Source organism: Mchenga conophoros, linkage group LG7 (genome assembly GCF_057382185.1).
Source record: "Mchenga conophoros isolate Kocher_MC1m ecotype Shallow Benthic linkage group LG7, M_conophoros_male_GT1.1, whole genome shotgun sequence".
NCBI classification, from domain to species: Eukaryota; Metazoa; Chordata; class Actinopteri; order Cichliformes; family Cichlidae; genus Mchenga; species Mchenga conophoros.
In genome coordinates, this window is record NC_140532.1 from 16,724,138 (window position 1) to 16,832,121 (window position 107,984).

The window sequence follows — 107,984 nt, forward strand, 5'->3', positions numbered from 1 at the left end:
ATGTTTGTCCCACAGAGCTTCTTTTTTGTGCTTTACCAGATTTTAAAATGTGTAATGCTTAGTGTGTGTTAGTGGGGGGGGGGGGGGGGAGGCAGCCATAAGAAAAATGTCATTAACACATTACTGCCAAACACTTTGCTCTTACAAAGACACCAAGAGTCTGCTATCTCTCAGTGAATTACTAAAGCTAATTGCCCCTAATTAGAAAGCCTTGATTAAGGTGCAGCTTTTGATTCAGGAGGAAGCCAGCAGTGATGATCCCCTGAGTTTCTCGCCATTCTAATTTTTCATTTTAGTATTCGTCATTTCTTCCTGCAAAAATAAAGGGGCTTTATGCATGAAGGCAAGTCATTTGTCCATGATTGCAATTTTTCTGGATGGCTGTGTGGATTGCAACTCAGCGACCTCTCACATGAATTGTCTCTATCTTTATTCGTTTTCTAGAAAAATCATCCAAGATGGCATTTTTGTACGATTTTTTTAAGGGTTTCCATCCTTTTGTTAAACGTGAGAGCAGCAGACCTTTAAAATCCAAATGTGAGAGGACACAGCTTATGGGTTTTTACTGTTAGGTGTCAGGTTTGCTCACTGTCCACACCTTAATGTTCATAAATAAGACACCACAGCCGTTTCTGTGTTATCCTTATGGCAGTGATACATTGTTTTAATTTACAGAGCAGTGACAAGATTTGAAAAATGCTTTTAATTTTCCACCACAATTATGACATTCTTTAATTCTCCTTTCAGACGTACAGCAGCGTTCAGCCAGAAGCACGTCAGACTCAACTTTTCATTCCCCTCAAAACACCATAAAGTATTAAACATCGACTATTTTAGAGCAGTCTGCTATGGATATGCTATAATTAGATTCCTATGCTTGAAAGGCCTGCAGGGTGTTGATCATTGTTATTTTATGAGGCATGTTTTTCTCACCAGTTTTAAAATTACCATTTTGTGCTAGCAGCCAAACAGGGACCCACAAAAATTTTTATAAGCATAAAAATGCTTTTATTTGAGCACCAATCACCCGAGGACTATATTACTCTTTTGTTTAATTACAGTAAGGAGAAAGGAAAATCATTTTCTTTTGGTTTTTCATGCTGAAGCATCATTTTGTAAAATTCACACATGCTTTTATACATGTTCCCTTTATGATGACCTAGAAATCAGGGTATTTTTTATAAAGAGAAGATTGACATGGAAGAATCAAAAAGCAACTGTCTCTTTACAAAAACTGGGTGATTGCACCCTCTGGTGGTAACCATACATATATGTAACGCCTAAAATGATTGCTTAGATTAGACAGACAGACAGACAAACGGGCGCATGCCAAGGTCAGATTCCACTGAGCATAAGATTCAGCTAAAACCTTTAACGCTGCTGTCATTCAGCACAAGAATGAATTCGGCACACTTCCAACTTTGTACATGGTGGCTTTGGTGTGGTAGACAAACAAAAGATTAAACTGCATTAACCTGTGATGAAACTGTCAGTCTTTCCCAGTTGGACTTTCAGCTCAGTGAATATTAAGAGCTTTTAAAACTTGCTCATGTAGGAAACTGATAATTACTCAAAGGATTACCAGAACAAGCTATAAACACGTCAAAATATATTCACACTTAAAGCCAATCACCAAAGAAACACACAGCTGGAGAGAATTTTAAAAAATTATTTATAATATGATACAAGGATATTTTGTGCAAGAAGTTGTTGGTGCTGTAAAACCTGTACATTATGAACAAAAGCATTTAAAACTTAAGAGAAACCTGAAAGCAGAGCATGGCTGCTGGGCCACGATTGTGTCAAATGGCTAACTGTCAAGAGACGAGCTGTATTATACAGTTTCCCCCTGTATACAATGGCTGTATAGGATTAGATTACATATTTATATAAAGTGCAGAAGAAATAAACACTTACAGTGAAAGCCTGAAGTGCTTTATGACTGAGTATAAACCCACCACCGCATGCGGAAAGCCCTGTCATCATGTGACCGGGTGGTCGGGCAAAAACGACCTAAAGACTTGCAGGGCAGTAATCACAAACTGTTCGCCATAGTTCAGCGGCAGAATATGCTGTATACTGTAATACAAAATGTTTTAATAGATTATCTATCTGTGCAATATACTGAATATTAAAAATATCCCTATGAACAGGTTTGAAAAAGTTATCTGAAATTCCCCCTTTTGTCTTTTTTTTTTTTTTGACTGAAGCATAGCACCACAGGCTCTCATGTTTTCCCACCACTAGATATGAAATAACCTGAAATTCATTCTTATTTCAGAGGAATAAGACCATTTTTGACATTAAAGATATAAGAAAATATATGCACTGTTAGTGACTAGATTAAATGCTTTGTATATATATCTCATAACTCTGTTTTGTCACTATAATGTTTCATGGTTATAAAAAGCAAGTGAATTCAGCATCACAGTCGAGTCTCAAGAATACAGGAGAGCAAAGAGGCATCAAGCGGTCCATCAGACTCTGTCCAGCACCTCTCCATGCCAAAACAACAGCAGCCAGGGATGTGGGTAGATTATCTAGGTCTGCTGGGAACCCTGTGCAAAGACAACAGGAGTTGTAGATACACAGCAGACTGGACCCATGTTTAAAACCATAAAAATGCAATGTCAGTGTGCAATGTGGAATCGGTTGTGAAATAGAAATCGGTGCGTGATATCTGATTTTGGTCCTTACCGAGTTGGTTCTTTTACGTTTCCAACAGTCTGGATTGAGCCTTTTCTGCTCTTCGGCCAGGGCCTTGGCCTCCATGGTGTACATCCTCCTCTCCTCGTTCTTCATCTTCTTCCACTTGTCACCCAGAATGACACTAATGGCTCTGGAGCGAAAGGTTAGAGACAAATCGAGATTCAGTTTTTCAGATTTTTGACATGCCAGAATGTGTCTTTGTTTTCCTTTTAACACCGTCCCGTTTGCTCCTTCTGTCCAGGATATAGAAAAAGCGGCCCGCATACGTTTGATTAAGAAGTGAAACTAAATGTCTTTAGAAAAAAAATGTAATTTAATTTAATCTAAACACTGTCAGCTGTCAGTGCTAAATCTGTGACAGAGTTTTAGAGTGGAACCCCAAGGTGTAGATTAGCCTCATCTACATCTAATGTTTCATGTCCACTCTAACTTTTGACCTAAGAAAATAAAAGCAGCTACACTTGGTTTTACTATTGCTTTTTTAACAATTAAAGCTGGTAAGCCATCTGTGGGTGGAGAATAAAGCCTTAATTATAATGTGCTGGGAGACGTGTGTCTTCATACAGGGTTTGGGTTCCTAAATGAGAATAGAGTTTTAGTCCTTCTGGTTTTCTACGACTTGTTTACAGCTTGTCTACATATCAGAAATTCTAACCCACCACTGAATGAACAGCTTCTCTATCAGAAGCATGACCCACAGTGGCTCTGCTGTTTTGTTTTGTTTTTTTGTTTGTTTGTTTTGGGGGGAAAGTTTGGGTTTCTTGGAGTGTTATTTTATCCTTGCTGTCAGGGCTACAGTGGCCAATAAGGAATTATCTTTGTGTTCAACTACAAGGCAACGTCTAACACAAGTTGGCGTGGGAAGGGAGACACAAAGCGACCATAAAGCTGTGGGCATTTTGAATCATGTGAAACTGTTCCACATGTTCCTCCGTTGACCTGGGGTCACAATAACCCATTTGGCAAACAGGTCAAAGGGATACATTTTGATCCAAGGTCACAGAAAAATTCAAACTAAAGGTCTGATAAAAATTAAATAATTAAAAACATCTAACCAAAGAACATCTAACCATGACAGGGGGTTGGTTTATCAAGTCACTTAATGCTCACCTATGACTCATTCAAGCATTTAAAAAAAAAAATTTTTTTTTTTTTAAAAATCCATCTTGAGCAAATCTGAAAGTCATGTCCCTGAAAAAAGTGCATCAAAGCTCTGGCTGTTAAGTTAATCCATCTATTGCTCAATGAAACCTCATCAGAAGTTATCTCAATTGCACTCAAGAGTCCATTATTAAGGAAGGGAAACAAGGAGGAAAGGCTGAGGTATGCCAAATCAGAAGTAGAAGTAAAGTGAAAATCAGTGAGAACAGGTCTGATGGATCCAAATGTAAAAGTTCAGGTTCAAATCATCGTCAATATGCACAGAGGAGGTAAAACGTAGAGTGTCTACAGCCACCTGCAAAGTATGGTGGAGGCTCTGTCATGGTTTGGTGCTGCATTTTAGCCAGTGCTATTGGAGATCTTGTCAAAACTGATAAAATTATGAAAGGTAATGACAGATTTTGATCACAATAGAACACGAACAGTCATGGTTTGGGCTCCCCAGAGCTCTGACCTCAACATTGTTGAAGCAGTGTGTGATCATCTTGAAAGAAAACAAAACAAAAGAAAACATGCAACATCCAAAAAAAGAGCCTTGAATGTCCTTCAAGAAGCCTGGAGAACTATTCCTAAAGAAATGACCAAAAAAAAAAAAAAGAGTTCAGTCTGTATTGAAAAATAAAGATGTTGATACCAAATATTGGCTTTCAGCCTTGTTAGAATTGTACAGACTGAGTCTTTGCCTTACATAATCTATATATTTCCAACTATGTTTGCACGTTTCATGAAATTATTGCACTTTTTTCATATTTTCCTAGCAAAATATAGAAAAATTAGTGGTGGCACAAGACTTATGCACAGTGCTGTAACTGGGAATATCTGTAAGTATATTGTATTTCAGTGACATTCGCACACCTGTTGTCCTTTCCAGGATACATCTGTGTGTACTCCACCCTGTACTTCTTGGCAAAGAGCATGAAGGCATTCATTGGCCGCTTGCATTTCGTAGGTGTGGCACCACTGGCTATCCCTGAGTTGTGGCTCCTGTTCGATTTGCTACTGGAGGAGTGAGGGGAGCTGGAGCGCTCGAGTTTATCACAGTCTGGACTGACAGCACCCCCACTGGACAAGGAGGCCCTCCGTTGACGAGCCATGCTGCTCAGAACATACACCGCTGAGGAATCTAGTGGGGTAAAGTCATAGCTGCAGGAGACAGAAAGGAAGGATTCAATTAACCAATCAATAACCAGAACCTTCTTCTGGTGTGTGGAACAAACAGTATTTCTAAACAGCCAGGTTTCATGTGAAAATATTTACAACTACTTTGACTTATCATGTATCCAAGTGAATGTGAAACGACTGCAAAAAAATTACATGATCATCTAAAGAGCATACCTTCTGAAAGTGTCAAAGACGACTGAGTCATCACAGTTAATGGCATCTGGGTGGTTTGGCGGCAGGCACACATCACCCAGCTGCATCTCATAGCAAGGGATCCCATGGTGCACCACAGTAAGACTTGGATAAAAGGAAGACCACCCTGAAACAGGATATTATATATTAGTTTGATCCTAAAGGTGTTTACTGAAATGCAAAAACTAAATAGATTGGATTCAGCAAATTGTTTAAGTGGAAGATTCTAACAGCAAAGATCAATTTAAAAGGAAAGAACATGTGTTTTTGTACCTTTGTTTTTGACAAAAAAGGGGTGATCCAATCGGCATTCAGCTGTTAGCAGGCCTTCATCTTGTGAGCCCGGGTCAAAGGTCAGTTTCAGAACTGCCTGCCCAAAGGATAATGTCTCCTCGTGGTTCACCAGTTTAAGCCCATCAGAGCCATATCTCTGTAAAGGAAACATAAATGCAGATAAGAAATGTTTCTATTAACTGGAAAAACGTGCATGACAAATTCACTACCAGAGAAGAATTAGTGTAGATACAAATCAGTGTCCAACTGCTTAAAGACTCAGTACGCGAGACACCCACAGTGCTTAATGTAATAGACCACCTGTGATTAAATTTTTTTTTTTTTAATTAAAAAAAAAATTTAAAAACCAAATATTTTTAGAAATCTGTCAAAAACTAAAAATAACTGAATTCATGTTTTTATACCCAAACTTCAGCCACCACTGGAGAATTTAGAAATTACTCAAGCGTAATATTTGACCACTAAAGCTCATTTTTCTGTTCGGGAATGCAGTTAAATTTATTTTAATTAACAAATAATAATTTGCTTTAATATTATTAATATTTATTTATTATTTATTTATTTTGCAAAACCGGAAATTTGAAAATTTGTGGAGTAAAGACACTAAATTGATTAAACAGTTTGTACACACTGGTGGATCGACCATTACAGAAACATAAAAGATCATTTTAGTTATTACCAATACTGTTAATTTAGGACAGCTGTGGCATAAACCTTACTTGGGTGATAGTCTAATAAATTAGTTAATTACTTTACACCAACACACACACACATATATATATATATATATATATATATAAAAAAACGACCATTGCTGCAAATCATTTGAGACTCATTTGTGCACACAGTTACTCAAATTTACTGTCAGTCACTTTCTATAAAGTACAAAGTAAACTACATATTATAAAGCACCTTATACAAGTGTCCACAATGATTTACTCATCTAGTCCGACTATCAGAATTTTTAAGACATACTAAAGGCACCATACGTTGCCATACCTTGAAAGAGGATGAGGATGGAGGCATGCTTTCATCATCTGAGTCATCATCCGAATCCCCGAGTTCATCAGCTTCCTGCCACTCCACATTTGGACCTCGATGGAAGCGCAGACGAGTCCCTGAATAGCAACAGAACAATGAAGCATGACAAATTAGCATAAGTGTGCTGATGTTGCAGAGAGGATGCTAGAAACTGGATGCAATGCTGCTGTTTGGACACCAGAGGTAAGAACTGGTCTTCTTTGCAATTTGTGCTAATCCTAGTGGAAGAAAATGTTAACAAAATCATCCTGAATGAATCTCTAGTTGTCCTCAGCACATTTTGAAGGATTTTCCTGCCTTCATCAAGTGATGACATTTGAAAAAAAAAGTGAATTTTTTTATCAAGCAAACACTATGAGGAATTTTCAAGACAATTGTTTCAATTGTTTCAAGTACTTCAAACGTTCACCATTAACTCCAACATGTGTGACTGAATTGACTTCTAGGTGTGTGTGTGTATGCACTGACGGATGCATATGGTCATGTATTCTTATTTATGCACCTTTTAGGAAACAATGCCAGGCTGTGGAGGGCCAAGAGTGAGACCATGCCATGTCTTCATCATCAGAAAACGATGATGACATTGAGAAAACCCCAGACTCTGATTCACTGCTGGCCTGTTTTTGATAATTAAGAAAGACAAATTACAATCATATCAGCATTGAGACAGGTTGAAAATCCATGCTGAGTCTGTCAGAATGAATGATTATCAGGTTTTTGAGTGAGAATGTTAGAAATGAAAGGTTACCCTGACACGCCTGCGCTCCCTGAGGTGGCCTCTGGACGGGTTGGGTGCACTACTGGCTAACGGGGGCCGGGCATAGGAATGTAAACTATTGCTGTTGCCAAAGATGTGAACTGGAGATGATCTGAAAAACAGTGACAATGTCACAAACATCAGTAGTTAGTTTGTTACGCAAGTAGATATATTTGTCACACACTCAAATGCACTTATATGCAGCTTTATGTGATTCTTTTGTAATTAAAACAGATTTTGCTCAGTCTTGGTCATAATGTTGCATGTCCCAACTGCAGTTAAAAATCTGCACAATTTTAGGGGCTATTTTTGCTGTTGTTCTGCTAAACTGCTACTCTTAATCTTGTGAAATTACCCCCAGGTGTACTGGGGTGTACTGTTACTACATGTGTAAAGGCGTCTCTGTGTTTACATCACACATGCAGGCATTCCTTAAACATCTACAAACCTTTTGTGTGGGGCGTCCTTCAGTAGAGGGCTCTGAGGACTGGTGGCTATGTTGGCCAACTCGGCAAGCCAGTTGGTGCTAGGAGAGCAGCTGAGCTCCTGGTGAGACACTGCTCCAACTTGAAATAACCTCGGAGACCTCTGGTCCTCCTCCACCTCCTGCAGCTCTGGCATGTCGTCTAAGGAGATAATTCAGTACTTTTCATACGCATATCTGAAGGGTTCGGTTTGCTTAACTGCAGACTGCACATTCTTTTTGGCTAGTTTTACCATACTCCATGTGGCACCCAGGAGGGGAAGGCAGGTCCTCATTACACTTGAGCGGATCGAACGACTCGTCCATTTTCAAGATGTTCGGTTTCCTCTCTTTCAAAATAAAAAACGGGCTACTGTCCAGCTTACTCAGCATCCATCGTCATACTCTGACACATCATCTGGTTTTGGGCAAAACCAAAAGACAAAGTTAGAGCTAAAATGGAGCTACTGCTGTCATCTGAATCAGGGCTGTGCAATAACCAGTTGCACTTGAAGCCCTTGAGGCAACTGTTGTTGTAATTTTGCACTATATATAAATATATAAATAAAAATTTAGCTCCGTTGAATTGAAATATGAACTAAATCAAAATAAAGTCTTTGCAGTTATAAAGTTGCGTTTGTTTGTTTTTTTATGGTAATATGGTTTGAAAGAATAATCAACTGAAAGAAAAACACGACTATAACACCCATGAGCTATCAAAGATCATCACCACAGCAAAACAAAAACACCATAGTTAGTACTGAATCATTGCATATCACGTATGACATCAATATTACGGAAAAGGCACAAAGCCTTTGGGAACTCCTTTGTCTCTGAATCGACACAGCAAACCTCTGTGAATAGTCATGTGACTCCCTGCGTGGAGGCCTTGTTTATAAACTTAAAAGGGTTTGACGCATGCGTACCAGAGCTCATTCATTCATAACTGCGCAGCGAAAGCGAAAAATACCAGAAATTCGTCTTAAAAAGTGTCTTACCGACGGTGGAAAACATCGATTTTGAAAACAAAAGTATGTGAGTGTCAATGACAAAGTAAAATATATCATTCTTATTGGGAATTTATATTGTGTTAATCGACAAACAATGTATGGAAAATCGTTAAAATATAAAGGTGACCGTGACTTCCTGAATTTAACACATTTAAATGAAAAACTGACGAACACTAACGGTCTGCCAACCGATCAAAGGCCGCAGGTTCGGAGACACCGTTGTTTCGACTTCGTAAGCAAGGATACACGAACAACATAATACCGTTCAGAAAACGCTTCAACAGTCTTATATTGTCGAAAAAGACGGTTGGGGACTCAGCCTGCTCTTTCTCCAACATTTAAATGCAGCAGTACTTTCCTTCGCTCAAACCTCGAAGCTCTGGGGTCTAACACTGTAAACAAAAGAATGTCAACAAGTTGAGGCATGACGCAACATCTTTGCCCCGTTCAAAATGAATGACACGAAAACCTATAGAAGCATTTTGACGGCATTTTCACACTATTCAAAGCATATTCTACTAATTTGAAGACTTGTTTTAATACAAACAACTGCTGTCGGATGGGTTTCTTGCAACAAAAACAACGAGCGTCACAACGGAGAAAAAAAAAGCCCCACTGTCGATCTCAATCTTTTAGTCGACGTCAAATTAACGCGTGACAACCTCGCTTAAACATTATACAATAATTGCAAAGACACGAGTCTCACGTGGACCGAGTTAAAAATTACTTTCAACCGTTTATTTCTTCGAAAAAACTCACCAACTTCCCACTTACCAGAGCTGTCGACATCAAGTAACTCTGTGGCATTCACTCGAGGGGAGGGATTGAATGGCTCCAGAGGAAGCTCCCCATTGGTGCGTAACAACGTCAACAAGACGAATTCGGATATTCTATTGGTTGATATGTTTGAGAAAAATAGGAGAGGTGTCCCCTAGTTTGTTGTTTATCCTCTCATTGGATAAAAGTACACGCCTGTTACTAGCCAGTAACAGCTGATTGGCAATAAAAGGAACAATACATGACTATTTTTTATCTGCAGTGTTGCAGTTACAGCAAGAATCACATGGACACATCGTTTTAAAGATTAAATTCTCTTTTTCGTAACGAAATAATCTCGTAGAAGATATGGGGACTGCCATGAAGAATGAGTGGGTCAGTAAGAAACTGACTCTTTCATTCTTTTAACAAATACTAACCGGAAGCACAAATACAAAAAAAAAAAATCTTTATTGACATGAAAAGTGAAACATACAGTACTTTTAGCCAGTATTGTGGGTATGCCTTCAAAAATGACCAGTCCTACGGGGAAGGGTGGGGGATAAAATCTGCATGTTTAACCAGTTAAACCATGTAAGCTGCAGACAAAATACAGAAGACCTCAGTTACTTTAAAAAGAGAGAAGTAGTAAGAGAGAGGACCCACTTTAGATTCCTGTTGAGCGTAAAACTGTAGAAGTTGTTGGCAGAGGTAGACAGCAAATATGGATGTCATAATAATGTATGTTTCACCTATGCAAAAACAGTATTACCTAAATTTTACATTGAAACACAGAAAAATGAGTTGCCTTAAGATGTTGCCTGTAATGACTACTGTCTTGTTGGGCAACTTATGAAGTTTAAAGTGGGCCTATTATAATAACAGTAAATACTCCGTTTTAAAATTATACAGCAATGTGTTGTGTGTTGTTACAAAACTATCAGCTATCTCTCTGAACTTTGCTTTTTTGAAAAAAGAAAGAGCATAGTACTCAGCTAACTGCCACAAACACTTAGCAACAGTGATACGTGGTTTATGAGCATGTATTCCAGGGACTCCATCTTATGCTAAACAGGAATGTATTTTTGTAGAAATTTTAGGATACTGCCAAGTTTTTTTGTTTTTTCATAATCAAAATGTCAAAGATTTTATCCTTTACAAACCGTTTACCCTTTCTCAGGTTTGGGCCCTTTTGTACATGTGACGTTTGCTCGCACTTATCCAGTAAGAAATCAGCTTTGGCTTTTGACTTTGACACGCAATGTTTAGAAATTTACAAACGATATATATAATATTGTACGTGTGGCTATAACACTGTGGAGAAAATGTGAAAGTAAAAAAAAAAATGCTCAAATTACAAACAAGTAATGCACCCAACACCGACAAGTAAAATGCACACTTACATTTTTTTTTTTTTTTTTGTAAGGTGAGTGTTGTGGAAAATGTAATTTAAACAAGCTTTAAGCAACTCTGCTTTGGCTTTACTTTTCGGCCATAACCTTCCGACAACGTGTGTTTTATATATCTGACGCTCAAATGGTTTATGTAGGTGGATATTCACATTTCTTGTAAGAAAATCTGTTTAAGTGGTTACAAGCCTTTTTCCATCCACCCATTTACAGTCCACTGCAGTCGCTTCATGCAGTCTGTTGCTCAATTTCAGGGCTACTTCCAAACAGGGTCACCAGCTGCTCCTCATAGTTAGCAATGTTTCTCTTCATGATGTCCATGCATGGGCCTAGCAATCTCTCAAAGGCTTGAACATCCATGACTGATAAAGAAGAAAACAGATACAGTCAGGACTTGGAGGTGAATTTGAAAAGGATGGTACAAAATAATATGTGTTTTACTGGGAGATGTGCATCTTTGGCGCGATATATGAACGAACGAGCACAAAACTGCACAAAATTTACCCAAGCATTTGACACTCCCCACAGCATAGGCAGATGCAGCTCTGGGTTTGTTTGTGACGAGAGCAAGCTCCCCAAAATACTGGCCCCTGGAGCATGTAGCGATGTCCACCTCCTCTTCTTCTTGGTCTGTTTTTGTCTAGCAGAGAAAAAGAAATGTGTACTCTAAGTTTCCAGAGATTTTTTTTTTAATCAAAGGCTTGTCTAAAGGGTGGCGGTGCAAACTTACCCGACTTCTCTTCATAGTGATTCTAACCTGGCCAGATTCGACAATGTAGAAGCAATCCGCTAAATCACCCTATGACAAAAAGCAACACAGCAATTGCAAAGGAGCACAAAAACATGTAGAATTTAAAAAAAAAAAAATCCAATAAAAGCAGATTGTACGAAGACATTATTCACCTGAGCAATGATCTGCTGCGAGTCGCTGTACACCCTGGTGGATAGCACGTCAACTACCTTCATTCTCTCTGACACCTGTGCATGAAACATATTTGGTTTGCAAATGTTTTACTGTAAATATGTAGTACACTGTGTAAATGCTGGAGGACAATGTTAATCTTGACCTCTAAAGATGTAAGCAGGGGTAGAGTTTCAATGAATGCCTCATACAGCTTCCTCTTCTTGGCATTGTTTTTCACTATGATCCTCCTGAATGTCAGACGATCCTGAAACAGATTTAAAATAAGGCTTCATTAAACACAATTTCTGATGACACTGACCCTGGGGTTAGACAAAAACTAACAATTCACACATTATAAAATATTATTCATAATAGTGCTATACAGTAATAAAAATAATAATAAACATAATGATGAAAAATCCCCAACCAAGAAGTCCAGACTGATCTCATGTTGTGTTGTGTTGTGTGCAGTGCCGACGTGGGACAGTTTCCAAATTCGTTATACTATTGCACCAGGTATGACTGTGCAATGACAATAAAGAGTTATCTTATCTATCTTATCAAATAGCTCACATAAAACAATAGTGTGCACTTATAGTTTGAATTTAAGAAAAGAAAAGAAACAGCATCATCCATGTGTCATTATGTGAATGAAATGAATGAAAGGACACCAAGCCTGAACACAAAGAAAGGAAAAATATCACAGACAGCATGGTCAACAAAGCTTGCAGTAACATACTGTGCTGCAGGAAACATATGTGACTGCAGAGGGCGCCCTATAGCTGACAAACCTTTTTCCCCTCACCCAAAGGCGCAAGCAAGGCTGGAACCTCATGGTTTAAAGGTTGCTAAAGTTGGACCCACTTCAAGTTCATATCCTATCGCTTGTTTACAAAATGAACAAGGGCCATAAATAAATTTTCGACTGTTTGACTGGATGCATTTTTTAGCAGCACTCTTCCTCCTTGACCTAAACCAATTGGTGGTCAAAAGGGGCTTCCTGTTTGAGATTAGAGACTCAAATAAAAACAACCTACAAGTCCTCAGGTGAGCACAGGACATGGCAGCAACCTACCCAGCTGCACTGAGAGGACTTAACTGAGACGTTACCCGCAGTTCAGCGATGGCTCTCATAGTCACTAATAAACAGCAGCTTCTCAGAAACAAGTCAGACTGCGACTGGATACTTAACTGGATGTTTTGCCAGTTTTCCTTAAGTAAAATAGCATCCATGCTGAAATGTAACAATAAAACGAACAGAGCCTGGAGGTAAAACAGCTGCTTTCGCCTTAATTTGTGTTCACCTAATGATGGTTTCCACACCGTCGCAGATAAACTCCCTGCTTACTTAAATCATGACAGCTGACAGCACAGCATGCTATAAAAACCCGATTAAGGATCCAACTGTGCCATTGCAGTGGGGTGCGGTGTAATGGTTTACTCACTAGGCACCAAAGGGCTCCAGGTGAAGTGGCGATTATTGTGGCCGCCCTGGGGGTGTTGTACATCAGCGCCAGTTCTCCAAAGCTGCCTCGGTTGTCATAGCAGCCCACCAACTTTTCCGTGCCATCAACCTTCACGAAAATGTTAAACGTGCCACTGAATGGAAAGGCAGCGGGGAAAAAATATCTTCAGTTAGCACAAAACAATGATTTCAGCAATTATTTAGCAACTGTGTTCACTTTTTCCAAGTTAAATAACCAACTATGATGCGATTTGAAATTCACGAGCAAGTTAAACCCACCTTTCGATAACGTAGAAGTTGTCCCCGTCATCATCTTGATCAATGATATGTTCCCCTTCCGTGCAGAACTTCTCGAACATGGCATCCAGCACCTGAGACATCTCTTCCTGTCATGGGGGCGGGGACAGCAGTCAGACAGTGAAAGAATCATGCAGAATGCACTCAGAGTTTGTTTTCGAGTTTCCAAAACAAATAAATAAATAACTATCTCTAAAAAAAAATTAGGCACGGTGTACTGGGCATGCAGCAAAAAAAAAAAGAAGAAATTTACTGGCCTTGGGCCATGTTTCCCTTTGTTTAATTTAGGATATGGCAGGGCACAAACCAGAGAAGAGCTTATGGAATAATCCACTCACTGGATCCAAATTCTTGAACAGAAGAATGTCCCTACATGCTTCCTGTAGTCTCTGTCTCTGCTCGTCAGTTTTGGGGTGAGTGACCTAAAACAGATCACGAATCACACTTATAACCTCTGAACAGTTAAACCAGTTGTGTAAAAACAATAATCACTGGATGGATGCAGTTTACCCTTGGCTCTTTATCCTCATCATCTTCATCAGGATTGAATGCTTCAGCACACACTGCATGACACAAACACACGAATCACATTTACATTTCTCTTATTGATGAGCAGCAGCTATTTTGTTCATATAGTGTTTTCGACTCTGGGGCAGTTTTCTTGTTATTAGCGACAGTAGATGTTAAAGGTGTTTGTAAATAGAATTGTTAATTGATCCCTTATTAATTGCTTGTTTCTTCCCGTCCGCGAATTATAACGCTGAAGTATACTAGCATCTCTAGGGTCTCTGAGAGCTCACTTCCAGTGGAACTGTCTACCAGGTCTTTATTTGAAAAAGCTTCACTTTTTCTTTAAATGAACTTTTAGATGAATAACGACACCTTACATAACATCTGAAAAACAAATGTTCATCTTCAGGTGGCCCACGGCACAGACTTCATCCCAGTCAAACAAAAAAGGCAAATTCCAGGGATGATTCAGGACCAGTTCAGGCAATAAATCTTTCAATAAAAACAACTTTTCTCATCTTGAGTACAGGAATATGCGGTGATGGATGACAGCACTCTTACCACATTTCCTTCCTATATGTTAACAGAAAGATGGGGTAGTGGTATAAAAAACTTTCAACTTGACACAGGCTAACGTGGAATATGGTAAGTGACCAGCTTAATGTTAACTTAATTGAATCTGTTTTCATTTCATGTGCAAGATTTACAGTTTGCTAAGTAAAAGATGTTCGTTCCCCGTCTGAAGTGATAAGAGGTAAGGTAAATACCCAAGTTATTAATAAATAATTCTTTCCATTCAGAAAGGCAAACCAAGCAGCTATCCAAACACAACTAAGTTATGTGAAGCCGCAACTTTACTATTGCTACATTACTCACTGACGGGTTCGAGACAAAGTGGCTTCACAAGCTGTAACATATCAACACTATTACAATAAGTGGAAGACGGTAACAAAAGACAGATGGAAAAATACTTAAGTATCACTTGTACTGAAGCCAATCTGACGCAGCCTCGCTAGTCATGTGTCACAGAAGGCTTTATTTAATGTTTTCAGCTCAGACACTGTCCAGAGTTTCCCTCCTTGACACAACAGGAAGATGGTAACTCACCTGATGCTCTTCGGATGAATCTGTTTATCACAGGGGCTGGAGAAAAGAAAAAGAAAGATATATATCTGTATTTTTTTTTTTAAAGCATGTTAGATTTCACCATAAAAGATATCCATCCATCACAAACTGTTATTGCTAGTAAGGTTTGAGGCCGTTGTATTTCGTTATCTACAGCACAAGTGGAGCATTCTCATTAGGGTCTATATTCATCTGAGTAAAAACTGAATGGGGGACAGCTGCTTTGAAGTGGATTTTAGCCTTTGAATCAAATTTAAATGAGAAAAACAGTGCCAAGCTGCTACACAATAGGTCAGTATGAAATATACATTAGATAGGTCTCGTCCATTAATGGCCTGCCAGCCAGTGATGACTGGGGAATCTCATTGAAATATGGGAGGCATTAATGGTGGTTGGTTGGTTGGGGGGGCACAACAATGACCCAAAACACAGACGTTTAACAACTGCATGCGAGGCATTTCTCCTTATGTAACCATTGCAGCCAGTCTTGCAGAAGCCACCACTCATTGGGATGCTGTGTCAGAGCTCTGGGTTGCTTCTGGCTGCACCTCATTACACTCTGGCAGCAGTCACTGTGTTAAATACTTCAGGAAATGTAGGCCTGTCGACAGCACATTGTGTACTACCTGCATCTATATAACAGCTAAAGCTATAGGCCTTTATATTTTACAAGCTTTGTCTTTTTTGGGGGGTACATATGAAGGGGAGGCCCACCGGGCCTGCACCTGAGACAGAAAACATTTAAACGGTCCAGATGTTTTTATGACTATCATAATTATTTATAAAGCAAAATAAGCCGCAGTGTGCAGGTGCTATTCTCTGAGCAGAAACGTGAAGAGCATAACACGTTCGTGAACCAGCATTGAGCCTCGGTGACCATATATGGCAAATGACAGAGCCGTTGTAAATGTATGGCGGCAGCATCAGCGCGCTCGATGTGGATTTTCATTCTCTCCCACGGCCATCCATCCATCCATACATGCTCACAATTCAAAGCAAAGCATCTCGAGTCAAGTTCAGCATCCCCCCATGACAGAAACACGCACGGTGAATGTGTTAGCCCACCTATGAATTCCTCGTCATCGTCGTCGTCCTCCTCTCCGTTTTCCGAATCGATCTGCATGGCTTCGTCAATGAAATTGACCGCTTTCCCAAGTCTCGGGGCCGAATTTTGGTCATTGCCAAATGAGGCCTCTTTGGTCTCGTTCTCCTTAAGCTGGGTGAAATACTGTAGCGCAAACTCGAGCAAGTCCCTGGGCTGATTCCTCAACACTTCCACGGTAAAGCTCTGTAACAGCTCCGTCAGTCCTTCAGGAATTTCTATACTCATTCCTGTTATCAGTCTATGGATGTGGACAAAACCGGTTTGCTGCGAATTTCAGTGATTCAAAAGCACCCAGATCAGGTTTTCTTCCCGTCGTGTTTTTTGGTTGGCTTTTTTTTTTAAAGATGCCGAAATCAGCAGACGGGTGTGTAGTCAGACCACCCGCTCAGCAAGCCCTCCACAGCGGATCCTCTCTTTTTCTTGAATGAAAATGGCTCTGGATTTTTGGTCCGAACATCTTCTGCTGCTTCTGGCTAGGAAACCCACGCATGTGACCCAGGAATCCATGGCAACCACCTATCCAGAGATTGCGTACGAGCAGCAGCGGCGCAGAAACTGCAGTCAGTCGCAAAATACAAATGATGGGAAAGAGAAGCCCTGGGGAAGGCTCTTTCAGTCATAGATCGATTTTTCACTAACAGAGATTAGATCAAATATCCTGCGGTCTGGCATGTATGTTTGCCGTGGTTGTTCGCTCATACTTACCCTAAACGATTAAAAATATGATTAAATAAGAAGGGCAACATCGCATATTATTTAAAAAGAAAAAACAACAACAGCAGCAGACATAGCATAGCAAGCAGACATAGCAAGGATAAAGACAAAAAGGTACTGCCATGCAATGATAAACACTGAATCTGAGGGAAATGTACTATTAAAACCTAAGGCCTCTGTAAAGACCTACAAATCAATAAAGATTCGTTCTGTATTTTTATTTAGGCTTTCTTCTTTTTAAAGGCGCTAATAAGAAAAGATCGTTTATGATAGTTTAGAGAGTTTGGAGGCTCATTTCTTAGGGAGAAAATAATAATACATGTGCTGGATATTTTAATGTCACGGGACCTGTCAGAACACTTTGACCACGCCAGAATGAAGTTTCATTTCAGAATCAAACGTTCCCCCGTGATATCACGGACTTGTGTAGCTGAACATTTAGAAAAACGGCTCAGACAAAGAAAAAATAAGTCTAGGTCTCAAACTAAAGGCCATTAATCATAGACTTCATATGGGCATCTATCAAGAGATGAACTAATGATGCTTTTCTGTGGGTCACAATATGACTGAGCCACAAAAATGTACATCCATAATATGAGTTCAAATTTGGTTGACACTTTCTCATTCCAGAAACATTTGTAGGAGTGACATGAGTTCACAAGCCTGCAAAACTACATTCTGTCAAACAGCTAATCCAAAGAGCTTAGCAGAACAAGGGGAAGTAGAGCAAAACAAGGGGGTAAGGGTTAAACTGGAATGCAGAGCAAGTGGGAAGTCTGCCCACTTGCTGAGGTTGGGTGACCTCAGGTGAGTTTTAGTCATGGCATGTGGTGGCACTACTACTACAGTGTGAGAAATCCCCCCCAAAAAATCCCGTCTCATATTGTGTTGGAATTTCAAGGCTTCCAGCAGAGAGAAGGTTAGTTTGAGGGAACAGATAATAATTGTGCTAAAGGAGCACAGCTATTATCTGCCATGGTTATCATTCCACTGTGGCTCCACTATGACACCCCTCCCCCTGCTGTGGCCCATATCTGTCACCCTTTATTAAGAAAGGCGCAGCATTTTCTCACTCCGGCGAATGGGAGCATGTCGATGGAGCGACCTGTAATGCTCCACTGCTGCAGTTTAGCTGTTAGCTTTCAAACTCACTATTTCAGACCACTGTGAACTATAAGACACCCCCCCCACACACACACATCTGAATACAGCACAACGCCATCATTTCATACTGTAAGAGTCAGCTGCACAAACACACACACTGTGCGTCAGCCCTGTTCACTGAACCATAGATCCTGAAGACTGTTTCTACTTTAAGCTTCACAACAGACCAGTGGAGCTTGCATTGGTGTAATTGTTAACTACACTTAAACAGCGAATATATATATATATATATATATATATAAATAAATAAAGAAGATAAAAGAACACATAACTTCTAGCTACTCTTCATCAGACGTAGATTGGTTTTTTTAGGCCTGCAATTTTTTCTTTTGTTCTTCACTGGCATTCTTGCACGTGTATTTAAACTGAAGAAATGGGGGGAAACATGTCTTTTTGCAATACTTAAATAATACTTGCCAAGTGAAGTGGGGCGATATCAGCTTCGAAAGGGCTCCGTGTTTTTATTCTTTGGCTTTAACTCAAAAATGTAAAGCTGAAACCTCTTAAGTCAATTTAATGACGTAATGATTGAGTACGTCCTTCTTTAATTCATTGGCTGCTAGAACCCATTTTGAATGTATTAGTGCCACCTACTGGACATCCCACTACATTACAATGTATTGTTAAACTAGTTAAACAGTTGATGTTGCTTCCTGTTTCAAGTGCCATTAAGTTGCCGTCTTTCCTGAGTGTGTTGGAACAAATGTATTCCTTGGGTATTACTAAGGGTAAAATAAGCTTACTGTGTAAAATTAGATAATTAATTCAGTGGTGAAGCTGTTCCACATCCTTGTGGGTTTCATTGGTGCTTTCCTGTAAACCTTGAAAAGCCTGTGGTCTGCATGTTTAGGTCATTGTAACAGATTCTGAGATAAACCCACACAAGTAGATTTTATTAGATTTAGCATTTAGTGTACAATATTAATATAGTCAAAATCACTATATCCAACAATTAAGGCTAGGCACCTAGTTCTGCTCACGTTCATGACAGACAGACAGACAGACAGACAGACAGACAGACAGACAGACAGAAAGAAAGAAAGAAAGAAAGAAAGAAAGAAAGAAAGAAAGAAAGAAAGAAAGAAAGAAAGAAAGAAGGGCATGGCTCAATGAAGACATCCTGTACAAGATGCATCAGTCTTCATGACATTTTACCAGTAAGCCATCTCCCTGGGGTTGCTGTAGAGAAACCACAGGGGTGTCACCCTCAGTGCACTTAATTTTTTTTTTTTTTAATGCATCCTTCCTCATTAAATTTGCATAAATGTGCAACCGAAAAGAACAGTAAAGTATCCTAAGTGTAGAACAGCTCATGTCACCATGACTCTTTAATAAGAATAATAATAAGAATCACTTTATTTATCCCGAGGGAAATTCTTTTGTCATGTACATGCTCAAAGTAGCAGGAGAGACAGAGGAACAGATGAATAAGATATACAATATATACAATAAGAATAGTAGTATACAGTAATATACCGGTACAGTAGGATAGTGCAAGACATAGTATCAAATAACTCTAACGAAGTAATATATATAACTATAACCTGGAGAATAAAGAACTATCAGTGCAGGCGATTCTAGAAAGTGGCAGTATTGTGCAATAGAATAAAGGGAGTAGCAGCGTATGATGGGGGGATGAAACAAATATTCAATAAGGTACTGTTGGATAATATTGCACGGTCTGAAAGGTAACACAATAACGCTGGTAATAGTCTCAGGAAAATCACCTACAGAGTGAGGAAGAGTTATACAGTCTTATTGCCACCGGTAACGCGTTACTGTAATCCGATTACTTTTTTCAAGTAACGAGTAAAGTAAGGGATTACTATTGCAAAAACGGTAATTAGATTACAGTTACTTTCCCGTAGGAACGCTGCGTTACTAAAACCGTGATTTCTTTTTGTGAGAACGTCTCATGACATTGGTGACAACAGCTGTGTGCAGATCAACAACGGATCATATGAGTGCGGGAGAGAGTATGAACATGCCGTGTTTAAAGCGTGGAAGTACTGACCTTACTTTGAGTTTGATTCCATAAAAACTGACAAAAACATTAGTGTCCATTGTGCGTGGGAAGAAAACTTCTTTTTACACCGAAGAAAAACCCCTAAACTTCCAAGCAAGCACAGAGTGCACTATGACATAATGGGAAACTCACGGAGAAACTAGCGGATTCTTCCACTGACCGCTGCGGCACACCTGCACCAGGGTAAACCTCCGCCTACATCCCTCCTGCTTTACAGGTGAAAATAGAGCAAAAGGACCGCTAGTCTTTGATGTTATTTATTTTCTGCTGTGTTTTACTTGCATCTATTTGAAAGAGTGTAAACACAAAACATATTTTATTTTATGTGCTGGAATGTGCAGAAAATAGGTTTAAATATTAAACAAATTTCTTCCAGTCAGAGAATATTGCATATAATTAAATTTTTGCTTGCTGCATAAAGTTAAAAGATTAAAACTAATAAAACAAGTTTTAAAAGGGGACCTTTCCGTTTGATTACATTTTGTATGATGGATTATGCAGAAAAAGTAGAATTGGGCTGAAAGATCTATCGCTTTATCACCTATTCAGGTTGTAAATTGTGTTTTTAAAAAGTAACTAAGTAATTAATTACTTTTGAAAATAAGTAATCAGTAAAGTAACGGGATTACTTTTTTGGGGAAGTAATCAGTAATTAGTTACTGATTACTTTTTTCAAGTAACTTGACCAACACTGGCCACCAGTACAAAGGATTTACTGTGGCAGTCAGTTCTGCATTTCGGGGCAATGAGTCTTTTGCTGGGTTTGCTCCGATGGTCCATCATGGGGGTGTGCATGGGGTGACAGGGGTTGTCCATGATAGAAAGCTTTTTTTTTCTCTTTGCTTTTTTAAAAAAAAAAAAAAAAAAAAAAAAAAAAAAAAAATTCTCCTCTCAGACACATCCAGGTTCTCAAGTCTGACACCCAGGACAGAACCAGCCTTTTTAATCAGTTTGTTCAGCCTGTTGGCATCAGCTGTCTTCACCCCACTTCCCCAGCACACTGCTGCAAAGAACACGACGCTTTCCAACACCGAGTGATAGAACATGGTCAGCATTTTCCTACCAACATTGAAAGACCTGAGTCGCCTCAGTAGGAAAAGCCGACTCTGCCCTTTTTTGAAGATAGCATTGGCGTGCTTGGTCCAGTCCAGTTTACAGGCCAAGTGTACCCCCCCCCCCCCCCCCAGGTACCGGTAGTCCTCAACGATCTCCACATCAGCCCCTCTGATGGTGACAGGGTTAGGAGGAGCCTGCTTCCTAAAGTCCATAATCAGTTTTTTTCTTTGTGATGTTAAGTTGTAGGTGGTTTAGCTCACACCACTCGACACAGCTCTCCACCACACTCCTGTACTCCTCCTGTCCATCCCTGATTCAGCCCACAATGGCAGAGTCACCTACCAGTGGGGCGTCCACCTGCATTTCCATGAGCTTATTTACATCGCTTCAGTCTGAAAACAAACTGTAAAAAGTGTCATGGCACCCTATGCATGAGTAGATGTATTACACTGCAAGCTACAGCCAGACTGTACTTTTGATATGTTGGGATTAAGATGACTGAAAAAAAGAATAGTAGCCAAGACCTGTCTGAAAGCAACTCTTTCAGTTTTGAATAAAACCAGAAACGATGCAAACATTTTTCCACGAAACATTTATTTGATCAATAGACAGGATCACATCTTTCCATAAACAGGTCAGTTAAATATTAACAAATTTACAGTCATGAGGAATGTAATACAAAAGAAACAAAAACAAATATTCGCTTTAAAAAACCCCAACCCAGGGACCCCACCCAAAATAATGTGACCACGGTGGCACTGAAACAGAGACTTAAGTCCATTTTCCAGCGCCACTGTTACACGCTCTTCCCTTCAGTGCTTCACAGTTCATCCTTGTCTTTTGTCTGCAAGCATGATTAGAGAAAGGTCAGAAGAGTAAACCACTTCAACATCTAGATTCTTAATTTTACATTGTCCTCAAGCAAGAGTGTGTGAAGTCTTCTTACCGTTTCTTCGTCATCATCCTCATCCACAGTCTCCTCTTTATCTTCAGAGTCATCTTCTGCTGGTCCTTCAGGCTCCTCCTCAGGTTCTTCTTCAATCTATAAAAGAGCCATGATTATTAAACATATCCTACAGTCTTAAAAATCACTGCACAAATACTTAACATTTTACAAAGAAGATTTAAAAAGCAGAGACAAGACTAAACTCAAAAAAGGCTCACTGCTGGAAGATGAATCATTAGTTCAGACACCAAGACATCTGCTATGCAAATTAGTACACCATACAAGAGCTGCAGTGACTTGCCTGTTCATCTAGTGGTACATTCAAGCTGAGTCGGAGCATGCGCTCTATTCTGTCTCCATAAGCTTTTGTATCAGCGAGCTGGTATCCTGAGCGCAGTGTGGCTGTCTCAAACAGAACCACAGCCAGATCTGATGCAGTCTGGTCCTCAGCATCAGTCTGGGGGGTGTGAGGAAAAGAAACTGTTCAACTATGTGCTCTGATTGGTCCATTTTAAGTTTATTCATGTAATGAACTACATTTACTAAGTAATTTGATGGTAGTCTTAGTAAAGGACCATTACTATAGTACAGATAGACAAAAATGACAGTGGTTAAACTCACATTGACTCTATTAAGCAACTGCTTGACAAGAGGATGTTTGGGGTTGAGTTCTAGTGTTTTCTTCTGGCTGGCGTAATAACTGGAAAGATTAAATGGAAATACAGATTTAGAACAAAGCAATAGCAGTGGGAGTAATAAATGCAAAGATGAGCCCAGGATTAACACTCACTTTGTGGAAATGTCCTTTCCTGTCTGGTAGGCCTGTGCCTTCATGATCCTCTCCATGTTCCCTGACCAGCCGTACTGGCTGGCAACCAAGGCGCAGGGTGAGTTGGTTAGCCTCTGAGAGAGAACAGCCTTCTCAATCTGTTGGGGAATAAAAAAGCAATGCATTAAATGTTGCAGACATAAATGCGCAGGTAGAGCCAAAATTAACTGCTTCTACAGCTGGCGCTCATGCCCCATTCTTTTAATGTCACAGAATTACCTTGTCCTTTAGAGCTTTGTCCTTCAGCCAAGTTGTGAGAGGTTCGAACTCCTTCTCCAGGGCCTCCCTCTTCTCCTTGGTCTTTTCACTCTCGTCAAATTTGACACCTTCCTTGGCCACGTTCTGGAAGCGTTTTCCATCAAACTCTGGCAGTGCCTGGATGCAGTACTCATCCACAGGCTCTGTCAGGTAGATGACCTCATAGCCCTTCTTCAGCAGCTTCTCAACAAAGGGAGAAGACTCAGCCTGTAGTGGATGGAAGAACAAGAGACATGAGAATTTCAGCTAGTGTAGGATAGTTTACACTTCTTTCTCCTGACCAATAAACACATTCACTCACCTCTTTCCTGCTGGTGCCAGCCATGAAATAGATCTTATCCTGCTTCTCTTTCATGCGCTCCACATACTGTTCCAGGCTGGCCAGGTCTGTTTCACTGTTTGAGGTCTGGAAGCGCAGCAGCTTAGCGAGACGGGTCCTGTTGGAGTGATCCTCGATCACACCCAGCTTGATGTTTGTGCCAAACTCCTTCCAGAACTTATCGTTGTACTGTTCCTCTGCAATCTTCTTAATCATGTCCAGAGTCTTACGGACCAACTTCTTGCGGATAACCTGAAAAAGACAAAGTAGGTAATGACCATTTCATACTGCATTAAATCTAGCGTTAGTTATTCAGAATCTTTAATTTATGGTTTCATTTAACCATGTTCTAGTGCCCCCTGTTATTCCTGAAAGCACTTTATGATTTGCACTACATAAAAATTGCTTTGTTGCTTCATTATCCATTTTAATCAAAGGCTTCATTGGTTAATGATGACTAAATGATGGAATGGGAAGCGAACAGGGCTGCACGTTGAGCTCACCTTGAGCAGTTTGTGCTGCTGCAGAGTTTCTCTGGACACATTCAGAGGAAGGTCGTCAGAGTCGACCTAACAAAATAAAGTTTCCCTTAATCACAGTGCAGGTGATAATGTAGAGACCAAGCACATAACATTAGCATGAGACCAAATAAGAGTTAAAAATAACTCACCACTCCCTTGATGAAGTTCAGGTACTTGGGCATCATGTCATTGAAGTCGTCTGTAATGAAAACTCTCCTGACAAACAGCTGCGAATGGAAGGCATTTACTTTGAAACTCAGTTTTTGGGGAATTGCTGAAAAAGTTGAATAAATCTGATACCAAATATTGCTTAGAGTACACACCTTGATGTAATCGTTCTTCTTGGAGCCATACTCGTCAAACAGCCCACGGGGAGCTGAAGTGGGCACAAACAGGATGGACTTAAAAGTGACCTCACCCTCAGCTGTGAAGTGGATGTGAGCCATAGGGTCATCATTGTCCTGTTGGAAGATGGGTAAAGTTTATAAAAATCAGACATTAGTATACCAGCCTATAGAGCCGGTTTGATAAAGTATGTGTGCCTACCTTTGAGAAGGTCTTGTAGAAAGCCTTGTACTCATCTTCCTCAACCTCCTTAGCAGGCCTCTGCCAGATGGGCTTGATATCATTCATCAGTTCCCAGTCCCACACAGTCTTCTCAACCTACACATCACACAATTATATAACTTTTGAAAAATATACATTTTAGATCAGACATATTTTCACAGACTTCTATTTGAGTAAAATAGTCCACAAATCTTAATGACTCAGTGGGACTTTAACCCACCATAAAAACTGTTAATGATCACACTCACACATAGTCTCAACCACCATTTCTTCATCAACATACCTTCTTTGTTTTTGGTTTGTCTTTGTCTTCTTCTTCCTCCTCTACTTCAGCCTCATCTTCAGAAGCCTCTTTCTCTGGTTCCTCTGCTGCCTCAGCATCTTCATCAATGGGCTCTTCAACCGTCTCAGTCTTGAATGTTAAAAGAAATTATGCAACCGTTTGTTAATTTCCATATTTGTCAGTTTCAGTCTGGAATTAAGTCTGACTCATAGTGTTGAAGGAAATGACAAAGTAGTCACCTTGCTGGCCCACACATAGATGGGGAAGTTGATGAACTGAGAGTATTTCTTGACAAGGTTCTTGATGGTCTCCAGCTCCAGGTAGTCTGAGGCCTCCTCCTTTAGGACAAGTCTGCAATTAAACAAAGACAAGATTAAATGTAAAATTCCAGGCTTTAACATTTCAGACTCATGTAGCAGCATGAAAATACTCTGCAGTTCTTCTTCAATAGAGGCTGTACATTAACAACACATAGACATTAACTACGATTTCATAAGCTTTGACAAATAAAATGAGCCACGCATTGAAATTAATTTCACAAGAGCTGTTTAAAAAGATCAAGAAACCAAATCTGGTGTGGGCAAATGTTAGCACATAAATAACATACGTGATGGTGGTTCCTCTACCCAGTGTGTCCCCACGGGGGTCCTCAATGACAGAGAACTGATTTGAGTCAGACTCCCAGATGTGCTGTGTGTCATTGTTGTGCTTGGATGTCACAATGACCTTGTCAGCAACAAGGAAGGCAGAGTAGAAACCGACACCAAACTGTCCGATCAGCTCTGAGGTAGACTGTTCCTCTTCCTGCATCTCGGTCATCTTGTTAAGGAATTCGCTGGTGCCTGACTTGGCAATGGTTCCCAAGTTCTTTACTAGCTCCTCCTTGGTCATTCCAATACCAGTGTCAGTGATGTGCAGCATGTTCTTCTCCTTATCAGACTGGGGATAGAAATAATGAAGTTCAATTAGTGGATGCACAGCTTTTCCATTAAAGGTGTCAGCATTCAGTAAGTTAATGCATACCTTTATTTTGATGGTCAGCTCTTCATTTGTGGCCATTGCATCCTCGTTGGTTAGGGACAACAAGCGGATCTTATCCAGAGCATCCGATGCATTGGAAATCAGCTCCCTAAGGAAGATCTGCAGCACAAAACAAAGTGATGAACTCTGTGAGAAATGTCTTAAATAAAAATATGTAGACACAGGTTTGAGTAAAGATTATTCCTGCCCACCTCCTTGTTCTTGTAGAGAGAGTTGATGATCAGCTTCATCATACGGTTAACTTCAGCCTGAAAGGCATGTTTTTCAGACTTTTCCCTGAGTTCCTTAATCTGAGCTGCATTCAAACCGTCCAACTGGATTGCCTCCTCCTCTCTGAAGGCAGACAGATGCAAATACAAACAGGGTAAGAGAGGAGAACGACAGCAAATCTTTGCTGCCAAACAAATCTGTTGTCCTTTCAGATAAGACTGAAGATGAAAGCAAGATACATACAACTTCCTATTATTACAGGCAACTTTACAGTAAAACTTACACACCTCTGCCTCCACTGTAACGCCAAAGTGGCCCTGAGCACTTGTACACAAGCTTTATCTTCTTGACCTTGTTCTGCTAAGATTTAGTGGACTTTTCCCTGATACAGTAACTGCAGTTTTCTAGAAAGATATATGGACTTACGGAAAGTAACACCTACCTCTGCACCACTTCATCGTCTGTTCTGGAGCCATCCCTGCTTTTACCCAAGTCCTCCTCTACTGTCCCGTCAACGTCAAATTCATCATCTGCCTTTACAGCAGCTGTCAAGGGAGAAGTTGCTCGATTAAAATTCATTATCAATTACCGGGAACATGTGGTAATTTTAGACTCATTAAGTTTTTAAAGCACTGTGCAAACACATGCTCACAGTCACCAAATTAATTAAGACGTAACGTCTGACCGTGTCAGCCTTTTAATCATTATTTAAACGTGCATGTATGCAACAGTGGAGGTTAGCTAACATGAGACAGCTTCAACACAGGTGGTGTTTCTGCTAGAAAGTTCTGGAAAGGCAAGGAGATTAACGGACACTGGCGTTACTCTAAAATAACAGGTAAATTAAATACGCTCTCCGTTGCTTTGACACCTGCAAGCCTTTTAAAGTCAAGTACAGAGAGAACGTACAAACGCCACAGTGAATGAAAAGAAAAGCAAAAACCAAGTTAGTGCTAGCATACGGGCTAAAGGTAGCTAAAATAATGAATAATTAAAAAAATACCACTACTCACCAAATGCTAAGAGTGCAAAAAGAAGCCCTATCACCCAGACTCGTTTCATTGTGAGATGCTTCCTGACTGACTGCCTGCCTGACGACTTGAGCCTTCAGTTGCTGAGACAATAGCCGGGAGATCAGCGCATGCAGCACTGGCTTTTACAACGAGGAATGACTAGCTGTCTCTCCCACCAAAAGAGTCCACTCGCCTTACCCCGTGACTACCGACCAATGGCTGTGCACCACGCACGACCGTCGACCAATCACAATACAGTCTACGGTACATGTTGTCCAATCAGTTTCTTCAACATATGCCTAGACCCGAAAATCGTGGCTGGACACCATTGGCTAGGAATGAATAATCAGCACATCACTTCCTAAAATTTACCTTTCATTGTAGGGAAAACATCACTGACAGCACTTCCAGTTAAAGTTCCAGAGCCAAGGAACACACTTAGGATTAATAATAGAAAGACGGCGAGTGTTTGGTTTATGGCTCCAAGGCCGTTTCAGTCTCTACAAAAGTAAATGATGCAATATTTCTTGCTGTGTATATGGCGCGTTATTCTGGAATTTTGCATTCCCTTTCCTTTAAATGACTGGATGCATCGTAATGCTGTGGAAGCATAAATTATAATGAATGAGTCTATTTCAAGTTAGTCACCGAATCTAATCCACTTGGTGGCGCTATATAGTTAGCAAGCTGAAATGGCAAATGCTAATGTTTCAGGAACTAGTTCTAAGTGTTCTCCCGCAGATCAGGATATCATTATTGTGCTGCTTGCTCAGTTTGTTTTGTATCAGGGGTGTTAGCGATCGTGTCAGCAGCGACATTTAATGTGAATCTTATTTTAAAAAAATGACAACCATCGTCAATACTGAACATCTCAAATGTATTACACTTGACTGTCTGACCAGTGTCAGCTCCTATTAAGTGTGATGTTTCTCCAAATGTGAATGGAAAAAAGATCAGAATTAACAATTTAAAGATAAATAATAAAATACTGGGCTAGTACTTTTTTGTTATAAGGTCAATAGTTTGATTTACTACATTACAGTAAGTCATAGTTCTATCTTAAAAATGATTTTTCCAGTCTAATACAATTTTCATAAAGCATCTTTTAAACAACAAAGATTACCGAAGTTCTGTACACAAAAAGGTGGATTACATAATAAAATACAAGATATACACATGTGCGCACATGCCCACACACATCAACCTAAAAGGACTGCAAAAAAACACAAAACAGCCTTAATGCCTTCAACTCTTATGCTGGGTCAAAGCAAAAGAAGAAAAGCTCGTTTCAAAGGTGGACTCAAACAAATGTTGCGCTTATGGCTGAGATAGCTTGATTCAAACATACAATGCAACATCAAAAATCAATTGTAAAATACACAGGAACCAGTGAAGGGAGGTCAGGACAGGGGGAATATGCTCCATTTTATGGGTTCTATTAAGAAGGTGAGGAGCTGCATTTTCTTTTTTTTAAGCAGAATTCATTTGTTTATCCAATTTTAAGTCATAATCCTTCTGCTTACCCAATCCAAGATCATAATCCACAATTCAATGTGAACCTACACAGGAAAAACATGCAAACTCCACACAGAAAGGTCTCAGCTGGCTGGTGGATTCAAACTCTGGACCTTCTTGCGTTTAAGTGTCAGTGGTAACTACTACGCTGCTATATCATTATTAGTCTCTATTAGTCTTAGTCTCTGTTCACAACGATTGATTAATTTAGAAAGCACAGTGGATTCTAAATCAGACAATCAATATGTGCTTGAAGTGCACACTTTCATCTTTAATTCACTGTGTTTAACAAACCCTTTGCAGACACTGTTTAGAAATTACAGCACTTTTTATGCATAGTGCCCCATTTTCAGGAGCTTCATGGCAAGGTGAGGCCTGTTCCCTCATTACTCCATGACAAATCAAGGAGATCTGCAGTTCATTCCAAGTGCTGAACTTGTATTTGGTTACTCTTCACTGGAAATCTCAATATGAGTTCCAAAGAGATATTGATGCAAGTGAAAAAACAACAACAATCATTACACTAAAACCCAAATACATCCATCAGAGAGATAGCAAAACCTTCAGGAGTGGCCAGATCAATGAACTGATACCTTCTTAAAAAGAAATACACTGGCGAGTTCAGCAAAACCAAAAGACCTGAAAGACCACAAAATAAAGTGGATGATCACAGACTTCTTTCCTTGGATAACTTTGATGAAAGGTTGAGTCTTTTCATTTGAAAAGCTCTCATACGTATGTGAGATACTTAATATCTATCTGAAAATGTTAAATGTTTGGACCGAGAGATTTTGCATTTTCTTTTCCTTTTTTGGTATCAACTAATGAGGCAGACTAATTATGTGATTGGTTTGGTAAGAGCATCCCAGAGAGGAATGATAAGTTATCAATTAAGGAATAGCTTTCCACTTACATTAATATAGAGTAAACTGAACCAGACAATGTTTGTTGTCTTTGGATATAAACCTTGAATTTGGAAAAATTAGCAAAGTCCCAGAGTATCTAGTGATATAAGACTCTAAGCCTGTTCACATGGGATTTCACAATTTCTGCTATGTAGCTAGTCCATCTAGCTAATATTAGATAGATGTGATGTCATCTGCTAAAAAAGTAAGAAGCACATACTGTATTAGCCTAATAGCTATATTGTGAGCTATCTGGAGGTGAAATAATGACTTTTGGTGTTGCACTGATCAAAAGTCTTGAGCCTTCTCTCCACCTCTGCATAGGAGGTGAAAGTTTTAGTAGCGTTTGCATGCATATGTGCATGTCATACTTTCAGTCTGTAAACACGATAGTGCCAAAGGTTTTGAATGAATTATGATAAAACTTTGTAGGGGTGTAGATGATGTCATGTTCACAATCCATTAAAATGTAGCTCACATCCACCAAGGTCTTCAAGGTCAGCTTAAGAATTAATTTATCAAAAATCATCCTGTCATGTCACATTTTACCTCTGACCTCTCCCTCAAGATCAGTAGATTATTCCGGAGGTCAAATTGATATAGAGCTACTGCAGTTGTTAGTTGGTTAGATATACGGGGCAGCAAGGTGGCATGGTGGTGGCACTGTTGCCTCGCAGCAAGCCTGAGTTCATTTCCACCATCAGGCCGGGGCCTTTCTGTGTGGAGTTTGCTTATTCTCCACGTGTTTGCGTGGGTTCTCTCCGGGTACTGCAACACACGTACACACCTGCTAAGTAGTGTTGACGGTGAGTATTACACCAACTCATCTTGACAATGCTGTACAAGCATACAGCGAATGAGTGCTGATCTTTATCCACTAAGCGGCACTATTTAGCTACTGACTTAAAATATACACCTTATAGTAAACACAAATGATAGAAAAAACACTGGTGCAAGTTTCTCCCACGAATGTGCATATTATTCTACTGCTTGCTCATTCTGTTTACATGTTTATGTGGGCAGCGGAACAAACAGAAGCTAAAAGACACACAACTCTTTCTGATAATCCTCGTCCCAAAAGGATAGATAGATAGATAGATAGATAGATAGATAGATAGATAGATAGATAGATAGATAGATAGATAGATAGATAGATAGATAGATAGATAGATAGATAGATAGATAGATAGATTGATTTGATTCAGCATTCAGTCTTTTATTGCTCTCATATTTTATTGGATTTCTACTCTCTAATAACACATTTACTACGTGTTGGCTACCTGTGATCCCAAATGATGGAAGGGCAGTAAGGAGCAAGCATAAAGTATTAGAAATATGCATCTTATATGCATTTATAAATATATTCAGGCTATGGGAGGCACTGAACGTCAAACGCACGAGCTCCTGATTGGCTGGCTGGTCGTAACCTTACCAAACAGGGAAGTGACGTAAGAGCAACTACACAGCGACAGTTTCTGTTTTTGCCGAGGGAGCCCGTTGCCGCATGCAGTCGGCTGGGGAGTACACCGCAACCTCCGCACGGTCCGCCACGCTCTGAACAAAGCTATGGCGCCCTGGTCTTTGCCGCTCTGTTCTCTTCTGAAACACACGGACTGTCTGCAGAAGGCCAATATTTTTTGTAATGTCGTACAGGGGTTACACCACCACTACCATCCGGTAAGGTCTCGGTTATGGAAACGGAATTTCAGAGCGGTGTCCCAGGGAGTTGGTCAGCTACTCTCCCACGAGCCCAGAGCCGGAAAGTGCGCAGCATCTGTTTGTAGCAGCTCCTTAGACGGTCAGAACACGACAGAGAGGCTGTGGTCTGTTTACGATGAGACCAAAAGACAAACTGGAGGTAAGGTCACTGTTCACAGTGAGGCGGCTCCTCATTAATAATTACAGCCCTGCCCTAAATACAAAGCTGCTGTTTCTTTATAACTCTGTCATGGCTTGTGTTTCCTGCTGACTAACTACATCTCGCCATTGCTCTATATTAATAGCTTCTCAGACAGCAGACTCTAAATGTGGAAAATAGGTTGTACCTGTAACTTGATTTATTTGTGTATCACTGATGCTAACAAATCCCCAATGTCTACATTTCGGAACCTTAAAACCTGCATGTTTTTATTTATTGCATTACTGATTAATGATCTTTTTTAAAGGTCAGAATTTGTTGGGAAGTTGACATTGAAGGGTTAAATCAACACTGTGCTGATGTTTGACTGAGGTGTTCTTTTACACACCTTTTGTCCACTCCTGAATGAGAGTAACCTTGGGAGTTGGTGTGATTAGCACTGTTGCCTCACAGCAAGAAGCTTCCCGGTTTCCTCCACATGTTTTAGCTTCCTTCCACATTCCAAAGACATTCATGTCAGGTGAGTTGGTGACTCTAAACTGGCCATGGATGTGAGATAGATAAAATATTTTAGGTGCATAGAATCAAGAGCTGTATGAATGCATCCCCCCCCCCCCCCCCCTTTTCTAATGTATTAGTTTTTACATGTTTGTCACAATTACATATTTTCAGATCCTCAAAAACTTATATTCACTTCTTCCGATTACTATAAATGATTTTAATAATGCTATAAATAAAATAGACGTGACAGTCAATGTAGGCAATATACTTATTAATTATAGATGAAATATATACAATAATGCAAGAATTTATTATAAATATTTTTTAAAAACACAGATGTTAATAATTGCTGTACATGTGTCTGTGCAAAGTTTTGCTGAGATTGGCCCACTTGTTAAGAAAGAGGTAGGATATATACAGATACATTCCTCATCTGTATTATTGTTTATATTTCTGAATTCAAATAAGCTGAAGAAAGCTCTTGTGTTTTTATTTTTCTTCTCAGATCTGATCTCCGTTATAACTGCCAACTCTGTCGACCCAGACACTATTTTTGCCAACAATGAGATGAGTCTGCGAGACATAGAGATCTACGGGTTCGACTACGACTACACTCTGGCATTCTACTCCAGCCATCTCCACACTCTCATCTTCAACATAGCACGGGACATCCTCGTCACTAAACACCGGGTGTGTGTTGTGAATGATTCTACAACCTGACACTACTGATTAAGTCACCCCTCCGCTCCACCATAACTGGTTGCCCACACATGGCCACCCATCCCTGAGCCCGGTTCTGTCCGGCTTCTTCCTTTGAAAAGGGAGTTTTTTTCTTTCCACTGTCACCAAATGCTTACTCGTATGGGTCATCTGATTGTTTGGGTTTAGGGTCTTTACCAAACAATCCAAAGCGTCTTGAGGCAGTGGTTGTTGTGCATTGGCTAAAAACAAAGCAAGTTAATTTATGTAACATATTCTTAAAGGTTGTCAGTGTGCTAAGGTCTAAAAGAAGCTACAACCCTGTTTAAGCTCCATGTGCAAAAGTACATTTACCTTTGTGGGTAATTTATGTTGCTCATTGGTTTTAAGTAAACCTAATGCTTTTCTTGTCACTAAATGTAAACCTTTGTTTTTTTTTAAAGTATCCAGAGGGCCTGCGAAAGTACGAATACATTCCAAGTTTTGCTGTAAGAGGACTTCACTATGACGTCCAAAAGGTGAGAGTGGAGCTTCCATTGTCTTAAACTGTTTAGACAATCTAAGAACGATGTGAGGACCATCGGTATGATGATTATATTTAATCATTTTTAGGCATTACTGATGAAGATAGATGCTTTTCACTATATCCAGTTGGGAACTGTATACAGGTATGTGTGCACTTTGTTAATTCCATGTCTGAGTAGTGACCATTTATATGACGATACAAATGACATGCTGTTTAGGAATTTACATTGTTTAATGTTTTTGATTCAGAGGTCTTCATCCAGTTCCTGACGAAGAAGTAATTGCCATGTATGAAGGCTGCCATGTTCCTCTGGAGATCATGAGTGACTTCTATGGCAAGGTGATCAGCACTTCCACACTGTCATGTCTCCACACAGATACTGTAACAAACATAATAATTATGATAATGACTAGGGCTGGGCTATATCATACCGTTCACGGTAATACCGGTATAATGTTGGGCAATGATAGGAAAATGAAATATCGCGACAGAATATGGGTAAAACGGGCATGCGCCGTGCCTTTGCTTACATATGAACATGGCGGCGACGCAGAATGAGAAGAGCGAAAGCGGATCGTTGAATGAAACGGATGAACCAGAATTGGTTTGTAAAAATGCTGCAACTTCAGTGGTGTGGAACTGGTTTGGCTTTCATCCGTCAGATACACAACAAAACACTATTTTTGGTAGAGTATGCTAGCGGGTAGAGCTGGGCGATATGAGATTTTTTCATATCACGATATGTTTTTTCCATTTCAGGCGATAACGATATCTATCACGATATAAGCCAAATAACTATATTTGTAAGATTTAAATGTGCCGTTGCTCACAAGTAAAATGTGAAATAATCAGCAGCTTGTTTTTATTTAAATATTTATTTCCCATAATAAGTTCAACAGGGTAGATGTACTTAAGGAACATGAGACTTTTTCAGATAAATAAAGGCAAATATTGCAAACTACACAAAAGGCAGCCGCTAAAGCGTTTAAGTTTCAAAATAGGACAAACGAAACAGACTACTAAATTGTCAATTCCACTTAGAAACAAAATATTAATTCTAAAAATAAATCTTAGTTTGTTTTACAGAAGAACAGACAAAACTGACTAACTTTTGTCAATATCAAATAAACTGAGAACTAAAAGGAAATTCTCAATCTCTCCTTGTTGTATAGCTGAGCTTTTCAAACAGTTTTAACAGTTACTTTAGTCTGACAAAAGCCGAATGACGAATTAGCGCTTCCAGTCAGAGACTGAGGCTACGTCCACACGTACACGGGTATTTTTGAAAACGGAGATTTTCCATTTTCGTTTTAAAAAATAATCCCGTCCACACATAAAGGCAGAAATGAAGGAAAACGCTGCTATGAACATGCCAAAGCAGCAGGTGGCGCTAGATTCCTAACCGTGCCTAAATGTTGGCCAATCAGAAGTCTAGAAGCCTCGGTGGGAAAAAGTAAACAAAGCTGGGGCATAGAAGCAGAACCGAGTCGTATGTGTGGAGGGACAGTAACTGTGTGTATATGTAAGCATTTAAACACTGCAGAGAGTAGAATTAACAGTAACAGTATTGTAGAAATTCATTTCACCGAAACAATAACGTGGCGCACAGTGTGACGCATGCACCAGTTTATTGTATTTCCAGACTTGCTTTCGGCACAATTTACAGTGCACGCTACTCTGTTTTTTGTCAGACTTGAAATAACCGAAATACCTTCACACAACGGAACTTCTATGGCTCTTCCGTTCGACAATCTCTCCGGCATTGGAACCATCATCTGTTTTCTCTTCGGTCACGCTCGGTTGATTTTTCTAGTCGGCACACTCATTTCCTCCATTACGCGCTGGCTCCATTACCCGCTGGCTGCTTCCCAAACAAACACACGTGTGGCTTGGCACTTGTGCTGTACGTAACAAGTCACGCGACGTGACGCTGCGGCTCTGCGCTACTTAATTTGGATTGGCTGACCTTTTTTTTTTTTTTTTTTTTTTGAGGACAAGAGCGGCGAGGTCTATCGCGATAGCTTAATTTCTCTATCGAGTAAAAGTTATATCGCGATACATATCGTTATCGTTCTATCGCCCAGCTCTACTAGCGGGCCGTCGTTATTACCGTGTTTTTTGGAAAATACGGCACACTTAAAATCAATCCTTTGATTTTTCTGAAAATCGACAGTGCCCCTTATAATCCCGTGTACCTTGTTTATGAATTCTGGTTGTGTTTACTGACCTCGAAATGATTTTATGTCGTACACGGCGCTCGAGAGTCTGTCAAATGTTTCAGTACGACTTTGCTAAGCTACAAAGCCGCACAGCTTGATGGATTGTCGGAGCATTACGGTTATCGTAAGCAGGAGCCTCGCGGAGTGATACGTACTGTGCTTCAACATAATATTACCGTATTGCATGTGTATAACCTCTTTTTAAGTTTTGTGGATATTATACATGGTTATGCTGAGGATATGTCAGCCAGTTTTCACTGGAAATGCCTTTTGGTTAAACTGTCAGCAAGGAATTTGCATTTGCACTGTTAATTTTTTATATAACTTTAATGCACTTAAAACAGCTGCTTGTTTAAGTGAAAATACATTGATGGGTTTTTTTTGCAATTATAAAGTTGAGGAGTTGTAAAGTGTTTTGTCTAGTGTCAATTATATCATCAGTTATATCGTTATCGCAGATTTTCAAATGTATATCGTGATAAATATTTTTGGTCATATCACCCTGCTCTAATAATGCAGAGTTCACATGGCCATACGATGAAACAGTTCATGGACATATTCTCCCTGCCTGAGATGACCCTTCTGTCGTGTGTCAACGACTTCTTCATGAGGCACAACATCGACTATGAGCCAGTCCATCTCTACAAAGATGTAAAGGTCAGCTGTCTTGTTATCGCTGTACCTTGTTTTAATGCAATGATTTAACAGCACTCTCTTTTTCCTGATTGGATCTCGAAAAAGGCCAGTGTGTGTGTGATGAGAATAAATCCAGCCACATGTTCATGACTGTAACTGTATTTACATGTTTCCAGGGAGCGCTGTGGTACTCCAGCCATTCGGTTCCATCTTATATTTAGATCTGAAAAGCAATGTCTAATTTTAGTCAAGCATGCTCGCTTGCAGCCATGTGCGTCTGTTCTCTGGTGGCTCCACGACTTCACAGGGAGACCGGCGAAAAATCTGATCTGCGTTCTCCCTTTGAGGCCAACTGTCATGGTGGGCCTCTCAGTTCTGTGTCACACTGTAGGGTATTTGTCAGATCGCTGTCTTTAAAAAGTCCTCACACTGACTCTCTGTTCCGCTAATGCTTCTCATGTTTGCTCAAGGACACCCCCTTCCTCCTTTTTTAAATTACTTTCAAGCCCATTTTATTATTTTTTACTTCTTTTGTGCATCAAACAATCTTTGTATATGTTAAACATCCTAAGTTTTCCCTGAGGGGATCAGGATTTCAGGGGAAAGTTTACTCGCACACTCATTGATTCAAACACTTTCTCAGTGTGTCACCAAAGAAACTAAACTCTGGGGCTTTCTTTCTTGATATTCATTTGTATTCACAGATGCACTTGCTTTGTGCTTCTAAGTCAACTGTTTATATTCACAGCAAAGTTGCTATTGGACCTGAATGTTAACATAGCGTCGCTGAAGTTATAACTTGTGGCTAAGGGCTGTTTACTTTTCTTCACAGGAAGCTATTAGGGATGTTCATGTCAAGGGCATAATGTACCGAGCTGTGGAGGCGGATATTGGTAATTTTACTTTGATTTATATTACTTAGTTTGAACTAATGAAAGAAACGATATGGCCACATCTGAATAGTTGCCAAGAAATAAAAACACAATTTAGGCTTAATGAAGCTGTGATTTACAATTAAAAGCATAGGGTTTCTTTTCCCCCTCTCTCTTTTCAGAGAAGTACATTTGCTATGGTGAGCAAAGCCACGCTGTGCTGAAGAAGCTGTCAGCGCAAGGAAAAAAGATGTTCCTCATTACCAATAGCCCTTTTGACTTTGTGTAAGTGAGAGCAAACAGAGTGCAAGTGTTTGTTGACGTGATTAATTAAAAATGTCGTGTATTGGTGTACTAATGTTTAATTGGTGCCGCTTTATAATGCCCCAAGTTTTATGGATGGGCAAACACACATCAGCAGGCTGGTGTTTGTAATTCATTGTAAATCATTCACTGTGAAGCCTTTTGAAGTGTCTTTTTTTCCAGAAATATAACAAGCTTGTGCGTATCCAACCTCGAAAGGTTGAAAAATCACTGAAATTATGTCTTTGATATAATATTTTGTTACACTGAGTTATCAGGATGGGCCTGATGTGTGCTACAATGTGCACGATCTCGTGTTTTTATTAATGTCGTAATTGGAAGAATGGGCTTCATAACTGTGTTAGTAAATGTGTAAATGTTAAAATGAGATGTTGATATTTTAATTAACAGGCAATCTAAGTTGTGCCCAGCTGGGTTTGGATTTGACTGTCCTCCATTTTTATGAATTAACAGGTGGACCAATTTGCAAGTTTAACTGAGTTTACGCTAGCCTAGTGCTGCATTGACATGCTAACCCTAAGCTTAGTGTTATTGCACCCTCATAACGAGCTCTAAGGCGTTGCTGACAAAGTAAAAAGCGGAATCTTTGTTTGCTGCAGGGATCGAGGAATGAACTTCATCGTAGGAAAAGACTGGAGGGACTTGTTTGATGTTGTCATTGTTCAAGCTGATAAACCTAGTTTCTTTAATGACAGGAGGAAGTAAGTAATATGCTTCTCATACTATCTTCATGTTATGTTTTAGGGCACTTAAATAACACATGCCAGTGTGGCTACATTGTGTTGATCGTTGTATAAAAATGTGCATCGCTTTACTAAATATCCAATTTGCCGTTTTGTTTTAGACCTTTCAGGCGAGTGACAGACAAAGGTGTGCTGCTGTGGGACAGAATTCACAGGCTGGAAAAAGGGCAGATCTATAAACAGGTACTGTGCTCATTTAACAATTCTAATAAATCCCACTGGATACACTGCATGATGAAACAAATGGTTAATCTTTCTTTCTGTATGACTTTGGTATTCAGGGAAACCTTTATGAATTCCTCAGGCTGACCGGCTGGAGAGGATCCAAAGTACTCTACTTTGGAGATCACATCTACAGCGACTTGGCAGTAAGTTGCATATTTATAACAAAGCATTAAAACTACACCAAGGCCTGCAGTGTTAAAAATTATTGTACTATGAATACAAACAAAGAGTGGAACCCCGCTTTGACCATGCAGTGCTTTGATAATGCTCCATTTAGTGTGTTTTCCCAGAACTCAAAGGTCTCAGGCTGGATTATTCTTTACAACAATCTAAGTCTTACCTGTTCTGGAAGAAGACAACAGGGTTTGAAATATACAACTAAATGCACTGAAGCCTAGTTACTTAGACGCTGCATTGGGTTTGGCTGATAAATTAAAGGGAGACTTTTTAATAAGAGCACAGCATCAGGTCAGTTAAACTTTGGGGTATTGATCTGGTCAGTTAAGTAGCAGAGGGGGTTGTTAATAGGTTTTAGTTGCTTTCATGTTAATTACATTAACAACAGGTGCACTAGTGGAGCAACAATAAATCTACCCCCAAAACAGGAATGGTATTACAGGTGGAGGCCACAGAGATTTTTTTCCCTCCTCATATTTTCTGTCTGTTTTTCACTAGTTTTGCAGTAGTCCCACTCCTCCTCCTCCTGCTCCTCCTCCTCCTCCAAGTCCTCCAGTCATACATGCAATTTCCATAAGGTTTACTGTGTCTCCCAGCACAGTCTCAGGAGCATGGAGGAGATTCCAGGAGACAGGCAGTTACTCTAAGAGGGCCAGACAGGGCTGTAGATCTGTTTTTGCACAAAAGAGCAGATACAGAGGAACAGGATGAGAATGCCAGAGCTGCAAAATGACCTCCAGCAGGCCATTGGTGTGAATCTGACCAGACAAGTAGAAACAGACTCCATGAGAGTGGCTTGAGGACTCAATTGGCATTTGCCATAGAATACCAGAAGGGCACCCTGTGCTTTTCACAGATGAGGTTCACCCTGAGCACCTGACAGACATAAAAGGGTCTGGTTTGGGCTTTATAATTGTGGAGAACGTTATGCTGCCTCTAATATTGTTCGGCATGACTGGTTTGGTGGTGGGTCAGTGAGGTCTGGGGAGGTATATCCATTGAGGCAGGGACAGATCTCTACAGGCTAGCCGACGGCACCATGATTCCCATTAGCTATCAGGATGAAATCCCTGGACCCATTGTGAGAACCTACTCTGATGCAGTGGGTGCTGGGTTCCTCCTGGTACATGACAATGCCTCATGTGTGAGAGTATGCAGGCATTTCCTGGAGGATTACATAATTGATACCACTGACTGACCTCAATGTTCGGCTGATCTGAATCCAGCAGAACACCTCTGGGACATTATGTTTTAGTCCATCCAACGCAGCCAGATTGAACGTTAACTGTCCAGGAGTTCAGTAATGCCCTTGTTCAGATCTGGGAGATTCCCCAACCGTTGTCTCATTAGAAGCATGGCCCAATGTTGTCAGGCATGCATGTAACCACATGGGCACCATACAAACTACTGAGTGTAGATTGATCATTTTGATTTTCATCAAATGATCTGGCTTCCTTTCATTCCTAACACATTACACAGTAGGTATCAGTACAGATATCCAGTAGGATTTTTTCCCCCCATTGACATTTGATGTGTTTTTAAAGTGATCACTTAAGTTTGTATGACACACCTGCTGTAAAGATAGATAGATAGAACTTTATTAATCCCTCGGGTAGGTTCCTCCGGGAAATTCACTCATGAGTAGCACAGCACATCACCACCTCTTATCTTTTCATGCCTGTAACTCAGGAACTGGCAACAGCTTGGACAAAGCAGGTTACATATATGTATAAACTTGATTAGCAGTAAAAGCTGATTATGAGAGGTAGATTTTATATCGTTGGCATGATGCCTTGCAGGTGGCAGGCAGCCAGGAGTCAGTTATGTCGTCTTGCTTGTTTAGAGAGATGGAAGCTGGTATTTTGTAGTTTACACTAGTCACAGCTTACACTCAGGCTGTCTGGCTGTGGAATGACCTCATTGCTGCAAGTGGGCACAGAGTAGAAACATTTCTGAGTTTCCTCTTTTTAATTACTCAAGTCCAAAACATGTTCCCGCTTTGGATGTGTTGCAGATGGCATTTTCAGAGGTCATGTTCCTCTTAACTAGCAGATGAAATTGTTATAGTTTAGTTCTGGTTATCTGTCTTTACTTAGACATACTACCGTAAGTACTGAAACACTGTGTGTTCTGTGTTTATTATTGTTTAATCAGAATCAGAATCGTGTTTATTGGCCAAATATGTGCAGACACATACAGGGAATTTGGTTCCGGTAGATGGTGGCTCTCAAGCACAAGCACAGCAATGTAACACACACACACACACACACACACACACACACACAAAGCTGTGTAAACCAACTATAAATAACTAATCTAAACTTATATACATAAAATACAGAAATGAAATGAGGTGGAATGAATACTACAGAATGTACATAAGGTGCAGTTTCAGTCTGGCAGTGGGAGCAGTGTGACAGGTCAACTGTTAAGAAGGGAGATGGCGAGGGGAAAGAAACTTTTCCTATGTCGGGTGGTCCTGGTCTGCAGGCTTCTGTACCAGCAGCAGATCAAAAAGTCTGTGTCCAGGGTGTGAGGGGTCTGTGATGATTTTCCCTGCCCGTTTCCTGGTTCTTGAGAGGTACAGATCCTGGATGGAGGGCAAGGGGGCACCGATGATCCTTTCTGCTGCCCGTACAGTCCGCTGCAGTCTGCTCCTGTCCTGTTTAGTGGCTGCACCATACCAGACAGTGATGGAGGAGCACACGACAGACTCAAATGATTTATTTCCTCCATACCCTGTGCTAAAGATTCACGGCTCAAGCCCCAGACTGAAGGAGTATATTTCTAAATTATTGGCCTATCATGATCATGAAGATGGATCTACTGATCTTTTGTTCAACAGGATCTAACACTGAAACATGGCTGGAGGACGGGTGCCATCATTCCTGAGCTGAGGAAGGAGATTAAGATCATGAATACACCAGAGTACGTCCACATGATGACCTGGTTACAGTCACTGACTGGACTTATTGAACAGATGCAGGTCAGAAACCTAGTATATCATCCCTCCTCTTAGTTTTTTATTTGTATTATTATTGTTATTGTACTTTATAAACTTTAATTTCATTCTTAAAGTTTTTTTGGTTCACATTTATGCACTGCTCTCTAACAGGTGCACAGGGATCCAACGTCTCGAGCTGTGGTCGAGGAGTGGATCAAAGAAAGAGAAGCCATGAAGTAATAACAAAATGTTTTATTTATCTAAAACCATTTTGGATAATTTTTAGAGATATTGTGGAATCGATCTAACCATATCTCGATGGTTGTGTTTTCATATATTACAGGCCTCATACCAAGGACATCTTCAATGCTCAGTTTGGAAGTCTCTTTCGAACATACCACAACCCCACTTACTTCTCACGCCGACTCTCGCGCTTCGCTGACATCTACATGGCCTCCATCAGCTGCCTGCTCAACTACGACTTCCAGCACACCTTTTTCCCTCGCCGTACTCCTCTGCAGCACGAAGCCTCCTACTGGCCCGAGCACGGTTCTGCCGGTTTAGGTGCCTCCTCTCCAGCTCCACAGGACCAAAGCAGAGTGTGATTAGCAACAGAAAACCACCGTAAAAAGCAAAACGCAGAGGCTGAATGATCTCAATCATTCGTTCATTTATTTAATTTTATTTTCTTCAGCATGCCACATTTTGAAGTGAGCTCCAATGGTGACAGTTGATGTAAACTGTTTATGAAATTTGTGCTTTAAATTAGTAATTTATGTCCTTGTAAAACAACAAGTCTTAAGATGAGTAGTTTATGTTTGACAGAATTGTTTAATTAAACGAATAGATGATTTTATGCAGTACAAACAACAGGGGGCAGTCACGCACCGTTTTTGTTTTCTCCTATTTCGAGCTGTGAATTGCACACAAATCATCTATGCCTTTTATGTCCTTTGCATCTGTGGGTGTAATGGCTATTTACAGTTACATTACAGACTGCGTTGCCTTAATCCCTTTGTTTACATTACTGCAGTATTTACTTTTTGCAACACCCTGATATAACTTTGTTGCAATTAGCTTTTTCAGAAAAACATTTGCCAGCCACAATCTCCGTTGATGTCATTATTTGCTGCACATTGTCAAGCAAACTGCACTTTGATGTTCTGAGACGTTTAATAGTTTTAGGAGTTCTCACACAGCACAGCCTGTATGTCTCATTTTAGCACGTGAGAAATGTTCAATTTTCTCAGGAGAAAAAAAAAATTGAACATCATCGCTATATTTAGCATGAATGTTGCTTTTTGATGTGTGAAGGAAGCTGCGTTTTGGGTTTGTTAGGTTTGACACTTTTGTAGGAGATGAGTAAAATGTTTTGTGCTGTAACCGTGGCTATATTTTATATATATATATATATATATATATATATATATATATATATATATATATATATATATATATATATATATATATATGCTGGAGTTTTTAAAAAAGGAATATCAAAGGGAAAATTACAGTGGCCACAACCATGACCTCATAGTCTTGGTCTGTAGTTTAAATGATGTGTTTATGAAGTGTTTACTTACGGTCTATTTCATTATTTATTAAACTGGAAATGGCCTGATCCTAACCCAGTGATTATGTAGTCATTTAAAAGGGCATGATCTGATCTGCCGACTTAATTAGCACGTATGTGTTCACTGAATGAGTAATCCATTCATTCTTTGCTTATGTTATTGGTATTATTACCTATACAAACAACAAAAGGTTTCATAGTTGAAATTTAATTTTCAGGACTAATTGCACCGGTGTTAATAACCACTCGAGTTTCTAATTACAGTTATAGCAGAGGGTTTATTGGGATTAATCCCCCACCCAAATCGTGTTACTGACTAATTTACCGTATTGCATCTGGGGCTTTAACTGTCAGGCAGGTGCAGGCTCTGGGATCTTAGAAAGAAAAAAAAAAAAGCCTAGTGCTTTGACAGGGATCAAAAATGATCAAACCAATGATATTGGCTCCTGAGCTGAGGAGAGAGTATCTGGGGGTTCAGTCCCTGACCTCATAGATGCTTCATTAAGGCTGGATAGTTTGGGCACCATGGACACTAACAGCACACCTCTGAGCTCCAGCTCTCCATTCCCTTCCATCCAAACTGAGGTGGTGACCGTACCACCAACCATCTTCCCTCATGTGGGCTACAGCATCCTTTCTTTCCTCATGTTCATCAACACGGTGCTATCAGTGTTTAACAACAGTGTGGTCATAGCCGTGATGCTGAGGAATTCGGCTCTCCTACAGCCAATGAACGTTTTGATCCTCAGCCTCGCTGTGTCTGACCTCATGATAGGCCTTTGTGGCTCCCTGGTGGTCACCATCACAAACTACCAAGGCTCCTATTTTATTGGACACACAGCCTGTGTGCTCCAGGGATTTTCAGTCAATTACTTTGGTAAGTTTAGTTGTTATATGCGGTGTTTTTGTATGTGTGTGTTTCTGGAGTTCAGACTTTCTGTCTGTCTTACTGCCTTTGGTCCATAAAATCACATTATATTCTACCATTCTTATGCAGGTGACACTCAGTTGTATCTATCATTTTACTCTGATGATGTAAATTCTGTTCTCAAACTAATGAGCTGCATTGATTGCCGTATGCCTTGAAACTTTTTACAACTGGACAGGGACAAGACAGAAATACTTGTAGTTTCTTATTTATTATCCCTGTCTCTGAAACACAGTGAGCAGTGAGCTGAGTCAGGGACCTTGGCATTATTTTGGACAGTGATCTCAGTTTTGATAATTACTCATTTAACCAGAACTGCTTTCTAGCACTCAAAAATATATTAAAAGTTGGAAAATTCTTATCTCAAACTGACTTTGAGAAACTGGTTCATGCTGTCATATCAAGGATGTTCGAATATTATAACGCTGTGTTTTCAGGACACTCCAAATCATCAGTAGAATTACTTCAACTCATTAAAAACGCAGCAACCAGAATTCTTAAAGGTATGAAGGACAATGATACCCCACTATTGAAGGCACTGCACTGGCTCCCAGTACAGCATGGAATTACCTTTTAAATCTTTTTAATAGATCACAAAGCTCTTAATGGTTTGAACACCCCCAGTACATCTCTGACTTGCTCACTGTTTATGACCGAGTCAGACCTCTCTGGTGATCAGGTGTAGATCTTGACGTTCCTAGAATCAGATCCAAATATGCTGATGGTGCTTCTTTTAGATACTGTTGTCCTGCTCTTTGGAACAAGCTGCCTGCTGACCTGAGATCAGTTACATCTGTGGCAACATTCAAAAATAGACTCAAAACCTTTTTTGTTCAAACAGACCTACACACAGAGGTTTATATGTTTGTTTCTTCTGTTAAGCACATTGAGTTTACACATAATAAAATGTAGTGTATGAATCCAGTTGCCACTGTCATTCTGTCACAGTGAGACATACTAATTAAAATTACTAATGCTTTAGATTTCAGTGCCAAATCACAACAACAGTTGCCCAGGGAGCTTCATATTATAAGGTAAAGACCCTTACAATAATCGAAAGAAAATTATCCTTGTAAGCAAGCATTTAACAGTGGAAAGGAAAAACTCAATTTTAACAGGAAGAAACCTCCAGAAGAACCAGACTTAGGGAGGAGCCTGAAAGCTGAAGGCTCTGCTTCCCATTCTGCTTTTAAATATCCTGGGAACCAAGAAACATTAGAAAATCTTACATTTTTGGAGCATCTTTTTTAGCATTTCAAGAAATGACTTTTGTTTCTTTTGTGTTTTATGAATGTTTTCTTTGCATGTAGAGTTTAGTCACGTGTCAGATTTATCAGATATCTTCTTCATGACACCCGAGCATACTCAAAAATCATTGGAGTTGATAACTCTATAAAAGAAAAGAAATCCGAGTATGCCTTGAACTGTCTAAATGTCAGTTATGTTTTCTTGTTGTTGTCTTGTCTAGGTTTGGTGTCTCTCTGCACTCTTACTCTTCTTGCCTATGAGCGATACAATGTGGTATGCAAGCCAAAAGCTGGTTTAAAGATGAAGATGCGGAGAAGCATCTTTGGCTTGCTGTTTGTCTGGATCTTCTGCTTGTTTTGGGCTGTGGCGCCATTATTTGGCTGGAGCTCCTACGGACCTGAGGGGGTCCAGACATCCTGCTCACTGGCCTGGGAAGAGAGATCATGGAGCAACTACAGCTATCTCATTTTCTACACACTCCTCTGCTTCATTATTCCAGTTGCAATCATCATCTACTGCTACTTTAAACTGCTGAAATCCATGAATAAGGTGGGTGTGTAATAGCTTTTGCTTATTCATTACACCATTTAAGCAACATTTAAAATTCATGCATCTATCTATGTTTGCTTGCAGTCTACCGCATGCATAGTAAAACAAGTAATTAGCTTTTAATGTGGCCCAACGTTGCTCTCTTCTAGCTGAACAGGAGTGTGGAGCTACAAGGTGGGCGTTCCAGCCAGAAAGAGAATGATCATGCCATCAGTATGGTGTTGGCTATGGTAGTAGCATTTTTTGCCTGCTGGCTGCCCTACACAGCATTGTCATTGGTGGTAGTTATAGATCCAGAGCTGCACATTCCTCCTCTAGTTGCCACCATGCCAATGTACTTTGCCAAGACGAGTCCAATCTACAACCCCATCATCTACTTCCTTTCCAACAAACAGGTAAAAGCACACAGGTACTGTAGAACTGAGATAAAATCTTGATTGTGAACAAAGATTGAAGAAACACTGTTTGTGAAATTATTGCTCATATTTCCTGACAGTTCTTGTTCTTGGTTGTTGTTTTTTTCCTATCAGTTCCGTGATTGTGCTCTGGAGGTGCTGTCTTGTGGCCGTTACATTCCTCATGGGTCCACCAGTGTCAGCATCCGCATGCACTCTGTGAACAAGGGGAGCTGGCTGTCCTCCTTTGGCAGAAGCGTCAACACACACAGCAAGGTGTTGCCTCTGTGACAAAAAAAAGCTGTCATGGTTGTCAGCGTTCACTGGTGCCTCATCAAGAAGACAGACCAGGACACCTACAGACTCGAGTCTGTCACAGAGGTACCAACGTTGTTAGAGAACAGAATCAGCTCAGAGGCTGACAGGGATATTCAGAAGGTTGGACAAAAAAACGGGAAACTTCACAATAAAATGCTGTAATGCAACCCAATACCATGTAAATGTTGTGTTATTTTTTTGTTTTAAATGTATTTTCCTGACTAGAATATTATATTGCGTGGTTATTTTGTAGTCTCTTCTTTTGATCTGTAACATTTTACTAACAAAACCAGTGATGATTTTTACTTATGAATTGAAGGAGATATATAACAGACAGAAATACACTACATAAAAAATGTATGTGGTTTTCAATTTCTTTCCATTTTTAAACACACTATGGTTAAACACACCCAGACTGCAGAGAAAGACTGCGGGAAACTGAAATCCTAGACTTTTTTTCTTTTCTTTTTTTTGCATAAATTTAATGCAGTGGATCTTTTTCTACTCATTTTACTCATATAAGACGTCATTTCCTATTTTTCTTCCTAATATTGTTGAACTGTTGGGTAATGAATTGTTAATTCATGCATATAGTAGACTGTGTGACCCTTTTTACATTAGGAGGACTGTTCTGGGAATAGGTGATCTGTTTTTATGGAAACTATACAGCACACCATCCTCCTGTGTGATAGCATTATGCAACAACAACAAAAAAAATTGAATTAAAGTCAACAGTAGCCAGCTCCGTGGTCTAATCAATACTGACAGCTTGGTCAAATAATTTTATTTGTTTTTGGATTATGCAGTAAGTCCTTCCTTTTCCCAACTCTCACACTTTCCAAACGCCTGCTGCACAAAAACATTGCTCCGGCATTATTTCTTTGTCGAGCGCCTTTGTGAATACGCAATGTACTCGGTAAAATTATTATTTTTTATTCTAGGGAAATAGCAAAGAAAAATAATATGCTTAAATCAGTTTTTCTCTACCCACAAAATCGCATTAGGAAAACATGAGAAATTTCGGTGCACTTGTTAAGCAAGCTTGCTGCACAGCTCACCTTGTGCATGTTTTAACAATGAGTAGTCAGTCAGGCAGTAAAAGACTTTCATTTTACTTGGTTAGCCTGCTCTGTGGTCTGGCAATTTTTCATTTGTATTATTTTGTGCTTTTTCGTCTGTGTAGACAGTTCAAAGGGGCATTAGGCGGTTCAGAGAAGGGTAACATAATAACATCTCTGGGTCTGATTCAAAGGCAGGACATCGTGTCCCACGTGACACGTTCCTGAAGCAACGATGAGTCACGAAGAGAAAAATGCATTGCTGATTAACGATGGAGTAAAAGCACCCAGTTGAGGCGAATTTTTTCTCACTCTTGAGTTGGTGCTAACAAACAGGATAATTAATTTAAATCAATCACTGTAACAATCCATCATTAGTTTTACTCAAAAATTACTATGTGACAAGTCAAACTTCAGCTTTGAGCAGCTGGACCGTTCCGTCTGTGAGCAGCAGATCAGTTTTTCAGTGGTCCTAGTCAATGAAATCCAGCCACTCAGTCTCAGGCTTCAGGAACAGCCACAAGCACGGCGAAAGAGCTAGTTTCCCCTTTGGCGCACTGTAGTTATAAAACTGTAGCAGTATTTTTAAATTAAATCTACACGTCACATTACATCACATTACACTGTGCACAGCTGAGTGATATCTTTCAGGTAATTGTTTAGTGCTCTGCTACAATATTTTACATTGTCTTTTTTTTTTTGTCTGTATGTAAGCTTTGTTATATTAGTGTGAATCTGTTTCACTCTCTTGCTCACATTGTTCCCACCCACCTGTTTGGTGCGCTGTAAATATTGCAGATGGGCATCTGCTTCGGAATAAAGTGTTTTTGATCTTTTATCTTGTGGTTATAAGCTGCACATTGTCTTTGGCGTCCAGATATTGTCAGATGTGCGATAACTGATTTTGTTCTTTTCCAGAACTTCTGATTTGATTCCATATGTTACTGGAAGATATTTGATCAGCCTAATATGTTAGATGATCAAAAGCAAAATGCATTATATATTAATCTAATCCCAGATTTGGTGTAGTCCATAGCTTGCATATTTGAAGCAAAGAGCATTTCACACTTTATCTCCAAACAGGATTACACAGTGTCGTGCAATAATCCTGCAGCATTGCTCGCTTTATATCCTGAGCCAATTCAAGAACTCCCAAGTCATCCATCTGGCATGCTTAATGCAAAGCTTTTAACCTTTGTGGTGCACTGTATTAATATGACACGGACAGCTGTTCAGTTCGCACATATGCGCACAGTATCCTGTGCATTACAGTGCCATGCCGTCATCATCGCCGCATTATAGATTTGAACCCCTGCCTGTTTTTTTTTGTGTTTTTTTTGCAGTTATATCAGGATTGAGACAATGGTGACGTAATTGCTATTTAATTAACAGCCATCGTTTCCCCCCAGTTGTCTCTGCTGTGAATACACTGCAGAGCTTTTAATGAATGTGAACACTGAGGACTCCCAGGTGACCCGCCGGTGCTGTCGAGTGATAATGAAAAGGGCGGATTCTTTGGCGCAAATTGTCTGAGCTACAGGTTTACCAGTTAATATTATTCATTCAGTGGCGATAAGGGACGCAGGCTTGACGTGCGTTTGGTCAGCGTGGAAAGAGTGATGATAAAGAACTAAATATGTTGGCTCTTTGAATCCAGAGATGAGAGGCGAGCCCACACCTGCACTAGACTCTGGGAACAATACAGCCTTGGAGGAATACGTTGAAATCGCATTTGTGCTGGCGAACAGCTTTATTCTCTCCAGCACTTCTGTTGTGGGGGCTGCGGCAAATGTTTTTGTCATACTGGCGGTGTATCGGCAAAAGTCCCTGCAAACTTCCAATAACGCGCTGGTGGTCAGTCTGGCTGTTATAGACTTTCTGAGATGTGTAATCGATTGCCCGGTTCTCTTAACCATCGTTGTGAGTGTGTATCGAAACAGAAAAGTGGACAGTTTCATCTGTGATGTACAAATGGCCTCTTTTTCATTCAGCTGCTGTATCCAGTTGTTAACACTGGCGTGCATAAGTGCAGAGAGATACCAGGCCATTGCACAGCCCTTCAAAGCCAATCAAAGGAAAAGGCGAATTAAGGCGCTGATTCCTCTCACATGGACCTTCGCTATTCTGGTGTCTGCTTTTTGTGTGATATTTTTGAGGGACTCACCTTTGCATATGAAATGCCAACGACAACAGAGAGAAACGTTATTCTCTTTTGACAAATTTGGGCTTTACATGCTATTCCCACTGTGGGCAGCGTGTTTTGGTGTCATCATTGGATTCTACGCTCGCATATTTGCCCTGGTGAGATCACACAGCCGTAAAATATTTGACAAAGGTACTTTTACTCTTGCTACAAAAGACAAAAATGAAGAGAAGCCGGAGACAGAAAAAGCCGCAGTGGTGGAAAATGAATGTGGAAGATTTGAGCAAAACCCCACTTTGAGCTTAGGCAATGCTCAGACACAAGCTGAATCAAATTCACCCAAAGAAAAATCAGTACAATCTGTCTCCATCAATTCAGAGGATAAGAAAGAATTTAAAGATACAGTGAAGATGAGCAATGCAGAAACAAAACAAGCTCGGCCCCTTCCAGTACAGGCTACAGTGCTTACTCAGAAAAAACCTTTAAAAACAGAGCAGTCAAACCCCCATGTCATGAAGGTTGAAGTGAATCTGTCAAATGGAGATGCTGATTCAAATGTTAAGAGCTTAACCACAAAGCGGGCGTCAGTCAGTTTCAACACACAGGAACAGTCCAAAGACAGACTGAAGTCTGAAGAAGAATCCAAAGAAAACAGCCTCCTGCAGCCCCCATCATTGCCTGCACCAAATGTAAATTCTCAGTCTACTACTATCTTACTGACAGAGCCTGACCAAGCCCTAAACAACAATGAAGGAGAAACACTGACTGTTGCCTCACAGGCTCAGGTGACCGCTTCACCTCCAGTCTCAAGCAACGTCCCCGAAACAGAAGCAATGCAACTCCCTGCAGCGGTAGAAGGGGCTGTTTGCATGATGCCTTCAAAAGCAAGTAAAGAGAGAGCAAACAAAAAGAAAGAGGGCAAAATGGCTAAACGTGCTGGCTATATAATTCTAACCTTCCTCTTATTCTGGTTACCACTGATCACAACGATCCTGGTGAATTACTTGGTTCACAAAAACACAAACTCACAGGTAAGTGCCTGCAGAAATAGGCTTGTGATTTCTCTCTATTATTGCAGGGTCGTTACCTTACAATACAAAACACGTCGGGGGGGGGGGGCTGTTGCTGTGATTTAGTGCTATGTAAATGAAATGGGATTCACATGAAAATCTCTGTTGTGTTATACAAAGTTAATCTAAAGATCTCTTAATTCTTAAAATTGCCTATTGTTTTTCAGATAATTATCATTGAAGACATGGAGGTCCTGTCAGTGTCTGTTGCCTGCATCACGTCACTAAGTGACCCAATCATATATGCTGCAGTAAACCCTCAGTTTTCTTCAGAATTTTATCGGCTGAAAAACAGGATGAAGTCCATATTTCATAAGAAAAGATAGACTTTCCACCCCTATAAACATCTTTTAAGTGGCTCTAGACCCAATGACTGTATTCATATTCGCTGTGCAAGTGAATATAGAATTTAATAACGTTTGTCTAGTCATTGTCCAAATATTAACTAAATTAAATCCCAGTTGTCAAAGTGGGATTTTTCTTTTTTTTTATTTGGGTATAAGAAGCTTATTATTTTATATGCCGCTGCGTTATCTTAGATTTTATGCAGGCTGACTTCTCAGCAGTTACTAAACACTGCAGAGCAGAGGCAGTGCATGCTGTGAGAAGCTGCCTGGACTAACGCAATCAGCTCTGCAGGGGGGGTCGGTGCTGCGCTCTCTGTCAAACAATCACAGAGGCCTGCAGTCTGCCTCCAGAGACCCTGCAGCCGCGACCCACCGCTGGGCCAGTCAGGTCTTCACATGTCCTCCAGCAGCACCTAATTATTATGCCATCCTGTTATAAAAGATGCTCTTTGAGTGGTCGTGAAAAAAACATTATCAGATCTACCTAATTATTTTCTTTCTTTTTTTGTAAGAAAAGAAAAGACATGGGTCATTTAATGGATGTTTCCATAGAGCTACAGTATTTATTCTATCCACTGCACCAAATGCACAATGTGTGTGATCATTTGTCCCCTTTTCCCTTGCCGCTTACATATGTGGTCCGTGACAAGACTTGTGTTTCATTAAAAGCAGAATTTACATCATGACATACCAGGCTCACTTGTTTCCTTCCCACGAATCTCGTTTTTACTGACAAACCAACAAGAAGCAGAGACATACTTTAATAAAACAGAATTCGGCAATGAGAGCATGCAAATCCTTAATTCAACCAGTTAACAGACAGAAAGAGAATGCCAACAAGTGTCAACTAAATCTAGAAATAAGAGAGGAGCCAGCTTCAAATGCGGTTGAGAAAGTCCTAACTGAGATATTTACAACATGAAAAGTGTACAAAATGGCCCTTTGACACAGTAAACTCCACTGAGGCTTGCTTTTGAATATCATAAGAATTGGTAAGTCATTGGGATTGATGCTCAAAACTCTCTCATATAGTTTTCAGTCCAAATACCACGTGTCCACATTAGGGTTAGTATTAGTTAAGTGCCGCCGAGAACATTGACTTATGTTTCTACCTTGTGACCTAACTAATATATACCCTGTATAGTTCTCAGTATCAATTATTAACTAACGACAGCGGCTGTCACACAGATCCATATCAGGATGTCAAATATGTAAGCTAACACAGAATTCGTCATTTGACTTTCACTTTGCACATTTCACAAACATGGTCAGGATGCGTAGTATATTTTACTCGTCATCGAGCGATGTTTTTCAACTAGTTAATGAGTCAGTTAATGAATATTCACAACAGTTATCCATTCTGGTGGATGTACGATTTTTGGAATTTACAACAGTGAGGGGAGCGTTAGAAAACATGTCATTGAAGGGGGTTGGGGTTCAAAACAATCGATGTAACAAGCAGTGAGTGAAACGAATGTCCCGCGATGTGTAAAGGAGACTGATTTAATATTCACAAAGATCGCCTTCAGGCAATGAATATGTGTGCTTTGTCATCAGAGGCCATCGAGAATGACCTTTAAACATCCGCATTTCCTCCTTAAATCATAGACAACAAATATGACTACATTACATAATCAAAAATAAAGTTGTTTTTCTTTTTTCCTCAGTATTTTTAGGCAACGACGATGACCACGCGTTCCTCGCCCTCTTCCTTGCTCTTGCTGTGCTTGATGGAGCAAGATCTGCTGGTTCACTTCCAAGGCAGCTGTCCACATCATACTAATACCATGCAGAGTTTGACATCAGATGAGATAACAACTTCAAAAAAACCCTCGGCCTCTGTTAATCTTATAATCCTTCTTAGATTATGGCAGGTTGATGCTCGGTGGTCCCTCTCCTCAGCATCTGGTGCTTCTTGAGACCAGTTAGCCGACCAGATAGGCGTGACATCTACAAGGCAGATACTCGGACAATGTTGCTCTGAGAGTATGCTGTGGTGGTGGAGCCGTCCCCGTCTGATGAAGTCACCACCGGGGCAGATAAGCTGACCATGGAGGGAGTGATGTAAGGTTCATCACATTTCAAGGGCACGGTCTCGTCGAGTTTAGCGTTCAGGCTGGCGCGACTGTGAAAGAAAACAAAGGAATTAAAAGAGGCTGAAAGGTCTGAGCTTGCAAAATGTACACGGCACAAACCTGTTATTTAATATGTTCTTGTACAACGTATACACGAGTGAGGATTGTATACAGGCATGAATACACGCCCTCTTTATGAAGTGGTTCATCCTGTGATGCGTATGCTGTAAAAATCCTACATTTTTAATTTACTGTCCGAGAACAGTCCTTTATTGTAAATACTGAAATGATGTTCCACACACGGTAGACGTTTTCAGAGCAATAGCACCAGACTACTCCACCCAGTTTGGAATCGCAGATTCTTTTTTTTTTTGACCTTCTGAAGTAACAAGAACTGCAGATCATTTATATTGTACTTGCCTATGGGAATGGGTTTGCTCAGGGGAATCTGCTGCCACCCGTTGTAATGAAGAGGAAGGGTATTTAATTTGTGGTACTCACAGGGGGGGAGAAAAAAGACCTGTTACTCTGCATAATCCACTGAATGTGCTTTCAACAGTTTTCATGAGAGCAATTAGGCAGGAAGCAGTTCCAGTGAAAAACAGTGAGGATTATTCCGAGATAACAGGAATACTGTGCTGGGATAACAGCATTAACTACAGCACGTTAGTGCGTTTATGTCAATACAACCTACATACTGTATATATGCCAGCTGTACTGTCGATCTTTTTTTTCTTTCCTTGTGCTTGTAGCTGCTTGTTCATTTGTTGCTCTTTGCTGTTGCTGCATATCTCCACATTTATTGAGGAGGGAAGAGGTGACATCACTTGTAGATGTATGATCAAATCAAAAAACACACAAGTCATTCATTTAATTTCTCAGCATCCCAAAAAGCACTGTGAAGTCAGAGAGACTACATACCTGTTAGCCACTGGCCTCTCTCTTATCTGTATGGTGCTGAGCTCCTGGTTATTTGTGCTGGGCAGGCTGAAGCTGCTCTTCTTTCTATGGCGTCGAGAGCAGCATGAGCCCAGGCCGTGCGGAGACGAGGACACGGAGGAGGTCCGGGAGCCGGACTTGTTCATTACGGAGACCTCCATGCAGTTTGCCTGAAAGGTCTGCTCGTCCACAAACTCGTGATTCTGGAGAAGGAAAAAAAATTGGATTCAGTGTTGCTTATGAATCACTCTATTACATCGATGATTGGCTCTGCTCAATGATGAGTAAAGATGTTTCACAGTAAAGCCTAAACAGACTGAACAGAATCCACTGCAAAATTGTTTAATAATTGGAAAATGAATCATCAAGGGAATAGAAATATATTGGCCCAGATGTCCATATTAAGTGCCATCTGTGAGAACATTCACAACTGTTATCGCTGTGAAAAACGAGCAGAACTTGAAGGTCAGCCTTCAAGTGTGTTTCGGGCCCCGCCAGCAGGTGGCAGAGAGCGGCTGTGCAAGATCTGATGCCGTGCCTTGAATCTTATAGCTCACCTCTGTCACTCTTGGTCTGCTCTCTGTCTGTTATCTATAATGCACACTGTAAAAGACCTGATGTAAACCTTTTCATCGCCACGGGAATAGTGTGAAACCATTTTTTGGAGCTTTTCCCAGATGAGAGGCAAGCCGGTTAATAGGAGAGGGATCATCTCATGACATGAAAAACTGATTCACTCCCTGCATACGTCTGTTTGCAGAGTTTAGATCTGCACGAGTGTAAACCTCATGTCAGAGCAAAGAATAAAAGAGGCCCCTGCATCTCTAAATTATTGATACAGTAAAATGAAGTACGCCGGTTTGTTTAGATGAAATAATCCTTGTGGATGGCAGAGCCACGGTATCTTTAGCATGTCGCTGGCTCGGGGACTCAACATTTCCCAGCCCCATTTAAAGCTATTTTTAACTTAGCTGAACAGGAAATAGATTGTACAGTCTGAGCATAGATGAAAAAAAAGTCACTTTGTTTCTATTTGCAACTCACTGTAACAGGTTGGAACTACTGATGATACAGCGCAGACTGTAGGAGTAATGCAATGAAAGGAGCTTTTTCCCCCCCCACAGAGAGCTATTTTAAACCGTGTGAAGTCTGTTACCAAGATAGTAAAAAATGAAAAGTACCAAAGCTTTCATCTTCCAATCGACATGGCTTTAAGGTCTTCTAAGATTTTTTTTGTCTGTTTTTTTTACCGTGGTCTTTTCCAGGCAGTGCAGCAGATGATGATGCTGGCTCTCGAAAGGAGGGCTGGGGGCCTTCCCCACCAGGGCTTGTCCTGCCTCCTTGGAAGCCTTGATAGAGTTAAAAGAGAAAAACAAAACAAAACAAAGAGAAAACCACAGCAGTGTAGATGAGCAGGGTTACATTCTGCTAGTAGACAGTCAACAGCAAGTAGCTCGGCGATGTAGTGGCGAGGACGCAAAAGCACCGAGAGTTGAAATGCTGATCTGTAGCATGGCAGCCAGTCCACTGAACCTAGTGACACGGCGACGTTTTAGGGGTGGGTGCACAGAAACTGCGACTAATCGCAGCGTCTTTACGCTGAGAACACTGGTTTTCTTATTCTTTCACAAATTTGATGATAAGAAGCAGGAAAAGTCCAATTCGAGGTGAAATCGCTTTCAATGCGGCAGCAGTGGCACACCTAGACACAGATCAAACACAGCGTACCAAACACAGCAACAGCATTCTGCACCATAATGTCACCACACATATGAGACACACTTTATGAAGCTTTGCGCGGCTCTGGGATGGACGGTATGCTGTATTAGTCTGCACTACAACCTGGGATGCTCTAGAAAATACGCACAAAACACACAGCAGATCCAAAAAAACACCCCCCCCCCCCTCCCCCTTCAAAAAAACCCCTCCCCAAATCAAACAGCAACAAAAAACAAACCAAAACAGAGTTTAGAGGAGATGTGGGCTGAGCGGACAGCCTCCACAGGTGACATACTGTCATGTAAGCCTTTGTCTCCCTCCTTCCCCTCCAAACCCTGTTGGACAGACATGCAGAGCTTGGTTAATGAGTAAGTGTGAGTGTAATGGCTGAGGCTCCACCAGAAGGCAAGTATGCCTGCCTGGTCCTCCTGCTGCATGGACAGAGAGAGGGAGTGTTGACAAGGAATGTCAATGCTGCAGCTGAGAGGGTTGATGTAAGAGAGGACGATCACACTGAAGCACTGGAATGACAGCAGCCCCTGTGTTACAGCATGAAAAGCTTCCCCGTGTGTGTGTGTGTGTGTGTGTATAGTGTGTGGTGGCATGCCCCCCCACCCCCGACCACCCTACCCACACCCCTGAGCAGAGTGACATGCAAGCATCAGCGAGGCCCCGGTCAGTCAGCCCCCACCCCCCACCCTCAAGCCGCTGCTTGGCCCCCAATCCGGTTTACCTCCTCCAGTGAGTCGATCAGGAGCCCATTTTGTTTGTAGCGCATATAGGCATTAGTGCCTCGAATCTTCACAGCACGGATTCTAGCGAGGCGAGTTTTCTGTTTGAACAAACAGACCTCTGTTTTAGCCTCTGACAGTTTGTCCGTCACACTAATTGGCTACGTCTTCCTCCACCACCCCTCCTCCCCACCCCGCCCTCTCCACCCGCCCCGGCAGCCGCAGTATTTAGTGGAGAAAGGGTATGCCCAAATCTACGATTAGGAAGTTCTGCCTTAGCAAACACTTTTAGAAAGAAATGCACATATTGCTATCGAAAAAGCTGCTGACACAATACTCTGAAGATCATTTGTTCTGTCATTGTCATTCGCTCTTTTATTTCCCTCGTTCCCCTCCCACCCCGAAATATACTTAAGCAAGTCAATACACACATACGCTCAATAGACACACAATACACAGAAGCACAATAAAAGATTAATATTCTGGAAGATAGCGTTTGCCCTGTCATTCTGTTACATGCGGATAAGACAGGGACAGAGAAGAGGGGGAGAAAAAAGAGGGCAGATAGAAGCAAAATAAAGACAGATAGGGGGAAAAGGAAGACAGTGGCAAAGGAACGGGGAAGGCGGGGAGCCAATACCCTCTGTGCTCGTCGTTTCTCTGCCCGCTGGCTTTGGTGGTAGATACGGCTGAAGTTTGACACTATGACAGGGACAGGCAAGGCAATGACCAGCACCCCGCTCAGAGAGCATATGGACCCAAACACCTTCCCTACGATTGTTTTTGGCACCATGTCACCGTACCTGAAACACACACAAAACAGATAAGAGTGAGCACACTGGGTAGGAACACAAACAGGGAAAATCTTCCACTCAGGAGGTTTATTTAGCATGTCAAGTTGTTGCGTGTGCCTAACGGTATTTTTAATAGTCTTGAAGATAGTTACGGTGACCTTGGGATATTTCACACCTTCAAATAAAAAGTCACACATTTGAAGTGGGCGAAGAATAAATAGGACTCCCTCTGATGTCACCTCTCCCCGGCCTAGTTTCTACACGCCATTGCGATGTTCCTCTTTTAAAACACTGTTTCATATATAATTACACACCTGCTGGCATCGGCTAATGCTTTCACGTCGTGACCAAATGCGCTACATATCCTCCGTGACCTCTGTTAGCCAAACAGCTTGTGAAAGATACAGCGAGTAGTATCACGTTGAGTAAAAGCAAAAAGGGGAAGGGAGCAGTGTGATGCCGAACCCCGGAGAGATCGATTAAGTCTGTGGTCCTCGGCGACAGCCACCGGTGTGTTTTGTTCTTATTCCCACATTAAAATGGAATATGGAGACGCAAAGGGAACCCAAAAATTCAACACAAGGAGAAAAGAGCTTTTCTGGCACACATGCATGACACTGATGAGGAATGTTTCATGGTATACCTGAGCACAATTAAAGCATGTCATTTTTCAATGGTGAACAGGCTGCATTCAACAGATTAAAGGCTGCGCTTCTGTCAGGTTGGACTGACTCATCCCCAGTCCCATCAAATTAACGTGCCTGTCTTCTGCTAGAAAGCCAAATCCGTCTCTGTTCAAGGCAAACCTGAAATCAAACTGTTTTCGTCACCTCGTTTTCTTTACTTTAGCAGGCACCCTCAGCACCACTTACTACGGTAAGCACTAAAACCAAGGATACCAAACTGAAGAAGAGAGACACTTCCTGACTTTCCCTGAAACTTTGTTGTCTTTTCACCTGTTTTATAAAAGACATAGCTTTGGAGATACTAGGCCATTATATGCTCCTATTTTGATGACAAAATTTGATTTAATGCCAACATGTGCAACAAAGGTAATTCAGGTCATTCATAAACACTGTTATAAAATGATATCGCAAAATGTAAAAAATTTGCAATACAATCCCAGGCATGTCTGAAAGCAAGAGACATGCCTGAGGCTAATATGTTCACGAGCTTTTGAAAAACTGCCACAGTGAAGGTTTTAAAAACCTCAGTTTCTATTTTTAACATGTGGTCGAATAAAACGTGGATTTTGTCTCACAATGTTAAAGGTGTGCAGCTTTATTTCCTTTTTTGATGTTGGACTGTGCGCCGTGTTGAGCCTGGGTTATGCTTGATTGCGGACACGGACACAGATAGCTGGACGGCCGAGTTGTAGTTCTTATTATACTTCTTTAAAGTCCACTGCCTGGGCGCGTGCGTAGTTGGTGCACTGTTATCTAAATTATCTGCGCTGTCACAAAATTTGGACAACCTCATACTCAATGTTTGATGATGAAATTTATGTTATGGGGCCCAAGCAGAAATCGTGTGCACGGAAAGTAGAAATCTCGCTTTATTGTTTGTGGACTTTTAATTGGCCAACATTTCTTTACGGTTAAGGTTATATTACCACTTGTTCTTTTGGTATGCATGAGATAATTTTTTGCATGTGGACGGCGACTTTTTTCATAACGAATTTGGAAAAAAGTCCCCGTTGCCTGAAGCCTAAAATGGGAGCTACTTTAACAACCTCTAACAAAATCACAGTGCTTTGTAAAACACGCTAGAAAACTGTCTCCACTAAATGTGGAAACGATAAATTCAATTCACCTCATGAGGCACAAACACGCCGTCTATTACAACCAGGCTACAAGGAGGAGATGCTAGCAGCTGGTGATGTGCAAAACACATGTAAACAAATGACTCCACCGAGCTTCGGGAGAGGACTTGCTAGTTTCACTCCATGTGACGGGAAGAGCAAATGGTGGACGGAAATTACTGATGCGATTACAGGTGGATAAACAGGGTGGTTAAAAAGCTGGATCTAAGATACAACATCCCAGGTAGGAAACATCTTTCAGTTTTATAAGGCGACAACATTGTGCAGCTACTGAGAAGTTATTTATACTTGAATTTTCCTGGGAAAATGCTACCTTTGCATTTGACTTGCAATAGATTCACACTTCAAACTAGGTAATGTGTCATCAGTGAAAATGTGTCCTCATTGTAAAGTTTCTTCAAACATTGTGATATAAGGTTGAGGCTATAATGGCTGCCCCTAGCACTCAGGAGGAAATGCTGGAAAAAGATGGAGGTATTCCTTCTCAAAAAAGGCCAAATCAGATCATTTTTGTGTTTGCTGGGTGGTTAAACAAGCTGTAGCCCCTGCTACTATATACACATTTCAATATGGATTTTTGTATGGATGATGGATTTTATGTAAATAACATTTTTCTAGTGCTTTACCAGCTCACTGCTAGTTTATTACAAATGCATCCAATGTAGTATATTATATATGAATTTATGTTTTTTTTCCTCATTCATTTATGACATGTGTGGGTTGCATAGACTACCAGATAGTCCCCCCTGGGACAATAAAGACAATTCAATCCAATTCAAACATTTAGCTGCAAACACAGTGACATCCTGTAGCCACATGCACATCTGATTACTTTTCAAGATTATTACTTTATCAAATAGAAAATCCCGATGTCTCCAAGGCAATTAACAGATCCAGGGAAAAAATCTGCAAATTCATTCGTATGAGCATAATCTGCATATTCACAAGCGGCTCTGTGCTGACATGCTAGGCCACCAGCAGCACTGGGACTTAAAATGAATGATTCAGGGCACGTATGTTTTCCGTGTCATCTAAACAACTCTCCGTGTGCTGCAGAGGACCGGCAATTCACACGTTCGCAGGTGGGTGAGATGAATGAGTGAGACCCTAATGCGCAAATGACCTGAGTAGACCATTACCTCCCGAGAGTAAGATGAATGCAGGTAGGAAGGAACATCAGCATTGCTCAGTGGCTGTGACAGTAGTCCGTCTCTCAAGTGAGGCAGGGTAATGTGAATGTATCGCTACACGGGAGGTTGACTATTTCATAAATGAAGTTGTCTAATGCCCACAGACGTCTGCTTGAGTCATTAGCTTCAGGTTTCCATCATGTTGGGCCCAACAGTCTGGGCTTTTACAGAGCTCGGGCGGAAAGATGTAAAAGTGGACATTTTAATATCACGCTTGATGGGACTTCATGTACAACAGTTTGCTTTCAAGTTGACTAATCTCGCACAGATGTCATTAGTTTTGCAGTTCATTACAGGTCAAGTCATTTTCCTATCTAATGGCAGACAATGACTGAAAGCAGGTGTCAATTATAGGTTCTGGATGTGCTGCTGAAAGCCTATTAAGAGATCCATAAAAAAATGGAAGACAGCATTCCCTCGCATGTACTTTACTGCGGCGAGTGGAGTGATGCAGGCACGTCTGTTGTGGAATACAGTGTGTTGCAGTGACTGTCTTCTTTTGGAAGGAAAGCCTAGCAGCGAGCAGATGAGAAAGGAAAGCAGCAAGCGCACTCTGGAGAGAAACAGTAACAGTGATGGATTGTTCATAAGGGAAAGCTGAGATACACAAAGCCTCGTGGATGATGGCAGAGGTAGGAATTAACAGCAGCTGCAGATTAAAGTAATGTTCCTACTTTGTTCTTGTTGTCTCTAAGTACCAGGTACTCACATTTGCTACCCCTGCTACCCTAAGCTGACACGGGTGAGACACAAAGACGGATGACCGGATTCTTATCCTCACTGCAGAGGATGAAGAGGAATGTCGAGATGACTGAATATCAATTCCCCACTTCCACCCACCTAAAACCATACTGTGCTCGCGCTGGCGCCGGCCTTTAAAAACAACGCATTCTGTAGAATTGTCCGACAGCGAGATGACAGCATTGCAGATGAAGCTCGGCGCGCCGAGAGAGAGTGAAACCGCGGGGTTGCCTCAGACTGTAGGAGAAATGTCAGACTCAAAGGAATATTTGAATTCTAGAAACGGGGGGATGAATGTCCTCACCTGGCTTTGGATAATAGACCAATCAAACATTCATGAGTCCCTGTATCAACCTGCGTGGCAGAGTTTGTGCAGTTGACCTTAAAAGCAGTGCGGTATTCCATCAGGGGTGCTCTGAGACACTTCTGTACATGACCTCACCGCCTCACAGCTAGCGCCAACACCTAAAAACAGGGACACGCTTGGACACACAGGAACTGACACACAGTCAAAACAGACGCTTGTTTGTGTGTATATGTGTGTGCGTAGGGCCTTTAATTTGACATATAGTTAAACCAATCCTCCTTCCTAAAAAAGCAATCTTGTTCCTTGATTGTCTTCCAGAACCCTGTGTCTGAAATCTGACTGCCATCTGGTTAGTGGGAAGTGAAAAAAAAAAGATATCTGGATGACTTTGCAGACACGTCATTTGTTTATTTCTCTTTTCAGAGACAGGGCAGGTTCGTTTTTTCCCCCTAAAGATTAAACTAAATGAAATTAACCTTTTCAGGTAATAAACTATGCCTAAATGGCCTTTTCTGGTCATTTGTACCACTCTGTCTGCTGCACACAAATAGGGTTTGGTGGCTGATAGAAATTACAAATCCCTACTTTAAGCGAGCATAAGCTCAGGTTTCTGAAATAAGCACAGAGGCCTGAAGTAATCACACTGCTGTCCCAACAACTCACATTCCAGTTGTGATTACTGCCAACAGCTTACCAGTGCTGACAATTAGGATTCAAGGAGGGCTGCGGCAGATCTTTCAGAGGCTTCGTCAACAGCATCGAAGACCAGTCGCCCAGCGGCGCCTCTGTCGCGGTCTTCCTACCCTCCTTTTTGTGGATTTTAGTACGAAACTAGCTCACACACTGCACAAGTGACTATAGTAAAGTGCATTAATCAAAGCAAAGTGAATATCTAACGTTCAAAAAGCCTCACAGTGTTCGCCTGTGCCGATAAGCGATCAAGGTCAAGGTGTTCAAAGGAAGAAGAATCCTATGATTAAGATAGTGAAACTGCTGGACTGTGAGGTGACATCCTATTAAATCCTTCATGGTAAAGACATTAAATCTCACTTTCATCAAACCACACTTTGATCTACTCCAATTTGATATTTCAGTGAGAAGCAGTGGAATGAAACTAATTTAATTATTAACCGTTTTGATTCATCAGCTGATTAGAATACAGATGAGTTAAGCACACTGTCCTTATCTTGTGCGCCATCTATGCATGTTGTTTTATAGCAATAATTACAAAGGGACCTGCAATCTGAAAATCTGAATCTCAAATTAATTTCGGTCTCATTTTCTTCCCTGAGACTGATTTAACTTCACATCCCACTCAGCATTTGTCTTTTATGCTCGGAAAGTCACAATGAGCTTACTGTGCTAAAACAAGGCTTTCATATATTATAAAAAAAAAAGGACTTTTATCAAGCAATTATGTGCAGGTGAGCCACTTTTACTCTACATTTTCTTAGACTGGTAAACTCCCACCGTGCATTGTGAATCAAGTCTCCTCAACACGTCTTTGATCATTCTGGGAATGCACAATTTTCTGTTTGACCTTCACCGAACATCTCATGGCGCACCGACTCCCCATCATGCTTCCAGAGGTAATTCACTGGCTCCGTTTCACAGTTCAGTGGTTTCTACAGTGCAGACAAGCCCTCCAAACCTGTGAGACCAAATCCTGTCAATTATAGTGAAACTCTGATACTGTCACCGACTGTACCAATCAGAAGTTGATAATGACAGCGAGAGGCAATAAAACTGTGCGGGGACAACGGGACAGTGGCAAGGTCAGGAAGTATTAGGCGCTCTTGAAGTGAAGACATCTCTTGTGGGCAGTGCTGTGAAACGTACCACAGAGATTAAAGTGTCAGAGTGGACGCAACATTAAAATCTTCTCTAAGGACTTAACACAGACTCTTCCAGATATTAGCCTGACCAGCTGAAACAGTCTCCATTTCTTTTACAAGTCATGACAAGGAGCAAATGGAGCAATGCTGCACAACAATACTGCTCTCTGTACCTTCTCCATGAGGCTGAAAGAGCACAATATTCATCCGTGCTGACAGTTAAATAATAGATGTTACCCCCCCCACCCACCCACCCCCCACAACAAAAAGAAAAAAGTAATTTTCCTCCAGAACTCTATCATACTATGAACTACGAATCGAGAATTTGAGGAAAATAGATTACACTGCCTGGATGTCATACAAGGCATATGAACATGAGTGACAAGAGGATATAGATTCTCTGACATTGTATTTGTGAAGACTGCAAGATTCATGGGTTACTGAGAGGTTGTAAGGGTGCTTATGTCATATTAAGAGCCTTCATTAAATGTTTGTTTCTAAAAACACAAATGAGCTGACCAGTCGGCCATTCTTTTATGTGCCAGTAGGTAGTAAATCTGACCATGTAGTAAGAAAATCGAAGCTGGATAGACATTCTTGTATGTACAGATATACAAGGGCAAGTGAAGGTAGCAGAATGAAAGAAAACTCCCTCTCTCTCGCGCTCATAAATTTATATCATTGATGCACCAAATGTGCATCTGTTTCGTGTTTAAAATAAATTAAAAATATTAAGGACATTTTGTATTTATCTATTTCCACCATGAACAGACTGCAAAACAGTACAAATTAAATCTTTGTAATTGCCAGATAGACTGGCACAATCTTTGGAGGCTCGCACTCAATACACGCTAGCACACCTACAGTATGTACCACTGCAATGCTGGGAGACACACCACAAGGGTTCAACAGTCTGACACACAATAAATGAACATGATCTCCAGCATGATCCCTGAACACAACATATCATTCCTGATGTTCTGCACCGCATCTCTGGCAAGAGGCCGGGAGCACAACATTCAAAATGCTCCCTCTCCTGGGTTTGGACACCACAGACTGATGGGATTAAGAGTGTGTGGGCTGATAGGACTCTGCTCTGATGCTATCCCTCAGATATACATCATTATAGAGAGGGGAATCCCACAGGCACTGGGATTAGCCCGCTAGATTTTCACTGCAGGTGATAAGGGAAAGAAGGAGAGGCTGGCAGAACTACACAACATAATGGGGAGAAGGAAGCACAGATAGGGGAGGACCAGAGGACCGCACTGCCTGGTGTTATGCATGCAGTAGGAAAAACAGGGTGCTCAGGTATGAGTAACTGCAAACAATAGCTACAGGGAAGGACAACTTTGTGATAGGTGCCTGTCGCAGTCTCTGCAGGCAGTAATGCAAAGGCTGCATTGTTCTGGCTGTTTGCTGAAATGCAGGGAAAAAAATCAAATTTAAAAAAAAGAAGTGTGGAGCAGATGCGCGAGATCATTTTTTATGATTTTCACAACCCAGCTGAGATCCGGTCTCTGCAGATTTGTGAAAGCTGACGAGTGGAGCCAAAGGTTGGGATGTGAAGTTTGTGGGAGCAAGAATGTGTGGCTGCGTGCCAGTCAGTGTTAACGCATAGTAAATGAAAGCTTTTGTGGTGCTGCAGTGTCTATATAACTTTGATCCTCCAGCTGAATGTTCACCTCAGAGTCTCAGGAACCACACAGACCTAATAAAGAGCGGCAAAATTCCTCTCTTCGAACCACGAAGACACAGATAAACCATATAAAATAATCCCTCACGTATGGCTCTGGCAAAGGCACCTCAGCTCTCTCTCTCGCTCACATATCAAACATGTATTCCCTCACCCCTGCAAATCCCAGCTTAACCCTCACCCTGCAAAACCAGGCAGCTAGTTATCACCGCGGCTTTGACATTAGCATGCACGCCCTCTCTCATTTGGGAGATCTTCTTAAGAGTCAGGGATGATAAAAAGCTTTCCTCTTTACCGCTCTTCCGCTCCTGACTTTGACTCACCCTTCCTCTGCCTGGACCTGCCTGCCTCTAACTATGAGTTGGAGATGAAACGCTTCATTCACTTTCTTTTTCTCCTCCTTTTCTATTATCATGCAGTGCTAGCACAGCCCTGCTTGACATTTTTCTTTTCTTCTGCTCCTCTCCAGTCTCCAGTCTACACCTGCTGACACTTGAGAAACAAGCGCAGTACTATGCAAAAAAGCGCCCTTTTCCCCCCATTACTGTATATGCCGAGTCACCTCTAGGCCCACTTGAGCTCCTTATGGTCATAATTACAACCATTTCCTTGTGCCAATTGCTTTCGATAACTAAATGAAAGGCTGTTTTGTATTATTAAAAGTTTTAAGAGGGTTGAGTGTTGACCTGGACCAAGAAAAATAGCATGCCACCGTGTAAATATGAGAATTATGATTTGTGGCTATTAAAGCGAGGCCTGAGAGATGCTTTAATCAGTCTGGACATGATGAAACCAAGGTAAGCCAACTCAAACATTGCTCAGAATCTTAATTTGTCATTGCATGTTTATATTTCTGCCCATCTGCCTTACATCATTCCAGAAAGCCAAGGGCTAAAAATATATTCCACAACGTCGGTATAATACTTTGATAATGCAATTACACTCCTTCGTGACTGAATGGGGAGGGCAAAGGAACATGAAAGACTGGGCTGAAAGCACGAAGGGGCAACAGAGCTATGGATTATAAGGGAACGTGATAATAAAAATGAAATCATCAGACACTCAAGCGATTATGCTAATGAACTCATTCTGTATTCATCGTAGGTTAATCTGAATGCTGGCAAAAGAGCAGTGGCATTTTCTTGAACGCCGAAAGCTTTCATTGAACTGGCAGCAAGTTACCTCACCTCCGGAATCTAAATGCCGGAGGCAGGGTTAAAGGTGAAAACTGAATTTCTTAAGATGATCAATTAAGGAAAAACTAGCAGTAATGACAGCGATTGCTGTGTTCGTGGCATTCGCCGCATTAATACTTGTGTTTTTTCCAGTCTAAAGTAGAAAAAAAAAGTACACTTCAAAGTAAGATGTGGCTCTTAAAGGCAAAATGCACCAAAACCAGCTTTCCTTAAACTGAAACACAATAAACACCAAAACCAGTGGCGATGCTCAGCTAGTATTGACCAGACGAGATTTCAAAGGGAACCTTGTGACCTTTGTTGTCTGGTCAGGTGATGAAGCGGAGAAAAAAACGTGAAAGGTCTTGTGGATTAGTGCCTCTGTGTTGGAAAGGGGAACTGGTCCAGGAGCCTCATCACGCTGACAGCAGATTAGTGCTCCGCGGCGCCGCCAGAGCAGACGGCACAAGATTAACTTTGATGTGCGATTCCACGCAGAGCAGCCGCTGGATATCAGCTTCCTCCACCAAATGGCCCCTTTTGCCCTGACTTTGCAGAGTGTGCATTCACAAGCTACGTTATCTAAAAAATCTGCTCATTTAACAGGAGAGTACAGCGTCACCAGGCAGAGGTAAAGATGTATAGCTCTTTTTTGGGCTATATGTCCCTTTAGGTCTGCATTTACAAGTTTCATTATGTATCAATTCATCACTTTAAAGGGTGGGGGGGGGGGGGGGGGGTTTGGGGTTTTTTAGATGACATAAGGGTACTCCATCAATTTTCCAGACAAAGATCAGTTTTATAAGGAGGAGAGCTACTTGTAAAAACAGCTGTGTAATTTTTTCTGTGGATCTCAAAGGAGGTTTATCTGGTGTATATATAACCCCTGACTATGTCACAGCAGTGTCATCAGGGTTATCTGTACTATAAGATAAAGCCAGAGTAGAATGGGGTTTGAAAGGTTTAATGAAACAGTCGCCCGTCGAATGCCTCACAACTGCACATGTAATACAAAAACGAGTAGGCCATTAATTCAGCAGCTGTTTAAACTATTGAATTAAAAAAACAAATTAGAAATGCCCGTCACAATATAGCAGAGCTGAAGGTGATGTGGCGATCCACCATTTCAAACTCAAAGGTTATTCGATTTCCAATTACAGAAGACAAATAAAAGCTGCCCATTTGAGAAGCTGACATCCAAAGTAGTCAGCTGACGTGTCAATTGATTCATCGTTATGACAAATGATGAAAATTGTGGTGTTAAAAGCTCCAGACAAGCTAACCAATGGACTGGCTTAAAGGGTTACTCATGAATCAAGTCGAAAAATGAATTTTGGTCTTTAGCTGCGGGCATGTTAACGTCATAACAAATGGTTAAAAGAAAAAGACTGAAGGTAGGCAAAATAAATAAATAACACGAAAAAAGTTGCAGGATAATACGTGTTGAGGAAGAGAATCAATTGTCCTCAGGCTTTAAAAAAAAGTTCTGTATTCTGTTTGAGCTGCAACTTTAAATTGTCTGTATCAGCTTTTTGCACCAAACAGCTGCAGCCTCTCATATATCGGTTCACTTCCTGTATACACAAGACTATATATACATTCAGGATGCTTTGTAAGTAGTTACAGTACTCAGGGCGTAAATGGCCTGTGCCAATGGAGCATTGTCTTTGAAATAAATATCAAGGTAGAAAAATACAGCTGTTAAAAATTATATATGTATATATAAATATAGGAGCAGTCGCCAGTTCAAAGGGACACTTCAAAATCTCACAGTAAAAGTGAGAGGAATAGCCGAGGTTGTAATGAGACGGAAAGAGTGGCGAAGCGTAAAAATGTACTGAGCGCGCTCTCTCCCAGAGAGTGTGGACGGCAGCCAGACCAGCGACAGCAGCGAGCCCAGATAACAGCGAGTACCAAGGAAGCAGCGAGAACCTGCAGGGAAGAATTGGGAAGAGCTGAAGCTCTCCTAACAGCTGCAGACTGGCCCCCGGGGCAGAGCAGAGCTACTAGCTGCGGCCCTATCTACCATCGCCCCACCTGCACCACGCTACATCACGCACATGGGGACATCATTACTTTTTCCATTTCACTCCTCGAGACTTCTCCTGTCAAATCAAAAAATGACATGAAAAGTAATAACTCGGGGGCCGTGGCGACAACAACAACACAAGCAAAAGGTCATTTTGCCAGTGAAAATTGGTCTTGCATCCACACAATCTATCAGTCATCAACAGGTTTATTGCGATGTCTGCATTAACAGCAGGGGTGGCTAAAAGCCAGAATTAAACCGACCTAGGCCCAACGCGTGCTTGATGACACAACTCCCATTATTTATAACTTCGGCATCTTTGCCAGCGCTGAGGACGAGCTTCCTGGTGAATAATGATGTTCAAACTTGGAGGACAAGGCAGATAAAGGCACAGCTTTGGCCCCCACCACAGACAGCACATTCAAATGTACCGTTATCAAACGTGACTGAATGAAGGTTATTCGTTTTAATCACACCACAGCACGCCCTTCCTTCTACTATCCCAGGGGGGTTGCTATATTTAAGCACTTTTTCATTCTTTCTCCTTTTTTTGGTCTTGGCTAATGGCAAGGCAATTGCTATGTGGGATGTTTGCCCTTGAAGAATCAGACAACATAAGGAGACATTTATACATATTGTAGATGTGGCGCGAGCAAACTGTATCATATTCGGTGGCTACTTTTTTGACTGTGTCATGTTAAGAAATCAAATCCCAGCCTCGTTATCCTTTATTTCTCTTTTTTTTTGTGATGTTTTCCCTCCGACACGTGTTGGTTTTAATACCTGTGCTGAAAGAAAAGCTGTCTGTCCCGGGAGAGAAAGAGCAGGGACATTCATCTCTCATTTTTCCCACTTTCTAATTGGACTTCTCCATCTGTTGAGGTCTACAAATTGTCTTCTGGGGATGCTTTAGCTAAACCATCCTATCAAACACGCAAATACAGGAGGGACGCTCTTCTTGGAGCTCTGCCATAGCAGGCACTGAAAGAGTAGTGTGTGTGTGTGTGTGTGTGTGTGTGTGTGTGTGTGTGTGTGTGTGTGTGTGTGTGTGTGTGTGTGTGTGTGTGTGTGTGTGTGTGTGTGTGTATAAACCTGTATGATGTATGATTAGTCCAGCAGCATACTGCCTGGAGATAAGTAGATCTACGTGATGCGCTGAACTCTGATTGGAAGCTGGCAGAGTTGGCTTCTTGGGAAATTAATCTATCTAGCACGCAGCAGATCTGTCAGTAACAAGTGACATACTTTAATAAGAATTATTTCACCAGATGACAATGTGGATGGGTGCCTGAAAAACGGCGTCAGTAGTATTGACTGTTTGTCACATATGCATCTAATAAATGTTTCTCCTCTGCAGTCCCAGAAGAGGTTGAGCAAACAGAATCTAAATCTGAAGAATAGGCAAAACTTTTTTGGGGGCGGTGGGTGGATTCTTTTCCAATTCTCACTCGGAGCCGTTAATGATATGGGAAATTGTGTTCCTCATGCTTGTCACTCTTTACATCCCATTGACTGGGAGTTGAATACTCAGGAGCGAGCAGTGGAACGTGTGACAGTGTATTTGTGGTGATGATTACAGCCCATTAACTTTGATGGATGCCATTTCATAGAAAAGACGATGGGAGTTGAAACAACAGCAGCGCAGCTTGTTTTCTGTCTCTGACATATGTGCGCAAAAATCTCGGGGAAAGAAACTGCAGTTAAATCCATGTAAAATGGAATTTTTGGATTCAAAATGAGACCGTGTTTCCTTTGGAGGTTACTGAATGTCACATCTGACACTTTGATGCTGGATCAGTTTACGTGAAAGCTCGGGTATGATTGTCCTGCGACCTCCAGAGGACAGTCTACCACAGATTTCACCATATAATACATTGCCAGTGAAAATACTGTGAGACGCATATGTGTGCAATTAAATAAGGCTGAGCTGGTTCTGGAATTGACTGCAGTGTCTGCCTTTATTAAGGTTAACTATCTGGGCAGCTTTTTTTTCCTCTGCACAACTCACTTTGCCTTTTGGCCTCAGTCAAAGTGAGATACATTCCATTTGTCTGTGTTGGTTGTGTAAAGATAAGAGAGTGTATGCCAGAAATCTAACTCTTAAGCTCCTTCGTGGGATTACAGACGATTGGCTAAGAGGAAAATACAAATAATCATCAACTGTTTACGATTTCCCACTAATACCTTTGAAAAAGGAAAAAAAAAAAGATGAAAATCCCCCACATGGAAATGCAGTCCTTAACTGAGATACTCCTGTGTAGGACACCTGCAACAAGATTCACAGGCAGGAAATCCTCTAGATGGGAGCTGGACCCACACTGCAGTAACACCCAGACAAGCAGAACAATCTACAGTAGCTACCGTCTATCCCTTTTCAAATAGCGCTTTCGAGTATTGTTGTTTTTACATCCAAGAAATCCAACCAGCAAAACATCAGAAGGCACTGATAGGCAAGATAGGATTGGAATTTCTCTCCCTCTCTCCTTTTGGACCTTTAATATGTGTGCCTTGTTTGACCTTATTAGTTTTCTGCCTAGCGTCCCCTGTGAGGCATGTAATCACTAAAATAGGGGCTTAAACTGTGGGCTAAGAATCAAGCTTTTTTTCCCCCCAATGATTAAGAAGTACTCTGTTCTTCTACACAGAAATACTTTGTTTGAACTACATGTTCAGAGGATAACACAAAGTTGTCCTTTTCAAAAGATCTGTATAATTCTATCTATTATATGGATAACATAATGCACCCAGTTAAGCAAAAAGTGTCAGCCTAAGCCGCTGTGCTCACGCACCTCTAACCGACAGTGTTTTCTCTGAATCACTGCCCAAAAATCATTCATTAGACACATCCAAGTGATAGATGGTTATGCATCTGTGGACTTGATATTAACTGGGCAATAATAAGTTTTTTGGGCAGACAACGATCAGCGATCACTTTCACCGCCGATTTCTTTCTCCAGAAGTCGATGAATTCGCCCCAAGTTGTTCTGTGCTGTAGCAGGTGACACATTATCAGGGGAACACAGACATCCTGCATGGGTGCTTTAAGTAATGCTCAGCACAGTGATTCAGTAAAATGTGAATTAATCAAGGAGATAGCCAGAGAAAATACAGCTGAATACATTTCTCTAACAAGATATCCTGTAACACTGATGTCAAAGCAATCAGACGTGAAACTCCTTCAGTGTGATATTTGAGAAAATTAAGGGGTCTTAGTATTGAATAGTTATAGTTATATATTTTAACAAAACAAAGTAACAGGGTGTAATTGGATTACAAAAATCGGAATACTTCTACAGCAACACAAGCACTGTGAGGCTGTAGTCAAACATATGGTTGCTTTGAACAGACTACGTGCTCAAACCTGCAGTACCAACATGCTGGTGTTAAGTAATGTCACCGTTTTACAGTAGCATGTCAGGACGCTCATATCTGGATATTGCAGCTATTTTTCTTTTCATTTCATCATAAAACTTTATTGATCCTGAAGGAAATGCATCAGTGTTGGTCAGCGGTTCACACACACAATAAAATAAAGTGTTTGCTCTATAAAAAAGACGAGAATAAATCAAATAATAAGTCAAAAATATCTTAATTAAAAATACACTCGCTCATCCTTAAGGTCCATTAGGTCCACAAGGTGCTCCTGCACTTTTCTAATCCTTCCCCCTGGTAAAGTAATGGGAAAGTCCATTTTTGAAACAGTTCATGGATTTCTGTATTAGATTTCAAATCCCTCCATACATGTGCTAGAAAATAAATGTAGGGATGAGTTTGCAACACACAATTCCAATGTCATTTCCTTTTTTTGGAACACCTTTCAAAAGTAATTTCTTGTAGAAATACAGTGGTGCACGAGAGCTTTATTTTTGTTGGGGTGGTACAAATGTTGTTTTTCATGCACTTTGCTACTAAAGTTTTGTTATTTCTCTGATATAGTGAGGAGCAATCATAAGAGTTTTTATAAGTTTCAACAAAATCTTTTAGTGGCAAACAAAAGCAAGATTTTGATTGTGGCAGTGGTGCCTCTGCCAAAGCTTTTGGCCACGATGCACTTCCTTTCACTGCAATTCTTCATTGTGTTCATTAAACAGTTTGTGTGTCATTAGTTCAGTTGGACTGTGTTTTTTGTGTTGTGAAAATAAATGATCAGAATTCACAGCAAAAGCAGGTTAATTTTAAAGCCAATTCCCAAACTTTTTCTTGCAACTGTAGATGTGACTAAAGTGGCGCACTGACTTACAGATCAGCTTTGCCATTCATGAAGCCATGCCAGTAAATTGGCTTAAACAACTTCTGCTTCTAGCTGTTTATACAGAAACCTGGAAGGAAAATACTATGCTTTATCACAGTGGGACAGTAAATTACGCTCAATACACACAAGAGACTGACACTGATATGTGCTGCTTTCCGCCGGTCGTGTAGCTGCTCTGAGTTTACGGTGGGTGGGCACAATGAACCAGCATCGCCGGTTCCCTCTGTGAAGATTTAATGCTCGGTTCTCGAGAATGTGACAGCAAAGAGTTGATTTAACACTCTTTCTGCAGACCGTAGTTTGTGGTAATTTAATTGTGTCGCAGCGTTGTGTGTGACTGAAATGTTGATGAGCTAAAACAACACCTTTCTGAGACATTAAAAAAATAATAATCACACAATGAAACACTATAATAGTCACAAGCTGATCCTTATTGCAGGCCTATTGCGCCGGGATCATTCAGACTGCCTTTATTTACTGCCTCAGGATTTTAGCTCTACAATATCTCATCAAAATGTTAAAATTATAGAAGAATACTAATGAAACCTGTACACAATTGTTCTTTAAAGATTTTTGAGCGTGCATTCGCTCAGCTGAAGCTCCGAACCTGACGTAAAGTGATGGCGCTGCAAAATCGCAACCTAATATGTCATCAATCCACGTTGGACAGGAAGGAGATAGTCACAGAAGGATAAAACGGTGAAGATTTGGTGACACCACCGTGCATGAGAAATTCGTTTGAGGTGAAAGGGAAACATATAGGCCCAGAGCTCATGCCCTGTTTAGTTTCTGTTTGACCAAATGGCCTACATTAGGTGATATATTTAGCTATTTATAGTAGCTGGGGCAGGCAGGAAACAGCTGCCATGTGTCAGGGTGACAGGCTGACATCCCTCATCTCAGCAGGACCTCCCTGCCAGGCAGACAGGAGGAAGCTCTTTATACCTAAACTGAAATGGGACATAGCCTCTTATCATTCATGCTGCATACAGAAACTAATAATCTATGGAGCCTGTGGCAAAGACTCAACAATGAAACTGGGTTAACAGTGGCTAGCATGGGCAGCTCGATTCAAAGCCAGACTCGTGAGCTTTGCACAGCTCTGTTTTCTTTCTGTTTTTTCTTTTTTTCTTACAGAGAACACTGTGGATTTCATTCAAGCCGGATCAGTATTGATCACGAGGAGCTTTTATTGTGGCATCTTGGCGGCGTAAACTGGCACAAGATTCCTCAGTTCTGATGAAATAATGTGTTGATTCACAAGCGCTGGAAGAAACGTTCAGGCTGACAAACGGGCAGAATCAATATTCACGACTTCGCTCGAATCTGCAGGCGTTCAGGTATTACGGATGGCTGTAAACAAAGTTTCCATTAATGTGCTAGCGTCAAGGTCTTATTGTTTTCTCGAAAAACTCATGAAAACCCATGCCTTACGTTTGTTTGGGGAACATGAAAGTCCATATTGATTTCAGCTTTTTTGCAAAACGCATGGCATTAAATGGCGTTAACATAACATACTGCTGTACAATAAAAGTCTGACACAGCCAAATGAATGTATGCCGTGTAGCTTTTAAAAGTAGATACTTTAAAAACTGGGGTAGGTGTCAAGGTAATGTGCTTCTCTCATTTCAGCCTAGTTAATGTTTTGCTGAGAGGCTTTAAAACCAGAACCGCTTTCTTTTTAAAACCTTATCTACAGTGAAATCCTATCGCTCTTCAAATGAAGTGTCAGAAAAAGCACGAAAGCAAAGCGCGACTTTGAATGCTTTTTTGTTTCTGTTTCATTCACGCAACAGACTGATTGTTGCTGTTAGCTATAATCTCTGAATCTCTGCTGATCACAGATGTAGGCTTGTTAGCTGAGGGGTATTTCTGATAAAGAGACAAATGTCAGGGGGAGGGAGATTCGCACTCTGGCATTACAAAAGCTGGCACCATTTCAAGATATTATGTTTGCTGTGCTGTCCCCAACGCTCGAGAGAAATAGTGGGTGCAAAGAGCAACACATTTCTCCCAAGCTCCTCACAGAGACGGGCGAGCCTATCGTTGCCATCGTCTGCGAAACTCTTCCGCCCCACGCCCGTGCTGCGACGTCGGATTTTGAGGTCAAGAAGGGTGCGAGGGCTGGTTCGGTCTTGAAAAAGCAGTATGATGATTGCTAGTTCCACATTTATTGTAGTGACGGTGGCATCTAAAAATTTAAGAAATAAAAAAAGGTGACATTTTCTCCCTCAAACTACTCCATGTTGCATGCCAATATGGGCGCTGTGCAGTGTTCACATAGGAACAGTGGGCATTAAAAATGTTGCAGCTCACCATGAAAACAAACACAGCTTGTACTTTGTATGCTGATTAGTTTGAGAGCTACACAAAGGTAATAAGTGCAAGGGCATTGGCTTGCATATGTAAAACTCAACAGTTTATTATCAGTGACTTTTTTTTCCCCCTCCGCAATGTTAATGTGACCATGTGGCTCATACCAATTAATTCCTTTGTTGTTTCAACACCATATTGAGCTGATAATGAGTTTGTTGACCTCATGGTGAAACCCACACTATGAAATTTTAAACAAGTAAGTGGTACTCGCTGTTTTTCTCCAGGGAAACTTTTTAGTTGCTGTTCTTGTAGCTATAAAAAGGGGTCTGTGCAATGTGTGAACAGTTTTGGTGTAGCAAGCAACGACGCTACACTTAAAGCATGGTTTGGTTGATTGGCAAGAATCACTTGATTAGCTCTGAATCATGATTATGTTAGATAAGCACTCAGCTTAGGTAAAAATAACTATTTTGGTAAGGTACCTAAATGATTGCAGTAAAAAAAAAAAAAATTCTCTCACTTTTTTAGTGCTACTTGCTGAAATTATCGATGCTGTCACTGTTATTCGGAGGACAGTGTCAAATAAGAAAACTGCTTCCACTCAGTAGTTGTTTGCTGTAACCAGCTCCTGTCAAGGTTGCTCATTAAGAACATATATGGGTCATATCTTTCTTCAAACACAAGCAAACGATGCTGCAAAGAAACACAACAGAATATGACAACACACACACAAAAAGTAAAACTACCTCGTCTAGTGTATCAATACATCATCATCAGCAGGATCAATAACGCACAGGCCGGTTGTTCCTTTATTGCTGTGCTTGCACATGGCAGTCGCTTTGCTGGTTCATAAAAGTCACGCAATATTATTTTCTTGTTTATCATTAAAATTGTCTCGCACTTTAGCGCACGTGTAGTTATTTTATTAATAAAGAACTGAAAAAAATTAATGAGCAACGTCGGAGATGGTGAAGATATCCTCAGAAAATATATTAGCCTCATAAATCATGACAAGTGGTCCTCTGCTACATATATTACCTCCGTGAATATTACCACCTTTATAATGAAAGGCCTCTAATTGATATGGGTGATTCTGGGATTATCGCAATAATAATGCATTGCACACCCTCTGTGTGTTGTGCTGAATACATTTTTATTGATCTTGATATGATAACTGAATTGATCTAATGCTAAGCTCTTTGTAAAATATATGATTAAACCTAAGAATCTATTTAGAGTACGTTGTACGTTTCAACAAAGTGATGAGGAGGCATTATGTGCGTCTGCATGGCAGACAAGCCATTTTCATCTGTATGTAAATGCTGAGTATGTAAATAAGCCATGCAGCACCACAGAGGGAAATAGCTGTTGGGCTTGGATTTATCATTTGCAAACTGTTTGATCCTCTGATCTTGTGGCACATATACACATCCGATGTCTTTTTACAACATATCAAATTTCAAGATCATACACAATCACATAACAGGCGATATTTCCTCGTTTCATTCATTCACTCAGGCTGGATCGGGGTTTCTTGGCTGTTAAGATCGGGTGGGAGTGGAATCAGGCATAACAAATGCTTTCTAGCAACAATGGAATCTAGGTGATGTTTTTTTTCTCACATATCTCCTTATTTCCTAATGCAATGATGCCGCATTCATACGGTGCAACTTTAATCTTGTTCTGAAAAATTCCATTAATCTCGTACGTTGCTCACAATACAAAAGAAGAAATGCTGAGGAGTTGCAAAAAGAAAAGAAAAAAAAAAGACACTGGTGCCATATTTTATATCCTCGCACTGCCTTACCAAGGCCCAAGTGCAGAACATGCTAGTCGATTTCCCTGCTTAATGCAGCACATTGAAAGTGAATTAATGAAAATCCCCCCTCGTGGAATGAGTGTTATTGGGGCTGCCTCGAAGATGGGCTGTCAAAGAAATCGAATCAAATGGGGGGGACAGCCATTTTGTCCTTGCCATATAGATTATTTATCAATCTGACCATCTGCAGTGACGCATGCCTGCTTTTAGAGTCAGTTCACATACACAGTAACCTGACATCAACCTACCAGCTGGCCATAATCTGTTTTTCAGTTCAGGGTTGACTGACCGCAAATGCATTTTCTTTCTGACGCTGGATTTTTTTTTTCAGTGAAATATATATAATTGAAAACTCATTTAACACCCAAATAACCAAATAGAAACATCTACCTTTCAAAGCACAGGAGTATGATGTAATAAATATGCAATATGTGAATGGCCTTAAGATTTTAATCAATCATTCCACTTCAAACCTTCAAAGCACCCTTTTAAATCTCTAACTGCCAGAGTGAAACTGTTTGAGCAAACAAAGAGGAGAAAGAAAATGCAGGGGCTTGCGTGTTTTCAATTTAGCACTTTTTTTAAATGGATTCCTTCTTTCACAATGATCTTAATCTCCTCTGAAGAAAGCTGTCTGGTACCCTCCCCTCGCTTCCACTCCTCCATTTCGCAGTCATTTGCATGGGCAGAAAGGAGCTCGCACAGAACACATTTCAGTGCCAGGTTCCTCTCATTAAGTCACCTGTCACTTCAGGACTATTATACCAGCCTCGTATTAGCGTCACCTCTCCTCCCCAATAAAGCACCTGGAGGACCGCCGTGAGCCCACAGGCTGACGGCGGCCTACACATTTCACATTAGCCACTTCTGTTTTACACGGCGCCACATCACGTCGCTCAAAATGGATTGCTGATTTTCATAATGTGCATAACATACACAATGGCAAGTGGTGTAATTTATTCTACTGAACACAAAAATTACACCAATTGCGCTACATAATCAAACGCACCAAATGTTCTCGCTGACTGCCGAGCTCAGAAGGGGGAAAAAAAAGAATTAGAGGAAAAAAAAGAGTGAAAATTCTCTGCATTGGCTGCCAGGGGCACGGCAACTTATCCAACCGCATGAGGACTATATCATCAAGAATGCGTTTGTTATCTCTTGGGTACAGATACAGTAAAAGGCCCTCCAGATTGTTCCTGCACGTTTCAATTACATTTGACATGCGGTGAAGGGTTTCGACTTCAAAAAGCTTCGCTCTCTGCACCACGCTAAACCGTGAAGCTGATGCTTTGCGTTGTAGTTTTCGATCGCCAGGCGGCTGAGGTGTCAGAACTGGCAAGCATGATAATGGTTATACTTCTGCTGGCTTATGGGCCCTACAGTGACCCTCGTGTCTGTTAACCTTGCTTTCTCTGTCTTATAAATCCTATCCTGAGAGTTTTATAGGGCTCACTTGTCAAGCCGTTCCGGTTGTATTTGGTGGGTGGAGCTGCAGCACAGACAAACGGCATAGGTGATAAATTCTGCATCTGTTGAGTGACTACAGCGTACACGCGTATTTGTTACACCGCAGGACAATTTACATAGTAAATGTCACAACAAATCAGTAATTATAATGACCATTCCTCCTAGGCATCTTGGCGGGCAACGAGTACATTTCAATATATGGAAACTGTGTGTGGGCTTGCGTGTTTGAGTCAGAAGCTCGAGCCTATCGTGTCTATCAAAGGTAATGTTTGCCAGTGTCCAGAGGAACGTGTCTAGGTTTAGCCTACGCCAGACTAAGCCCTGTCCTCCCCACTCCTCTTCCCCTGTGGGTTGCGCTTGGCTTCCACCGTTTTCACAGCTGCTCTCAGCAGTGCACTCCATTACACCTTAAATCACTTAAAAGATCTGAAGCACCAAAAACTCCCTCTGCAGCTAATTCACCCTGACCATGTGGATCATCCAGAGAAAATAAGAGCAGGAAAACACTGCAATGTCTGATTCCAGCCTAATAAAGTGCAATACCAGCTTAAATGAACAATATTAAATCAAGACACTAAATTATACCCTCAGACTCACTTGCCGTTATCAAAGATACCGCAAAGCTGCAGATAAAAATCTCATATTTTACACCCAGTTCTTGAAGTTCACGGCAGAAGCAGATTCCTCTTTGTTGGATATCCGAAAGCAGCCACGGAGATTAGGCTCAATAAAGAAGGAGGGATAAGTGGGTCTTGTCCTGTGTTTGGTGGCACAGAGGAGTAGACACACAGAGGCATGACACGCAGCTGCACAGTGCTATTGATTCTCCGCTGGTCTCCAGGCACCCTTCCCTTTCATTCAGGCTGCCTGCCAAGTGCCTCTGAACAGGAGCCCCTGCTCTCCCAATGTCTGCACGTCTGCTTAAGCACAATCAATGGGCCATCAGCAGGGGAGAGAACGCACACCACAGTCTTTACTTCCACGGGGTGCAAGTGAGGGGAAATTGAAAATATATGTAGTGGAAAGGCATCATGATACCATGCAGGCATAAAGCATCATTGACTAACAGAATGAAATCAAATGCTTTCAAAGGCTTCAAATGGAGGTTCCAGCCAGTAGTGCACCCGCTAGTCTCTAAATAGCTTATTTGCCAGCGAATGAAAAGACAACCCCATTCATATGGGTCTAAATACCTATTTGTCAGACGTGGATCAATTTTTCTCCATGCTGAGCTCTGATACATACCATCAGAATACCTCATTTCCCCTGATCAGATAAGCATCTGAAGGTGATTGGAGAAGAATATAGCAGATGCTTTTCTTACATCGCTGTATCAGTAGACATGACTCTGGTTTGTAGGCTTGTATGAGATGTGTTTTTTCAGAAGCACGCCTTTAAAGACAAGGATGGATCGTGAGAAGGGGCTGACTTTGTCTTACACTGATGAGTATTCAGCCTCTCCAGCAGTGGTCCACTATGCAGCATTCTGCAGCACTGTAAGGCTTCGGTTCAGGTTGCGAATCTGTCAGCCGGGCTGTCATGGATCACAATGGAGTGACAAAGATGTCCCCATTACCAAGGACATTTCAGTTTTGTTCTCTCGCGGCAAAAAACATCTTTTTCAAATCCATCTAGAGCAACACAAAGACTCCGAGCTGAATGCAGCAATATCTTTGTTTCTCCCCAAAGATAAATAATGAACCCTCTTACACAACTCATCCTTCACCCGCGCTTTGAATCCAAATGGAAAGCACGGCCGATGCAGCATTGTGTACGAGGTGGCTCGCTTCAATCACCAGATCATGCCCATTACTAATTATGCTCTCATTGGTCATTTCGAGGGTGAGTGGTAGTTCGACTGATATTGAGTGAGCACAGAGGGAAGAGTTGTATGCCATTAAGAAGACAGAAAATCCACTAACTCAGTGTCACCCGCAGCATGAGCACAGATAGAGGGAAATGTCACCGTTTAATTATATAACAATTACAATAATGATAATAATAACAAAATATGCTGCCTGCAGAGCTGAGGGGTACTCAGGTGCTGAGTGGCTGCATCAATGCAGATGTGAAGGAAGACAAAAACAAGAGGGATTATTCCCCCCCCCAATCAGGTTGTGCGCAATGTGGAGATCCCTGTGTCAGTTCAAACCAACAGTAATAATGATAGTAGTACAAGAAGGAATACATTTTGAACTTAATATTCTCAGGACTGTGCCTTACATAGCTCCAGCTTATGCACTGCTGCAGACACACACACAAGTACACACTGCCAGAAGCAATTTGTTTTTGTAGTGTTTGCTTTGCGATGTTGTGATTTTGAAATTAAAACCCGGGCCCTAATTTCTGTGTCATCAGCGAAGAGGAGGACTAACACTGGCTAAGCGGCTGTGCTCAACCTCATACGAGCAGCAGCAGCGAGTGCTGAAGCAACCGGTATACGTTGTTGTGTTTTTCCTTTAGTGTGATTGCGATTCCCCCGTTGCTTAAACTCCGCATTACCTTTTTTGTTGATTTTTGTTTTGTTTTGTTATGCGAGCAGGCATCAGGTCAAACATATCGACGGTGACAAAAGTTTGCAACACACAGAGGTGGTCCGAAAGCGCATCACCAAAGAAGACTGGGAATAATGCTCATAACAACAATAATAATAATAATAACAGCAAGCCACACAGTGCAGCTGAGCGCGCTCATCAATACAAATTAATTTGATGTAATCGTCCAACCCGAGTTTAATTATTCTATGCTACATCAGCACGTGGTTGCGACCGGCGGTGTTCGCGAGCATGAAATTGGCATTCAAATATTTACTGCACCTTGTTGAAACGGAGAGAGGGGAGCTAAGAGAGGGTGAATGAGAGGCGGAGAGGAGGCGGTGCAGGGAGAGGAGAGGTGTGTGTGTGTGTCCCCTATACGTTGCTTTGCCTTTAATTTGGCCTGTTAATGCGGTATGTGGGAGCGTGGTCAGTGAGCTGTAGTTTGTTTGCTCCTATAGCTCGACAATAAAAGCGCCTTTTTTAAAGACACTGCGGTAACCTTTGGAAAGGCATTCGGTAACGACCCTCAGAAACGGGCAGGGACGGTAGCTTACCCTCAGAATGATAAGAGGTGCTTGTGAGGGGCAGGCTCGCTGATTGGGGAGCGAATCGACCACGGAAGCTTCTATAAAGCACACTGCTCCTGCTCTCTGATTGGCTGAGCATTAATACGTTCAATGACCCACACCTGTGGCCCAGCTACAATTTTCTAAAATATTTTTATGCAAATTAAGATCTACTAGCTAATTGTAAGTGCTCGTTGAGAACACTACTACATAATAATTGTTTAATTGTTGGTATTATTGCAGTAATATTAATTTTGAATTTTTTCATTGTTGTGTGTTATGTGTGTTTATCGACACAGTATCAAAGCCGAGCTGGTGAGTTGTGGTGTGTCTCGAGCGCTTGAAGGTTTTTTTTTTGTTTGTTTGTTTCTTTTGTTTTTTAATGGACTTTTGCAGCCACCTACCCCAGTGTTGTCATGGTGACAATGGTGTACCAAAAGGCTGCGGGGATACTGGTGAACTTGCTGGCCGTGGAGCCTTTCTCCGCATAAAACATAACCGTGGCAAAGATAATGATGGCCATGGTGAGCGAAAAGAGGAGGAAGCCCAGCTCGGAGGCGCAGCTCTTCAAGGTGTAGCCCAAGATGCGCAGCCCAGCGGAGTGCCGGGAGAACTTGAAAATCCGAAAAACCCGGAAGACTCTGAGGGTGACGAAAGCACCGCTCACCTGGTCGTTGTCGGTCATCACCAGGCCGATGTAGTAAGGCATGATGGCGACCACGTCGATGACGCTCATCACACTTTTCATGAACTTGTACCGGCTGGGCGCCGCGATTAATCGGAGGAGGTACTCGACCGTGAAGATCATGACGCACGCGGTGTCCAAACAAAAGAAGGCTAGAGCGTAACGGTCTCCACAGGAAATCTCCTTTGACCTGTTGGGCAAAGACCCACAGGGAACCGTCTCCACCACGTTGGCCATCACTGATATGGCAATGAAGAACCCCGTGACATAGTAGAAGACCAGAGCCAAGGTGCTGGTGTGGGGGTTTTCAAAAGCCCGCCACAGGTACTCCCGGAACGTCAGGTTGACTGGCGTGACGTCATTGTTCATGTCCATCTCCTCGTCATCCTGAAGCCTCTCCGCGTTTTCGCGCCTTCGGTCTTTGTACTCCTCGTAGCAGCAGTCCCCGATGATCTCGGGAATAATACCAAAGAACGCGAGCTCCTCGTCGTACGCGGATATGCATTCTTGGCGCGGATAGTGTAGTTTCCCCGTGCGGTAGAAATTGAGGATGTGTCTGAAGATGTCAGGGTCGCGGTCGAAAAAGTATTCGTTCGTCTCCTCGTGGAAAAAGAAGTCTCTCTCCGTGCTCCCCAGCAAAGTGTCCGGGTACCTCTCCAAAGTGGTTCGCCACGTTTGAAACTTGGTCCCACTCACGTTGAGGATAATAAGTCCGTCCTGGGCTTTCCTCTTGTCTTGAGGAGGCATGGGCATCGGGGTGCTCGCCACGGGCATCCATCCTATGGCCGCTGCTCGGGCGAAGGGAAGCCATGCCGCTACACCTGCTGCCATGCTGACCTGTAGTTTCTTTTTTAAAACGACCCTGCTCCGGTTATCACAGTGCTACGGCTCGGAGATGAATTGCATCTGCAGGAAGAACAGATAGGGACAGTGACGGTTATAGGCTTGTGGAGCAGAATGTGATAAGAAAACGCATGAGCCCATTTACTTTTACTGATACTCTATGGTGTTATGCGCAGTATCACTCTCCACAGCCTTATCAACAGTGTAACTGTTCAGTTATGGAAGCCCACTTTGCGGCAGAATATGAATTAGATTTCGATCATCATCCATCAATAAAAGCAGGCGTGTTTCTTCTTCTTTTACCCCCGGTCTCAGCAAAAAAAAAAGGGAAAAAAAGAGTAAGAGAAAAGGGGAAAAACACCCACCTTAAAGAAGGTTTCTCTTTAAACTGCATCCACGGCGAGTTCAATAAATACCTATCATAGGAAGAGAATACTTGCGATTCCGCCACCCATCTATGTGTCACTGCACCCAGACGAGAAGGGGGGGAAACAGTAGAAAAACGTTGCATCAACAAGTTAAACAATTCAAGCGCCAGTGTTTCAACAGAGCGGTCATCTGTCCAGGCGCGAGCCTTTCTTTTTTTCTCTTCTTGACATCCGCAAGGCTCATGTGCACAGGCTTTTCCTCCCGTTGCAGCTACTCCTCAATAAACTCCTGTTCCTTTCGTCGACTGCAAGACCATCCTCCCCCTTCCTCACCAACAAGCCCCGACTGTGGAGAGAGGAGAGAAAATCGTATGCAGAGAGAGGAGTGGTCCTATATCTGCACCCAGAAATTCCTCTGCTGCTTCACTGTGGGGGGAACTAATCAATGCGTAATGGTGGTCTCAGTAGGCGGCATCGCCAAAACCTCAAGTTAACGCTTTTGTTTGTGTGTTTTTCCTCTCGTTGCACACCAGGGACTTACTCTCAGCCGTATATTACTCCGCTCTAATATTATGCATATTGTATAATGTCGCCAATATAATGACATGTCTTAGATAGAGTGGTTTGTTTTCTATGGAGGTCGTAATGAACATCGGCTTTATGTCGACGCATTAACGCACATATAGTTCCTCAAGGCGCATTTTTTTAAATGTACTCGTGTATTATTTTTTTTTTACCAATTTAGAGGGAAAAAAGTAAACCTGACACCACTCTAGCTTAAAGGAACACGTGAGTGCGCGCATACTCGAAATTTTCTGACTGTAATCTTCAGCCTGAGTTTGTTTAATTTTTTTCTACATAAAAACAAACATCCGATCTCAGATCTGCAACAAATCCTGATCAATACGGTTTCCTGGACTTGCACTGTTGTGTAATGCTGTTGAACAGAGTTACACAGCTTAAAAGGTCAACATCATTGGGCTACACCGCTCTACTGACATTTTCCAAAATAACCTTAATCAATTATATGTCTGGCGTGCTCTATAACGTAACAACACTGGCTTTCCAAGGGAATCGAGACAGCTGTGTCCACTGTGTAACACGTGTTTAGACTCAGGCCATGTTTGGCTGTGAAAACAGCAATTTGGGACATAAAGAGCACGTTCCCAGTAAGGATTTAGCTCCCGTTTTAGCCAGTTTTGTTTTTCAGCACCGCGGACAGCACCCGTGTTGTCCGCTTCTCGTGCAGACGCCTGCGTGCAGGTTACAGATTACAGGCGTGTTTTGCCCTGCAGTCACATAATTGTAGAGCTTCTCCAGCTTCAGCCAAACGGTCATGCTTAAGTAAACGCGGCTCCTTGGAAATGGACGGTCAGTGCAGATATGTGGATTCACTCACTTTGGCAAATTTACTGCAGCTGTTGCTCTTATGTAAAGTACTGTAATTTGTAGCAAATGAATAGGAAGGGGCTCCCTTTCTTGCCAAAGGACAGTTTGGCACTATAAATGGCTCCTGATGGACACATTAGATGTTGCACCAGTTTGACCTGTGGCCTTTTACTTTCCAGATCTTCAGCCAGTGCACTACATTCACACCCAGCCTCTGTTCCCCTCTGGCACCATGCCGGGTTTTTGTAGGATGAATGCACAAGACTGTCAGAAGTCCCATTAGTGTATGCTGAGCATGTCAGAACACACTCGGTGTTCAGTTTGAGCCATCGAGCCCAGGGGCTATGTATTCATCAGGGCATTTAAATATTCCAGCGGTTGCCAAATGGCACCAAACACAGGCTGAGGTGGTTGCCAGACTAGCTGCAAGCTTGTCACATCTCACATAGCATCAGTGTTTTAGTTTAAAAGGAGGTAAATGTGGTTGTTTAGTATCTACATATGGTATAATTTAGACTGCAGAATTTCTGCCATTTAATAGTTGCTTTATGAAATGAATACACGATGAAGCAAATTAACAGCTTGGGTTTTCCTTTTTTTGCCTTTTGTTCTTTATATTTCTGCTTGCATTCAGTTTGTAAAATCAGTCATCCCAAGATATTCCAACAAGTGAATCCACCATTCAACCATATGTTCTTTTTGAAAGAACAGTACGAACCTGTCATTTTGCACAGTTTCAGTCTGTAACATGATAGGAGGGTCAGAACGACATCATCCAAAGTGCCAACGTGCAGCACTTTATGAGCACACTAATTTTCAAGAAGCTCCAAGGTCATTTCAGATGGCTGGTGTTGACACAGAGCTGTGCAGATTATTTAATTACAATGTCTGTGTGTTTATGGATTTAGTCTTTGAATCATGTAATTAGCATTTGTCCTTAACAAGGTTGAAAACATCATCCTGGTGTTTTTGTGGTATTTTGTTTGGACGTCGGGTCATAAATGGAAATCTTTGATGTGGACTTGAAATGAATGCATGTATATTTTTAAAACAGTCTGTAGTATTAATAATAATAATAATGATGATGATGATGATGCATATAATTACACTCTTGTTCTGACTATCTAGATTGTGCTTCCTGACATTTTGATGTTGTACTACTGAAGTGACTCGGAGGCTTTAAGGATTAGGTTGTGTAACAGAATAAATTCTGTAAACGGTTCCTTAAGTGTCGTAACCCAAAGGCACGAACCCAAAACAAACACACACTGTCTGATAAACCCTTAGACATTCATGTGGGCTTACACACACGCGCACAAACATACACAGCTATATTTTTTTGGATTTGATCCATTGACAGTAGCAGTCTGCCCGCTGTAGTACACTGATGCAGCCCACACTGCAGCCTGTTTTCTGTATTCCATATTTAGTTGGGTCCAGCTCAGTGATTGAGATGATTAAACAGATGAGTCCCCTTCACTGGATATGCGCCAGGACTTGTTAAGGAAAAAGCCAAGAGGGCAGCCACCATTTGATTCGGGTCATCAATAGAGAAACTCCAAATATTTGAAACTATTGAGGCAGTCTCAGAAGTTTAGGCCAGAAATAACTAGTGAGCACGATGAATCATCTGCAGTACAAATACTCACAGCAATGCCTACACCGCCTTTAAGGAGAACCCCATAGGCGAACACTCTCCAAAGGCTTTGATGGAAGGACAGTGGGCTAGTTTAACCTGATAATAAACTTTACATTTATAGACTTCTTCAATGAGATGCGGGTCCATGACAAGCAGTATAAAGGTAATAAATAAAAAACAAAAGGATGAGCTGTAAAAAAAAAAAAATCCCAGTTAGAGAGAAAATGTCAGAGGAGACTTAAACAGGCAAACTGCACGTGTAGTACCCCATTTCGGGCTTGGCGATGCCCGGGCACGTTTTATGAAATGCTGCTAAATGAAGTCATAATTTGTCATCATGACCTCTGAGCACAATGACACGCTGATATCCTCAGGTGAACAGCCCACAGTCACACCGCCCATCTCCCACCACGTCATCTCCCTCAGCTGCCTCTGCCTTTTCCTTGGCTCTAATGAGTTATTGACCCCCTGCGGATGTGTAAAATAGAACAGGTCTTTTTGTCTTTTTATTGCAAATGCCAGCTGGTGTGTTAGTATCTGCATCCGTGCGTGCGCGCATGCGTGTAAGCGCACATTCATGTGTGAAGCTATTTATATGCGTGTTCATGTGCTCCAGTATGTACTGCAAGGAAGGGAGTTGCCCAGAGTGGGAGGCTGATGCTTGAGGACTTTATGACTAGTTTCATCCCTGTCAGGATTGTTGGGATAATCTGTAATTTAACAACTGCTGGTTGTCAAGAAGCTGCAAATAGGACATACAGGGTATGTGCGCTTCAAAGTACCTGTATTGTGTCATTACAAGCATATCATTATTTTTGTTTTATTTATTTTCTTGACTTGACACTGCTGACATAACTAAAACAATGAAACTAACAGCACTGGGGAAAAAACATACATTTGCTGTTTACAAATCTACTCATTAATTCAATTTATCATTTCTATTCAGGACTTTCTGCTCGGAATCAACGAGAAGGGGACAAGCGTTTCGCCCACTGGCGCATTTTTAATTGTTTTCACCCAACTCTTTCTCACTGCGTCTACAGGGAAAGTGGCTCTTGTCATCTGGTGAAGAGGTGTAGAAGGCATTGCAAGGGGAACGGAGGTGTCTGTCACTGTGAGTGCTTGTGCCTATAGCTAAAACAATATGCTGCAGCATGTCTGGGGCTCTGAGAAGTGGAGTACATCACTGCACCATCAGCTGTGTGAGTCCCTTAACTACTAATGCACAAGGGCGCATCAGCTGGAAAATGTAAAGCGTGGCCGTGAGACTGAACTGAACCGTACTTTCCCTTACCTTGGCTTGTCTGTTCAACCTTTTTAGAATCTCTTTTGGCCTTGCAACGGCACAGAGGAATGCATTATGTGTATGTCTCTCAGTGTGTAATTAAAAACCAAAGCCAGCATGGTGCCCAACTGGCAAACCCTTGTCGAAACAGTAATTCTTTGCAAGGGCATTGAGTTGTTTACCCGCCTCATCTGTTGATTGCGTTCCCCATTGCAGAGGTGCTGAGCAGATGCTCTGTGTGGATCTAAACACAAGGCTTTTAACAGGTTCTCACTGTCTGTGTGTGCAGACGCAGCCTCCAAACGAAAAAGAGCTCTTTTCAAATGTGGCAAGTGTTAAAACCTTTATGTTCCAGCTGCTTCTCTGCAATGAAGTGATGGTGAAGAAAGGACTTGAATTAAGAAGCTTAGAATCAGATCACACATTCATCAGCACACTGTTCCTCACGTGTGTGCTCGAACTGGAGCACAGGGGATAGCAGTTGGAAAAAAGGGGAAAAAAGATCGACTCTCCTTCAGTATAGAAGTCATATTTGTTTGGCAGATGTGAGGTACCATTTCTCCGGATCATGATTGCATTGCCATTTCACTTGATTGATACGTAAATGTCACTGGCTTTAATAGTTCTGCCTCAGACAAAGGTATTCTTTTTTTATTCTCCTTTCCTTTCTTCTGTCTTTCTTTTAGATTATCTGGGTGACCATCCTCCCTTTAAGTAATAGGATACATTTCTTTCCCTTGATTTTGAGGATTCAGCTCAAATCCAGAGTGACTCGAGTTCGAGTATCATGCTAGGAAAAGCTTTAATTCCTAGATTACCATCGCCATCATTACAAGGAACCGACAGTGCGACAAAGGGTCAGGAGGGGATCAGACTCTGTGGAAGGGTTGTTTATTTGGGCAGTGGCAGTGTGGGCTTCTCCTGACGTCATTTGTCGGGACTTGGCATTGGTTGGCCTGACCAGTGACATTTGCTTTCCCACCATGTGGCCCCTGTACTTTGAGGCCAGATGGCAGATGATGCCTCCGAAGCAGACGACACACAAACACCCAAGCGAGTGTATCCACACACACACACACATGCACGCACATGCGCATGCACACACATATGTGCACAGACAGACATGCATTTACATAAGCAAGCACACACACATGCACATAGACTGCTCACAATCAAGTCTCCCTTCTCTCAGCAGAGGGGGGGGGCAACAGATCGATTTGTCACCCAAAATAATTTATAAAGTCCTGATAGAATGCCAGAAAGTAAACTTGGGGAAAAGTGGATGTATTATGATTGGAGCCGGGTAGATCGATGCTTTCCTCTCTCTGTGAGGCTCAGCTTGTTTGTTCAGGGTGAAATATCATCATGAAGGCACAGCTCACAGCCCTTACACCTCCCCCTTTATGTGCACTGCAAAATTTGTTCTTCGTTCGCTCTCTGTCTCATGTCCCCTTCTTTTTTTTTCTGCTTTTATCCATACCTTTGTCCCACATGAAGAAACGGTCAGTCATCTGTGAACAGCATACAGTGGAACCACCGAACAGGGATTTGTCATTGAACCAGGTATCTGGTGATTTTGTCCAGGGAGACAAATGTTGATAGGCACGCTGTACTTGAGCGTTGTTGTTGAGCGCACATAAGCGTGGCCTATTAACCCGCAGACAGGAGGCAAATCAATTTACTAGCTCTGAAAGTTTTATCAATCATAAGCATCGCGGCTCGGAGGAAGACGGAATGAAGAAGGGCTTTCTCTAAGTACATCATATCAGTAAACTGCGATAAGCATCAGCACTTTAATCTGAAGCTTCTTTGAGCCGCTTTTGTCAAATGATTTCTGCCTTACTAGAAACCGCACAAACCACAGTCGCAGAAAATTATATGGACGGAGGGATGATGACAAGGAGCGCGCATGGTGATTAATCCTCAAGAAAAGCCAATTGTGAGCTGCTTTTCTTAGCTTCTTTAATTATTTCTAATTTGTCTTCCTGCCGCATGTTGTGTAACTTCCGAGGCTATAAATGAACAATTCTTTTTCAGCGAGAAATTGATTCCGAGTTCACAATTTGTGGAGGTTTATTTTTAACCTATAAAGCACAGTGTGAACTGGTAGCATCATTATGAGGTCACAGAGGAGGGTATTGGTAAGGTAACAAATCAAGCAGAGGAACGGAGCTGCACACTGGAGGGGAAAACAATTCATTGCTTTCCACTAACTTTGTATTGCATATAGGTTCCTTCTTGTCGATTCTTTCTGCTAGCATAAGAAAACCTAAAAAAAAAAGGCCTTTAAGTCTCAGCCTGATGGGATGCACTTGCAGCAGTGTAAAGAACCCCAGCTAAGCAGGTGAACTGAAAAACCGAGCGTTTCAGGAGACAATAGTGGATAGCAGCAATGAGATGTGAGGCATCAGCAGGAAAAATGGGAAAACTGTGGGATCTGAATGCTCAGTATGTCTACGTGTGCTGCAAGCAATTTGTCAGTGAAATGTCCTGGCATCATGCAAGTTGTATGAAAGTGGAATTTAAATCATTTAGAAAGGTATGAGTAACATAATTTGTGCCCTAGAAAACTACAGTAGTTTCCTGTAACACATAGCTACATTTTTTTTAACCTCTAGCCAGTTAAAGGGTTTTTGTTTGTGTTTCAGACCTCAGTTGCATATTGTAGTGGTGCCTGTTTTACACTCCAGTGGGTGTGGTTTGGTGGCAGGAAGCACTCTGTCATTATAAGAGCTGAACTGTAATGTCAGTAGATGACCTGGGTGCAATTTGTTGGGGGTGGGCAGCTATGAATCAGCTCATCTCACTTTTGTTTCATAAAATTATGTATTTATTTAGTTATTCATTTTAAGCTTCAACCTCTCAGATTCTCACCTTTTTTTCAGGGATGATGGTGATGATGCCTAGCAACAAGAGATTACAGGTTCTGGCTATGATTTTCGAACAACAAGGTGAAAACTCCAACAATGAGAGCACCATTCAGTCATCCACCCATTCACACACTGGTGATGGCAAGCTACATTGTAGCCACAGCCGCCCTGACAGAGGCGAGGCTGCCGGACACTGGCGCCACCGGGCCCTCTGACCACCACCAGTAGGCAACGGGTGAAGTGTCTTGCCCAAGGACACAACGACCGAGACTGTCCAAGCCGGGGCTCGAACCGGCAACCTTCCAATTACAAGATGAACTGCCAACTCTTGAGCCACGATCGCTCATATCATATATATATTCTTGAATGCCAGGCAATTTGATGAATACAGTGAGTACATGTATCAGTTGATAAATAGGTGAAGGATGTTCTTAATCTGTGCTAACAATTGTTCATTGATCTAAAGTCCTGAGCCACTCAACTCTTTATATTTTGTAAGAAAATGGGAAATAGGTGGAGTGATTTATTAAACCTACAGAGAAATAGTCTGCAAGGCAGATTCTAATGGTCTTGAAAGTCAATATTTGTATAACCACCTATATTATTTAACATAGCCTGAACTCTTAGGCCTCCCTTCTATAAGTAGTCTTCAGGAATCCTTCTCCATGGCTTCAAAGCTCTTCTTTGGCTGCCCTTCTGTTCTGATCCCACTCTGCTTCAGCATGTCATACTAGGGGTTAGCATTGGTGCACGAAGCAGGCTCTGATGAGAGTTAACATGCTTAAAGTCTCTATTTACAGTCAAGTAATAAAGCACAGATAAAGTGGTGGGGGTAGTGGGATTGGACTGGCATTAAGGTTGCACACACAGGAGCTCTGCAGAGAAGAAGACACAAAGTTGCTTAAATGGAGACTGTGTCTTTTTTGTCTTACTTGTAGGAGAGGTGAGCTTGAGCCCCTGGTGCAGCTCTTGAGCGGTGGGTCTCCAACAGAAGTGGAAAAAGTACAGATATTCTATACTTAAGTAGAAGTACTGATACTAGTGTTAAAAAAAAACTCCAGTAAAAGTCAAAGTACTGATGAAACTTATTTACTCAAGTAAAAGTAAACAAGTACTGGCTCTTAAATGTATGCAAAAGTTAAAGTAGCTCTTTGGTTTATACCTGCTGTTTTTGTGAAAAGCTCACTGAACCGTGTGCTATAGTAATGTAATAATAATATAATATTAGTAGATGGGAATACAAACTTTGTTTTAGTCTAAATTTTAATAGATGTACTCAACTTCAGTCAGTTAGTAGGAGCATGAACAGCAAAGAAGAAGGAAAATGTAGACGGGGGGCTTTGCTCTAAACAGGAAAATGAGTATGAACAGGGTCAAAGTGGTTAAAGTTAGGCACATGGGGAAGCCCTACAATCAGTTGTAGTGGCTCAGCATGGGGAAAAGAATTACAACAGAATCATTTATATTGAGAGCTATAGTGAATTTTTTTAATGTACAGACTGCGATTAGCTGATTTGGGCTACTGCTGCTCTGAGGTTTACTGCTCTTTGTGGATTTACACAAACTAACCCTTTTATCCTGCATTAAACTGCAGAGTATTTTGTCACATGCATAATGTCACATGTACAGACCCAATATCTGATTTAAAAACATGAGGCGTTACTTGTAGGAGTTAAATTTTCAGTTTATCAGATACCACTGAGGAGTCCTTTTAACATCTTTCTTATCTTTCTCCATCTCTGAGTGAAGTTAGCATCTTTCTTTTCTCTCCCTGTCAAAAACAGCAGCTGGACCTTTAGCTAGCAACACAAACTGCAAACAAACACTTTGTGTGTTTGCTGATGTTTCTTTAAACTGATAGAAATGCTGCATTTAAATTTAGCTGCCACTTTAAAAATGTTACTCCCTTTATGCTCATCTTCTGTAGGGCTAGCTAGAAGCTCAAGTACCTCAGCAACTTATGGACATCTGGACTCGTTCCAGTGTTGTGCCAAAATAAATAAATAAATAAATACATAAATATGTCCCACTTTAACCCCAGACTATGGGACACGGTGCCTCTTCCATCCGTTTTTATGCAACATCCGCTGATAATATATGAACAGGACTGTCTTTCATGTGTTACTGTTTAGGCTCAAATCAGTTTGATGTTTGAAGGCGTGCGGTGACATGAAATAATAACTCTCCTCAACTCCTCAACAATAACTCTCCTTACTCTTTTTTCAGTAATAAGAGAACAAGACAATTAATTGAAAGGAACAGAGAGGCTAAGAGTTAGCTGTTGAAAAATACTTGTTACGGGATCAGAGTCGGTGGTGAGGAACCAAGGCAGCCTTCTGCTTCAAGATAACCTCCACACGATGAGCTGATCTGGAGCAGGTGCAGAAAGGACTGGAAACTCCACCCAAGGACGACTAATATCAGTGAAATTAAACTTAGTGTCAAAACCTCACCTTGCAGCACCACAACCTTCGGGCTCCAGGGAGGCCAATCTCTGACTAATAGTCTTCCATTTTTGTGTTTTTCTGTCCAGCTGGGTTTTTTCTGTATTGGCAGTGTGTTTGATTTCATTGTCATGTTTTAAAAAAAAATCACACATAAATTGTGTACCAGAGGCTCCGATGACTGCAGCAAAGCCAGACTGCAAGCCAGAACCCCGTATGTCTGATTTATGTATAGAGTGGATGTATATCACCAAATTATTTTAAATGTGGGGTTGTGGATGCATTACTATCACTTAGGGGGCTAATGGTACACTTGATATGATAAAGACACTACAATATCTATATATATATATATATATATATATATATATATATATATATATATATATATGTATATATATATATATATATATATATATATATATATATATATATATAAACAATCAGATGATCCCTTTTAACAGGAAAACACAGAACCAGGCTCAGAGGTAGCCATCTCCCACAACTGGTTGAGGGTGAGGGGAAAGATAAGAGAGAAATGGGAGGCAGGACAAAAGACCCACTACTGAAGGGAGAGCCAGAGTTTAATAATTACTAATGATTAATGCAATAGCGGTGTATATCCCTGTAGGGAGTGAAAAGATGTGAAGAAACGCTCAGTGCATCATCAGAAGCCCCCCAGCAGCCTCAGTCTACTGCAGCATACTCAAGGGATGGTTCAGGGTCATCTGATCCAACCCTAATTATAAATTTTAAGCCTAATATTTAAAATAAAGAGGGTGTCAGTCTCCTGAATCCAAACTGGGAGCTGGATCCACAGAAGAGGGGCCCAGAAGCTGAAAGCTCTGCCTCCCATTCTACTTTTAGGAGCTCTAGGAACTACACGTAAGCCTGGAGTGTGAGAGGAAAGTGCTTTGCTGGGATAATAAGGTAGTATGAACTTTTTAAAGATATGATGGGGCCTGAAATTAAATTAAATTTTGGATTTAACAAGAAGCTAGTGAAGAGAAGCTAATGTGGTAAAAATATAGTCTGTCTTACTGGTCCTTGTTAGTACTCTCTCTCCAGTGTTTTGGATTAAGTGGAGGCTTTTCAAGGAGCTTTTAGAGTAGCCTGATAATAATGAATTAAAATAGTTAAGCCTAGAAGTAATAAATGCATGAACTAGTTTTTCAGTATCACTCTGAGAAAGGACGCTTCTAATTTTACAGATGGAAAAAGCAGCCCTACATATTTACTTATGCACGTTGAAGGATATATCCTGATCAACAATGACTCCCACATTCCTCATGGTGTTATTGGAGGCCAAGGTAATGCCATCCAAAGTATCTGTTTAGAAAACACGCTTTTAAGATTTTTAAGGCAGGGTATATGACCCCAGTTTTATCTAAATTAAAAAGTAGAACACTAGAGGTGATCTAGACCAGCAGTCCCCAACCCCCGGACCACGGACCAGTACTTGAGGCTTGGGTGTGAAATTTATGGTTTTCAGGGTTTTTATTGGTTTTCATCATTATTTTTTTTAATCGTTAACTCGGTTTCTCTGGGTCTTTTGCCCTGTGTTATGAATAAATCTTTATTTTTTTGGTACTGGTACTGGTTTTATTTTGTTGTATTTATCCGCGACACCTTAAAGACCGGTCCGTGAAAATATTGTCGGATATAAACTGATCCGTGGCACAAAAAAGGTTGGGGACCGCTGATCTAGACCTTATGCCTGTAGTTTAATTAATTAGCATCATGTGGCTTTTTGGATGCTTATCATCTACGAAGCAATTACAATATATACAGAGTTTTTTAATAATATTATCTTGGTAAATGCATTGAGGAAATCAATGACTGGTTGTGCCACAATTTTCTCCAGCTAAACAAAAACAAAACTGAGGTAATAGTCTTTGGCGCCAAAGAAAAACGATTACAGGTCACCAGAGAACTTCAATCTATACATCTAAAAACCACAAACCAGGCGAGAAATTTGGGTGTAGTGATGGATGCAGACCTAAACTTAGAAAAACACATTAAGACAATAACAAAGTCAGCTTACTATCACCTCAAGAATATATCAAGGATAAAAGATCTGATGTCTCAACAGGACCTGGAAAAACTAGTCCATGCATTCATCTTTAGTAGGCTTGATTACTGTAACAGCATCTTTACAGGTCTACCTAAAAAATCAGTCAGACAACTACAGCTCATTCAGAACTCTGCTGCTCGAGTCCTCACTAAGACCAAAAAAGTGGACCACATCAGTCCAGCTCTGAGGTCCTTACACTGGCTGCCTGTCCGTCAGAGGATAGACTTTAAAGTTCTGATGCTGGCCTATAAAGCTCTGAATGGTTTAGGACCAAAATACATCAATGACCTCCTGACCCAGTATGAACCATCCAGATCCCTCAGGTCATCTGGATCCGGTCTTTTATCAGTTCCCAGAGTCAGAACCAGACACGGAGAAGCTGCATTCAGCTTTTATGCTCCTTATATCTGGAACAAACTCCCAGAAAGCCTCAGATCAGCTGAAACACTCAGTTTATTTAAATCCAGGTTGAAGACTCACCTGTTCTCAGCTGCATTTGAATAAAGCACCAAATCCACACTTTAAGCTTAAATTTCAAAACTTACATTTAACTACTGATTTTATCTACTGTTCTGATTTTATCTGTTTTGATTTTATATACTGTTGTTTGTTTGTTTGTTAATTAGTTAGTTAGTTTATTTGCTTGTTTTATTCAATTTTAAATCATGCTTTTTATTTGTTCTTGTTTCTAATGTCTCTGTAAAGCACTTTGAATCACCTTGTTGTTGAATTGTGCTATACAAATAAACTTGCCTTGCCTTGCCTAAAGAGAGTATGTATAATGTGAAAAGTATTGGTCCCGACACAGAACCTTGTGGAACTCCATGAATAATTTTTCTGGGCGACAAAGGCTTAAATTATATTAGGTTTATATGCACAAATCAAAATCTGTCAGATATACTCTGTAGTAAAATTTTGTGATTAATTGAACATTGTACTGAGGTCTAACAGGACAGAGATGAGTTCATTGTCAAAAGCTATAAGAAGATCATTCATAACCAGGGGTGCACATAAGTGGTCCGCAGGTGTGCACGCGCTATCAAAATAAAAGACGTGAACCCGATAAGAAGTTGTAACACGTGTTTGCGTACATATAAAAGGCACTGTTTTTGTCCACTAGAGTGGGATTTTTACGGCATATTCTGCACCACATCTCTGTGTGTTCATTATTTGTTTGAAGCCAGCTCACCTCCTGCAACCACTTCTCCGAGAATACACACTTCTTCTTCTTTTCTTTGGAGGTGGAGGAACACCAAAGTAATTGCTTAAAGGAGCTTGCTTCTCCGACATCTTTAAGAGTTCTAAACAAATGTCTGTCCTCCTCTAGAAAATCTTATGTACGCAAACGCGCGTTGCTGCTTCTTATCTGGTGCGCGTCTTTTCTTTGACAGCGCATGCGCACCTGCGGACCACTTATGTGCACCCCTGGTCGTAACCTTCACTTGTGCTGTTTTTCTACTGCTATAATGGATTCAGATCCTGACTGAAACCCTTCAAATAAACCATGCCTCAACTGATTATCCAGCAGTTTCACAACTACCCTTTCAAGGAATTCAGCATTTTGAAAAGAGATAATGAAAAATTAATTAAAAGATTGATAGCACTCATATCTCATTTTTTAATAGAATGATACAGCCTGCAGCAGGTTTGCATACCTTAGCATAAATACTAGCTAGACCGTCATTGTTCAAACATCACAAAGTCTGCCTAGAATTTTACACCATATTTGTTTATCTGTCGAAAAAGGACAAAATTTAAGAAGAGACTGTTTGTCATACCATGTAGAGGTATGTACCACTTTCTTTCCTATTTTCACTCTTGGTGCAGAACTAAGTTAGCCAAATGTGGGATGGGTAGATATGACAGCCATGGTAATCTTTTCATCTTACTCTCAGCAAGAAGGTAGGCAAGTGTGTTCCCACAAATGTTTATTTATTTATTTATTTATTCATGTGAAGCATCAGAGTTAGATATAGTTATATACCACTGAGCGAACCTTCTAATCGGCATCTTTAGCAAACAGTGTGTATAGAGTAACAGGGAAAAGACCAGTATGGGTATATGTCATAAACTCAATAAAACTCAATTGAAATTCCATTGAAGACACGATTGTCTTACCCTTTAAAGAAAATCTGTACATGGAACAGCTTGATACAAAGATAATGATGTATTTCAGTCTTGCAGAAAGAGCAATATAACAACTGAATGGGTGAGCTGCAATGAATAACGAGATAACCTGCCTATTAAAGATAAAGCGGAGGTGTTGAGGTCGTCAGCTCCTGAGCAGCTGCTATTGGATGGCAGTTCAATTTAAAAGGGGGTGGACCGTCCTTTGAGAGTTTTGTAATTAATCAAAGTCCCCCTTTAAACTCAACTATTTCACATTCAATTTTATCTGTTCGTCTCCCACGTGCAAAGCCCTTGTGTGATGTGAGCCCATATCTTAATTACTCTCAGATCACTGATACCCCCCCACACACACTCACAGTATCTCTTGAAGAGACAGAAAATCATTTTACAGCTGAGCAGATAAGTCCCCGTGCTCCCTTTAACAGTCGTCGTGTCCCCCCCGCTTCCCTCACCACCACCACCACCCCTCGCCGAAGCACATCTGACAGTGTTTTAATGACAGACAGACAGCGAAGGGCCTTGTTCTGATAATTCCTCAGCTACATATTCAGAATACCCCCAACCCCTCCTTGCATTTGTGATGGATTTCAAATGGAGCCCTTGCAAAAATATTATAATTTCAAAGCAGACATACATCGTTAACATGTTATTAATGGCAGAGGCTGGTGGAAGTTGGCTGCTACTGTACAAGTTTTTCAAGTTGAGTGAAAGATCATTATGGAATGTGTGTTTGAGCATGGAGCATGGATTTTTGAGCGTTTACTGAAGATGTGTCCGGCGTTATTATTGACCTACTCCAGGGCCACAAATCACTGAGTAGAATTCGGTGTCATGTTCTGCTTAATGCACCATTTTATCACGTTTTGTAAGGGGGGGGGGGGGGGGGCATTTTATGTTTTATGCTGAGCCGCCACCTCTAGGTCAGCATCAGTTCTAGCTTAGTCACCCAAAGAGTTAAAACTTAGGCATGGTTGGATGGTTGGATGTTTCTTCTTCTTCCATTTTTTTGTGGTGATGCCTTTAACTTTCATATCATGATCATAGGAACCCTGTCATAACTTCATCACTGAGTGCTTTCATTTATCTTTCACAGGGAATCAAATATTTGGACACATCCATGAGCTACTGCTGTAGAAAGTAATTGAAGAGGGATGTTTCTGTTCATGAATATCTAAATGGAACAACGTTTGGACAGAGAGCATTACTGAAATCACATGAAAACATTGCCAGAGTTGGACTCTTGCTCACAGTGCACACAGTGAAGTGCCTGGAGCTGCTTGTCAGATGTTACGATGGCAAGGAGCACATACAGACTTTAGAATGACACAGCGGGTGCCTTTTGATGCTGAAATAATTCTAAAACCTTCATTCTATAAATAAAGCTGCCACATTAAGACGCAACATTTTGATACGCTAAGACATTGGTATCTTTTTTTTTCCTACAGAAGGGAAAAAAGTGCCCGAGGGCAACGCTGAGGCTTTGAGAGCAGCTCAGGGGCTACGCTACAACTCAAGCATGTGGTTAAATTAACCAAGAGGCTGAAACAAACACAAGGTGAACGACACAAACTGAACTGCTGATATTAAATATATTTCCACTTTCTGATCTGCCTGAGCGGCACCATAAAAGCACTTCCATTTCATCCTGCCTCGGTGTGCCTCGCGTCTAAATTAGAGTGGTAAAAACCCCATTTTATTACAATTTAACTTTCTCATTATGGTTGAGTTCACCACCAGGTGTATAAACATCATTAGATCAACTTTTGCTGCATAAAGCAACACAAATATTCACCTGCAGCGGCTTGGTTTTTTTCCCCCACTGGCGGATGAATCAGCATGCCGTTGTCTAATCACCTCCTTTCGCTCTTCCAGCTTGTTACTGGCTAATCATGCTCATTTAAATAGCTCACATGTGTAATTACTGCTGTCAAGCAGTCCCAGACCTAACAGGTCAGCTTGCTCAGAGGGCCAAGCCCATTATGGAGACGTTAAGTTATGATCATAGCTATAGACCAGCTGTAGTAATACAGCCCAGGGGAACAAATGCCAGCGTCTCTCACTGGGAAAATAAAGTGTTTGTTTAACATAAAACAAGGTGCTTGCATGGTGTGTGTGTGTGTGTGTGTTGCTTTGATTAGCATAAATGACCATAACTCATTTATGGCTCATCAGTGGTTGCTGTTTTCTAATCAGACCATTTAGGTAAAAATCACCAGGCTCTAGTAATGAAAGCGGTGACTTTGTGCTTCTGTTTTTCTTCCAACAGCAAATACAGTTCAGTTTTGTTGGTCAGAACAAAAGACGATGATGATGAAGAGTTGATTGGTTTTATTTTTCCAAGGTTGTGTGAGGTGGGCTAGAGCCTAGTCACATATTGGGAAGTGTCTGCAAATACCGTACGAAAGGTTGTTCCTATTTAGGATGCGGAGAGTGACACTCTGAGGATTAGCCGCAGCTTTTTCCGTATGGCAAAAGCACTCTCAGGACACCTTCAAGTTTTTCTCACTTTTCTTTTACTCTCTTGCCACACTCCCAGGAGGTGAAAGAAATAAGCCCTGAACTGCTGGAGGAGAGGAAGAATGGGAAGTGAGAACATGGTGAACACAAATTCACAAGGTGTTTCACTGAGACGTGGGTGTGTGTGTTAGCTGCATGTATGGGAATACACAGGCAGACATCTGGGGATCTACTGGTTCCTGCAGGCGATAAAATAATGTTAAAAAGCAGTGCAGATCTGCAGCTGACTGAACCAGTGTTATGGCTGCTTTATGAGCTGTGCCCATCCAATCAGAGCTCTAATTAAGCAAGAACAGTGGTGGTGGAAATGGCGAGGATGTATTGTTTACCAGAGCCTCAAGACTGCACTGTGTGAATGCTGCAGCACCATGTTGACACGGCCGTTTTATTATAAGCAAATAGCTCCGATTTTTTTTCCTTTCTTTTTTTTTTTTCCTAGCGTCTTCTCTGCTTTAAAGACTCTTGGTGAGGTACACCCAGGAGGCTGTACATTCTATTTCATTTCCATTTGAAAAACAGCGCAGTGGAAATGACAAATGCATGAGGCCTATCGAGAAGCCTTCAGGGCAGTAATGTAAATAACAGAAATTAATCATCTTCTCCAAAGAGAGAGAAACACGCCTCACAGTCACAACAAAGGTCACAAATCTGGCCTATGCCTTCACATCTTCCAAACAAGAAATGACAGACTTCTGACACGCCACTAATGCTTGAACGTGTGGTCCGTTTGTGTGTGTGTTTCCACAGCGTGTGTTTTCATGCGTGTGTGCAATCGTCTTCCTGTGCATGCCTTATTTTTGATTGCGCGTGCGCATTTTCGAGCTCGCCTTTGAATTTGTTTCGTTTATTTGTGTGCGAGTGTCAGGTTGTGCACGTGCATCTGCGTCCGCACACACCTCTGTTGTCTGCGCGAGCGAGTGTTTGGTCGCACATTCTCAGAATACCTTTTTCTCCGAGGCTGAACCATCTACTTTTAGCTGACAGCAAATAGTTGAGCAGAACCAATTTAATCTTGTTTTTCAGTCCAGGATGACATACAGGGGAATAAAGCAGTGAAGCTTGTCCTAACTCTCCTGGTGGAGGCAGCCACTGCAGGCAGACATTCACTGAGGAATAGATGGTAATTGCAATGTGTTGATTTGAACTTTATAGGCATCATGGGAAGCTATGGCAACGCAGTGTAGTATTACTTTATACTGGGCAGAGACACTCTTCAGCCCTCTTATACTTAGTGTAACAGCTGCTGGGGAAACTAATTTGCAGCTCGGGAAAATACTACCTGACAGATCGATTCACCAGTTGTGCCCACAATTAATGGACGACTCACTCTCGTGGAAAAAAGAAAGAAAGAAAATAAATTCCTCCGGGTAGCTTTGGCACAGGGGAAAGGTGGCATAAATGCCGCTCTCCTACAACTCATAAATGTCACAATTAAAACAAACCACAAGCTCTGTGTGCATTACAAAGCCTCTCAAGGGACAACTTGACATTTGGACAATCAAGTCAAGTTTCTCATCGCGAAGAAAGTCGGCTTTTTATGTACCCTGGCGAGAGCTTGTGCGTCGCAGCGTTACTGCACTCATTTGGAAAAAAGGAGGCAATTGCGTCGGAAATAAAGCGCAGGAGAATGTTGCACATATATTCATAGCACCAAGAGCAAACCGAAATAGGCTTTTTCAATGACAGCGATCTATACATAGAGCTGGTCTGTGCTGAAGTGTTGGCGGTGAAGAGCACACACCAGCTGTCAGTGTGAGGAAAGAGAAGAAAATAGCTTTCATCGCAGAGGGGAGAGGACTGTCGGGCCACTCGGAGGCAGAAACTGAATCAGTCATACATTTTCAAATAAATTCACATGGGAAGAAGAAGGGAATGTGCAGGAATTCAGAGTGCTACGTAACGCAACCTGATCTGCTGATGATCCCCGGGAGGAATCTGCAGATGAACCGAGTGGAGCCACAAACAACAAATCCTTTGAACTCCTGGAGTCCAAACCAGATTAACAGTGGCTGTGCACCAAAAACAGTCAATGAAATTTTAAAAGCAAAGCCTCCCTGATTGTTTTACATAACACCGGGGTAGCTGCGTTTGTGTGTCGACTCCGTCTTGACTTCCTCCGTTCGCAATGGCTGAAGCTGCAGCTTATTCTTGCCCTGTTGCTTCTGTTTTTGTTGATGGACAAAATTATGGGATTTGACTAAGAGGATTAAAATGACAGCAGTTAATGAGACACAGCTGGGACTGGATCACAACACACAAACTGTATCGCACCCCCTCACACTAACCCCCCCAGCACCACCATAAATATAGACAAACACACACACACACACACACATAATTTGGGCATGTACATCAGCGCGCGCACACATATTTGAGCTCCCTCTTATTTTCTTCACCTAAAGACCCAACGACAAGCTGCCAATCACTTTCACATAATTCTTATTACACAGGGTTTATTATCCCTGTCAAATGAACCAGATTAATTATGTCTTTTCTGATGGATTTGAAGTATTTAGCCTAACAGGGCACACTGGGAATAATAGCGTAATTGTAAGCTCTCCCTAACCCCCTCCCCTGTCATGTTAAAAAAAAAAAACCCCACAACAAACAAACAAAAATGCTCCATTAAATGTTCGTTACAGAGAAAGGGGCAATATATGCACATGACAATGAGACTCCGGATGTTGCAAATGAAATTCAAGGTTGAGCCACATCTCATTACCCACTTGATCCATATTATTATGTCTTATAAAGTCTTCCACCATGACAGGATAAAAAGGAGAGGCTGGCATCGGCAAGACAACATTTTATTGCTTTGTTGTGATGTAGAATTAATGCCCGCCCGGCAGAATTGATAGTGACATATTATAATCTTGTAAAGTTGATACGTGCTAGCAAACAGCTGTCTGTTTGCACATAAAGCAGAGCTTAAGCAACACTGGGGTTATGTTTCAGTTCGCACTACAAGTGCAGTTGGTGTTTCCTCGGCACGCAGCCAGCAGCAGTAAATTCGGGAGCTGTAAAACTAAAGCAGTGAGCTGAAAGACGTCAAGAGGGTCCGGCGCTCTGAATGGAAACAACAGAATCAGATGATAATTTTCTGTGGGCTTCTTTGTCTTTAAGAGTGGCTCATTTCTCACTTCATAAAGTCATCCAACCCACTGTTAATTATTAAGGGTTTAAAAGCAAATGATCCACATAATCCAGAAGTATTTTTTAAAATGAAGACAACGGGGTTGTGACAGGCATAGTTGATACTCATACCCAAATAAGATGTCTGTCTTTACTCGTGGATTAGAATGTAAAAGTTAGCAGTCAGGGGAAAGCCTACATGTTTAAAGTAACTGTGTGTAAAATCTCACCACTAGATGTCAGTAGATTGCACATTTTAAGTGCGTAATTCTTTCGAGGCTTCCAGGTTTAAACCTAGATCGTTAGTGAATAAACTCTCGTACATTGTGAGAATGTAATCAAGCTGTTTATCAGAGTTAGCTGACATAATGTTAGCTTAAAACCAGCCGGGTTGTTGTCAGCTCTTCAGAGGTATTGGGGTCACATGTCTAATCTGCTGGCAATAAATATTTATGCACGTTTTAATGTCCTAGAGTAGCGGTCCCCAACCCCCGGTCCGTGAGTCGTTTGGTACCGGGTCGCGAGAGTTGAGGCTCAGGTGTGAAATGTATGGTTTTCAGGGTTTTTATCGGTTTTCAGCGTTATTTTGTTAACGTTTTTTATCGTTAACTCGGTTTTCCTGGGTGTTTTCACGTGTGTTATGAATAAATCTTCTTTTTTTCGGTACTAGTTTTATTTTGTTGTATTTATCCGCGACACTTTAAAGGCCGGTCCGTGAAAATAAGTGAAAATAAGGAAGTTCAAGTTGTTTCTTTCACATCTGTGGTGAAGGGAAACCCATCTCTGACGATTAAACAAGCTCTTTCATAGCTTGAATCTGAAGCTAAAACATACATAAAAATTTGCACATGAACACTTACGAGTTCTCTTGTCCTCTGCCTTTGGCGTACTAAATGTGTGACTGGTCTCTCTCGGCCCCTGTATTCAAGATGGTGGGACAACATGGCAGCTTCCACAAACTGGCGCTCGCTCCTGTGTATAATGGTTTAATTGCACGTTTATGAGAACGTGCGAGTTCGTTAGAATACATAATCACCCACTAATTAATGTGTATTCATGAGTACAACATTGTTTTTTCTATTAAGTAAACTCAAAATAACAACTGAGGGTGCCTTTAAGGGTTTATGTTTACTCATCTTTAATTGAATTTAAACACTTTATTTTGTTAAATCACCACTTCTGCTGTACATGAATAAATATCTGTAATCTGCATGGTTGCGCTCTCTGCCTGTAGGCACAACAATGTCTCTGTGGTATGTAAATGTCACCATGTGATATTCAGTGCAGCAATTATAATATCCTACATATGGAATAGCTTTCGTGACAATATTAAGGATTGATTTTCTGTGATGATCATTGTCATGATTACATCTGCCCCCAGATTTCCAGAAAGTCAATATTTTCATTCTTCTGCCTTCATCAGTCCACTGTCGAGTAGTGAAATCTACTGAATCGTTCTGATGAAGATGGGGGAAGGGCACGAAATGTATTCCGCTACGTGACGTCTTTATGAGCAGCCCGTAGCATACTAAAGACAACACGCTTAATTAAATTCATGGGGGACTTTGATGGGCATACATGACAGTAATGTGACTGGACCATCTCGATAATGTAATATGCATGTTAATAAAGAGGCCTCTAGTTTAAAGTTTTAAAATAATGTAAGCAACACGCTATTAAGCATGGCCCGGAGCATGTCAGCGAGAAGCTGCACTGCATGCTTTTTGGTGGCTGCCCTATGCTTTTGTGTGTGTGGGTGTGTGGGTGGGTGTTTTAATCTATGTGACTTTGATGCATTATATTGCATTTTCTCTTACAGCAGTCAAAAAAGACATTACCTGTGCGAGTTTGCTGCGGCGTGTTATTTCAGATCCCTCTTATCTTTCAGTCTTACAGAAAGCCCACCATGAGGTTCAGGCTGTTTTGTGGTACAGTGAAAAAAGGGGTGACTGTAGAATAATGAAACTTTGATATAACTAGTTGTGGTTCATGTTTTGAAGCGATGCTGCGCTGGTCAGTCGCATACAAAAGATAAAATGAAAAGTAGGGCTTTAAATCAGAGGGAGCTCACAGCGTTAAGGCTGTGGCCGCGAATTCTGGTTACATGGTGTGATGTGGGACCAGGATTGAGCCAGCCAGATCAGAGGGATAACCCATTGCTTCGCAGTTTTCCTGTGGTCAAGCCTGCATGACGGGCATGACATCTCACCGTGCAGTGCTGTCTGCTTGTATTAGCATTCAGCAATTAATTTGAGCACTTGTTTAGACTGTACACAGTGAATCTGCTTCAAATATTTGAAATCATGTCGCCCCTTGAAAGCTCAAGGGCCGCGGTATTATTTAGCTTGGCCCGATGCTGTGATGAATAAGTGAATTTCTGCAAGTGTGCTCAGAATGCTATTATGCTAATATTAACAGACAAGCCATCTGCAAGGAGTGTCGAGTAGGATATGCTTCTTCTTTTTTTCCCTTCAGAACTATTTCTGCTTATTGGAACATAGATTTAACCACCTGTGCGCATATGTTAATACAGCATTTTCAAAAAAATCTGCGCCTGTGACCGAACAAAGTGTTCCGTAATAGGAAATGGGATACTCACTGAAATGCAAAAGACAGCACAGGTGGTGCCCAATGACCCACAGGCCCCTATCATCTCCAGGTTTAAAGCCGATTGAGACCAATGACTTTGACTCTTACAGTAAGAGGGAACAAAAAGTTATGCTTCCATTTGGAATCAGCCTGAGTTTCAGCCCACACACAGGGCACGCTTCAGTGGTCTGAGAAATTACAGGATACCACCCCTTCCAATTTCACCATCACTGGACCGGGCTGTTGCAGGCTTCTGAAACAATTACCCCAAGGGGACCAGAGCAACCTTGTTTATACCTCATTGAGCAGCCACAGTTCCAATTTAGCACAGGTAATTACAACATCGTTATCTTCTCCTAAATCTTCACCAAAGGTGCTATCACAGAAAGCTACCTTTGGCTCAGCTCGCCATTTGGACAGTGATCGAAACAAACACAGCATCAGTATGCCCAGGCATTTCTTGGACGGGCTTATGTTCGTTCTCCAGGTGTCGGTGACCCAGCGCAGCCTGCTCACCCAAAACACATCAGTCACACTAACACACATCTGTCGTACCGGTCCAACCCACTCCATCACAGCACACGGCTGGTCTCTCTCCTTGAATGTCCCACCCCGCTTGGAGAGGACAAACAAATCTTCTGATTTGCCTCTAATCTGCAGTCTACCCTCAGCAAGGGCTGCCGTCAAATCGCACATCAAGGACAAGCCCTCCGCAGGGGGGCTATCCATTAGCACAGCATCCTGCATTCACCATAGTGCGATGGGGACAGGGCAGAGGGATACGCTCCAATTAGAGATGGAGACATGGGGACTTTGCCCCTGACATGTCCCTGCTGCTCCACAAAAGAAGTGTGAACACACCTTTCTCAGAGGAAAAAGGACGCTTTTTCTCCCTGTCATTTCTCCTGCCTCGGGCTGTTGCTGTTCATACACCTCATGAAGCTAAACCATTTCACATCACGCTGTTTCTTTTCGTGTGCGTGGTGCTGCCTGCCTGTTCGAGTCTGCTCTGTTCGAGCATGAATGACTGGCCAAGCTTATATGTATGTGTGTATATGGCAGAAATGTGTGCCTCTTGCTTTGTGTGAAAATGCTTTCTTAGGGTGGGAGGTCTTTGGTATGCATCTCTCGTTGGAGGCTTCCATCAACAGAAATCCATCCCTCTCTATAGTGCAGCAACTATTCAGCAACTGGTTTGAGGGCTTGGACCAGCTTCATGCGTTACGCATTTGCATGCTGCATGAACACAGTCTGCTGACGCCCATTGGGAACTCCGTCCATCCATTTGCATTGTTTTTACACCCCTACACGAAGCTAACCAATTTGCGGCCGTAGTCCGTCTTGATTTTTAATCGGCTTACGTGTAAGAGACACAGACAAAAGCAGAGCAACAACAGGCTAATGAATATTTCATCTATATGAATAAAACACATCGCGGTCCTGATTCAACTACAGGAGAGCATACCTTTCACTGGTCCCGCGTGTGCCTGTGTGTTTGAAAGGAGAACATTGAGCGCTCAGATATGAATGAGTTTTTGCGTTAAAAGCAACTCCAAATCCTAACTTTCCAGTGGCCCTCAAAGTCCAGATCTACACAAACAGAGAAAATCCAGCATATTTGGTTGATTATGCAGTGTATCAACTATGCATGAAGCAATTACACAGCAGAATCTTCAGGCTTGGATGGAAATTGAATGGATGCATTGCTACAACAATCCCTCTCTCTCTCTCCCTACATGTTCATTCATTAACCCGGCCGGGCAACCATTTGTTTGTGCAAACACTCGTTTAGCTGTTTGTTTGCTGGTTCATTTCCCCTTTTTTTTTCATTATTTGCTCCGAGAGATGTCAATGTCTTGTGACCCAATCCTCCGGGATTTCCATCTGAGTTGAGGAGACAGCCGGCATTGACAGATAGAGGTCAAAGGTAGAAGATGCAGGCCTGGGGACAAGGCTCTCAGTGACAGAGGAAGGAAGATGAGAAATAAACTGCAGAAGCTTAGATTGATAGGAGTTTAAGGAGCGGGAGGAAAAATTAAACTCGGGGGAGGCGGGGAGGGAAGGAAGAAAGGGAGGGTGGGAAAGGCTGGATCAGAGTAGATGGAAAAGAGAGAAGAGAACAGGAGTCAGCATGATAGGGGCACGCTGGAGAATGAGTTTTTTGCCCCGAGAGCACCATCTTCAAAAGCTTTTGGGGGCATGCCTTTACACAATTTTACTTTTAACATAATCCAGACTTTTGTGTTTGTCGGTAAGTGTGTGTGTGAGAGAGAGAGAGGGAGAAGCATCTCGATGCAGAAACCCCCCCCCCCCTCATCTTCCAATAGTCGAACACCAGTGCTATCTTTGACGGTAAAGTTATGCACTGCATTAGGATGCTCTCAATGACCTAGAACAGCGATTTGATTGCTTCATCTGCAGTCAGTTTTTTTAGGTTGTCTTTAATGTACTTTTGTTTGTCTGCTTCTCTGTTTTTGTGTCTTTATGTGTGTGTGTGTGTGTGTGTGTGTGTGTGTGTGTGTGTGTGTGTGTCTGTCTGTGGGCCTGTCTTCCTTTCTTCCATCTGGATTCTTTTAATCCCATTCTCTTACTCTAATCCATCTGCTGGATCGCTGCACCCAATTCACTTGGCATCCACTCGAGATAAACATGTTGTGGTGGACAGACGCCTGAGTCCCGGTCCGGAGGAGCGGTACGGGGAGGACAGACTGACGTGGGTGGGCCCTGCCCCGGTCCCAGCGTCAGCAGAGACAGCAGCGGGCAGCGTCAGCCACTCGGCCAGATGGTCTCGAGTCGAGTTCTCGCCACTGTTCATCAGATGCACCCACGCTCTCTGTCTTGCCTCGCCATGGCCCCCAGCATCATGTCACAGTGGAACCAGAGAAAATTAGCACCTAATTATAGGCTCCTCTCTGTGAAGAATGGTA

General features: G+C 41.4%; 6 protein-coding genes and 1 pseudogene across 9 annotated transcripts; 3 read left to right on the forward strand and 4 right to left on the reverse strand.

Annotated features, from left to right (window-relative positions):
• Positions 1 to 1,654: 1,654 nt before the first annotated feature.
• Positions 1,655 to 9,688, reverse strand: hbp1 (HMG-box transcription factor 1). Of its 2 annotated transcripts, none has more exons than XM_085282577.1 (11): positions 9,563 to 9,688; positions 8,033 to 8,196; positions 7,764 to 7,941; positions 7,307 to 7,427; positions 7,061 to 7,175; positions 6,517 to 6,635; positions 5,497 to 5,653; positions 5,206 to 5,350; positions 4,726 to 5,013; positions 2,698 to 2,839; positions 1,655 to 2,558 (listed from the first exon to the last, which is right to left on the reverse strand). In XM_085282577.1, the coding sequence occupies exons 2-11, from the start codon at positions 8,169 to 8,171 to the stop codon at positions 2,541 to 2,543; spliced, it is 1,422 nt and encodes a 473-aa protein (XP_085138703.1). In that variant the 5' UTR covers positions 8,172 to 8,196; positions 9,563 to 9,688; the 3' UTR covers positions 1,655 to 2,540. The 2 variants fall into 2 exon arrangements, with proteins under 2 accessions (XP_085138703.1, XP_085138704.1); XM_085282578.1 differs by lacking the exon at positions 9,563 to 9,688 and adding an exon at positions 9,051 to 9,472.
• Positions 9,689 to 9,996: 308 nt separating this feature from the next.
• Positions 9,997 to 16,888, reverse strand: prkar2b (protein kinase, cAMP-dependent, regulatory, type II, beta). Its single transcript, XM_085282582.1, has 11 exons — positions 16,320 to 16,888; positions 15,237 to 15,272; positions 14,130 to 14,182; positions 13,958 to 14,041; positions 13,602 to 13,708; positions 13,303 to 13,456; positions 12,021 to 12,122; positions 11,857 to 11,931; positions 11,684 to 11,752; positions 11,458 to 11,593; positions 9,997 to 11,315 (listed from the first exon to the last, which is right to left on the reverse strand). Exons 1-11 carry the CDS (start codon positions 16,582 to 16,584, stop codon positions 11,182 to 11,184), a joined length of 1,215 nt encoding a protein of 404 aa, XP_085138708.1. The 5' UTR covers positions 16,585 to 16,888; the 3' UTR covers positions 9,997 to 11,181.
• A 5,006-nt stretch (positions 16,889 to 21,894) lies between these two features.
• hsp90b1 (heat shock protein 90, beta (grp94), member 1) lies at positions 21,895 to 27,471 on the reverse strand. The gene is made up of 18 exons (XM_085282579.1): positions 27,307 to 27,471; positions 26,736 to 26,838; positions 26,275 to 26,416; positions 26,066 to 26,182; positions 25,650 to 25,981; positions 25,282 to 25,393; positions 25,043 to 25,171; positions 24,739 to 24,855; positions 24,516 to 24,653; positions 24,342 to 24,419; positions 24,175 to 24,240; positions 23,654 to 23,923; positions 23,314 to 23,559; positions 23,056 to 23,192; positions 22,887 to 22,965; positions 22,567 to 22,722; positions 22,266 to 22,361; positions 21,895 to 22,163 (listed from the first exon to the last, which is right to left on the reverse strand). Exons 1-18 carry the CDS (start codon positions 27,353 to 27,355, stop codon positions 22,140 to 22,142), a joined length of 2,391 nt encoding a protein of 796 aa, XP_085138705.1. The 5' UTR covers positions 27,356 to 27,471; the 3' UTR covers positions 21,895 to 22,139.
• A 3,714-nt stretch (positions 27,472 to 31,185) lies between these two features.
• On the forward strand, positions 31,186 to 42,874 carry nt5dc3 (5'-nucleotidase domain containing 3). Its single transcript, XM_085282580.1, has 14 exons — positions 31,186 to 31,584; positions 32,591 to 32,775; positions 33,228 to 33,302; positions 33,397 to 33,452; positions 33,559 to 33,649; positions 36,049 to 36,186; positions 36,998 to 37,058; positions 37,220 to 37,322; positions 37,961 to 38,062; positions 38,206 to 38,287; positions 38,386 to 38,472; positions 41,352 to 41,492; positions 41,622 to 41,686; positions 41,794 to 42,874. Exons 1-14 carry the CDS (start codon positions 31,293 to 31,295, stop codon positions 42,053 to 42,055), a joined length of 1,740 nt encoding a protein of 579 aa, XP_085138706.1. The 5' UTR covers positions 31,186 to 31,292; the 3' UTR covers positions 42,056 to 42,874.
• Positions 42,875 to 43,496: 622 nt separating this feature from the next.
• parietopsin lies at positions 43,497 to 48,279 on the forward strand. Its single transcript, XM_085282583.1, has 4 exons — positions 43,497 to 43,900; positions 45,420 to 45,748; positions 45,898 to 46,143; positions 46,279 to 48,279. The coding sequence occupies exons 1-4, from the start codon at positions 43,549 to 43,551 to the stop codon at positions 46,432 to 46,434; spliced, it is 1,083 nt and encodes a 360-aa protein (XP_085138709.1). The 5' UTR covers positions 43,497 to 43,548; the 3' UTR covers positions 46,435 to 48,279.
• LOC146569911 (uncharacterized) lies at positions 46,450 to 51,058 on the forward strand (annotated as a pseudogene).
• A 553-nt stretch (positions 51,059 to 51,611) lies between these two features.
• LOC146569912 (A-type voltage-gated potassium channel KCND2-like) lies at positions 51,612 to 83,525 on the reverse strand. 3 transcript variants are annotated; one of them, XM_085282584.1, is made up of 7 exons: positions 82,986 to 83,525; positions 81,497 to 82,683; positions 57,184 to 57,346; positions 56,546 to 56,644; positions 55,344 to 55,442; positions 54,076 to 54,296; positions 51,612 to 53,204 (listed from the first exon to the last, which is right to left on the reverse strand). In XM_085282584.1, exons 2-7 carry the CDS (start codon positions 82,606 to 82,608, stop codon positions 53,030 to 53,032), a joined length of 1,869 nt encoding a protein of 622 aa, XP_085138710.1. In that variant the 5' UTR covers positions 82,609 to 82,683; positions 82,986 to 83,525; the 3' UTR covers positions 51,612 to 53,029. The 3 variants fall into 3 exon arrangements, with proteins under 3 accessions (XP_085138710.1, XP_085138712.1, XP_085138711.1); XM_085282586.1 differs by lacking the exon at positions 56,546 to 56,644; XM_085282585.1 differs by lacking the exon at positions 82,986 to 83,525 and having other exon boundaries at positions 81,497 to 82,958.
• Positions 83,526 to 107,984: the final 24,459 nt, after the last annotated feature.

Bases quoted from the DNA above. Each gene is read 5' to 3' on its own strand.
- LOC146569912 (XM_085282584.1), bottom strand. From the start codon at position 82,608: ATGGCAGCAGGTGTAGCGGCATGGCTTCCCTTCGCCCGAGCAGCGGCC. The intron at 55,443-56,545 runs GTAAACCGGATT...AACTCTATCAAG, and splicing joins TGATCGACTCACTGGAGGAG to GCTTCCAAGGAGGCAGGACA. The intron at 53,205-54,075 runs GTATGTAGTCTC...TTTCTTTCACAG, and splicing joins GAGAGGCCAGTGGCTAACAG to TCGCGCCAGCCTGAACGCTA.
- prkar2b (XM_085282582.1), bottom strand. From the start codon at position 16,584: ATGAGTATAGAAATTCCTGAAGGACTGACGGAGCTGTTACAGAGCTTT. The intron at 15,273-16,319 runs GTGGGCTAACAC...TCTTTTCTCCAG, and splicing joins CGATGACGAGGAATTCATAG to CCCCTGTGATAAACAGATTC. The intron at 14,183-15,236 runs GTGAGTTACCAT...TGTGTCATGCAG, and splicing joins ATTCATCCGAAGAGCATCAG to TGTGTGCTGAAGCATTCAAT.
- parietopsin (XM_085282583.1), top strand. From the start codon at position 43,549: ATGGACACTAACAGCACACCTCTGAGCTCCAGCTCTCCATTCCCTTCC. The intron at 45,749-45,897 runs GTGGGTGTGTAA...GCTCTCTTCTAG, and splicing joins TGCTGAAATCCATGAATAAG to CTGAACAGGAGTGTGGAGCT. The intron at 46,144-46,278 runs GTAAAAGCACAC...TTTTCCTATCAG, and splicing joins ACTTCCTTTCCAACAAACAG to TTCCGTGATTGTGCTCTGGA.
- hsp90b1 (XM_085282579.1), bottom strand. From the start codon at position 27,355: ATGAAACGAGTCTGGGTGATAGGGCTTCTTTTTGCACTCTTAGCATTT. The intron at 24,654-24,738 runs GTAGGCACACAT...ATCTTCCAACAG, and splicing joins TCTACAAGACCTTCTCAAAG to GACAATGATGACCCTATGGC. The intron at 24,241-24,341 runs GTGAGTTATTTT...TTATTTTGTTAG, and splicing joins TGAACTTCATCAAGGGAGTG to GTCGACTCTGACGACCTTCC.
- hbp1 (XM_085282577.1), bottom strand. From the start codon at position 8,171: ATGCTGAGTAAGCTGGACAGTAGCCCGTTTTTTATTTTGAAAGAGAGG. The intron at 5,351-5,496 runs GTACAAAAACAC...ATCCTGTTTCAG, and splicing joins CTTTTTTGTCAAAAACAAAG to GGTGGTCTTCCTTTTATCCA. The intron at 5,014-5,205 runs GTATGCTCTTTA...TGTCTCCTGCAG, and splicing joins GTCTTTGACACTTTCAGAAG to CTATGACTTTACCCCACTAG.
- nt5dc3 (XM_085282580.1), top strand. From the start codon at position 31,293: ATGGCGCCCTGGTCTTTGCCGCTCTGTTCTCTTCTGAAACACACGGAC. The intron at 36,187-36,997 runs GTCAGCTGTCTT...TTTTCTTCACAG, and splicing joins ATCTCTACAAAGATGTAAAG to GAAGCTATTAGGGATGTTCA. The intron at 38,063-38,205 runs GTAAGTAATATG...GTTTTGTTTTAG, and splicing joins TTCTTTAATGACAGGAGGAA to ACCTTTCAGGCGAGTGACAG.